This window comes from Gavia stellata, chromosome 1, assembly GCF_030936135.1.
Source record: "Gavia stellata isolate bGavSte3 chromosome 1, bGavSte3.hap2, whole genome shotgun sequence".
NCBI classification, from domain to species: domain Eukaryota; kingdom Metazoa; phylum Chordata; class Aves; order Gaviiformes; family Gaviidae; genus Gavia; species Gavia stellata.
Genome location: NC_082594.1, coordinates 94,071,763 through 94,178,440, shown reverse-complemented (window position 1 = coordinate 94,178,440; position 106,678 = coordinate 94,071,763). Strand labels below are relative to the sequence as shown.

Below are 106,678 nucleotides of genomic sequence, written 5' to 3'. Positions count from 1 at the left end.
GTGGCCCAGCAGTGAACTCCAATTTTGAAAGGAATTAAATAATGTTTTGCAGCTGGTCAGAAAATGGAAACCCATTTGCACAATTTTTTAAAAATCACAGACATTGTTCCAGTATTACAGCAGGAAAAAAATCAACATATTCTTGAAACTAATTAGAAACAACAAAGCAGGTGTTTTTTAATAGTACTCAAAGCTTTACCTGAAGTATTAAATGCACACATCCAGCCATCATAAAAACTACAAATGTCATGAATCTGTTTACTACTGAGAGGGATTAGCTGAAATGTACATCATGCTACAGCACTGGACAAAATGCAGCAAATTGTTTTCACAGAGGAGCTGTATATAGTTCCGTCATATGGTGCCCTTCATGTTTGCTTAGAAAAAAAAGAAACAGAAGACTTGCTTCTTTAGCCAGACTTCTCTTTAGGGAGTGAAGGTCTAAGGGAGATGGACAAATAATGAACCGGTTCCTTCCAGCCGTCTCTCTCTACCGCATCCAACTCTGCGGAAGCTGTTCTATTCCAATTCTGCAGCAATATCCTCCTGTGCCAGCCCAGAAGAATGTCATGGAGAAAGATAATGTTCTCAAGGTCTCTATATTTTTTGGTGTCAAACAGGAGCGGGATTTGGAGGTTGGCTGGCGAACAGAAACAGGAGCCAGGTTGCCCAGGAAGTGCAGGCAACCAAGGCAAACAGTAAAGCACTGCTTCTCTGTGCACAGTCCCTGAGATCAGCAATTAAATGGACAGGCTTAGGGAGAAGGTTATGTCTGCCATATTACACTATACGAATTCCAACACAGCTATGTGTAGACTATGCTATGCCTATGATGATGGTAGAGCAAATCATTAAAGTACAACCTTGGAACATTTTCGGTGATGCTGGTAACTAGAAAGGATGGCCAACTTGGAGCATCGAGATGGAAAGCAGCTTTTGCAATGGTGTTTATTGTCTTGAACATTTTCACGAATGTCATGCAATATTATACAGCTAACTATACAGTTTTATTAAAGAATCATTCATTGCCTTGATCCCTTCTGAAGAAGATCTACGTATTTGCGGACCAGAATATTCTGCCGATGAGGAATATTTTTCTCTTGGCAGGAATCCAAGCATCAAAATGTAGGCTTTTGTAGCTGTGGTGAGTAATCTGTCAGCAGGGAAACCATGACAGCCTAGAGGAGGAAGAAAAGAAAAAATCCAATCACATTGGAAACAGATACTCAGTAAAAATAAATAAGGGGGAGATATTTTCCAGCTCTAAACTCTTGTGTTGAAAATTATTGCCCTGACAAAAACTGTACACTTAGATTTATTTGCTAGAATTTCTGATGATGAATCAGAAAAGAGCCAAAAATCAGTTCGGATGTTCTGTATTGTAGCTGATAGGCTTTCTCAGTGTGGACAAAATATATTAATGGACAGCCTAGGAGAAATTCAGACAAAGCATGTTTAGACCAAATGCTGAAGCCTTTTTGGTGTGTTACATTGCATCCTCAGCTACTGCTAGGACATGCTGTAGGTACCCAAACAGCACATGGGCTGACTTGTGGATTTCAGCAGAACTTCCATTACCGTCAGTGAGAGCCATACTTGAACAAGGACTTTGTTCCAGTTTAGCTATACTTTCTGTGGTAAAACATGGAAAATCCACACTGAGGTTAACAGTGTGTCACCTACCCCTCCTGCCCTCCCCTAGTATTTGACACACACTCCAACAAAACCTTAGGTATGGCCGTGAAATGAGAGCAATGGGAATGTCAGCTAAATAAAACATGGTGCTGCAGCAGCTCTGCCGTCCTCCCCACGCCTGTGTACACAACAAGCTCCGTGCTTGCTTGGTTTTGACAAGGTATTGCCTGGTTCGCACTGTTGTGATTCCACAGCAATGTCGGACTGCAAATTGTTACTTTGGCCCAGAACTGGATTTACAAGGGTTCTCCAGGGGTTGTGTCTTGTTGCCCGTCCTTCCTTTCCCTTCAGCACTGCTCAGTGTGACAGGTAGTCCCAGGCACACAGTGGGGACCGAACATACAACTGTGCAGCCCCTGCTGCTACCCATGTCATAGCTGCACTCAGCCCTGCTTGGAACTACAGCTGAGCAAATAATTTATTTTTCAGTTTGCTGTCTGAGCTGAAAGTGGTAGAAAATAATACATAAACAAGACCCATATATTCATTGTTTTCATAGCTTGATAAAATACAAAGACGGCATTTTTCTTAACCAAACAAAATGTGTAGCTTGAACCCAAAGTAAAGGGTTTCTTTCCTTTTGAAAAAATAATATTTAGGGCAATTAGATGCATTGCAAAATTAAAATAAAAAATACAAGCACTTTTTGGAATTTTAAGACCAAAACTATCAATTTAACACAAATTTGTTAATTTTAACCATGTCCAAAATCTGAGGTTTTGGTAAATACAATACTCAAGCACTTATTCGTTCAGGGCACATCTAGAGTTCATCTGAGAGCTATGACAATGCCATTTCTGGATTTTTTTTTCCACCTCTGAAAGTTTTCACTAGCTTTTGTCAACATGCTGGTTCAAAGCCGACAATAAATAACAGGCTACTGAGATCTGGCAGTAATTTTCTGAAATTCTGGGAATGCTGAAAGGCGAGTTATGGTTTATGTTAAATGCCAAGTGTCCTTTCATGGTTCCCATGGATCACACAGTATTACCCACACCACAACTTTTCAGGATCCTTCAAAATGTTGCTCTTGCAGCACTTTCTCAGGGAAAGTTCCCATTGGTGTCAGTGGCAGTTTTTCTTGAGCGAAAACGGCAGAATCTCTAGCTTTAAGTGTTTGGGAAATTGTCATTTCTAAGACCAGTCCCTGGGAGCTCAGCATTTAACATGTTTTAAAATTGAGCAGCTGAGTTAATCATTAGAGTAAACCCAGTGATTTAAATACCATAAAATTACCATGTATACTGTAGATTTCACTTAGTGATAAAAACTGGGTCAAGCAACAGTGGATTATCATCAAAATAGGTCACATTTGTGTCCAGAAAAACTTGTGCAACATATATATGTTGCCTATAGTCAAAATTGTGATGTGTTGTGGGGTGCATTTGAAACATATGTATTAACATTTACTATTTATTGAGGAATCAAGCTGAATCCAAGCCTGTCGTGTAATGCAGAACAGAATCTGACCCTAACCTCTAACTAATGTTATCTTTCTTTTTTACCATAATTGTCCATTTTCTGTTTTCAGCCTCCTGGAAAACCAATGATCGTGGAGAATAAAATACTTCATCATCAACTTCTTCACGTTTTCTGGGTAAACAATGTAAAAAAGTCCAATTGGAAGCAGCAGATTTTGCAGTCTATAGATCAAAAAGCATACAAAAGTAAAGAAATATGTGAGGACATTAATAAAATCTTTAACTAGTAAGAAGGTTAGCAAATTTTATATTAGCTCCCACTCTAGTTACTTTGATGATGAACTCAGAAGAATTCCACTGACTTCAAAAGAATTCCTCATCTGTGAATAAGATGGGAATATCCCCATTCAAGTCAGTAAGACTTCAGTGCTGACTTCACAAAAGTCAAATTTTTACTACTATTTCTCTGGCTTTAGTAGGGCAGTGAAAACTCCAGTGACCTAGTGGGTCAATAAAGTGCAATCTTTATTTGAATGACATACAGTAATATAGTATTATTGATAATTGCAACAAGAACATACTAAACCATGATTTAAAAGGCTATAATTTTTTTTTCTTTTGATGTTGTCACTCATAATATATTGATCTAATATCAATGAACAATGAATTAAAGCATTTTAGGCCAGTTCAGAGACATACCCATCAATAGTATTTTGTGAACTTATGTTAAAATACAGTCAATTAAACCAGTAATTCTATCAGCAAGGAAAATGTCCTTTTTATCTTCGAAAATTAATAGTTTATACCTTTACGTTTTCTCTAACTGATTTCATGCTGATAAGCGTTTCAACTGGATGATTTTAAAGACTTGCTTTATTCATTGACAGATATACACAAAATTGCCCCAAATGCTGCCCAGGCATTTAAGATTTAATCTGTGAGCTGCTCGTTCTAAATAAAATATAAGGGATCATTTCTGGTAGCAAAGAGGAAATGCAACGTTAGAAATAGTTTTTAGGTCGCAAAGAAGTGAAGGGTTAGCTCTCCTGCACATGTTCTGGAGTTAGATCTCATTGGTAAGCTCTGAAAAAGGCCAAGGCACGTGAAGTGTATAAGACAGCTCAAAATTTGTTATCTTTGTGAGTTTTTCAAGCTGGAGGGAGGTTTGCATGTGGTTGTTCCATGGCCCCACTCAAAAAAATACCAAACCCGTGCTTTGCTGATGTTGGTTCTTATAAATGCAAACCATAAAAGCATCAACAAAGAACTAAATCTAAGGTTTTACCTGCATTGTAATCTGATAACCTTGAAATGCCTTAAGTCTTTCTTCCTTTTCCTCTTCTTGTCCCATACTTATCCATGTATCTGTAACTAAGACATTGGCACCGTCTGCAGCTTCCAAAGGATCTGTTGTAAGAAGTAACTTGGTACCATACTAATGTGAATAAAAAAAGGAAGATCGGGAAGACAAGGAACTTCAATTTCATTTATAACAAAAATAAACTCTATTCAAACTACTCTACTAGGCTATTTCTTAGGCTCCTACCTCTTTGGAGTACTGTTCAGTTATTTTGGTTATTCTCAGGTCTGGTTCAAAGCCCTGCCAAAAAAGATGATAGGTAACATATCATGGAAAATATAGAAGATCCTTACTGATTATTAACACTGGTTAGAAAAATACTGATTGAACCATTTGCCATGGGAAGAAGAATGTCTTTCAGAACTGTAAAACTTGAGGAAGTTATGTTGATTTTGTCGAAAGTTTATTTTGTAGATAAACTGGTGGAGAGTGTTCTGATAAGGTAAGAAAAATGTATTTCAACAGTTACAGAATGAAATGCCTATACAGAATCTGATTTTTTGTTCTAAACGTATTCCTTGCTTTATATTTTTGTATTGTATTGTATTACAATGCAGCATTCTAAAAAGCTGCATCACCAATCTGAACCAACCAAGATGCAACACTTCCATCAATCTGAAACAACTTTCAAATTTTTTTTGGGGAGAGAGGGCATTGGATGACTTTTTACACTTTCTCAAATGGAATTATCATCCTCCATGATTTATACCGCAGTCATGAATTCCCCTCAGCCCTTCTGAAGTTGGACTCAGTAGAATTACTCCTGCTTTGCATCAAAATAACTGAATCAGGATTCTGAACCTTGGTTCTGAAATCTGGCACTCCAGCTACATGCAAGCACCACTAGCTGAGGCCCTTGGGAAGTATCCAAGTGGCTGAGACAAGAATGGGCAAAGTTTGCCTTCCTCACTCCATGCACATGTCCTTCTTACCTTGGGAGTCGCAATACACAGGTGCATTCCCAGCTTTGCAGCACTCATCATGATGGAGTGGAGGACGTTGTTTCCATCCCCGATCCAGGTGATAGTGAGCCCGTTCAGCCTGCCATAGTGCTCCTGCCAAATGAATCACATAGCCCCTGGGATTATGTTCCAGGAAAGCTTGAGCAAGTTGATGCCCTAGGTAGGAGGGATTGATCAGATGGGTCTGGTGCAAAGAAGGCTGGCTACCTTCAAATGCTAGCTGCATGGAACCATACCTTTAATTGAACTTACTGCAGCTACAAGATGGTCAGGGAGACAAAGTCCCCTGTGTCTTACATGAAGACCAAAGTGCTGCAGCTTTCTCCAGTGAAGCATTGACATGTATGCCATGTGGTGAGGCCCAGGCTGAGACACACAGCACCAGACACACAGTTACTTTAGCACCAAAGCCATACAGCCATGGATTGGTGCTCATAAATATCAGTGAATGGCAGAAAGTCTTAATTTAGAGGCAGTCCTAAAGCCTAGGATAGCACTCCTTCCAGCTTTCCCCCAAATTATGAAAATATTCAGGTTTATTCTGGCTTGGTTGTCTTACACCACATTCCCTGTGGCCATGGCAGTGGCCATGCCCTTAGAGTGCATTTTCACAGTCACAGCTGTACAGGACAGTAAAGAGCAATACTTTGGAAGCAGCTGTGCCACTCATGGCCTGCAGGGTTTGCTCTTAGTTGTACAGCCAAAGAGTGCAGTGATATTTTTAAAGTGTGGATTACCCGAACTTGCAACAGCATTAGGGCATTAACTGTAGCTTTGCCTGATAGCACTTACAGCCTGTATATGTGCAGCTACTCTGGCCCTCAGCCAGCAACAGATAAGGCCCAAGGAGGAACAAGAGTAACAGAAGTTTCGTATTTCCAGAGCAGGGCAATTTCAGGGCCTTTAGCAAGCCTTGTTTTAAATATGCATGTTTATAGGTACTTAAGTTGATACCAGGAAGTTTGTAAAGACATAACCAAATACTTCTATATACCTGCGCTGTACAACTCCACCTCAAGACTCGAAAGACTAAAGACATGATGGAGAGCCTTTTATTCTTAGTTCAAAACTGGGCCATACTAAAATTGCATTGTAGTAGCTGGAAGCCAGACAGTGTTTCAACACTTTGTGTGACGTGGTTCAATGCTTGTCACAGAGGATAAGCATCCACATTGTAGAGCTGTACTAACTGGCAACCTTTCAGGCAGTTGCAGCAAAGATGCCAAAAGACTGAACAGGAAAAGGGCTGGGACTACCCCTCCTCTCCTGGCAGCAGCTTCTCCTAAACAAATAGTTGTGAAGTTGTTCCAGAACAAAGTTATTGGCATTTCTGCCAGTGACCACAATTTTGAGTCACAAATAGTAGCACTTGAAATATTGAATGACATTAAAATACCATTGAAATCTAAACCTAACAGACTCCTAGGCTGCCTACAGTTTAAGGGCTAAAACTATGGTATTTTAAAGCTATCACTTTTTCAGTTGAAGTTTGTTAGCGGCAGGCTCATTGGCAGAGGTTTGATGCAAGGCCATTTACAGGGGAGCAAATCAGGACTTTGTGGACAATGGAAGTTATTTCAGTATAACAACTCTGCAGATCTCTAAGGATCTTTCAAAGTCCTTCCACATCTCCTAGCAATGGTGCTCCTAGGAGAAGGCCAAACTAAAGCATTTATTTAAGGGGTTGTTTCCAGCTAGGGCTTAGTGATAGCTGAGACGTGAGCCCACAGCCAGGAGCAAATGAGACAGCCCTGAGTTCTTTTGATCTTACTGTGTAAAAATAGACATCGCAGCCTGTAATGCTGAAAGTACTGACTAGTGAGTCACAAATATACTGCTATGTTAAATAACTTCCACCTTATTACCAGCTGTTACTCTGCATTAGAAGCAGCACAGTGCATACTAAATACTTTTCTCTGTTTTCCCAAGCTACTAGCTGTTACAGATAAAATACAAAATACTGGAGATGTCTGTATAATGACCTTCAATATGCACTGCAAATTGCAAAGCCACATCTGCAGTGACTACTGTATAGAGTGGACAGAGCTGAGCTAATCTTAATGAAGATGTTTAGCTAATGGAAGAAGTCGTAGACAAGGCAGAATCAAGCTCTGTGTGTGCTAGTGGAGCCTATTACATATTCTGAGCTAAGCTTTATGCTGCAACTGGTACACTGCTGCTGTAACTCAAACCTCTTCATCTAAAGCCAGCTCACTATGACTGTAACTATATTGCTTATATGCATACATCCTCAGGTTCCAAGAAAAATGAGATGATCGTGTTGGTCAGAACCAGAAAGCTTTGAGGCAATACGAAAGCTACTGTATATGAGACATACATATATTTTTTTCCTATTTTATAGTATATGCTTATACAACTGCACAGAGAAAATCCTGCTAAAAGTGTTTTGCCACAATGGTAACACTCTAGGTTAAACCAGACCTTTACAATGCATGCTGAACACCTGAGCCTCTGAAGATATTTTTCCCCTTACATACTTCCCCAATTTTTCCAAACTCTGTTATATTGATGTACGCTTTTCACCTGCTTGGGTGTTCTGCAGTTTCTCTTTACATTTGGAACCTGACTTCAAAATCTTTATACTCCTAGTAAAGCCATACAGAAAATAACATATTTAGAAAGTCTAGAGCCCTTCTCCCTTAAGAATGCCTCTTTGGCAAACTAGTGATTGCTGCTGTAGTGCCACAAAACTTGGCTTTGCTATTCTCAAGAAAAATCCCTGCTAAATAATTAATGCCAATTTTACAGTCAACTTTCTCATCCTCATGCTGCCTTTACAATGTTTTGTTCTGTTCTTATCCATGGTTGCAGTGTGTCAGTGTATCAAACCCTGGGAAAAAAATAAGCATGCTCAGTGATTTAGCAGTGTTGTATGTTCAGAGAAGACTGGTTTAACTAATTAGGGACATTCGTGTCTGCCTCTGCCTGGACTTGCTTCCAGCTAGGCTGAAACTCTGACACCATTATAGATTACTTCTGAAATGCCTGACCACAACAGTCATAACTGCCTTCAATTAAAACAAGCTTTTGAATAATGAATCAATGATCTGTCAAGATTTAAAATGGAAAGCAGGGGACTAGTCAAAGCTTTAGCCCTTTGGGAGACAGTGCAATCCAGTAAATGAGAAACTGGGCAACCTTGGATCTACCGGCTCTCAAACTGAGCTGAAGGCAGATGCTGGGACAGTTATCTTTCTTACTCCCACATAATTTTTTGTTATGGTTATTGAAACAGTATATTCTAGAGGATAGGTCCAGATCTTAGTCGGGATTTCTAATTGTTAGAATAATGATGATGATGGTGATGAATTTGAAGACTATAATAATTTGAGCTCTTTGAGTCACACATCAAGGAGAAGTTGAGAATATATGGCCGCCCTCTTCAAGCTGGGCAACCCTGTAATTTGTTATGCTATTTAAAAAGAAATCACTGATGTGTTTCTTATGCCAACCATTTCTTTCTGAAAAAGAAATTTCCCTTCAGACCAGTGACATAAAAAGCTAGTGGCATATGGATCCACTCTAATTACCAGTCCGGCCATCCTGCAGTCATCTATAAGTTAGCTGATTTGGCCAGTGACATTAATATCAATTGAATCAAAGTCAATACCCGGTTCGTCCCCAGAATACAAATTGTGTGGTACTGTCCTCCAGCCAAGCTCCGCAGAGCAGAAGTTGTGAGCCACAGCTTCTGCCCAGGAGACTGAGAGGCACCGGGTAGACTCAGCAAGTGGCTGTTACATGCTTTCAGCACAGGCAGAGAAGTAAAGCGGCTCTGTGTGTGCACAGTACCAGCACACACACTCATAGTCTTTAAAGGCCAAACCCCCAAACCTCAAAATCAGGTTGCATAATGTTTACAACCATTTCTAGTGGGTTATAACTCAAGAGCAAACTCAGCTCAACCTGACTTTTAAGAAAGAGGGTAGCACGAATGCTAAGGAAAACATCCCTCTTGGCATAATAGAGGGCATTAATCCTGACCACAGTATTAAAGGGAAGAGCCAGCTTAGATGCCAAACATATGAGGGGCTCCAGATTGCTCAGGAAGAAGGCACTGGGCAAGAGGATGTTGAACCTGAAGAATCTTACCCCAGTATTCATGACAGGAGCACACTTTGTGATCTGACAAGAACACCCTGAATACAGTAGGAGAACTGACAGCCCTGAAAATAAACCAGCCACATTGTTTGGGGAATGCAACAGACTATACTAAAATAACCATACTAAAATGTATCTGTGAAAAGGGAATCAGAAGCAATAAGCAAGACGACATTCTGACAAAACAAACCAGGAAATTAGGCAGTTTCAGACTGAAAAGAAAGTGTTCGAAGAGGGTTCAAGAAGGCACATGACAAAATTAATAGGATTTAGAAAACGGAAGAATAAAAATGTGCTAAGCATGAAGCGGGCCAGAGTGCATGTAGTGCTCCACTGGCAAATGCACCACGAGAAAAAAGAAGCAGGAAAAAAGCAGCACTTTTTGGGTATGTACTGACAGCAGGGAGGAGCAGATCCAGCCAGGAAAATATTTACAGAGATAAGGAAAAGACATTTTAAAAGAGAAATAAGCTGCACAAAATCTGTGGTTACATTTAAGGCTAGCAGTCTGTGTCACTATTGTAGTTTGCATGCATGTATAAATCAAATAAATTGCCTTTGCATTGCAGGAAAGCAGTCCAAATGTTATATATGAACTTTCAACTCATTTAAAGAATCAGTGGTACCATTCAACATCCCTATATTAGTCCTTTTGCAGGCAGTACTCAGATAACAACTTTTTACCCTGGCAAAAATCCCACAAGAAGTTTAATTGTGGTAAGTAACAACTAGACGCTGTGGCTCACACTTCTTCAAGTGTTAATCCTACTTCTGTGACCTGGTAAAGTTCATTACATGATTAAAATCCTATTTTATTACATGTTACTGGCTGTAAGACCAGTCTTCTCCACCTCAGCATACAGTGCAGAGAGGAACAAAGGCAGCAGACGGGCAGGTCAGAAAGGGAAAGAGCAGGCAGTGCCAACACCCACAGCATACTGCTGAGAGCTCCCCCCTGCCTGCCCCCTCTCTCCTGGGTAAAAAAGCAAGAATGGAAAGTGGGTCAGAAACTAGCAGTGCAGCATGCCTTTGGCAAAGTGGGGCGGACACCCAGCTGCCCTCTAAAGATCTCCTGACAAGCTCTGGGCTAAGGAACATGCTGGAAAGACTGGGGGAGAGATGGGCACAGCTGGAGGAAACAGTGCTCTGCTTATCTGCTGACTGGGAAAGGGTTGCAAATTTTAAAAAGCTTCCATGGTTGTCCAAAAGCTGAGCCATCCCTTGAGATATCTGTAAGTGCTCACTTTGTTATGATACCTCTCCACGTCAAATGTTTCTTCTGTTTGAGCACCAACTGTTATGGTCCTGTTTCCTCATCATGTAAAATGGGCAGTGACACTCTTCCAAAGACGTGCTCCCCAGTGCTTGATGCAACAAGAACAGCCAGCTGCTGTTGCTGCTGCCCTAGGTATTCAAACGAAGGAAAAGTCCAGCCTGTGGGCTCATATTCACCTGGAGCTTCTACCATGGCTGCCCTATACAAGGACACAATGGAGGAGGAGCAGTGGATGATGAGAAACTGGCTGCTTATCGCTTGGATGGGTACACTCTTAGCTGGGTAAAAAAACTGGCTGGATGGCCGGGCCCAAAGGGTTGTGGTGAATGGAGTTAAATCCAGTTGGCGGATCTTCCCCAGAGATCAGTATTGGGGCTGCTTCTGTTTAATATCTTTATCAACGATCTGGACAAGGGGATCGAGTGTACCCTCAGTAAGTTTGCAGACAACACCCGTTGGGCGGGAGTGTTGACCTGCTTGAGGGTAGGAAGGCTCTGCAGAGCGATCTGGACAGGCTGGATCGATGGGCCGAGGCCAATTGTATGAGGTTCAACAAGGCCAAGTGCCGGGTCCTGCACTTGGGTCACAACAACCCCATGCAATGCTAACAGGCTTGGGGACGAGTGGCTGGAAAGCTGCCCTGCGGAAAAGGACCTGGGGGTGTTGATCGACAGCCGGCTGAATATGAGCCAGCAGTGTGCCCAGGTGGCCAAGAAGGCCAACGGCATCCTAGCCGTTGTATCAGAAACAGTGCGGCCAGCAGGACTAGGGAAGTGATTGTCCCTTTGTACTCGGTGCTGGTGAGGTCGCACCTCGAATACCGTGTTTGGTTTTGGACCCCTCACTACAAGGAAGACATTGAGGTGTTGGAGTGTGTCCAGAGAAGGGCAACAAAGCTGGTGAGAGGTCTGGAGCACAAGCCTTATGAGGAGCGGTTGAGAGAGCTGGGCTGTTTAGCCTGGAGAAGAGGAGGCTGAGGGGAGACCTTATTGCTCTCTACAACTATCTGAAAGGAGGTTATAGTGAGGTGGGTGCTGGTCTCTTCTCCCAAGTGACAAGGGATAGGGCAAGAGGAAATGGCCCCAAGTTGTGCCAGGGGAGGTTTACATTGGATATTAGGAAAAATTTCTTCACTGAGAGGGTTGTCAGACATTGGAACAGGCTGTCCAGGGAGGTGGTTGAGTCGCCATCCCTGAAGGTATTTAAAAGACGTGTGGATGAGGCACTTAGGGACCTGGTTTAGTGTTGGACTTAGCAGCGTTAGGTTAACAGTTGGACTTGATGATCTTAAAGGTCTTTTCCAACCTAAACGATTCTATGTTTCTATGATTCTAGGATCAATAGGGCATGTACTCATTCTGCTGATCTCCACAGGAGATCAGTAGAGAAAGAGATGCATCTCTAGAGGGTGATTGAGATGCTCAGCAGTCTCTCTTCATTGACTGGAGATAGAGTACAGGGCAACCGCACTCTGAACTTTGGTGCCATAGTCAGTGGCCTGAATAAAACCAGGTTTAGGGGCAGACATATCAATAGTTGTCTAGACTATGAGTCACAGATTATTCCTGAAGCCTGTTATTTACAAGTGATAAAATGCTAATACCTAAGGTATTTGCAAGACATAACCCCCCACAAAACACAACCTTAAGAATCACCTGTTTTACATCTGCACACAGTGTTTAAATGAAATTACGACATTTAATGATTGTTGATGTTCTCATTACAGCTTACTGTCTTACGTAACTTGAACACTTCATTGTGGCTGGCTCAATGTGATCTCACACATGTACCTTATCCTGAGGTATGTGAAGCATTTTTGCTTCAAGTTCACCAATTTTTGCTGGTCTCTTCACTTCTAGTGTTGACAATTTTATGACAAATACTAATCAAAGTAAGGAAAAAGTAATTTTCACTAAACGTATGAGTCTTTCAGTGTTTAAAGTTTAAGGTATGAATAATTTAATATTGCTCTCACTAGATCTTTTCCACATACTGATTGTCCCACAGCACAGTCTTCGACAGCTGAGAAACAGAGCTGAATGAATCAGGGAATTATTCTGCCCTCCCTTTTTCAAGCAGTGTGATTTTTATTCATTCAGAAAGTAAACAAGGTCAGAGGAGTTCATCATGGTTGTCAACCAGCACTGCAGTATAATAATCATTTTTATAAGCCAGTTCCTCAATTGATTGTAAAACAGCATAGCCCTTCTGTTCACAGATAAACATCTGGTATTCTATGTGTAAAATGTTATCCTGCTGTCAAGTCAACCATTCCATTAGATTAAACTACAAAATATGATCTTTTTTAACTATTCTTTGGTGTGAGCAAAGTTTAGATAGGTTTAAGTGCCTGAACTCTACGTGTTTCCTCTGGTAGCATTAACTGGCTTTTCAAAACAAATTTGTTCAACCAATTTCCTAATATATGTATAGTGATTCCTTTTAAACTGTTCACAGTTAGGGCATAATCAAGAGTGAACTACAGAGCTTTTTTAAGTCAGTGGAAAAACTTCCACTGGCTTTGGTTGAGCCAACATCTCACCTTTATCTTACTATGTAAAGCCCCTTGCACATTTTTTGAATTGCAGCCTAATTCCAATGAAGTACTTAATTTTATGCTTAACTTCAGTCCCACTACAGCTGATAGGACTAGCTAATTGTTTTAAATTAAACAGGTCCTTAATTATATTGCTGGATGAAGACCTCTTTCAATAACAAGTGCCATGTAATTACCACTTAGAAAAACCTAGGAATAAATGGTTTTGAACCTAACTTGCCCAAGTACTTACCAAGACCAACATGTAGCAAAAAAAATTTGTTATTAAATGGGGATTATATTGTTACCTGAAGAGTTAGGTAATCAGCTAAAATCTGGAGAGGATGGTATAAATCGGACAATCCATTGATTATTGGGATCGTGGCTTCTTTCGTCATTAGGTCCAGATCATTATGCTTATAAACTCGAGCCAAGATTGCATTTGTCATGCTGGACAGCACCCTAGAGAACGGCAGAAAATACCCAAGTCAAACATAATAAGTACGTCCCTGTTGCACTCTTCAGCGTGCAACACATAAATATTAATGAGAAGTGGTAATGAATCAAATTTTTTCAGCTATCTGAATAATTTATCATGCCTGCATAGCACACTTAAATGCAGACATTTAACAAGTTGCTAATAAAGAAGCAGGTTTACTTATTAACAAACTATAGTGAGTAAATGAAAACTGCTGTTGTATTTTATGTTTTTTTCTCTTTAGTGTTTGACTGTAGCTACAGATGTAACATCAATAAATGTTAAGGTATCGGAACGAAGATAAGAAATTGTGTGACACTGTAACATTTGAAGAATTTGATAGCTTCAGAAGAGATAAGGTATAAGATTTCTTGAGTCTTCTAGCAGAGAACAAATGTAGCATTGACTGTAGCCTGACTTCTGTGAGCATTAGGGATACAGATCTGTCTTAGATTATCACAATTATTTACTGATCTTAATGAGCACAGAAACAGGAAGCCAACAAGACCAGCCTGTTCTTTCTCCTACCTACACACCTGCGTATTGACACACATGGTATCAGCGTTAAAGTAATGCCCAAATTTGAAACTCAGTATATGGATAGGGGCATGCAGGAATCACTGTACCACTCTGGCCTTAGCCTCATTTGCCAAACTGTGAAAGACTCAGAGCTTAGCATAGTGGATTAGCACAGCATACTCAGTATGCTCTGAATTCTTTAGATAAATTAAACATGGATTGGAGCTCTGCATTTCTCTGCATTTCTGTGTTTTAATCACACCCTGAAGCATGACTTTGAAGCAGCATTTTGTGTGTTTTCATGTTATCTCTAGTAGGACCTTAAAACAAAACAAGGAAGAGACTGAATAGAAGAGTCTGAAAAACCCTTGCAGGTTAATCTTCCTGATTAGCTATGAAGAATTCCAGTATCTCCTCTTGTGGAAATATGGCTGTTAATGCCATGGCCTTTACATAGACAAATCTCCTGATGAAGTCAGTAACAAATATTTTATACTGACACCAGACATTCCTCACACAAGCAAAACTCTTATAAAACGTTACAAGATTCCCTGTAGAGCTCTCTCTGAAGAAAAGACTGCCGACAGCAGCTACAAGTTAAAAGGAGGAATTGAACAGAGTGTTTACTGATTGCAAGTATTGGAACAGTTGCTGTTTGTGCCATTATTTCTTCTTAGCTCACGAGTTTCTTTTTCTCTGTGTGTGTTTATTCTAGCTTGAAGCATGTGTTTGTGGAAAACCTGTTCTGTTCTGAATTAGTCATCAGGGATGGGATGCACGGTCCCTTTTGTTAGCCATCTAACAGTTGTCCACCCTAAACAAGACATAGCCAGTCCCACCAGTCAAGGAAAAGAGGCAATCACGCTGGGAAATTGCCCATTTTTCTTAGACTTTTTTTTAGGATGTCAGGACAGCTGATTCCTACCCAACATGACTGATAAAGAATTTCAAGAAGATGATTCCTTTACAGGGTATGCCATTAGAGGAAATTCAGTCATAATCAATTGCCAACTAGTGAAAACTGCTGGATTTTCTTCCTTAATCTGTTGAAAGTAAACACTAGAATTATTAGACACTTACCAGCAAGACATCAGACAGTCCTTCTGCCAGCATTTCTAGATGTCATATCTTATAGTAGGAAATGCAGGTGGAAACTGGGTTTATTCTTTGTGAAATCAAAACCAAACTGAATTCAGAAAAAAAAAAAATAGACCTCATCTGAGGAGATGAAATCTCCTGTAATCAAATCAATTTAAAGGAAACCATATAAGGCTGAGATTGCATAGGAAAAAAGGCCTGGTTAGATAAGAGTCTTCAGTAAAGTTTTGGAAGGTGAAGGGGAGTAAGTACAGGCTCATCAGGTGACTTTTCATTTAAGGTTCCTATGTTATCACCAACTACAAGGCCTTTTACTCTCGTCATTCTTTTTGCAAAATTGTGAGCCTGTAAACTTCAAAATCCCAGAGCTTGGAAATATACGAGCGTATGGGAATGCTGCATGTCTTTCTTTTCAAAAAAACTTGCATTTCTACAGAGAAAAGCTGGAAATTTTTACTCAAGTATATCCTCTGAGGAACCCCAAATTAAACACAAATAGAAGTAAGCCTTTTTGGTGTGTCTGGTCTCTGAATTTGCATATATTTTGAGTGGAATATTGCTATCCAAGGTAGTTTTGTTTTTGTTTTGAAAATATGTATCCATTCAAGAGGTTTAAATTTCTGACAAGACTACTTCATTGTCATTCATAGTCTTAGAGGGGCATATGGTGGACATGTTCTCAGTAAGCGGTGAGAAGTAAACCTGTTCTCCATAGATGCAGAGATTCATCCCCTAACAATGCCAGGGGACTGGCAAAATCATCCTATGAGCTCTTGAGTACTGCCACTGAACCTTATGGCCACTGAGCTATAGTGGTGCATAATGGAACTGCTCTACAGTGGAAAATATAGTACTTATATTTCATTTCACGTAATATATCAGTCATGCTAAACAGCACTGAAAGGCTTGGAGCTCCTTAATGGGTGGTAACTTTTTGCTACTGTGTCAGCATAAATGTAAACGTCTTGTGAAGCATGGAAGAACTGTATTATGAGCAGGTAATAAGTCACCAAAAGTATGTTCACAGCAGAAATGCTTTCAACTTTTACCTGCAGCAATTCTAATAAAAACTGGGGTCTTTTATAGATCTGTGCCCCTTTTGCTTTAAGTCTTAATCTCAAGTACTTCTAAGGCCTTCAGAGCCCTAGACACATGGCTGTAAATATTTGAAATACCCCCTGGGTCTACTACAGGCATTCTTTTTTTATTCGTATGTTAACTGAATGAGGTGGGCATGTTATCCTTCATTCACAAGAAATGCCAAGGAACTAGGACTCAGGTTGTTCTTTTGGGTAAACTGTTCAGCCTTGATTATGCAAAGTCAATAATAATTCTGTTAATGAGGGCAGGAGTGAAGTAGAGCACGTGGGGCTCTGTAAGGACTTGGGAAAGCTCTCACTCCACTCTAGCAGGCGACTGCTGTGACTCAGCAGAGGAGCAAAATCCCCAAGTTGGCGTTATAAATAGGGGCTTGACCTGGAAGAGCAAGCAGTGACAAAGAAAAGGGGGCTGAAGGCTTGCATGGGAAGTGGGTATAGTGGGAGCTATCTCCACAGAATGGGGACTCCTCCAGAATGGCTGGAACATGTGTTTGCTTCTACTTTTTGCCTTATTTCTTGTAGCATACTGTCTTTCTTTTTCCCTTTTGCTTGTGCAAACAAAGTTCATTCAAGAGACTGTGAACCAAAGTTTTAATGGTCCTTTATTATCCCATTTGGGAAGAAGAAGAAATGAAAACTGGCCTATACAAAGCATGTGCATTTGCATATCAGAACACACCTGGATTTGCTGCAGGGTTGGCATCTGAATGGCAGAGAACCTCCGGATGACAGTCCTGCACATCTGGTGGGATGGTGCCTGGAGATGCTATTGTAGGGGACCACTGCCTAAGGGCCCTGACTGCATCCTTCCCCTTCCTGGAGGTTTGGCTGCTGGGCCTCAGAGCCAGCATCGCTATAGTGCAGCTGAGGGCTACTGCAGCTGAGGGCTACCCCTCATCACTCTGATGTCAGGGGGGTGAGGCTCCCAGACAGCACTGCAAGGAGCCTCCATCAGGGCCAACCCCTTTCTCTTGGAGTCACATCTCTTGCTGCTTTGTAACCATGCCCATGCTGATCCTGACTTGGACCCCCACCTGCGGGCTGATGTCTCAGCCTGGTCTTGGCCCACCCCCATCCCCACAGAGGTGCCCAATGCCCTGGGCTGTGGCTGCCGCTGGATGCCTCCCAGCTGCCCTGCTCCCTGGCTGGGTGCAGTGGAATGGGTGCCGGCTGAAGAGGCCCTGTCCTGCTTGACCCAGAGGGAGCCCTTAGCACCGGAGCTTCCCTAGACCCCAAGGAGCCACGAGCCCACATGGCATCCTGACATACTGCTCTGAAGCATCTCACCATTTGTCCTTCCCTTCCCATTCACAAGTGCCACAGTGCAATCTCACATTGGCCCTGGTAAATCAACCCTTCCTTTGGCTTCACCTGCCACCTTTGGTGGCACTGCAATCCTTCCACATCATTTTGTCTTGGAGCCTGAAGTCATTCCTTCCCAAATGTGACACGTCTGCACTTCTTCATTCATTCTCCACTGCTCTGGTGTGTCCCATCCCTTCCCAATTTCAGTTCCTTTAAGCTGATGTAAATAGCTGATCTTCGTCTTTCCAGCCTGACATGCCGGTACCCCTGCTCACCATGTCAGCTTCTGTCTCTTCAGCCCCAGCCTCTCAGCACCAGCCTCCCATCTCCCTGCTACTGCGCCCTCTGTCAGCATCCTCTCCTCCTCCTCTCCCTTCTCTGCTGAGAGGCTCTCTGCTTACAATGGTACAGTGAGAACGGAAGAAAAGGCAAGACGCTTGGAGACTAATACTACTTATTTACATCAGTGTGGGGGATTTACCTTTGATGTGTTTCCCATTCACCTTTAATACGACATAGTAAGCTACGTATGTTTGACTTGAAATATCCTCCATCTCTCATGCCAATAGAATTGTAGCGGGGATGCATATGCTCTGAAGCATTTAAATGGCACACTTTGTTGAAGCTATAGCTGTCCTGCTTAAACTGGGGCTATGTCCCATGATGTACGAAGAATTTCTTTTGAGGGGATGTATTTGAATCCCATGGCAGTGTATGAGCTCTGCTGAACTGGCCACAGTGGCCACCGGACACAGTGGCCTAATGTACCTCAGACTTCACTGTTAAGTCTCAGATTAATTTGTTCCCTTTGCAGGCCCACAAGTTTACACAATTTTTGAAGCTTTTAAACTTGGGGTTACTAAAACAAGCCAGTGGTACACACTTCTGTTGAAACATCTGAATGCTATTGTTGCAGCTTACTTTGATACTGGCAGAGTTATGCATCTAGCAGCGAGTGACAGCTAAGTACTTTCAAGCCTCAAGAGACTGAATTTTTTACTTTCTACTATCAATACCCATATGTCTTCCACTTCAGTATTTAAAGGCAAGAAAGGAAAACTTAAAATGTTCAAATGTTTGGTCTTTTTCTTACATTTTCCTCGGATTTCATCACAGAGAGAACAGCAACATAGTTCTCAATCTCTCCCACTGACTGTGAAAACTGTGGTATACAGCAGAGGCAATGGAACCTCAGCTGGCTGATCACATATTTTGAATTGAGCCTAAGGAGCTTGACACTGCATATCTTTCACCACAACAAAAAGGACCTTTCAGACACTACTAACCTTCCAACAGCTGAGCCTGACTGAATCTACCTTAGGCTGCAAAAGGGCTGCCCAGAAAGCAGCATAATACTGAGGTTGGATGAGTCTTTAATACATGGAGTGCTATGAAAAACAGCAAGAGCACCTGCAAAAGACAACCTCATGTTCTGCCTACTTTCTGCAACATTGGAGGGAATCCACTGGAGAAAAACCTTGAGCTCAGTTCTTCCCTGCCATGGCAATGGGGATAGGCTGCTAGCTACCCATCCCTGCATGCATGTGGGAATGGGCATGACTGAGATCTTCCAAGGGTGCCAGTAAGAGAACAATGCCATAGCCCAGCCTCCACAGCAGTCCTGAGAGTGGGTACAGGTGTTGAGGAGGGCATATGAAGTCAGAAACAGGCTGCAAAGTGTTGGTCAAGTTTGGTGCTGCTGAAATAGGGGGATCAGAGTGGCTGTCAGTGCCACCCAGTCACTGAAGGTAGGCTAAGGCCCACCAGCAGCTGGCCTAACTAGACTTTGCTTTTTGATTATGCTTTCTGATTTGTCAGTCAGCTGTACTTCTAGCTCCATGAGGAGCAACAGAACCAGAAGATTCTAGTCTTGTTTGAATATATGGGCTGTCATCGGTGCAGCTATACTACTGAGGTTCATAAAATGTTTCCATCTGTGTGACTGTCACTCTCATTAACACTCTATAAGCCAAATTTGATAAAAATATTTCTTGTGAGGTGTTTTGGAGAGCTAGAGTGGATGGAATGATGGTGTACTGAACTACAGATTCTGTGAGCTGATTTGTAAATATTTAAGAAGTCTGGAGTGCCTTCTGACATTTTCCAGAAATAAAATATTAGCTTCCAAAATTCTGTGAGACAGGTTTCAGCCTGATCAACTACCAAATACATAGTGATCAATCAAATGACATTTTACCAACCTTACTGTATCTGTGAGACTCTCATTAGTGCCCAGATGTATGTCTTGTGTTGTAAGGAAGGAAGGATGTCCTCCAAGGAGAGCAAATCCTACAGTGAAGACAATTAAAAAAGAAATTAAACACCAGTACCTCATATTTACAGCCAAGATTCAAAATCTTCTTCATGTAAAAGCTATTTACAGCAATAAAAGTAAAAATCAGCAGGGCATCCAAATGTTTCAAACACTTAAAGTCTGACACAGAAAACACAAATAAATGTATTTCGGAATAAAACCACTCAAATGTGATGCTTTGCTGAAATCCTGAGGCATGAGTTCTGATCTGTGTTTATAGGAACAGTGATTCAAGCTGCAAGGCTACATATTGCCAAAAGCATCATTGTGGCTCCCTGTTAAGAGCTGGGTAATCCATTCATCATGTTGAATTTCTACTTCAAGGGACTTAGCATCCTAGGAGGGCCATCTGAGTCACTAGGTGGAATTCCACATCCTTGCAAGAAGCTTCAAGTATATTCACTCAGATAGAAAACCCTAAATCTCCTCATACACTATAACAAACTTGAACTTGGTCACAAATGACCAAGTGCCTTAAAAATTATAATATGACAGAGAGAAAAGGAAAGATTTTGGGCACTGCCAGCATCCCTCCACCCTGCAATAGTTAGGAATTTACAAGGTGAGCCAAGGAACTGGATGGATTAGGTCTGAAGAATGAAATCCATTCCTAAACAGGAAACCATGGAAAGACCTGAGCATCACAGAATCATAGAATCATTTAGGTTGGAAAAGACCTTTAAGATCATCAAGTCTAACCGTTAACCTAACACTGCTAAGTCCACCACTAAACCATGTCCCTAAGTGCCTCATTGTTGCGGTTTAAGCCCAGCTGGCAACTAAGCACCACACAGCCACTCACTCACTCCCCCCAGGTGGGATGGGGGAGAGAATCAGAAGAGTAAAAGTGAGAAAGCTCATGGGTTGAGATAAAGACAGTTTAATAGGTAAAGCAAAAGCCACGCGGGCAAGCAAAGCAAAACAAGGAATTAATTCACCACTTCCCATCGGCAGGCAGGTGTTCAGCCATCTCCAGGAAAGCAGGGCTCCATCACGCGTAACTGTTACTTGGGAAGACAAGCACCATTACTCCGAATATTCCCCCCGTCCTTCTTCTTCCCCCAGCTTTATATGCTGAGCATGACGTCATATGGTATGGAATATCCCTTTGGTCAGTTGGGGTCAGCTGTCCCGGCTGTGTCCCCTCCCAACTTCTTGTGCACCCCCAGCCTACTCGCTGGTGGGGTGGTGTGAGAAGCAGAAAAGGCCTTGACTCTGTGTAAGCACTGCTCAGCAGTAACTAAAACATCCCTGCTTTATCAACACTGTTTCCAGCACAAATCCAAAACACAGCCCCATGCTACCTACTATGAAGAAAATTAACTCTACCCCAGCCAAAACCAGCACACTCATCCACAGGTCTTTTAAAAACCTTCAGGGATGGCGACTCAACCACCTCCCTGGGCAGCCTGTTCCAATGTCTGACAACCCTCTCAGTGAAGAAATTTTTCCTAATATCCAATGTAAACCTCCCCTGGCACAACTTGGGGCCATTTCCTCTTGCCCTATCCCTTGTCACTTGGGAGAAGAGATCAGCACCCACCTCACTACAACCTCCTTTCAGATAGTTGTAGAGAGCAATAAGGTCTCCCCTCAGCCTCCTCTTCTCCAGGCTAAACAGCCCAGCTCTCTCAACCGCTCCTCATAAGGCTTGTGCTCCAGACCCCTCACCAGCTTTGTTGCCCTTCTCTGGACACACTCCAACACCTCAATGTCTTCCTTGTAGTGAGGGGTCCAAAACCAAACACGGTATTCGAGGGGCGGCCTCACCAGCGCCGAGTACGAAGGGACAATCACTTCCCTACTCCTGCTGGCCACACTATTTCTGGTACAGGCCAGGATGCCGCTGGCCTTCTTGGCCACCTGGGCACACTGCTGGCTCATATTCAGCCGGCTGTCGATCAACACCCCCAGGTCCTTTTCCGCAGGGCGGCTTTCCAGCCACTCGTCCCCAAGCCTGTTAGCATTGCATGGGGTTGTTGTGGCCAAAGTGTAGGACCCGGCACTTGGCCTTGTTGAACCGCATGCAGTTGGCCTCAGCCCATTGATCCAGCCTGTCCAGATCGCTCTGCAGAGCCTTCCTACCCTCAAGCAGGTCAACACTCCCGCCCAACGGGTGTTGTCTGCAAACTTACTGAGGGTGCACTCGATCCCCTTGTCCAGATCGTTGATAAAGGTATTAAACAGAAGCAGCCCCAATACTGATCTCTGGGGAACACCACTTGTGACCGGCCGCCAACTGGATTTAACTCCATCCACCACAACCCTTTGGGCCTGGCCATCCAGCCAGTTTTTTACCCAGCTAAGAGTGTACCCATCTAAGCCATGAGCAGTCAGTTTCTCCAGGAGAATGCTCTGGGAAACAGTGTCAAAGCCTTTACTGAAGTCTAGGTAGACTATATCCACAGCCTTTCCCTCATCCGCTAAGTGGGTCACTTTGTTGTAGAAGGAGATCAGGAGATCAGGCATCATTTAAGAATATAAAACACTTTGGGGAACTTAGAAGGTGTCTGGAGGGTATTTTGGATAAAGACAAACTACATGCTAAGGGCAACTCTCAGGTTCTGTCCTTACTTATTTCCATTGCATCACCACTAGAAACCTACCACAAGCAACCAGCTGACACAGACAGGGAGGAAAACAGCTTTTTGTCACCAAAGCTTGAGTCTCCCTGCCTTTGCCTGGTGTAAGCCTAAATCCTCCCTCCACTGAATCTCAGTGCAAAGTCCATTGTGGCCATATATTGGGAAGATGGAGCCTGAGGGGGGCTGTTTTATGAATTGTCACAAATGGTTTAGCATAAGCCTAGCACAGGACACAGGGTCCTACAATTTGGAACATACAAAGTGTAGGATTTGAACTGGGCTGTAGGTAGCCCTGTAAGGCATTTTCTCTGCACTGAGGAAGATTTTCTGCATAAGAACAACTCCCTTCTCATAGAGAAATTGTCAGGGAGATCTTGCCCTGTCACTAGTATGAATGACAGAGGAAATTTCCAGAGAATCTCAGTGTGGACAAACCAGCCTTGTCAAGACAACACTGTGGGGGAGTAAGCCTTTTACTGTGATAAAAATCTATTTTTATTGCCAGGAAGAGAAAGGCTGCATAGAGCACAGAAGAGCAGAGACCCCACTTCTCTACCAAACTGTGATCTCTTGGAGGTGCTTACAAATTTCGTGCCGTTAAAAGAAACAGGAAAAAAAGGAGAGGAAGAAAAAAAAAGAAAGAAAAAAAGGTTAAAAGCTGCTTGGGCTGGTTGTAGCCATTAGATGGCACTGCAGACATAGCCAGGACTGCAGCTTCAACATGATGTTTGTACAGGCCTGTCAAAGATTAAAAAGTTGATCCCACAGCTCCTCTTCAAAAAGGGATTAAACGAGGAGTGAACACTGAAACCTTTCACAGATAAAACCAAACAACTAGGTTCAGGCAGCAGGCCTGGGCCCCACAACTGGGGCCCTAACACAGAGCAGCCCTTGTTAACTTCCATCCCATGTGGGCAGCCAGGGTTGAGGTGAGGTCTTCCACTTTGCATCAGTTCAACCAGTCTCTAGACTTTAAAATGCAGTAGATAGATAAAAATAATGCTGGCAAATCATTGCCTTCTGGCTGCCTCAATTTCCTTAAAAGTCAGATTAAAAATAATGATGCCTCAGACCACATCTGAAGGGCAAATCTCTGCTCCATCCAGCCAGTGTGTACTCATTTTATTGAATGGGCCTGATTTTACTTTCCCTTTGTCATCATTAAGGATTGCTCCAAATCTCAACAAGATTAGAGTCAGACACAGCGAACTTTTAAGAGTGAAGCATCACTTATTCTGCTATTACTTTTTGCTGTTAGAAAAGCACTATACATTTGCTGGTTGCTTTGCCCTCCTTTCTTGGTTATTCAGAAGCATTTTTGCATTAAGGCAGGAAAAATATTTACATTTCCTCAAATACTTTCACCTCCTCTCTGCAGCTCAGACAAAACCACTGTATTTATGGGTATGTGTATGCAAACTGTTGCCTAGATATTACAGCCTATCTATTCAATGCAAGTTTTTAAGTCAAGACCTCAAGGATGAAATGTCATTTGTAGTAAGTTTTCCTGTCCAGCTTCTTGTGGGTTTTTTTTCAAGTCATATACAATTATGTCAGTGATTTATCCCCTCAAGTTTCACACAATACAACAGCTCTGCATTTTAGGCTTCTAAATGCATATACTTTGGTAGATGTTTCACTGTCCAGGAAGGCTCCTATGGACATGTTCTGTTTTCTATAAATGATGCCCAGGTAGAAAAAGAGGAACCTGGCCATTTATTCAAAATAGCCAGACATCAGGCAACCCAGTTGGAGCTACCACCTGGAGTCTGTGTACATAGCAGAGTCCTAATGTGTTGGGCTTTCTGCTCATGAACTGGCCATCTGTGCAGGGCCTAGGAACATATTTCCGTCCAAAACTTTCCATCTGGAAATAAAGGAACTCTGTGCTCTATCTTTGTATATAGTTGCAGAAAACAAATCTTTGCTTCAGATTCTTTCATCCAGACTACTAGTAGAAAGAAAAAAATGATGACTTTTGAAGATATGCAGGCATCAATTCAGCAAATAAGCACACACTGGAGTGCTGTGTTAAACTGGAAGATCTAACCCTCTCTGTTGTCACAAGCTGGTCATATCCAAAGCCACATGCTAAATGTTCATATGAATCTTGGTATCTTCAACAAACTGTATTAAATGTTCATACTGCAGAGCCAGAATAGATTATTATCTCATGTCCACACTTCTCACTACTGTTAGTTTTCAAAAATGGACAGTTTTATACCTCAGGCTGTAGCACATTATTGAGCCCACTTATGCAAACTCTTTCACGTAGGACACGAGTGCTGGTGGTTGTACAGACAGGGGTTAAATCTCATTCTAGCCTGTCTCTGCTACATTGGGTAAGTGGGCCAAAGTGAATCCTCTAGTTCACATGTTGGATAAACAGTTATGGGGCTGCCCTGCCATCACCAGGAGACATACACAGACATCTTCTCAAATGCAAAGGAAGGATCCTTTTTTATATGTCAAGACATCTGGATTTGGATTTGATAGTTTTCGCACTGCCTGCCAGGACTTACAATCTAGAAAGTATTTTTCAGTTTAGACTAATAACAAAGAACTCTCTAGACAGCAATTACAGGACTATTCCTAAAGTACAAACCTAAAAACTGATAAGCAGTCTGCTCTAAATGGGAAGTAAGCTAAAAGAGCTCTGTAACGTGGCCAAGCTAAATAATACTAGCCAACAAAGTTCCAGCAAAAACCAGACCTTATATTCCTGCCATGTAATACCATCCCCACTACATTAGAACATATGAAGTGATGCAATTATTTCTGTGACTGTATGTAGTAGTGTTCAGGCATGGACATCATGTTCCTCTCACCCCGCTCTGTAAGAGGAGTGAGTTGAGAGTAATTCCACTAAAGCCAGTGGCAGTGAACGTCTGTAAAGCTGTTAAGACCGTGTACCTTCCAATGCACAACGAAAGAAGGTATACAGAGCTTTTCTGCCTGTATTGTTTCCTCTCCAATTCTACCTTGTGACATATTGTCTGCATTCAGCATCTGTGAAATGGTTGGATGTATTTATAATTTGTCCGCTAAAATGTAACTGCAACTGTATATTTTAAGAGTATCAGTGACAATCAGAATATTTTACACCAATGCTATAACAAAATGAGGGCATTCACCTTTATACTATGCCTGAGGATGTTTATTTTACAAGTAATATATGACCATGTGGAACATCTTTGTTTTCAAAAAGTACACAAGGTTTTATGCAGAATGGGTATGGGATTCTAACTGCAAACAGATGACATTTTCCAGTATAACAGCCAGTGATAGCAATAAATCTAGTAGGCTGCACAAAACTGGATTTACTTTGCCAATACCCTATGGAAGTTACTTGTAGTTCTTCATTAAACTTAAAACACCACTACTACTCTTAGAAATGGTAAAATAATATGGGTTTCAGAAATATGCATTAGGACAACAATATATCTGTTCAAGAGAGTAAAGGGGCAATGAATTATACCACAAGGAGCTGTACATTATTCTGTACAGTTGCAATGTCATCAGAATAAAACAGTTTAGAGGCATAGTATATTGGAAAAGCCACAAATGTTACCTCTTCTCTTAAAACGCATTATAAATTAATGTTTTGATAATATTTGATCAATCTTGGTGACTGGTAGAAATGCTCAAAGACTGAAAGAAAGCAAATCACAGAATCACAGAATGATAAGAGTTGGAAGGGACCTCTGGAGATCATCTAGCCCAACACCCCCCCACCAGAGCAGGTTCACCTAGAGCAGATTGCACAGGAATGCCTCCAGGAGAGTTTTGAATATCTCCAGAGAAGGAGACTCCACAACCTCTCTGGGCAGCTTGTTCCAGTGCTCTGCCACCCTCGACGTCAAGAAGTTCCTCCTCATGTTTAGATGGAACTTCCTATGACCAAGTTTGTGCCCGTTGCCTCTTGTCCTGTCACTTAGCACCACTAAAAAAAGACTGGCCCCATCCTCCTGGCACCCACCCCTTAAGTATTTTTTTATAAGCATTAATAAGATCCCCCCTCAGTCTTCTCTTCTCCAGACTAAAAAGACCCAAGTCCCTCAGCCTTTCCTCCTAAGAAAGATGGTCCAGTCCCCTAATCATCTTTGTAGCCCTTTGCTGGACCCTCTCCAGCAGCTCCCTGTCCTTCTTGAACCGGGGAGCCCAGAACTGGACACAATACTCCAGGTGCAGCCTCAAGCAGGGCAGAGTAGAGGGGGAGGATAACCTCCCTCGACCTGCTTGCCACATTCTTCTTGATACACCCCAGGATGCCATTGGCCTTCTTGGCCACAAGGGCACATTGCTGCCTCATGGTCATCCTGTTGTCCACCAGGACTCCCAGGTCCCTTTCCACAGAGCTGCTCTCCAGCAGGTCAGCCCCTAACCCGTACTGATGCATGAGGTTATTCCGCCTCACATGCAGTACCCTACACTTGCCTTTGTTGAATTTCATAAGGTTCCTCTCTCCCCAACTCTCCAGCCTGTCCAGGTCACGCTGAATGGCAGTGCAGCCTACTGGTGTGTCCACCACTCCTCCCAGTTTTGTGTCATCAGCAAACTTGCTGAGGGCAACCTCTATCCCTTCATCCAGGTCATTGATGAATATATGGAAGAGGACTGGACCCAGTACTGACCCCTGGGGAACACCACTTGTTACAGACCTCCAACTAGACTCTGTGCCACTAATCACAACAGTCTAAGCTCTATCTATCAGCCAGTTTTCAATCCACCCCGCGGTCCATTCATCTAACCCACACTTCCTAAGCTTGCCTATGAGGATGATGTGGGAGACAGTGTCGAAAGCCTTGCTGAAGTCAAGGTCGACAACATCTACTGCCCTCCCCTCCCCTCATCTATCCATCCAGTCATGCCATTGTAGAAGGCTATCAGACTGGTCAGGTGTGTCTTCCTCTTGGTGAATCCATGTTGACTACTTGTGATAACCTTCTTTTCCTCCAGGTGCTTTGAGATGATGCCCAGAACGAACTGTTCCATCATCTTTCCAGGGATGGAGGTGAGGCTGACTGGCCTGTAGTTTCCTGGGACTTCCTTCTTGCCCTTTTTGAAGACTGGAGTGACATTGGCTTTCCTCCAGTCCTCAGGCACCTTGCCTGTTCTCCAGGACCTTTCAGAGATGGTGGAGAGTGGCCCAGCAATGACTTCTGCCAGCTCCCTCAGCACTGGCGGGTGCATCCCATCAGGACCCATGGACTTGTGGCTGTCCAGTTTACTTAACTGGTCTCTAACTTGATCCTCCTCAACCAAGGGAAAGTCTTCCTTCTTCCAGACTTTCTCTGTTACCTCCAAAGTCTGGGACTCCTGAGGGCTGGCTAGAGCAGTAAAGACTGAAGCAAAGAAGGCATTCAGGAACTCCACCTTCTCTGCATCATCTTTCACCATGGCATCTGTCTCATTCAACAGTGGGCCCACATTTTCTCTAGTTTTTCTTTTGCCTCCGAGGTACTTGAAGAAACCCTTCCTGTTGACCTTGACATCCCTTGCAAAGTTTAATTCCAAGGAGGCCTTGGCTTTCCTCGTTTCATCCCTGCATACTCTGACAGCATTCTTGTAATCTTCCCAAGTGGTCAGTCCCTTCTTCCATGTACTGTAAACTTCCTTCTTCCACTTGAGCTTTTTCAGAAGCTCCTTGCTCAACCATGCAGGTCTCCTGCTTCCCTTGCCTGATTTCTTGCTCTTAGGGATACACCGATCCTGAGCTTGGAGGAAGTGGGACTTGAATATCACCCAGCTCTCTTGAGCCTCCCTACCCTCTAGAGCCCTAATCCATGGGATTTCTCCAAGCAGTTCCTTGAGGAGATCAAAGTTAGCCCTCCTGAAGTCCAAGGTTGCAATCCTACTTGTTGTTTTGTGCATACTGCACATGATCCTAAACTCTATCTTCTCATGATCACTACAGCCAAGGCTGCCCCCAACCTTAATGTCCTCCACCAGTCCCTCTTTGTTTGTCAGTACTAGGTCCAGTAGTACACCTCTCCTTGTTGGCTCCTTCACCACCTGAGCCAGAAAGTTATCATCATTACACTGGAGGAACCTCCTGGACTGTCCATGCCTGGCTGTGTAGCCTTCCCAGCAGATATCAGGGTGATTGAAATCCCCCATGAGAAACAAGGCCTGTGATTGTGAGGCAAGTCTCAGCTGTCTGTAGAAGGCCTCATCAGCTTCTCATCCTGATCAGGTGGCCTGTAATAAACACCCACAACAGTGTCTCATATTAGCCTGCCCCTTAATCCTTACCCGCAAGCTCTCAACTTGCTCTTCATCGACCCCCAGGGAGAGCTCAATACATTCCAGTTGCTCTCTCACATAAAGAGCAACTCCACCACCTCGCCTAGCTGGCCTATCTTTCCTAAAAAGAACAGAGTCATCCATGAGAGCGTTCCAGTCATGTGAGCTATCCTACCATGTCTCAGTAATTGCAATGAGATCATGGCCCTGCAACTGCACACAGATCTCTAATTCCTCCTGTTTATTCCCCATACTGCATGCATTGGTGTATAAGCATTTCGGAGAGGGAGGTGTGCGTGTAATTTTTGCCCTTGAGGGATGGTAGGCGTTCTGGTTCTCAAAAATACTAGTATGCTGCCCCACAAGTGCTGAGCTACTATACCCAGGCACCTCTCTAGCAAGCCCATTTACCTCCCCGTCCCCCTTCGAATCTAGTTTAGAGCTCTCTCAATGAGCCCTGCTAACTCTTGTCCTAGAACCCATTTCCCTGTCTGTTACCAGCAGGCCTAGTGTCTTGTAAATCAAGCCATGGTCAAAAGAACCCAAAGTCCTGCCGGTAGCACCAGGCTTGCAGCCAGGCATTGATCTGCTGGCTCTTCCTGTTTACCCCCTCATCATTCCCTGCAACTGGAGGGATAGAGGAGAACATGACTTGTGCTCCCGATCCCTTGACCAGTCGTCCCAAGGCCCTGAAATCTCTCTTCATTACCCTTGACTTCTTCTCACTACTTCATCACTGCGTACCTGAAAGATCAAAAGGGGATAATAATCTGAGGGCCGTACTATGGAAGAAAGCTGCTTCTTTACATCATTAACCTGGGCTCCAGGGAGGCAGCAGACTTCCCTATGTAGTGGGTCTGGTCTACATATTGGGCCTTCCGCTCCCTTCAGAAGCGAGTCGCCTGTGACAATGACCTGTCTTTTATTTTTTACTGAGGTGGTTTTGATGCAGGGGGTGGTCCAACTAGACCTCGACAACACCTCCAAGCTGAGAGAACTATCATCCTCACCATTGTCCAGCTCCCCTTGCAGAGCACTGTACCTGTTTTGCAACAGCACCTGGGAAGGTGAGGTAGTTGCTGGGCAGATGCGCCTCAGGTTCCTGTTGCATCAGGCAGGAATATCTTGCCATTGCTCCCTGTCTTCCAAGTCACTACATTCAGCTGGGCGGAGAAAGGACAGGGAGTTCTCTGTAGCATGGGCTCTGTCTGCCTGCTGGGTTTCTACCATGGGAGGCAGGGTGCGACTCCAAGCATCTATCTTCCTCTCGCATTCCCTGATGGCCCTCAACCTGCTTACCTCCTCCCTGAGCTCCATCACTAAGCAGAGGAGCTCCTTTACCTGAGCACACCTCCCACGGGCGTGCTTACCACTGCCATCCAACAGCGGTTTAAATGCAGGGCACACCCTGCAGCCCAATGCCTGGGTGTCACCGCTATCTTCAAGAAGGGCAAGAAGGAGGACCCAGAGAATTACAGGCCAGTCAGCCTCATCTCGATCCCTGGGAAGGTGATGGAGCAGCTAATCCTAAACACAATTTCCAGGCACATTAAGGACAAGAAAATCATCAGGAGTAATCAGCATGGCTTCACTGAGGGGAAGTCCAGCTTGACGAACTTGATAAACTTCTATGATGAAATGACTAGCCTGGTAGATGAGGGGAGAGCAGTGGGTATTGTCTACCTGGACTTCATTATGGCCCTTGACACTGTCTCCCATAAAATCCTCATAGACACGCTGTTGATGTACGGGGCTGGATAAGTAGCAAGGTGGGTTGAAAACTAGCTGAATGGCCAGGCCCAGAGGGTGGTGATCAGTGGCGCAAAGTCTAGTTGGAGGCCAGTGACTAGTGGTGTACGCCAGGGGTCAATACTGGGTCCAGTCCTGCTTAACATCTTCATTAATGATCTGGATGATGGGGCAGAGTGTGCTTTCAGCAAGTTTGCTGATGATGCAAAACTGGGAAGAGTGGCTGATACACCAGAGGGTTGTGTTACCATCCAGAGGGACCTCAACAGGCTGGAGAAATGGGCTGACAGGAACCCCATGAAGTTCAGCAAGTAGAAGTGCAAAGCCCTGCACCTGAGGAAGAACAACCCCATGCACCAGTACATGCTGCGGGTCACACAGCTGGGAAGCAATGTGGCAGAAAATGACATGGGGGTCCTGGTGGACACTGAGTTGAACATGAGCCAGCAATGTGCGTTTCTGGCCAAGGTGGCGAATGGTATTCTGGGCTGCACTAGACAAAACATTGCCAGCAGGTGGAGCGAAGTGATCCATCCCTTTATTCAGCACTGGTGAGGCCACACCTGGAGTGTCCAGTTCTGGGCTCCTCAGTAGGCAAGAGACATGGACATATTGGAGGGAGTCAGTATGTCCATATCAACAAAGGGCCACAAAGATGACTAAGGGACTGGACCATCTCTTGTAAAAAGAAAGTTTGAGAGAGCTGGGACTGCATAGCCTAGAGAAGAGAAGGCTCAGAGGGAATCTTACTAATGTATATCACTACCTGAAGGGAGGGTGCAAAGAGGATGGAGCCAGGTGCTTTTCAGTGGTGCAATGGGCACAAACTGAAACACAGGATGTTCCCTCTGAACATCAGAAAACACTTTTTTACTGAAAGGGTGATTGAGCATTGGCATAGGTTGCCCCAGGAGGTTGTGGAGTCTCCATCCTCGGAGCTATTTAAAAGCCTTCTGGACAGAGTCCTGGGCAACTGGCTTTAGATGACCCTGCTTGAGCAGGGGGTTTGGACCAGAGGACCTCCAGAGGTCCCTTCTAACCTCAACCATTCTGTGATTCTGTTTATTTATTTTTCAGTAATGGTGTTCTTTATAGGCATAGGGACAGCAGGACTTCTGAAAAGATTTCCGAAAAGATTTCCATGGTGTTAGTATATGGCAACAATCTCCTAGACACTGCACAGAGGAGATTTTGTAACCAGTGCTTTCCAAATCTCTACTCCTTTATAATGAAACCCATTGATTTTCATCTAGTTGTTCCTGAGAGTTGCAAAGTTTGTTTAGATTAATCTCATCACCAGAACCTTGTCCCACAAGTGTTCTCTTTCAACATATTGAAGGTGCAACTTGTGGGAAATGCTATTTGAGATGGCTCAGGTATTTTATAAGTAAACACTCCAATCCACTTCAATGTCCACTTTCACTGGACATTAGAAAATTGGTATTAAATTAGCTTATTTAGCTAAAAGAAACACATGTGACCCCACATTTGTTTTGAGTTAGAAATTCCAAGGGAGAAGTCATGTATGTTAAAAAGCAGCTGAAATGTATAGTTTCCATGGACAGAAAAAACTTCAGTCTTGTCTTTGAAACAAAGTCTTAGGCTTAGGGGACTTAAGACCAATTAACTGAAGGTGTGAAGTTAATGCACAGAAGTTAAACTGCATTAAACTCCCTTGTGGAAGCTCTCACTCAGAAATAAATTGGTTTTATTTCACTGGAGCTTAATCCCTCTTGGTTTAATTTATGTGCATTAACTCCCATCCTTAAGTTAATTCATTTGAACTTTCCTCAAAAGCCAAAGACTAAATAGTGCTTCCCTCTGCATACAGAAGCATGAAGGATAAACAGATTCAGAGAATTCATCATTACCTGCCCATGTACCAGTATGGCAGGCAACTAGAAACTGGACTAAAAACTCCAGAATTAAAGGTGGGTGGTCTTCACAGAGAAGGAACGCACAAGAGAAACGCAGTCATAAGTCCTGCTTATCTGGAGAAAACAGAAAGCCACAAGAAGTCTACATAAAGACAAGGATCAGCAGGTAAATGGCTGTGCCAGAGGATACAAAGGCAAATTCAGAAATGCTTGCAGATAACACATCTCTTTCTTCCTTCCATTATTTTTACCTCCTCCTTTACACCTCGTAAGGAAATGTGAATACTCAACAAGTTTCCTGTAGCTTCACCAGGGAGAAGTCAGCCTAAGGGATGCTGGGTCAACTTAAATGTGAGAAAGGCAGGCTTCTCCTTCCTTAATGTGTAAAAATGTACCCATAAGACAGTCACCAATTCATAGTTATTCCTTGCTAACGTGCAAGCACATGAATGATTTATTTCAGTGGTTCCACTGACTTCAGAACAACTACCATATAAGAAAGATATGTATGTGTTTCAGTGTTTGCAGTACTGTATCCTGAAAGAATAATGTTCCAGTACCTGATCTTATTAGGCTAATACCCTGGAGTCTCCATCAAGTTATCTGCCTCTGTAAGTAATCATGTTAATATTTTTTTCCCCTACTTTATATCAAGGCGTTACTACGATTCCCAGTCTAAACACATACTCTGAAATGTCTCCATCAAGTTATCTTCCCCTGTAAGTAATCATGTTAATATTTTTTTTCCATACTTTATATCAAGGCTTTTCTATGATTCCCAGTCTAAACACACACTGAAATGTGACAACAGTAATGCATAATACATTAGAAAAATATTTATTAGAGCTTGCACAGAATTAAATTTGTGATGCTTACTAAAATAGATGTTAGGAAATGTGCATCTCGCCAGTACAACTAGGAGCTTACACCAGAAATGCTTACTTATGCCTGTTACTTCATTTCTGATCTATCATATTTTGGAATGATCGGGCGAAATTTCAGTGACCAAAGGATGTGCTTGTGACATGAATATGCAAGGTGAAACACAATTAGCTACCATTCTTTTCCTATTTTTGCTTGCAAATTTCAGGTTCCTCCTGAGTTGAAATGGCTAAATACAAAATTATGCAATGTTTTTCAGTACATACTCACAGTATACAATCTCTCATAAAATCTGAGCATGCCATTGCTCAGACCTACCTGTTTCTGCAGATAATCTTGTTCTTGTGCTTCTCTTCTCAAAAATCATGGCCAAAGATTTTCCTTGCATCAAAGGCAAATACTGGAACATGAAAATTGAAGGCATTTCAATTTTATAGTCATTATACACTTTACAGTGTGAAATACTTCTTTCACATTTTAATTCAGCACTAGAAAAATTACACAGGTGTTTTTTTAACCATAGGTTTGTTCTCCTGCCCTTCAAGGAATTTATTAGCAGTGGAAAGGTTAAAGGGAAAGAAGTAATTCTAGGGGCAAAAAGCAACTGCATTTTGGCACTCAATTTGAGCTAGCATTAAGGAGAACTCTGATACTAATTTAATCTCATGCAGGGAAGTATCTTCCATTTCTTACATTTAGTGCTGCATATACACCGTGTGTGTAGATGGATGGGGTTAGCCAACAACAGGGAGTTAGCTGTGCAAAGCTATTTTAACCTTTTCACTTGCGAAGTCCCCTGAAGTATTTAAAGAATATCTCTGAACACATTACAGGAAGGCTCTTTGATTTGTAGCACACGATTTACAGTATTTAAGACTCAGGTGATGTTGTTTAGGTCAAGACAGCTGAATGGCTCATTCCCAATACTCCTCAGAACAATATTTATTTCAACATCTGAGTGACTTAAATGACAGTTAAAGCATTTTACCTCTCCTTTGTGCTTTATCCTTTGTTTCAAATCTGAGGCCATCCATATCAAATACTTCAGCTCATCTGCTGTGTAGTTCTGTAGAGTAAGGAGGTCACGGCCTTTCAGATGAACATTCATTTGAGCTGGTGGCCCATACCTGTGTCAAACAAAAAATAAATCCTTTTTGTCATTCGTCACTAAATTGTACTCATGCTAAAGCCAATGAGCAAGCAGCTGAAATCTCTCCCACTGCCCTCATTTGACCCAGCTGGATCAGCTTGATGGACTGTGTTAATTACTGTCAGACAGACACAACATGCCACGATGCACTATATCAGTCACCACCATAACAGTGTCTCAAATTGTATTATAAACTGTACATTAGATATAGTTTCTTTTGCCTTCTGATATGCATAGGACTTGACTGCATGCTGCCTAATCAAATAAACCCAAATGCATAAAGCCATTCAGGGCTTGGTGAAATGGCTTACGCGTAGACCGCAAAGCTGCCTTTGGGGACACAGAATACAAGGAACTGATCTTGGTGCTCTTTCTCCCTCCTTCATGCTTTGCAGATGAGTAGACAGTTGCCATGTTCCACCCTAACCAATACAAATGGTGGCATTTCTACAAATGTGTATGAAATCTCTTGATTACACTGGGGAAGAAGGTAAAAATACCCAGCAAAATAGCCATGTGCTCTGGTCCTTCTCCTATCACACAAGAGACGTTCTGAGCATGTGCAATGTATTTATTCAGTGTATTCTGGCCTCCAGACAGGTTTACAACTTCAGCATCACATGAAATTGGATGTTGGTAATCACACAAGGAAGTTACATGATCAAATTTCCTCTAGCTTAGATGAGGTGTCTTAATGAAAGTCACATCCAAGCTCATGTTTCCACAGGCTTAAGATTAATAAGGGAGAGTGGCAGCTTAGTCCCTTCTCTGGCACTGTATCTACAGCCCTCCTTAGCATTGAATCATAGGGTCATAGAATCATCGAATCGTTTAGGTTAGAAAAGACCTTTAAGATCAGCAAGTCCAACCGTTAACTAACACTGCTAAGTCCACCACTAAACCATGTCCCTAAGTGCCTCATCCACACGTCTTTTAAATACCTCCAGGGATGGTGACTCAACCACCTCCCTGGGCAGCCTGTTCCAATGTCTGACAACCCTTTCAGTGAAGTTTTTCCTAATATCCAATGTAAACCTCCCCTTGGGCAACTTGAGGCCCTTTCCTCTTGTCCTATCATAACACAGCCTGCACTGTACTCTTGCTAAGGTTTGGATGGGCACAAGCTAAACATGTCCTTTTAATTAAAGGCAGCATTTTTAGATTGATCTGATGGAATGGCTATCAAAACAAATGGACTGAATGCAGCTACTGCTTTTGTCTTTCCTTTAGTTCACCTTTGAAGCCAGGCTCAGCTACAGCACCTGCCAATTGCCAAGCCCTGGAGCCAACAGCTAGGAATATTCAGGGAAAAAAATGGAATTTCTGTTCATTTTTCTGTTCATTCCAATGACTAAAAGCCCTGGTAGTGGATAGTCCTATTATGGCTTCTAAAGATTTTGGTGTTATATTAGCTAAATCTGGAAGGAAAGACTTTTTCTGTGGAATTTTGTGGCATAGGCTCCAACTGAAACTGGAGGAAGAGAGCAGGTCTTAAGGGAACGGGACCACATATTATTACCGTCCGTTTGACATCACAGCACAAACTGCATGACTTTTCAAATCACGTAGCAGAATTTTTTCTTTAACGGAAGATATCTAAATGCTGTGTGTTTTTCTTCTGGACACCTTAAAAGTGCTTTAGATACACATTATACCACCTCCATTACTAAGAAGACTCCATTGCTAAGCTAAGAACAAAGCACCATAAAGATTCCCATCAATGTGCACCATCAGCGTCCGGTCTCTGCACAGGCCCCCAAACTGCAGGGGGGCTGGACTTTTCTGCAGCACCGTGCAGATAAAGGAGCAGATTTCTTGTTTTCTAAGTTTAGACTAATGATGCCCATGTATTTTCTTAAGAGTGTCTCTGAAAATTGATTCTTAAGTGAAATACAATCTACACTGTATGTATGACTTCAGTAATAACTATTTGTGGCAGTACCATTTAAAATAATAATGCACATTTCCAAGCCATAAAGACTAATCTTCACAGCATTACAATCATTAGTAAAATAAAGTTACACATTTTGCTGTAAGTGTTATCCTTCTGTCCCCATGCTTGCCTCGAACCCAAGGTAAACAGCCTATAAATTGTTAGGAAGCATCCAAATGCCCCATTTTTTAATATAAAGTGGGTGTTACAGAGCTAGCAAAATGATTTCCTGTACTTCTATATTCAACAGCTGCAGAATAGAATATACCTGACATTATAAGAAAGGGTGGGCGTTCATGGGTCAGGTAGCTTCCACCATAGCATGAGAAACAGTCTACCAAGGCAAGCTACTGAAATCCAGCCTTGAATACCAAGGGTCTTAGTTGATACTCAATGGATTGGCTCTAACTTCAGTGTGTATATTCTGAAAGAAATTAGTTTCATAACTGCCTTTTTAGTTGTTATTATTTTTCAGAACAGGAATTTGCTACTCTATCCGGTTTGGGGGAACAAAAAAATACTTGTCTTGTTTTAAAATCTATGCAAATGCTTGATGCTTGGTCACTCTACTCTCCTTCACTGCATTGTTTCCAGAGCAGCTTTGATGTTGCTCCTTGAGTTTCTAATTGCAGCCTACAATTCCTTCCAGGGAGTTAGAGATTGTCTAACCTCAACCTGCCAAGCAGGAACTTCTGTTCATGGGTCTTGTTTTACCACTTGGCACTATTGAGAAGTGGACTGAGAAATATCCACCACTAATTTCTGCACTGGTAGATAGTGAAGCACTAAAATTGGTTACCCAGACAGGATTTGGAATTACCATCCTTGGAGATTTTCAAGACATGGCTGAGCAAAGACACAGCTGACCTCTTATGCTTGTTGTCAGGCTACAAGCAGAAAGTTGGACTACAGGTCTGCTCCTGACCTCTGTGTTTCCGTGATGATTCCGTTTTATTGCTATGACCTTCAAGGAATGTGCTCCCTTCCCTGTTGTCCACATCCTCTGAGAGGCAGAAGTGGACAAATAATTCCAGAGAAGGAGCATGAGACAACATAGCAAAGTTAAAAGGTACCAGGCAGAATTGCAAGGTCAAACAGTTGGCTTATTCCTTTCTGAGCAGGGATAGCAATCACTTTGGACTATTAGCACAGACTGATAGATACTAGGTTATCCTGCAGTATCATCAACCACAGTGTGCTTAACTTGTAATGGTCATAGACAGTGGTGATAGCTTATGCTAACATTATGATATAATGCTAAAAAACCCTAAAAATAAAAACCAACATTATGTGGGGAGCTTAACAAATTGGATGACTTTATTGGAAAACCAGCTTTATGGCAGTTGTTTTCCAAACTTGCATTTCTATCATCTCTGCTAACCAGAGGAAGTTCCCACCAATTGCCAGCAGTGAAAATCCAAAATCCATTAACAAAATTATCACCCAGACTTCAGGACCACTTTAAAAGTGTAGCAAATAAATCACAGAACTTGGAAAATATTTGTTTTTCATCTCATGTAATGTAGAAGTGATAAATAAAAATGACTTATTGCATATTAGCATTCCTGTGAATGTGAAATTCCTGTATTTTGTTTTCTAGCACTAACCATTTGTTACATAATGCTGTTAATGCTATTCTTATTGACACCAACATGAGAACAGGAAGATGTGGAATTAAGTTTCAAGTCTTTAATTTTAACATGATTCTGGAGATGTGACAAGCATGAGAGGCAGCTTACTGAAACACTGTCATACAAGTACTTTTCTGAAGGCACATGGGACAGGCGCCTCTATGCAGCTGAAGAAAGAACCCAAAGCCAGCTCACAGAGGCAGGTCTACCTGGTTAACTTTGAACATCGTCTCACATCATGCTTTTCCTGCATGCCTTCAGTGTACACAGAGGCACAAAAATACCATAGTGGAGATTCACCTTGCAGCTTCAAGGAGAGACTATTCCCCCCAGTACTGGCCATGATAATTGCCCAAATGCATAAGAATTTCCAGTACTTTATTCAGATAGTTATTTATTGATTACAGCACCTGCAATGTACACTGACTTCAAGAAGAAATATTCCTTCTTGACTTTGCTACTAAATCCCACAGAAAGAATTAACAGCATTTCACAAACATTGAAAGGGAAAATCCTCCAGTCTCCTGAAGACGCCGAGCTTGCTGCCTCAGGAGGCAAAAAGGCACTAACGTGAAAAAGCGTGCCTTTCTCTGAAACACTCACTCCTGCACAGGATTCAACTGCTTTTGTCTCCAGGTTTCTGACTAAATGGCACTGAACGCTGGGCAAAACTTAAGGATAAGCTTACCAAAAATGTCGCAGCAGCTGCTTGCTGGTCCATGTTAGTTTTGCAGTACTGAAGAAGTTCCTTGTGTTAAACAGCATCATCCGTTCGCATTAGACTTCTCTCAGTCCCACAAATAAAGTTAAGAGAAACGGAGGTGTATGAAGCAGAGAGTGAGCTCTGCTGCTGTGCAAACAAGGCAAAACCAAGAACCAAAGTCTTTGCTTTGGCTGCCTCAGCCAGGGCTGGGCCTGGACGGGGCTGACACTGAAGCTTTTCCTTGGTCAAACTCTACAGATAAAGATTTCTCACAGGGCTCATTGCACCACTCACAGTTTGTGCTCTGCTGTGTGGGCCCATCATACCACACCTGTGTCAATACTCTTTTGTAGCAATTTTGTGTTTGTTAAATATTTGTACAGGAGCATGTGCTAGCAGAAAAAGGCAAAAGAAGATTTGTCGGGGCACAGCACGAGCGGGGCGGCTCCCTGGGGGACAGGGACAGGGCCACGACTTCAGGGGCTCCCCATCCCTAGCGTGGCCTGGGCAGGGACTGACAGCCCCGCGCTGAGCCGAAACGAGGGTTCTGGGCCCACAGGTGTGGGGCTGGGCAGGGCCATTAAGGCTTGTTTGTGCCCTCAGGGCCCTGACAAGAATGGAGAAGGACTACATTAAAAAATGTCTATATTGCTGGGGGTTTTTTGGACCAAGTTTTCAATTGTGCTATGGTGGTGTTAAACAACCCTCAGTGAGGCGCAGAAACTTAAATATTGTGGCCTGCATACCTCCTTACGTTAAACTGCTTGCTGTATAATCTGGTGCTGGCCAGTTGCTAAATACTAAAGTGATTTCATTTAAATTTCTACCTTCATTATGTAATTGTCAGATAAGATTTTATGCCACCTGCACTGTAAGTGGTTTTGAGATATGGCCATTACTTTCTCATTTCCTCCTCTGTATAAGGAGAACCCTACTTGTGTAAATCAAGGTGATGGCATATCTATCAGAGATGGCGATATGTTGAAATTGCAATGTGAGGATAATATAATTAAAACACATTGAAAAAAAATATGTTTGACTCCCCCAGAAAGAGAGACTGCTGTGAAAGGTGGGGTGATAGCTCTTGGTAGGATTTGTTCAGGACCCCTCATGCCAAGCCAACCTGAAATACTTGGAAAATGCAGCAGTTGCCAGGGGAAATGTCAGGGAGAAGCAAAACCCAACAGAAATTAATGGGAATGAAAGAGCCAGAAGAACTGCACATAGAGAAGAAAGCCAGGCCATGCTTTCCCTCTTGGTTGCCCTTCTCTGGGAAATTACTCCCATGACCTTCAAGCCCAGCCCCCGGGGACTGAACGTGTGTCACTAGTGGTACCCAGGAGAAAAGACGGCAGGGAAAGGAAAGGTGGTCAACGTGTCAAGGCCCCCAGTCTCATCCTGCAGCCCCACAGGAAGGGGACAGTGCCAGCGCCCCTTTGTCAGGTCGCCCCTGGACATGGACTGGCCAACCCCAGTTCCCACATGGACCAATTCCCTCGTAAGCTCCTGTGAGTGAGCAGCAGCGCCAGGCCAGGGGGAGAGTCAGACCAGTGTCGGCATTGCTGTTGGTGCAACGCACTTGTCTTACATTCGGGGTGACAGCAGCATCTCTCAGTGGGGACCCCTGGAGCCACCCCCTGTTCCTACTAGCTGCTCTCGGACTGCCAGGGCTCAATGTGCTACCATGTGAAAAAACTGACTCGCTCGTCTCAACACCATGAAATGCTTCAATGTTGAAATCAGGACTGAATTGGTTTGGCATATTTCTATATGCCAGGGCTTGGTATTGAAAATGGAGCAATAGTAGTACATGGGTTGAGAGACACTGGTGAAGAGAGAATAACGTAGTGTAAGAGAAAAGTAGATTAGGATAAAGGAATGACATTGATATAGTCACGTAATATGAACATAAAGCCTCTCTCCTTGCTGAGCTGACAGGAGACTGACCCTTGGCACCTTTCTTGAGGGGAAGCAGCAGTTAGGGTAGGGGAAGGAAAGAAAAACATTTACACAGCAGTGGCTGTGGGGTGGCGCAGCAATAGTGCTCATGCTGCTTCCTTTCAACCTGAAAAAAACACCTTGGGAGGTCAATGTCCTTTCACAGCTCATCCGCTCCCTGGCCTCCTGGCCCGAGGAAAGGCCTGACCTTGGTGCCCCTCTTTTGTAGAGTGGGGCTTCAGCAGCTGGGGCACCTCAGGGGGGGGAGCAGCTCCTCCCCTGCAGCTCTCTCCAACCTGCTGCACCCTGCCATGCCCACAGCTGCATCTTCCAGCAGTACACGTCTGCTTGGATCCCACCTGGGATAATGTGGGGTAACTGGAACCCTGCCGACACAACTTCTGCTTCATCTGCATGCCGCGGTTGTCCAAAACCAAAGCCAAATGCCCACTCTATAAGCCTTTCCAGTCCATCCTGCTCTCTGTGGTGGCCAGCGATGAATTCCAGGAGCTCAGCATCCAGCTGCTTGCAGGCACTGCTGGCAACTCTTTCCTTCTCCTGTCATTCCTCGTTCAAAGACCTCCTGACCAGGTCAGCCATCCTACTGGCAGAGATACATGTCCCACTTAGCGACGTGGCTCACATCTGCCCCAGATGTTGATTTTCAAATAGGCTTTCACAGTCAGAAAAACCAAAACCCTGTTGCCGACACACCTTCTTCCCATGAATCTGTCTAATCGCTTCATAACCCTTTTATATTCTTGGCATCCACAGTATCTGGTAACTACAATCTCAGGCATCACTTTGTGGGACAATGTCTGTTCAGTTTTATTCTGAGCAGCTTTTGCTGGATATCCCCTCGCTGCAGACTTAGGAGAAGCAGTTAGGGCAGAAAGCATCAGGAGGACGATGGGGTTCAAAGAGACGAAATCCCTACCTCATGTAGGGGCAAAAATCACAAAGACTTTGTGGTCACTTCTGAAAATGTGGCCACCCTTCTTTGTGTGTACTTACATGGATGCTTCATTTCATGCGCCAACAACTGTATGGATTAAACTCTGCATAAAACAAGGCTTAAATTGTTTGTCCAGGCTGCCAGCTGCAGCCTCTATTACAGCACATCACGCTCCCCGTACACTGGGAAGCACGGAGAGACCCCCGGCGCCCCTGGGAACGTTAAGACGGCGGGGCGGGACCAGCAGGCCCCCGGTGACCGCTCCACGCCGCCCCACCGCCGACCGCCAGGGGGCGCTCTCCCGCCCGACCGCCAGCCCCGCGGTGGGCCGCCTCCCAGCGGCTGGCGCCGGCGGCGGGCTGGGAGGCGCCGCGCCGCTCTCTATGGCCGTTGCCCGTGGCAGGGCCTCTGTTTACTTCCGGCAGCCGGTCGCCGCGGTGCATGGGGCGCGGGGGCGGTCGCCCGCTGCGAGCTGCCATGGCCGAGCCCGCCGAGGAGGACGAGCTGCCGGTGCCCGGTGAGTGGTGCCGGTCCCTCACAGCGGGCAGAACTGCGGGCGGCGGGCCGGGTGGGGGGACCTCCTCCGCCTCTGGCGGTCCCTGCCCGCTTCCCCCACCACGGCGGCGCTGGGCGCCATCACCGGCGGCCCAGCGGCCGCCTCCGGGCCCCGGCGCGCGGCCGCGGCCCCTGGTCGCCCCGCTCTGCACTTCGCGGCTGCCCCCGGCTCCCCCCGGCCTGCGAGTGTGGGTGCCCCGCGGCGCGGCGTCGGGCTGCGGGCCGCCGGCTCGGGTCGGTGTCTTGCGGCGTATGGGGAGAACTACGTACGCTGACGTCAGAGATTAGACGGGGGCAACCTTGTTGTCGTCACCAGCATGGTACAGTGGTGCAGTGTTAAACACACAGGGTTTTTTCAGTTCATAAATGAGTTTTGGTCCGTGGTTTGACCTATGGTAATTTCTAAACATTTGCTCAGTGCCGAGACAGCAAAAACCTAATTTATGTTCTCCGGAATCTAATTTTATGAATTGGTAGGATCTAATTTCTAAACTGACGGCTTAGGTTTCAGTTGTGAAATTAATGAGATACGAAGGACATCTGTGAATTAAATTGTCTGGTTTTTGTATACAACGAATGAAGAATATGTTTTTTTCATGTTAATGCTTCCGAAAGAAAAAGAAGTGAACCAGAGAGCTCCACTTTGACACCCGTGCCAAAGACCTCACTGTAAGCATGCTCAAATATGCAGCATGCCTGGCTGGCTGGAGATTTAAAACAAAGTCATGTTTTCAGATGCCTTTTAGGATGTCTGTGGTTGTAGGTGTGTCTACATAAAATGAGAAAAACTCAACCCTTTCTTTAAATTTGACTGCACAAAGGCTTGTTTTTAATAAAACAGGGAAACACATCTAGGGGGGCAGTACATACAATTCTATACATGTCTGCTGAACATGGTACATAAAATAACATGTCATTTGCAAATATGGGGAACTTGCGCATTAAAGAATCGTTTCAAAATGAATATAAAATTTACAGTTTAAGAGAAAACTTTGGGGTTTGGAGCTGGGGTGCAGACTATTGATGAGAATGAAACATCTCAGTGTGTTTATTTTCAATGAAACAATATTACTATCAAATTACACATAATTTTAAGGAACCAGTCTGATGTTACTGTGTGTGTTTGTGCTATCATAGCTTACATGTTAACAGAAAGTCTGCAAAGAAAAGGTTTGGTTTTTTCTTTGTTTTCTTTTCCAAAGAATGATTTTATGCTTAAAGCACAGCTTTTGACATTTTAAAATAGGAGGTCTAATTATGCTTTGCCATGTCATCTGCATGGCTTTTGGCAAATTATTTAACTTGTGAGGTCATTTATTTTCAATATTTTCTGTGTCAAGCCACATGCTTGAACAAAAGGTGAACGAATATTTAACGTTTATATGTTTTAAAACAACAGTGCTGACACTTTTGAAAGTAGGAAGAATTGAGAAAACTAGACAGATTACAAGGGTGGAAGAGTTGCTGGATTTTTTTCGGGGGTGTTTTTGTTGAGTTTTTTAGGTCATGGTCTTATCATCAGACAGTTGCGCCAACCCATGTTTTGAAGGCTAAGAGTTTTGATTTTAGGGGCCCATTTTTAGAGCACATGTATCTTTTCAGATGGGTGAGGAAGAGTGGTCAGTTTGGAGCCTGTCACCTCTTTACAGTGTGTGTGTCTCTCTCTAATCCAATTTGGAAAACCTGTTTGAATTCAAGTATAAACGTAAGTGAGAACTCTTTGTCTCGACCTGCTTTCAGGATGAGCTTTTTGTTTTACTTTCTGGGGACAGTTATTCAGAGTTCTTTTTTCTTTCTTTTATGCACCTACTAGTTTTTCTTAGAGGGTAGTGATAAAGTACAATAGTGTACTTTAAAATAAATTATTGTATCTGTGGTGGGTTGACCTTGGCTTGATGCTAGGTGCCCACCAAGCCGCTCTATCGCTCCCCCCTCCTCAACTGGACAGGGAGAGAAAAACAAGATAGGGACAGGGAGGTCACTCATCAGTTACTGTCACGGGCAAACCAGACTCGACTTGAGAAAATTAATTTAATTTACTGCCAATCAAAAGTCAGAGTAGGATAATGAGAAATAAAACCAAATCTTAAAACACCTTTCCCCCACCCCTCCCTTCTTCCCGGGCTCAACTTCATTCCCAATTTTCTCTGCCTCCTCCCCCTGAGCGGCACGGGGCCGGGGGGAGTGGGGGTTGCGATCAGTTCATCACACGTTGTCTCTGCTACTCCTTCCTCCTTGCTCTCTTCCCCTGCTCCAGCGTGGGGTCCCACCCATGGGAGACAGTTCTCCACGAACTTCTCCAATATGGATCCTTTGCAGTTCTTCATGAACTGCTCCAGCATGGGTCCTTTCCATGGGGTGTAGTCCTTCAGAAATAGACTGCTCCAGCATGGGTCTGCCGTGGGGTCACAAGTCCTGCCAGGAGCCTGCTCCAGTGTGGGCTTCCCATGGGGTGACAGCTTCTTTCGGGTGCATCCACCTGCTCTGGGATGGGGTCCTCCATGGGCTGCAGGTGGATATCTGCTCCACCGTGGACCTCCATGGGCTGCAGGGACACAGCCTGCCTCACCATGGTCTTCACCACGGGCTGCAGGGGAATCTCTGCTCTGGCGCCTGGAGCACCTCCTCCCCCTCCTTCTTCACTGACCTTGGTGTCTGCGGAGTTGTGTCTCTCACATATTCTCACTCCTCTCTCCCAGCTGCTGTTGCACAGCAGTTTTTTCCCCTTCTTAAATATGTTATCAGAGAGATGCCACCACCATTGCTGATGGGCTCAGCTTTGGCCAGTGGCGGGTCCGTCTTGGAGCCGGCTGGCATTGGCTCTATCAGACATAGGGGAAGCTTCTAGCAGCTTCTCACAGAAGCCAGCCCTGTAGCCCCCCTGCTACCAAAACCCTGCCACGCAAACCCAATACAGTATCCTCAGAACACAATATACCAGCACCAATATGTATTATATTGGGAAATTCACAGAGGCTAAGAAGAATCAGAAGGACTAAAATGTAAACCTGAAAATGAAGTAGTCTTGGTGAAACAGAATAGAAGAAAATGCTTCAGCCATATTTTTAAAAAAGAAAAAGATGGGAAACTAAAATGTGTGATTGAATTAGTAGGAAATTACTATTTCAAAATGTATGAGGCAAAATTTGTTTTCACTAAAATTGACATTGTCTTTTTGTGTTTTAGAATCAGGTGCTGTTTTCACATTTGGAAAAAGCAAATTTGCAGAAGATATTCCTAGCAAGTTCTGGTTCAAAAATGACAAGCCTGTACATATATCATGTGGAGATGAACATAGCGCTATTGTTACAGGTCAGTATTGGAAATGGAGTATATGATAAAAGGTTATCTATTTGGACACCTTGGAAAGTTATGATTCTTATTTGAATCCTGAGGTAATATATCAAATGGGGTTGTGGAGAGGAGAGGGTACTCTTCTGTGGGGGCTATTGGATGCCTTCGAATTTAATGTGAGGTCACTGAAGGTTTTCACAAGACATGAACAAGAACTGTCATGAGTGAATCAATAATAACTGAATGTATTACACTGGATTTAAAGTAAGCGTGACTTTGTTCAGCTTGAATGTTCCTGTGAATCTGACAGTATTTGGTAGACAATCTTAATATAGATTTGGTAGACAATCTTAAATATAGAAGTTTGTATCATGGAAGTAAACAGTATCTGCTGAACACAGTCAACAAGTTCACTAGGAATCTGCCTGAAACAATAAATAAAATTGTAGATCTAATATTTAGTTTTGAAATACTGTTAACTGTCAACTGAAAATAACCCTTGAAAGAGCAGCTCAAAAAACTTCAGAAAAGCCTACTAAAATCAGAAATAAATTGCCAGAGTATTCAAAGAAGCTCAGATGCAATACAGTGAGCAGTGTTTATGTTTATTTTCATTTCTTTGAAATGATGGAATCAATACTTATTGAAGAACTTGTTCAATTTATTTTACGTGGAAGGGACTACTCTTTTGTTGATGAACACATGTGTTGATTGTATTGACAATCAACTGCTGATAGATAATAAGACTTTGCTGTTACAAAATTTATATGCATATTTTCCGTACTTTTTTTTACTGGAATGTATTTACTCCTCATCAATGCCCAGTTGGTCATTGCTCATTAAATAAATTCTTGAGGGCTTCTTACTATATCCCCAAGAAAAGTTGAAGATGCTGGATTTTTAGAATGAATTATTCCAAGCATGACAAAAGAAGAGTATAGATTTCATGGACTGCAGAACATCTTGAAGTGAAATTATATGATGAATTTTTCAAGCCTAATTTCATAGAAGATGAATTATCCATGAATAGTTTGTTTTGAACAAAACTTGACAATTTTTCTTGGATTGAACCAGTTCTATTAAATTGCCTGTTGTTTAAAATTAATCAGAATGTAACCTGGGGCACTGTGAAATTTTCCTTTTGAAATTTTTTTTGATATATCCTTTTGTATGTCCACACCCAGTTTGAAACAACACTAGTATAATTCTCAGTCTGGACTAGTCAATTTAAATTGTCTCCTTGAGCTCCCCCAGCATGTGCCTATGCCAGCACTGTTATGCTAATCAGCAACAATCCCCTAATTCCCTTGTCACTGTAATAGTGGCCACTTAGATAAAGCTTTTGAAGAAACCATTTCTCTACCATCTCCCCTTTTCCCTGTTATTTTAATATATACAACATGTTTCAAAAATGTCTCTGTAGCTGGCTTTTGCTGTTGCAGTGTGCAGATATGTCACCAGGGAAACTTCTAGATAATCAGATCTTGATTTTCTCAAAGCTTTTGAGGAGAAGGAACCGTAGAAGCATGAGTACAAAATTTCTTTGGTACCAAAAGTTTTTTTGGGACATTGTAAAGTAGAGGCAAAAGTGAGGGTAAAATACTGATCAACAATGAGCAAAGGTAGAGAAGCCACAAGAGTTGTACAAAAAAGTGAAGAAGGGAACAGAAAATCTTTTTCCCTCATTTGTTCTTCACACCTGTGCATGCCCATGTGCACCGCACATTTCTGCTGTTAGATGGAGTTGGACGATACAGTGGAATTACAGCCCTTGGTGAATGACATTGAACTGCAGTAACGCCTGGAATAAAAGCTCCAGAAGTGCATGCTGATAATGAGTTTACTGAGAAGGGTACAGACCTTGTGGGAAACCAGGAGCTTCTTGAAATACAGCTGAACCTGACCTGGAAGAGATAAAAGACAAACATCACTGAGGAAGGAAAAGTATCTCCAGCAGGTCTGTGTTAATGCATGCTTCATTTTGTTTTCAGACCACAAAATTCCCCCCTCCTGCTTTTTTCCACCCCCTGGAAGAGGTAGTGGGACCTACGTATGTAGGGGACAGTGGGAATATGAGGTAGATTCAAATCTGGTAGAAATATATCAGTTTTACACTAACATGTCTCAACAATCATAAGTAAAACAATCACCCAAACTGATAAAAAACATTCCTTAAAGCTGGTTTTAGTCAGGAAAGACAGCTACATCTAGCACTGAATCTTGACTGAATGCAAATGACGAAAATGTACAGGAACTAATATTTAGCATTCAAACAAAATATTCAGAAATTTTCAAATACTTCTTTAATCCAGCATCAATATTTCCATATGACTTTTAGGAAGAAAAGTGTAAAGTAAATATAAAACACTGTTCTTTGGATTTCTAGGTCAGGAGTTAGAGTCCAAAATTTCATGTACATACCGTGGCTGTATGTTGGAATAGAAAAGACCAGTGATAGTTACTTGCTGACTTTGAGTTGGCTTGCTGAGCTAGTCAGAGAAAAATTTCCTCCTCCAGTTTTAGAGTTTGGGATTGAAATGTGTATTTCTTTATTCATTTGCTCTCTACCTTTAGCACAATCTTCATTAAAATGTTCAAGCAGGAATTCTTATAAGCAATTGTCGTCATTAGTTCTGTAATGCAGTCATGAGCAGTGTATCTTCCAGCATCACTTGTCATATTCTTAATAATGTTTCTTGCCTCACTTCTATATTTTTTTGGCCCAAGAATACTGACAGTCCCTCCCTGTGTCTTTTATAACTGCAGGCTTTGGAAAGCAATTTATTCATCCTGTTGGGAAATGGTGTGAAATAAGTGACATTACACATATTTTTAAGAATCTCCTCCCAATACCTTTCTACTAGTTTTCTTTTCTACAAAACTCTTAAAGTTAACAGCTGTCTTATTGTTTATTTGCCTTGATTAGAATATCCTAGGCAGTTTGCCCACATTTGATCAAAGAGACCGATCCTGTTCACAAGGGGGAAAATGGTGATGATGGAAGACACATTTTCTTAACTCAGCTCTGGAGAGAATTGAAGCCCCCAATGCAAGAGGGTAGAAGGAAAGAAATTATCAAGTGTAAAAGTAGTAGTGAAAAGATGCGCATATGGAACCACAACAAGATAGTATGCTCATAATTTTGAGTTTTGTAAGGCATTAGACATTCAGTAAGTTACACCAAAGAGACCTTGAAATCTCTCCAGGTCTTTGGACACTAGATTCCTTCCATTTTTTCTGCCTACCAGCAGGCCATCATAACATGGCACAGTATCTTTTACATCAGCTGCAAGGGGAAAATGAGAAAGATTAGTATATGTTTGTGTTGATCTTTGATATGAGTAGGAGCAGGTGACATACTGCGCTGTTTTTGTTTGTGTGATGCTAAATGTCCTAAGCATGGCTGTTCTTATTGCTCAATAAAGCTTTTATTTTGAGAATATCGTGAATTGCCTAACAAAACTGATGTTATTCCCATTTTCATGAGATGTATTTGAATTGTATATGAATTTTAAATGAACTGTTAACATAGTTTATACAAAAAATCATGGTGCCTGGCATATGATACTCTGTCCAAAATATTACCTTTTAAGTTTTCTTCAGATACAGCTTCTCAGTAGAATCTTGTAATAAATGCTCAGTCTGTTCATTGTCTCCCCATTTTATTTCCCTCCCACACTCATATAATTTAGAAAGCAAGGGGAGGAATATGTAAAACATACCTTTAAGCACAGGTGATAGGAATACTTGGCTGCCTGCTATTATCAAGAAGCATGTTGAGGATTTCAGCTGGTATTTCCCAGCTGCTGAATGAATGCCTTTAGTAGTGCTTCATGAACCAGGGAAGCAGATGACAGATGGTGTTCCCAGGAATCACAATTGTGATAGCAGCTACTCATATGAGAAATGTGCTCGTTAGGAGACACTCTCTTCCTGAAGTGTCTCACAAAATCCTCTGTTCCTAAAGATGTAAGCATCTTGTGGTGACCCTAATAGGCCTGAATTAATGTTGGTGAAACATCTGCTGGTGATCACAGATTCATTAAGGTTGGAAAAGACGTATAAGATCATCAAGTCCAATCATAAAGCCAATGCATACATAGTTTGGAGAAATATTCCAGTCTAGCATGAGGATGAAGGTGGAGACTGGTGTTGGAAGTATGGTTTCATCACCAAAACAGTCCCAGTAGTCCCTTTCTTTACATCCTGTTGTTTCCCTTCTGCTGCCCAGAGTCATAATCTTACTGTGCCGGACCTGTCTTCTGCTAGCCATTCCAGATGTCAGATGGCCACAATCTCTGTATTTTAGCACCAAAGGGGAAGCAAAAAGACAAGAGCAATCTGAGTTTGCAAAGTTTTGAAATATGATCCTTTCCTATTTGTCTGCTGTTGAATTAGTTCTCACTTCAGTGCATCTGTGGTGATGACTGGAGATACCTCAGTATGCAATTATGAAAATAGTGCCTTTTGCATACAAAATCCTGTCGTGTTTCCTGGCCAGCTTAGATCGCATCATGTCTATTCCAAAACCTGGTTTGCTATATAGACCCAGAGATGTTGCTTCATTACAGGCATTTGTTTAGGTTCCTCTGTAGTGCCTATTAGTTTTCATTCACTGTCTGAATTGCCTGCTTCCCAGTTTTCTTATTTTCTGTTACACTGCTAAGTGTTGGAAGCCTGAAAATATAAAAGGCTATCACTCAGTTGTAAAAGGATGTAAAAAAATCCCTCTCATCTATTAAGCTTCTTGACTTACAAAGCAATGTCTGAGAATTTGAAGACTGGTATAAGAAACAGCAGATTATAGGATGAAAAGCATGACCTGTTGGAATTTTGAATGGATAAAAGAGAATGTGCTTAAACTGAATTATGGCAGCTTGGCATCATATTCCCACGGGAGTACTACTGTCTTGTAAAGTCAGTTAAAAAGTATAAACCAAGGATACAAGGATGCATATACCAATATAGGATGCCATTTGCTAAGAAAAATTCTTTCTGTTAAGGTGCGTTTTGCTGTCAGTGACAGACAGCTTTGCATGTGTTTTGACATGATTGCATTATCAAAATTGAGATGGTGATATAAATGTTATTAGTAAAACCATGAGTATAGACTTGACCTCAGACTTTCTTCCGTTCCAACTTTCTTGGAAAGACATAATATTGACACATAGCCCTATGTTCCAAAGATTGTAAAATGTAACAATTTGATTGGGACTTTAGATACTAGTTATTGTTAGTTGGTGGTGGTTTGTGTTTTTTTGGTTTTTTTTTTTTTTTTTAACTACCTGGTTATATTTAAGAAAATAAATGTTTGGGTTTTTAACAGAGTAAGTATTTTTGTTATGTTTTAAACATTTCAATATCATATTTCAAAGTCTGTGTAAATGATGTTCAGAACCTTCACTGGGAACCTATGCTAACTGAAGTACAAACAGCCATAATATTTTGGCATTATTATGTGGAATTGCTGTTATGTGTTGCGATCATGTGATAATCATTGATGGCCAGGGTGACAAAGTTTATTTGCATGACAGCTTTGTGATGGACTCTAACTGAGAAAGATGTGCAGACCTTCATCAAAAGTAAACAATCTCCTGTTAACAGTTGTAAGTTTTGGGGTTTTTTGACAAATCAGTTTCTATTGTTTTGCAAAGATTTCTGTTGGAAAAAGGGGTTTATCTTTGGGTGTGAACTTCAGAGCTTTACAAAAGGTAATAGTTTAAGAAATGAAATGAAATTAATCATTTTAAGGTATTGTTAGTAGTCAGTTTTGGCTGTCTAATTTGCATGCCTGGTGACAAAAGTTTCATCTCTTCATATGCCATCCTCTTAAAAAAACACTGGTTATTCGGAATTACAACAGTTCATTGTTTGTACTGGTCAAACCTGCAAGTTCAATGACACATCATACCAGTTTCTGAAATATGATTCTAGCATTGCTCCTGTTGAAGATTTGTGATCTAATGTTTGCATTTAGGTTTACAAAACTCCCTGACTGCACAGTGGTTTTATGCATTCCTTCTTTATATGCAGAGTACCAAATTAATACAATTTGTGAACACATTTGAAAATTTATCAGAAACTATGTTCTGTAGAAGTGCAAATTTTTAAATCATTTTAATAGAATACATTTAGCAGTAAAAGAAATAGCCCCCCTAAACAATAAATTAAGCTGAATATTACAATTCTGTGTTTGTATTAATTATACAGCTGCATTATTCATTCTTGTCTTTGAGGTAAAAGATATGGGTGCTCAGTTAAATGTGCTGCTTTTTTATAAGTAGGCCTGTAGATACTGTGGTTTCTGAACCGCAGCGTCCGTCCAAGAGTACAACATTTTATTTTCTGAAGAGCACTTTATCTGTGCTGTAATTAAAGGAGAGGATGTTTGTTCTGCTTTTTTTCCCTTCTTCTGACTGGGGATTTCTTACTTAAACAATGCAATTAATACTTTCGTACTGAAAAATCACAAGGACATTAATTATTGCTTACACTTAAGAATTGAATTGCCTAATCTTAAACCTTGCATTAAAAAGGAAGTAATAAATAGCATAGCGTGTGACTGACCATCTTGTCTAATATAGGTTTTCAAACACTTGTATAGATTCTGACTGTGCATTTTTTTTCAGGGAATGGTAAACTATACATGTTTGGCAGTAACAACTGGGGCCAATTAGGACTAGGATCAAAGAACACTGTCAGCAAACCAACATGTGTTAAAGGTTTGTTCAATTTTTCTTTTGTCTTTTTGAAAGGTGACCCTTGTGAAAAAGTACTTTATAAGGTGCAGTTCCAAAATAACTGGTTCTGCCTTCATTACTCGTCATGTGTAGCATAGTACTGCACAAGCTCATAAAGGGAGCTTAAAAGGATGCCTGATTGATTTTCCATCAGTTCCAGATTCTGGGTCCTTTTGCATCTGAAGATTACTTCAGATACATAGAATTCTGTCTTTATTGAGGGCTCTCATTTTATTCCTTTTCTGAGAAACCACATCTTCATTGTGACTGCAAAGACGTTAATCAGATGCTTGGTCTCTGCAGTATTGTCTATGCATTAGAAATCAGAGTTACAACAGCATTGTGTAACCTTCGTATCACTTTTGTCTTAGCACCTTTATAAATGAAAAAAACTATCAGGGACTTTCTCAAGTACTGCTACATTTTTAGCAAGTTTAAGAAGTGCCCAAGGGGGCATAAATGTTAATATATTTGTATGAAGTGGTAAAATAAATGCCCATATTCTTTCATGTGTTGTAAAATATGTTTTCATTGCACTGTTATCTTCTTGATCTTTCCTAGCCAGTTTCATCTTGTCAAACAAAACTAAGTCAATACTTTTTTCCCTATCTCCTTACTTATGTCAAGTCAGATCTATCCCATTAACACCTTTCTTTTCGCCATTAAATGTTTATCCTCATCCTTTCTGCCAGCAGATCGATCTGTTAGCTTATTGTTAAAAACAAATTATCCTGCTTGTTCAAACTCTTTTGTTCCTGATTTAGTTTATTCTACTGTCCTTTATCTGCTCCTCTCTCTATTTCACTTCAGAGGGAGAATGCAGCTACTCTCAGGTTCGCATCTTCTGTCAGCCATGGGAGAGATTGATTCTTACCTTGCTTAAATGGATTGGGTGTCAAGTTTGGTTTTTGCTGTCAAATTGCAATGGAGAATAAAAGACGAAGAGAAGATGACAGCATTTCAAACCACACCTGGCATCCACTGAAAAAAATCACCAGGGGGGTATCTTTCTTCTCTCAGCAGTAGGCAGCAGGAGAAAGTCCTGGAGCTTTTCTCATTAGCTTTCAGTCATCACTTTGCTTTGGGAATGGGGTTGTAAGGACACATTTCAGTTTCTGATTGGGGCCAAATGGTTGTGGCTGCATGTTTTCTGAGAAATTATCTTCTGGGACTTGACTAGAGACTAATGAAACTGGTTATGAAAAATTGCCAGCAACACTGTAAATATTGCATAGCTCATCAAATACAATTGATAAGCCTAAGTGGGAGGAAGATTAGGAAGCACAGGCTTTTGAAGAGCTGATTAAGATCATCTCTGAAGTTGGAGGCAGAGTTTTGGGATATAAAGCATCAGGAAGAAGCCAGCATTGGAAGTGTGATGGTTCCAGCCTGGTGGTAGTGGTAGGTGTCGGATAGGATAGGCAGGAACCTGCATTTGGACAATTTATGTTTGTGTCTGTGTGATAGACCGGAGGCAGTTCATGCTTAAGTAGACAGATGTATTTGATGACTTGGTAGAAGGTAGAAGGGACTTTAATCTGAATGTTATGGAGCTGATGAAAGTTGATTTGGAAGGACTGAAAAAGGGTTTCTGAAAGGGATGATGGTTGTTGGTTTTGTCATCGACTACTGCAGTGGAAAAGCAATAAAGATATATTACGTTAAAAAAATGCTGTTTTAAGGGCATTGTATAGGGCACATGGACATGGCTGAGAGAAGATAAATTGTTGGCAACGATCAGTAATTGGAGAGAGGATGGAAAAGTTGGTGAGATTTTTTTTCCCTCTGTTTCTGAAATGGAGTGCACTTGCCATAGGAGAAAAGGCATGTCTCTATTCTCCCTTTCCCACCAAAATAACTCTTGACTCCTCACGCATACATTCCTAGTCTTTCACAGTGACCAGACTGCAGAGAAGTACATGCAATGGGTGGGTGGTAATTGAGCTAAAATTGAGACAGGATGGTATATGCAACATCTATTATTTTAAGCACTAGTCCAGATAGGACTGTACTTAGCAATTAAGTTTAGTGATCAATAAGGGGGCAGTGCAGAGCAAAAGTCTAGCAAAAAAAGTAGCTGTGCATAACGAAGGAAGATAGGGATGATAAGATGAAAGAACAGTATGATATTAAAGATTTAAGATAGTGGGAAAAGCATAAGATGGGGTTAAGAATAGTACTGTTAATGGAAATTGAATATGGCTCTAAGCATGCATTTTGTCCTGGAACTTGATGTATTCTTTGAGGCATATCCCATAAATGGTAAATTCTGGGGAATCTGACATTGGGATGAAGTAGCCATCATCAAGTTAACCTCAGTGTCGGCTCTAAGTTTTTAAGGTCTGTATCTGTTTTCTTGTCTTGGGGGAATCTTGGTTTAATAAGTCATGTGCTAGGTTCAAACGGGCAACAAATCTTGTAATCATTCTGTTGGTAAAAATATGAAAAAAATCTGAGCTCCCTCTAGAGCGTAGAACATTTTATTGTTGAACCAGCTATCAGCTTGTTTATAACTTTTCCCCTCCCTTTGGCTTTAATTCATAGCTTTAAAACCAGAAAAAACAAAACTTGCTGTTTGTGGAAGAAACCACACTTTAGTTTACACAGGTACGTAACCTATATTATATACATATTAAAGATAGATTTCTTCTTTGCTTTCATGCAAAATTAGATTAGGAACGCCAGGAGTGTTGAGGAAGGAAAAATAAATGAAAATGGGTTGTTAAAACTTGTTTTTTTGATATCCAGTTCTTTGAATGGTTGATTTATTCTGAGCCAGTCATTTATAAAGTAATGTTATATAGGAGTTTGCTAGCAATAGACAGATGAAAAAATTTCTTGATGGCATTTGAGGTGTGGTTAACAATTATCAATATTTCGTTTAAGCCCTGTAGATGTATATTAGTATTTTTTATATATCTGCACTCAAATTTACCTTTGACAAGTGATTTATCTTTATTAGTGTGAAGTTACATATCTGAGTAAATATAGTAGAGCTGAATGTTTTCCAGTCTTCAAATTTTGTTGCATTTTGGTTAGACAAGGTAGTGTGCTATTTCAATGACAAGTTGCTTTATTAAGCTATAAATAAATAAACTGTAAATTTAAACTAAAAAAATAAATTTTTAGAGAGACAGTATATAAAGAATTCATGCAAATTCTTGTCATGCTTCTAAAATTTATGTAATGGAATAGCCATCTTTGTGGTTGCAATCCTTTAGGTTGCAGTAATGTTATAAGGAGGATTGTTTGATTATTAGGGGGTTTATATATGAGCACTGTAAATAAGACTATTAGAATAAAACAGAACATTTTAATAACAGTTGAGTATGCAAGACTGCATAGGGTAAATATTAGTCACTTTTAGTGTACACACTGGCTAGGTAATTTGTGGCCATCTATATAGCAAAGGCCATTTATAAATTGTATGTCAGTTGCTTATCACATTTGTGTCTGGATTTGTTTTATTAATGGGCCTTATCTTTTTCATCGTAGATGAGCACTTTAGATGTGAAACACACTAAAATGAAAAATATAAATCTTAAAGTTCTCTTAAGTTGAAGATATCAATCATCAGCTTTAACTTCAATTTTAAGATTCTAAAACAAAATAAAGATCTAGTTAATTAAATAGAAAGTGATTTAAATATTAAAATGAGTACAACATTTCTAATAAAATCCTAAGCAAAACTATCAAGTTATGCATCTGCTTAATTTACGTACTAATATGACGTCAGTTTTCTTGCCTGTGACATCATTCACCATTTTCCTCCTGCTTTATCTTAAAATATAAATTATTTGGGGAAGAAGCTTCTTCTGGCTGACGGGGCTACTAGTAGTCATTTTCTCAGAACTCTTGCAGAACTTCAAATTGTATTTACTTTTTAGATCAGTCTCCAGAATGGTGGGAAGCGCAGTCAGTCTAAGTACGTGTACAGCCTTCAGAAAGTTCTGATCCAAGTATGTGCAGGAAAGCCTCCTTGCTAGCTACAACAGAAATTGCTAAAGTCAACTCGAGGATATCTCAGGGCAGTAGACCCCAACTTTTCTGTAACGTTTTTCCATTGAAAATTAAATGACTTGCTGCAGTTTCTCTGACTTCTTGCTACTAATGAGAATGTCTTCATTCTGTATATTACATGTGCTTTTCTGTATGCAGAAAAAGGAAATGTGTATGCTGCTGGAGGTAACAGTGAAGGTCAGTTGGGATTAGGTGACACAGAGGAAAGGACCACATTTCATTTAATTAGTTTTTTTACCAACCAGCACAAGATCAAACAGCTAGCAGCTGGATCATACACCTCAGCAGCAGTAACTGGTAAGAGCAACCGCTAATAAAATCTATTTATGTGTGTCCAGTGTGGTGTTCCAGGGAAGCATTTATTCCAGCCTTCTGTCTGCATATGTGTGTGTATTTTCTATGCCTCCCTGTCTTCTTTCCCTAGTAACCATAGTAATTTTTTGATAGAAAATTGACTATTTCAACACAATCTGGTAAGGGATTGCAGACTCATTAACTTCCTACAATTTTTGTGAAAGTAGACCTTTTCCATGAGCAATGGCCTGCAATGGGATCTCAACCTGTACCAGTTTAGTAAGAATCCTTACAAAGGAGACACAGTATGAATACCCTCAAAATGGGAAAAAACTTCAGTTCACTTCCAGGGAAGCCAGCTACAAAACATGAATCTTATGAAAACTAAGTTTCTCTAATTCCACTTCTTGCTGTAACTATTTTGGTCTACTGGTACAGGCTATACAGCTGTGTCATTGCTAATTCTGCGAGAGGCCTAACCTATGACCTATTTCTCCAATGGCATTATTATACAATGGCGACATGTTGAAGTCCACACGGTTAGAATACTTTCAGCCATTGGATGGGTGGTCCTTTATTACCCCATAATGTAATTTCTAAAGTTGTGCTATAAAGCAGCTGTTTCTGTACATGTTTAGGATAAGTTATTGAGGCTGTCATTTCAGAATGTGACAGAGAGCATAAGAGTGTATGAGAGAGATGCCAGCCTGCTCATTTGGTTTGTATTTTTTGGTGATAACTGCTAACATTCTCTTGAGATTTGTAAGTCAACTTTGAATTATTTTAGTTCCAAACAGTATCTCAGTAGCACTGTAGATGGTAGGTTTGTTATTCACAACTTATTTCCCACCAATAAGAAATACGTAGAGAGACCACCTCATCTCTTCTAGGAAAATCTAGAGAATTTTCACGTTGTTTGCTACCTTTTTTGTTTTTTTCTGCTGCCATTGGTCTTTGTGTCAACAGAGGCTGGTCTTAATGAACCTGAAACAGCTATTGTGATAGTTAAGGAAAACAAAATGAAGCTAGGCAATACAATCACCTGTGAAGAGAACTGAAAGATAAGACAAGAATAAGTGGGATGTGTTCCAATGTCAGAACAGAGAATAAGTTTCGAAGAATGAGAAAGTGGTGACTTGCTACTAGAAATGAGAAGATGCCTCAAGTTCATTGTAATATTTTCATGCTGATCTCTGGCAACTGAATTGTCTTATACCCTCAGTCTTCCTCGTTTTGCTATTTATGGTCTAACATCAGTTGATGACTAAGTGTTCTGTATCACTTTTGAAAAGTTTAAGGGATACCCTCTTCACACTGTTTCATTGCATTGTGCTAAATACTATCTTATGTCCCTGAGATCATGACATTTAGTAGTATCATACACAGAGTTTATGAAATGCTCTTAAATGGGTAGATTAACTTTTTATTAGTTTTGATTTTAAATCTGTTAACTATCTGTGTCTTCATTTTAGAGGATGGGCAGCTTTTTGTGTGGGGTGACAATTCGGAAGGTCAGATTGGCTTGGCTGATGAAGCCTGTGTCAGTCTCCCTTGTCAAGTGGATGTTGGAAAACCTGTTTCCTCTGTATCCTGTGGATATTATCACTCTGCCTTGATAACAGGTAAGAGAATGAGAATAGCGGTTAGTGGAGACAAGTTGGTGGTTCTCAAATTGTTGTCTTTGTAAAGGTGGCTAATGAGGCATTCATTACTTTTGAAACTACATAAGCCATAGTTGTTAAAAACTGCCATGTGGCAGAAAGTCATCTATGTAGTTTTGGATCACATTGGGAGATTTTACCAGAGACAGGTTCTCTAAAATGTGGTCCTAACTGATTTATTTGGGAACCTTGTATGTAATCTACTATATAATTGTTTATTATTGTTGAATTAACAATACTGTGAGAAAAAACTGCAGTTAATTTTCTGCATTTGCACATTGTTGTGCAAAAGTATATTAGAAGGAATGACTATCTTATCATACTTTTATTTTCATCAAGGTTATGACAACTGTTGTGGATTAATATTATGGTTTCAATAATCCAACTTTTCTTGAGATCATTCATTTTTTTGTGATGATCAAATAATAACCTTCATCTTCTCTAGAAATAGAAATATTGAATAGACTTACTATGTTTTGAGGAAAAATGAATCTTACTTGCTAGCAGTGCAAGATTGTTGTCAAAATTTGATGTTATGTCTTAAATTTTAAGTTTTGAAGTCAGTTAAACAGACAGTATATCATATGAGGAGAAGCATATGCTACAGTGAGCCAGTGTGTGATCTCCAAACCAACCCACCTCTCTGTTGCTTTTCACCTCTCTCTTCCCACCTCTGTGTTGGTTTCCAAAGTGATGATGCCACTCATTTGTTAATAATGCCACTATGGGTGAATTTATCAGTCAGTATTGATGGTATTATATATGAATTCCTCTCAGCCATATAGATTTAAATTACTAAGCTTTACAGTTTAGTCCCCTCAGAGTAATTAAAGATTTCAGAGGATCAATAGTTTTGATTGTAAAGCTTTTAATGGGTACCCAGGAACTATTCCATCAGATACTTTTCTCAGGTTATTTGATAAATGTTACTTTTGCACATACAATATCTATATAGCTCTCTGAGAACATGCTATTAACAGAATGAAAGCTTCCTATGGTGGACAAATATTAATTAGGTATTATGCTGGTAGTGTGCAACTTTTATTACAGTTGCTTTATTACAGTAAATGAATCAAGTGCCTCTGACTGATCAAGAGCTCAGCACCTGTTAGCGGATCTACAGCCTCCTGAACTCGAAATAAATGAAAAAAAAAAAAAAAAAAATCCTTACTTCAGGGATATAGTAAGAAGGTGTGTATTTTTGCCTTAGAGCCAAGAGCTGAAGTTCTCATTAGAAGGATTGAGGACAAGCATCTAAGAGCAAGGAGAGAACAGTGTGTTCCAAGTGCTCTAAGGAAGTGGAAACTTTTAATGGAGGGGGATGCGAAAAAAGGATTAGGGTAGCAGCTGGGTAAGAAAAATGGAGCTTCTTAAAATATTAGTAGGAAGATTTCACCTGTGAAAATGGGGAGTTGTTGAACCCCTTACTGTTTAAACAGGCCTGGGTGTGCCATGGAAAATTTTAATTTTCAGCCTTAGTATCTGCAAATCTGGCACAAATTGGGCTTCAATCTATCTTGCTGAAACTACTGACACGCAGATGGCCTCTTTTGTGGTGAAAGGATAAATATTTTTTTATTATTTTCCTTTGGGCCCTTGCTGCCAGTTTTATTTGACTGATACTTTAACTACCATAGAACATCCACGTACTTTTACTGAATTGATCTTCTGTTGCACTAGTGTCAATGTATATCCAGACAGTGTTTTAAAACAAAGCTTATGCATTTAATCTAAGTGTATCGTAGTCACACATTATTTTAGCTGTGAAGTTAAGACATTAAATTATGAATGTGGAGGTTCTGCAAGCTGAGTCTGTTTAAGTACAAATGTAGTTACCTTATTTTTCTTACAGCCTAGTTAGGAAGTAAGTCAAGGCACTATGCTGTTAAAAGGTTTTGCTTAAAAAAAGGTGACTCTCTCAGTATTATTAGGATTCTTTTTTCACTTACGGAAAACACTTACCTGTAGGACTTGCTAGACTGGCTCAGAACAGTGGTTCACATCCTCAGTATTCTGCCTCTGAGGGGTGGCAGAACATAGCAAACTAGATAATTATGGAGTATTTGGAATATTCATATTATAGGGATGGGGATTTTTCCCCCCGAAGGCATTGAATTATGCCTTGAAGTATGTTTAAAAGTTTGCCTAGCACAGGGAGTTTTCCACATATTTTTATTGTATGGTTTTATCTTGTATGCTAGAATTTAGAGTGATTAGTGTTATTTTTAATATATACTTTTGGAGGAAATAGCTGGAAAGGAAAGTGGTTCTGTATTTCTAAAAGCGAAATTTCAACTGTTCAGGTGAGTGTATAATCTGTATTAATTCCCTCAACATCAATAAAGTATATCAGAGGAACTTTTTAGATTGTGGTTGCTGTTACTATGGAAGAAATGCGAGAAACGCTGTTAATAGAAAGCTTTCAACACCTGTAACTTGTCAGTTATTAGAATACTATAGAATTACTACATTTTCTCTTCGTAAACATGACTTGTACATAAAAAGGCCTGAAATAATATACTATCTTTAATAATAAAACCTAGTTGCAGGATGTAGGACTTGATACATGTTATGGGGCTGAACTGATGAGCATGGCACCATATGGTTCCCTTTCTTAATATATTTATGTTTGACATAAGCTGTATACTGGCTAAGCAAACTGTTAGGATCACAGGCATATCTGTGTTAAGACTAAAAGGTGGTTAATAAGGATACTAGAATACGTAGTGTGGTCACAGAGTGCCCTCTCCAGGGCAGGATGTTCATTAATAAGAAACTATTGAGAAAAAAAGTGGTGAAGTATGGCTTCCAGCTTTTTTTTTTAAAAAAAACTAAAGTTGCTATTTCTTTGAAACAGCTGGTTTAAAAAAGATTTTTTAGTAGGCATTTGTCTTTAAGGTGTTTAACTACTGTAAAGCCAAGTGCAATGTCCATGAAAAGTAGAGTGGAATCCTGAGGCAAACCTTTAGTAGCTAAAAGCGTGTTTTATGGAAATTGTATGGCATTCAATCATCTGAATTTGTACTTCAGTTCTACAACCCTCCCCCCACCCCCAAAGTTTCTCTTATCTAGTAGTTCCAAAAAGATGATTTGTCACCTTTCTTACTTTTGCTTTTTAGAATGCCTTCTTTGCAGATGATAATTCAACTACTAAACATGTCAGTCACCTGTATTCTACCATGTACATGTGAGCACCACTGACACCTAAAGTAGTTGTAGAATAGAAGAACAGAATATATCCTGAATTATTTTTAATAAAAAGCACTTCTGAAATTTAGACTAGGCACAAGCACAGGCAATGGCTAGCTCATTTCCATATGCAAATTAGGAAGCTGGTCTGGCTACTCATTTCATGTTTGACGGATGATTGTTTGCTCCCTTTTACTCTCACTTTGCATTCTTCAAAGAGTTTCAGTGAAAAGAAGTTTTTAGTTTATAGTTTCCGGCCTTCTTTAGGACTTTTTCCCAGTATCTGTTTCCTTTCCTTTCTTTTTGCAGACTTGGGATGTTAGGTTCCCGTATTAGAGGTATGTCTCAAACAAAGCAGCAGAGAAAGAGCTGAAAGAGTGTAGGAATGATTGTGAGTCCATATACAGGTCTTTACTTGGCAAGTCTTTGACCACACTCACGCAAGAGGGGACAGTTTTTCAGAAAGCATTAAGCTTGGCAAGCATATATAGCTCATTTGTCCACTGGAGGAGATGGAGAACAGGAAAAGCCAATGTATCTGACCACTACTCTGGTGTCTACAGCAGAATTACATTTGTGGAGCCAGAAAGCAATTGAATATATTAGACCTCTTCTGGTGTTTCCCCTGCCTGAACTGTTACTATAATCAAGGTCAAGATAGATTCTCACTGAGAAGATGTCTTTTCATAGATAGCTTTGCGGGTTCCTTGAATTCCTTTTTTTAAGGACCAGTTTTAAAGATCATCCATTTGACAAACACTACCATGCTCAGAATTTCAGCATTTGAGGTGGTTTCAACCAATTTGGTCTTGAATAAATACTACTTTTTTTCTTCCTCTTCATTTATTCAAGTGATCATAGAGTGATCCAATTCTTGTGTCTACTGCCCTCATTTGCCACCAACCAAGTCTCATATCTTTTCTCATCTGCAGTGTGCCCATTTGCCTTTGAGGGGCGAAGATAGTTTTCCATTCACTTGCCCATTTCCTTGACGTGCTCCTGTGACCTAAAGTTTAGTGGTAGGGAAAATATGCCACACTAGGGAAAGTTCAACACGTGAGAATGTTACTCTCACGAGAGGAGAAAATGAAATAACTAGATTCCATTGTGAACAGAATGTCCTTAAAATGCATATGTACTGCACACAGTGCGTGATGTCCTTAAAATGCAGATGTACTGCACACATACTGTATTCAAAATTTGTCTGGGTTTGACGGGATTCTTTTTATGCTTGATAGCTATTCTTCATAGTTTTTAGACTACTGTTTGCCCTAAAGGGATGTGTAATGTATTCAAAAACTGCTTTAATAAATGGGTTTATCTTTGCTAGCTGGATTATTAAGTTGAAAAAATGTAATAAACTTGATTAGTTTGGCAAGTCAATGGAAACTTGGCCATTTGAATCTCTAATCCTATTAATTAGATTGTGATTGGATTAATATTTGCAGTGCAGTAGTGTTTAAAAAGAAGTGCTGGTCTCTTCAAAGAGAACTGCATAAGTAGTTAACTCCCAAGTGCTTTTGGCGGTTTATCAGCTTGTTTCTAGAAATATATGGCAGATCCAAGAGTGTTAAAACAATACTAAGCTTCCAAAAAATACAGGGTTCTTTTTGTTGTTGGGTTTTTTTCTTTCTTTTCACTTAGAATCCCTAATAAAATTCTCTTTTTGTCAATGGAATGTTTTGGTTACAGAAAGCCTCACATTGCAGTTGATTTTTTTGTTGTTAATTGGGGTGCTGTTTTAGAATAGAAAATTGATGCTACTGCAAATAACTGCAGAGTATCAGCCTGTTCAGAGTATTTCTGCATGTAGGTATAAGAATAAAAATCAGAATTAAAACAAAAAAATCAAACTGAACAGAGAAGCCTAAACACAGTCCATAGCTTAGAAATTAAATGAAAGTTACTTTTCTGCAGCTGAGATAATTTGGTGTTTCTTAAAAAACACAGACAGATTGAAATGACTGCAAAACACCTCTTAGAAAAGAAGTGTAGAAGAATGCAACAAAGGTATTTCTGCACAGATACATGCAGGTAAATGAAGTGTTATAATATTATTGGTGTTATAATATTATTGGTGTAGTTTGTGTGTGCAGGAAAAAAATGTCAGAACGACAGAAAAAGTAAGGACAGCTGGGAGGATGGGGTTACACCTCTGATGATGGTAGTTGGGAAATACAGCTGCTATCCTGTTTCATTGTCTTGCTGAAGTGAATGTAGCTCTGTGAATAGATTGTGGGTGGCTACTCTTAATAGCCTGAGCTCTGTGAAACCCTGCAGGGAGCTTGACATTGAGTAAGATTGTATTACTGTCATTCCCTGATGGCCTCTCTGTGCAGTTAGTAGCTCATCTGTTTTCCTTGTCTGTGGGGAAAGACCACTGTTTCTAAGATTAACCCAACTTTCATGTTGGCAAGGAATTCATAGCTTTTGAATAAGAATCTCTCAAATACTTGTGCATCATGCAATAGTAATGCCTCTAAATGGTGTAAAAGTAAATTTGTGAACACTAAATGTATCCCTCTGAAAACACTAAATGCATCCCGCTGAAAGTAAAAGTACATTTTGTACTGAAGTACAAATCTGCATGTTTCCAAAAATATTGTAGATGGGTGCTTCTGATGACTGAGCTTTAATAATGGAGTATACGGCTGAGGTTTGTTATTATGTTGATTATGTAACTGTAGCTATCTCTTCAAATTTCCTTTAGCAGGCAGCTCCTACACTAGCTTAAACATTTCTTTATCTTGGAGTAGCTCCATGTAAGAGTTTTGTTTATCCTTGTGCTTTATTATATCCAGCTGGGATTAAAAACCAAACTTTTTCTTACATAGTAGTGTATGAAGATTTTTTGGTAGGTAATTTCAAATTCAGATTGAGGGCCACAGTTTGCTATGAGGACACTACTCCACAGATAATCTTTTTCAGAAGTGGAGAACACTCAGCTATTAACTTGAAGCTTTCCTGGCAGTAAGGAAACGTTTCCTACGTAAACCTCACTCTGACCTATTAGAATAGTTGGGGCCCCTTAGCATGGAAAATCAGAAATGTAGATGCAGATAAATTGTAAAAAAAAGATGTAGATAAGGTAAAATCTAGATAAATGTAAAAGATATAGATAAATGTAGATAAATTGTAGATATAGCAATGGAGAGTACATTTTATATGTTCCATTTTTAACTATGGTAGAAGGATGTATAGAATGCTGTCTTGCATGCTAATTCAGACTTACATAGCAGTGAAAAAGTGAAGGGAGTGATTGGAAAAGATAAAACAAAGGAAACTCAAAAGTAAAATGAATTACCCAAATTTGGGATTGGAACAGTTTTTGAACTGGATTCTTAAAAAGTCTGGGAGATCAGAAAGAAGTTGCAGGAAGACATCTGTAAAGACCTCAGTATTTTTTTGAACTTAATTCTGGTGGAGTTATTGCTATGGAACCACTGCTGTATTCCTGTTGTTGGATATATAGCACTTTTCTTGCTGTCCAGACCACCCGCATTTTCATGTAATTTACTCTGTTTTTTTTCTTTTTTTCTCTGTGTCTTACAAGAAGAAAGTGTGGATTTTCCAGCAAAATTCCATGCAAAACAATTCTCTATTTTAATTGAGATTCTTACAAGCAACTTCAGTTGACATCAATACTGATTACAGAGGGAATTACAGCTTCTCAGAAGCAGGATGTATATGGTTTTGTTTTTCCCTTGGCTAGATTCCTTGCAGGCTAAATATTGTGATTCTCATCTTGGAGGGGGCTAAAATTTAGCCCCTTCTTGTCCCATCAAAGCACACTGCTTTGCACAGCTGTTTGGATGTTATACAAATATGCTCAATTACCCTGTAATGTTCATACACTTTTCTATCTTACTGATTTGTGTCTGCAGCAGTCTTGACAACCTATCCTTGTTTCTGAGTGCCTGCTGGAAACCCTGCACTGTTCTGTATTTTCACAGGAGATGGTGAGCTCTATACTTTTGGAGAACCTGAGAATGGGAAACTGGGATTATTGCCTGAACAGCTGAAGAACAATAGGGTCCCACAGCCTGTACTGGGAATTATGGAAAAGGTTAATATGGTTGCTTGTGGTGGAGAACACACAGTGGTGCTGACAGGTATGCAATTTAACTGGCTTTTTTTACAGCCCTATAACTTAATCAGTAAACTCAATTTACTGTAAAGAATTTACATCCCAGTGAAATGTAAGATGCTGTAGTGATCCTAACTGGAAGACCATTGTACATCAAGGAGGTAAAAATCCTTGTAACAGTTAACCTAAGTGCATGCCAGTGCTGTGCCGTGCTGTGCATATAGTTTGAACTTCAGGGCTGTGTTGCACATACCCCTTCGCTGCAGGATAAACTTTGCCAGCTCATTGTAAGAGAGGAGCTTAGAGGCAGCTCCTGCTTGGTACCACCTGTGTGTCCTTGCCTTTATCTAAAACTTCAGCAGCAAGTTTTCATGTAAATTTCCTTTTTATTTGACAGTATAAATAATGAATAAAGTTGTTTTGCTTGCAAGAAAATCCTGTAAGCGCTCAAACGACCAAAATGGGGTAACCTTACACAGATGGGATCTGCATAACATGCTGTGCCTGGCTGGAGGTCTGTTCAATTCCACACAGATGAGAATTCCCAGCATCTGAAGCGATATGAGATTATTGATACTATCTTCTTTTTCTTTATGGTCTTAGCTCCAATAAATAGCATTTTAAGAGACACTTTACAGAGTCTGAGTGCCTTTCTTCCTGGAATTGTAACAAGCCAGCACCTCCTAGTGCAACACAGATGATTGATGTTTCTTTTCTCTGAGGAGCTTGAAAGTGGTATTGGTGTGAGGGGGGAAATTTTAGGGGGAAGCTTCCATTCTGTAGTAAATTTAAATGACCCTGAATATTTAGGAAAGCATTTAGGAAGTCACTTTTCAAGTAGCTGTCTGTTGATAGTGGTGGAGGTGCACAATCTACTGAATGCCTAAATGGATTAAATATCTCTTGTTGTGATACAGAATTTGCATGTGACTTTGACCAGAATCTTTAGTATACATATAAAACTAGTACACATACAGACATTCAACATATTATACAAGTTATAAAAATCAGCAAATACCACTGTTACATATTAGTTCACAGGGTTTTATGTATAGTACTTGGAAGATGAAATATGGTATATATTACTGTACTATTAAATAGTTGTGTGCCAATGGTAAATTAGCTTTTCAAAGGGATATATGCAAAGCATTGCTAGCTATTTATTTCCACAAGTTTTATCCTGAACTATAGTAGTACAGAAGCAGGAAAGGGGAGTTTGACTTTGCCCACAGATGATTTTAAAAATACCAATTTTGGCTTGTAATGAATTCCACAGCTGTATAATATGCCTGTAATTAATCTCCTACCAAAATGCAAAAACTATAAAAACAGGTAGGATATATAGATGTCAGTCTTTAAATCTGTATTTTGAAAATGCTAAAGTCATCTCTTGTCAGTCTGGTGGAGTGTCTTCAAGGTTCTGTAACCAAAATTTCTGAAATATAAATTGAAAATCTAACTGAAATTGTAAGTAGTATGATGTGGTATTGTACTGCAAGCCACTGGAGGGATTAAAGGTGGAAGTGATGTGCTGGGAAAGGTTATGTGTAATGATGAGTCAAGCTGCAAGATTCTGGGTAGGTTAAAACTTTGGGAAAACTATTAAGAGGAAATAACAGTAGCCAATCCAGGAAATAATGCAAACGTTTGTCTACATTTCAGTGCCTTTGTCTCTCTTCTTCCACCAACATACAGTCTTACTCTGGCAGTATTCTGTGTCACAGAATAAATTTCTTTACATGAAACCAGATTATCATTATTAGGAAAAAAATTACCATAAATTTGGGGCCAGCAAATATATAAATCATAGTATTATTTTATGGGTTACAAAGTGAAGTTCCGCAGAAAGAATTTGGTTATCATTATTGATTATTTTCTTAACCATAAATCTGAAGCCAACCACAATAGATATTTTGGTTTAATGGTATTTCATCTGATAAAATTTAATTATAAAAAATTACTGTTACAGAGATTTAGTAGGAAGATGGAGACTTGGATAACATCAGCATTAAAGTGAAATCTATGCAAGAGATAGAACAAGGGGGAAAAATAGAAATACCATAAAACAAATACAGTGAAGAAAACACCATAGTAAGTCAGTGTCTTAGTATGTAAGATTTTCTTGCCTATGGAAATAGATTTTTAGTAGAAGGCAAGTAAAAATTCAGTGCTGGCTTAGCTGGTAGTCGATGATCACAGTGTTTAGTGCCAGAAGATCCAGTTGAGTCAAGAGAAGAGGAAAACAATATCCTCCAACTAAATACATTTTCCGAAAGATTAATAGTTGTTGTGATAAGACTGATAGGTCAGATAGATGCTTTTAATGTGATTCAGCTATTATTAAATAGGATACAGCTATGAACTTCTGCCTAAGACACTTTGAAAAAAAGAGTAGAGGATAATGGAAATACTGTCTCAGGTGAAAGGTATTTCGTCAGGAGTGTTGACACAGAGAAATTTTTCTGACTCAAAACAAAGTTTGGGGAATAAAATGGGAAAAGAGATAGATTTGAACACTGTAATAATTTAAAAAGTGAGTGTAGCATACATGCACTATAGGCTTTGCACCAGAAACTTAACTTGAAATAAGTACTGAAGTTTATGTTGCATTTTGAGATGAAGTGGCATGACCACAAATTCAGAATGCTGATGAGGGATGTATCTTTAAAGAGGACCAGAAACATTTATACCTCTTTTAATCTCATTTTCGTAAATTAAGAAAGTAGTACAATTTTGAAGAAACTCTGAATTTCATGTATCATCTTCCATGAAAATGGGTGCTGCTTGGCTTTAGTAATACAATATATACTGATGTGGTTTTCATCTTTTCAGGGTCTTTGCAGTTTTTCAGGGTGTGTCATTTCAGTCTTAAAAAATAAGAAGTGAGTGCCTGACTATTGCATATTCCTCTGTTTCATCTATCTCATTTAACATAGGAATAGGATAGGAGAAAATGTCATGGGGTGAAACTGTTGCACATCTTGGCTCATTTCTTGTCATCAGTTCTACTTAGGGTTTATCAAATTGGAAGAAAGCATAATCCAGTTATCTTTCTGAGTATGAGGCAAGTTTCTTCCTGACTCTCATACATAATTAGTCTATTCCAAAGCACTTCATTTGATTTCTTTTTTATGACTGTCTTATCTATTCTATTGGCAATTTTGTATGGTAAGAACCACTGTTATCTGGTTTATTAAATCAAACTACTGTTTGGAATCTCTCCAGCAAGTATGATACTTGAGTATACTGGAGTAAATGGTAGAAAGTATATATTAAAATAATTAATTTTTTTTCTCTGAAACTCCAAAATGGGAAACTCAATTTTTTTCCCAGAGAACAAAAAATTAAACTGTTGAGAGCAATGATTTGGAAAAAAACTTTTTAAAGATACAAAGTTTTAGAAATGTTGAATATGGTATTGGAAACCATCTTCTTTAAAAGTCTTATTGTTACCTCTGCCTTTAATATATGCAGTTGTTCTAGAGAGTAAACAGAATTGTAGTTAAAAATTCTATCATGCAAAAGCTTTCTCTCACTGTAGCAGCACAAGCCTATTCATTTCATGACAGTCTATCAGCCAGTTCAAGAAGATCATATCCTCATCCCAGATGATTTCTTGCAGAGACTAAAAAAAATTCATCCACTACCCACAGTGCTTGCAAATGCTTCCTACTGAAAATGAAAGCTGTTGATATTGTCACTTTCAAAAGAAATGTGAGAGTGCAGCAATCCCAATTTGGGTACTTTTTCAATAAAGCTTTTAAAAAAGTAGAATAACAATAACTTGTGAATCTAGAAATTGGAAAAGAAATAGATGATTGGGAGTGGCCTTAATATTTTCCAGGTTTTCAGATGATGACAGATCCTCTGGGAATAATCCTCTCTATGAAAGAATATATTACCTCCTCTTATTCTTCAAAGGGAGAGAAAGCAAAGATATCTCTTCAAAGGAGAAAGTGAAGCACTCCTTCGAGAACAGATCGTTTGACATAACAACACAGCACATTAGTGTGTTAGTATGTAAAATGTTGGATTTTTCATCTTCTGTCTCAAGGTCTTTCAAAAAGAAAGTCAAGATACCCTTTTGACAGAGAATGAAAAGGATGAAAAAGCTTTACCTTTTCATGACAGAACTGACTGTTCAAACCATATAGGATTGTCTAGATTTTTCAAACCATTCTTAAGTCTGTATACTATTTATACGGAAATCCTGAAATCCAATTACTAGCTCTCATAAAACTGAGTATTGTGTCGACAGCTGATTTTTACAGTAACATTTTTCAGCATAAGCTGTTTAAAAATAAAGCTACTGTAAGAGTGACTAGCCCATTGACATAATGGTGGTGGCAGTAGTAGTAGTAATAATAATAATAATAAAAATAATAAATGTTCAAGGGAAATGAATCTATGTGGAGAGATATAAGCCTACCTGTCTGTTTCTGGTTTTCTTCTGTGGATTTTTAACTTTGTCTATAGCCTTGAATACATAGCAAGGAATGCATGAATCTTAAAAACACTCAGTTCTTTCAGCAAATAACATGTGTTAAATCTGAAAGCTATATAGATTTTTGCCTAGGACTACTTTATTTATAATGACAACAGTCATGGAGATTAAAGAACTGTTATGTACTCCAGAAGATGTCTGCAAAGGTGGAAGATACACAGTTTCAGGGAAATATCCCTGTTCTTCCAAAAGAGAAAACGTAGGAAGTAAAGGAAAAGCAGTCTCAGCACTCAAGTGCTGGAGGTCACTTGGAGCAGTGAAGCCACTGACTTCTGTGCAGGCTCTGAAACCGTTTCCATCCTTCAAGGGTCCTTGTCATGGCTGCTGCTGTGGAGACAGCAGTTCCTTCCTCAAGGTCAAGACAGGACTTGTGTTCTGTTTCTTCTGGGTGCTGTTAGTATGGCTGAGCCCTTCTTGTGATTCACTGATGCACTGGAGGCAGTGCTGCTTCCCTCGTGCTGCTGTGGCCATATGTCTTTCCACTCCCCTTGTACCACTCTGGTGCTGCCTTGATCTTTCCACAGGAAAATATATCAGGAAAAACACCCAAAACCTGGCTTACTAAGCTGAGCTGGCTCACCACATAGCCAGGTGGAGAGCAGAGACAGTGTAAGTGAGGACTGAAGAGAGAGAATGGGAGAGCAAAATCTACCCGTTTGCTGGCAGTGCGTTTCATTTGTTGCATCCAACCGTATCCTTACTGGGACTGAGGACAGTAAGAAAAAGGTGACAGTGAGGCAGTATATCCCCTTTTGGATTCATGCTGTAGGCAAATTCAAGTTCAGAATGATGAAATTCACCCCTGTCATTTTACTACTAAGTCTTTGAGGTTGCTTTGCCATAGACTTCTCTTTCCATGTACATACAATGACAGATTGGAGGAAATACCTCATTTCTGCTAAGTGGGATTATTACTAAGGTTTGGCCTCACTTCTGCACCAGAGTGGTGAATCATTTAAGATGGGTGCAATGTTTTTGTCTTCTGAGTGAATTTTAGGAGGAACAAAATTTAGGTGCCCCTGGTCTATAAGGGCAGTAGAAAAAATCATTCTTCTTACAAAGATACTCTAACCTGGTTTTGGATTAGCCCTTTCTCCTCAGTTTCAGTAGAAATTGGGGAAATAAAATAGTTTCCTGTACTTTTAGAGTTACCATTTGAGAACATCTCCCTCTAAACACAAATGCTGTTAGAGATCTAACTTGTTTTATGAAAAAGGTATTGTGTGTTTCAAGCTAGGATTAAAGATAATGTGAAAAAACTCCAACTTCACTCAAAATAATTATGTTAATCAGATAAAGCCATACAGTTTGAAAATGACAAGGTCTGCCAGTTTCAAAAAAAAATGTTAAAACAAATGGGTGCATTTAAGCAGAATTTATGGAATAAGCCATCCTGAGAAAGCCATTTATTGAAATAAAGATGAGGCTTTGTCTCGCTTAGAGAAAGCTCCTGTCTTCCAGGAGTAGTTTCTTGATTCTTATCCAGAAAGTCTAAATGTCACAGAAGAATTCTTCTTGTTTTAATTTTTTAAGATCCCGAGAAGGTGTTGCTTTCTTGCACTGAAATTTCCAGCAGAGGGAGCTCTACTGTTACATTTAGTGGAAAAGCAGCTTTACTAAGTATTTTTCATCTACAGTCTGAAAAAGTGTGAGACCATTGGGGTTTTTTTAATGGTGTGAATTCATGACATCTTAACATGGAGCAATTTAAAAGGGACAAAAAGGGCAAACCCCTTCCTAGAAAGAACATTTCCATATGTAGTGTTAGAGTATTTCATTGTGGTTCTTTTGAAATTAGAAAGTTCAATATAAGTTATTAAGTCTACTATGTAATATGGAATCTGGTCTGTTCTCTGCTTTCTCTTTCCCTGACAGTAGTGAAGGATTAGTTTGGGGAAATGGTAACATTATTTTTAATATTTCTCCAGTTTGTGGCTGCTCTGAGAATTTGGTTGCGCAGTACAAACTACTTTTGTGGCACTGAAACTTACTTTGCTATTGCAGTGACCTTGTTTCCTTGACACAAAGAAGTGCTCAAAACGCATAGATTCTCTGTCAATTGTTGTTCCACACATTCAGCTGTGGATACCCGCTCCTCTCTTGCTGTTGAAGGTGGTGAGGTTTTTTTGACCTGATGGCATCTGTGCAGCAGGAGCAGGCATGCTCTGCACCATGTCCATGACAATAATGTAACGATATATTGCTCCCCAGTCTCATTTCTTTTTGCTTGACATAGAATATTTTTTGTCCTTCTCAATCTTTCGCAGGTTTTCATAACAATTTTTCAAGTTTTAATGAGTACTTCTCTAGCTTTTCCTTTGTTGCCTGCATGCAGAAGAAAAAGGGGCAGGGAATAAAATTCCAGGAAAACGTCTCCTTTTCCCAAAAAACCTGTGTCTTTGAATTTCCCTTTTCAAGCATGACCTCATTAAGATTTCCAAGCTTCACAGTCTTCCCCTGTTGTGATGGAGTGCCAGGGATGGACACACCAAGAATCTTTATTGCTTTGCAGAAGCTCTCATTCTTTTTCCTGGCAGAGACAATCCACTAAATAGACAAAATATAAATGTGGAAAGATGATTATTCTGTCACAAGATAACACAATTACAGTGTTCTCTGTATTTAATGCAGGGCTGATTTGGTAGCCGAACAGAATACTGAAACCTATTCGGTTATTGTTCCAGTCTCTTCTTACACTCAAATTAGTATTGGTTTAAAGAGATCTAATCTATTAAATTTAGGGTCATACAGTGTACATGCAGGTAACCAGAAATTAAGATGAGACTATTGTCCTTGAAAATGCACATACATGTAAACGTTGTGGTCTTGAATTAATTGCAGTATGTAAACTCCCATAATTTTTTTGTTAGCTGATATTTTGCGTACATGCGATCAGTGGATTATGTTGCAGTTATGTTAGAAGATATATTGCATATTGAACCATTCAAAATTCTTTTCTGTATATATTTTAGTGCTTCATTGCCTGTTTTTTATTTTGTTTTATTTTGTTCTCAATTGATAAATTTAATTGATTAGTTGGTACGTTTTTTAATTGATAAAACATTGCTTTTTGATGCTGATGCCATTTGACTTTCACTTGGCTAATAGAAAGCAGGATATAATGTATATATCAGCATATTTGTTGTTAACTTTGCCTGTACATTTTCAGAGACAGATGTATATACTTTTGGACTTGGACAATATGGGCAGCTGGGACATGGTACTTTTATTTTTGAAACTTCAGTACCGAAGTCTGTGAAACACTTGAGGAGGCATAAAATATGTAACGTTACATGTGGGGAAAATCATACTGCTGTAATTGCAGGTATGTAAGTGAAAAATTCTGAAATGCACTTCTAGTGACTCTCTATTATACTGTAAAAGCTTTCTTTATAAAATGAGCAGTAGAAGACGACATATGCAGACTTACTAGTTCTGAAGTTTAAGTGAGCTAGTGAGAAAGCCAGGTTTGATATTAGGAATTTCTGATTCACAGCCATGCAATGCATAGTTCTGTATGTGGTATCCCCTGGAGAATTGTAACCTCATAATCATGCCTTGCTAACAAGTATTCTTGCTTAGAAACCTTTGTTTTGCTATACAATTTCAATCTTAGTGTTTTGTTGTTGGTTTTGGGGTTTTTTTGCCAAAATTGTCCAGGCTAACTCTAATCTCTGACAGTATTTTGTCTGAAAATATATATATTTTTGGATCATATTCATCTGTTGAAAATCTGAAAATAGTTGTTCAGGTTCTACTTTTGGAAAAGAAATATTCCTTACTTGCATGGCCTGTTACTTTGTTTGTAATGGTTTTGTCCTGGTTTGGTACTGAATCTTTGTTATTAATAACATCCTTTTTTTTCTATATACAGAGAATGGCCTCATGTTTACTTTTGGAGATGGGCGACATGGCAAGTTAGGACTTGGAGAAGAGAATTTTACAAATCAGTTTGATCCCACTCTGTGTTATAATTTCTTGAGGTTCACAGTCCTTTTGGTAAAACTTTGTCCATGCTTCTCAGACATCAAAATGTCTATATTTTTATGAAAAATATTATTAATGAGAGTTGAAATCTCATTATAGAATTTTTTTTTCTATAACATTTCATTGGTAGACAACACAAATTGAAAGCAAAAGGAAATTATATTTACTTATCACACTGTTCATTTAGTTTAGAATGTACTTGGCTTGGACTACGCATATAGACTGCTTTTTGGGGTTTTATTCAGTAGTGTTGTGCTATAATGTTTTGGTCTATAGAGCTGGTAGTAGCCTATAAAATTAAATATTTGTTGCGCTTAGATTGTTGGCAGCAGGGGGGAAACTAGTATCTGTTCTGAAAACACCGGAGTGACATCTTTTTAACAATTATTTTTACAGTGGGATATTTATTAAGTCTTAAGAAAATTTGAGGAGTTGCATTTTGAATCCAGACAGGATGAGAAAGGAGAAATACTGTTTTCTTTTAAGGGCATTTTTTTCATCTATTTCCTGAGGTGTTTAAGAAACAAATATCACAGAATTGCCAGCATCAAAAATGCAAACATGACTCAGGATTGAGCAAAATTTGCGACAAAAGTCTGTGGCTGTCTTCTGTTTGTTAACTGGACTTAAGAGTTTAAGGAGGTTTTATCAGAAGTGGTAAAGCATTTAAACTTCTTAGAAAGTGAAACCTCTGATCTTTATGTAATTATACTTTGTCTGTTGGAGGGTGTAGGACTTTGTATTACATTTTGTGGATTTTGTGATTTTTAGGTTTGTATCACTGAAGTTATCAGTATTGCCCACATTTGACTTGCATCAAAATAATTAGCTCCAACCCCTTCAAAATCAGTGGAAATATCTTTGCCTTCTTCTGTATCAATAATTTGAAAGACCTATCTTGTGTCCTGTTCAATACAAATATGTTGCATTTAAGTAAGAAGAAATGAATATAGATCACTAGTCATTAATAATTGTAATTATGTACTTTTATCTTGCTAATGTCATTAGGAGCTAAATTTGAAGCAATTTAACATCTGTTACTTTTATTATGTTTTTCTTATAATCTAAGTCCCTAGAGATGATTGTCAGAAAATTAGATTGTATTGGTACTTGCAAATGAAATAAGCAGACTTTTTTTTGGTGCTGTAGGTTGCTTGTGGTGGTTGTCATATGCTCGTTTTTGCTGCTCCAAGACCTAAAGGATCTGAAGAAATGCTCTTAGAAGATTTATATGAGAGCCGTTTGACTGCTACTATTTCTAAAATGAGTGGAGACTCACTACTAACAAACACCTTACAACTAACATCAGCACGAATGCGACGTCGAGAGAGGGTAAATTGAGAACTGTTTAGAGTTGCCATACTTGTTTTAGGAAACAAAATAACTTTTTAGACTAAAATCACAGCTTGTACCCAGCAGATGAATATATCTCCTTAAGATACGTGTTTAATTTTAATGTATAAAAAGAAGAATGAATATTTACCATGATCCCAAAATTGATGCAGGTATAAGACAGGTATTGGTCAGGTTTTACTTGTTTATTTCTATGAAAAAGACTTAAATTAGTTTTGTAGTTTTTTAATTCTAAAATGTAGAGCCTGTTTCTTGGATTTTTAAAAATACCTTAGAAACATTAAAAAAAACCAACAAGAACCTGACTTTTTTTGGTGTTCCCTCTGAGTCCTTGAATAGACTAAACAAGTTCATAGTTTATAAAATATCAAAAGGGAAAGTTTCACAATCAGCCTAAAATGATCCTAAGATCCTGTAGCTACTTAAAATGGTAGTTTCTTCTCCTTTATCTCCACTACACATTCCATATGATTTCTTTAGCAGCACAGTGAGTTGGATCATTTCACTTACCTGTCTGAAAACTAACTCTACCAAAAAACCACATTTATTTTGTAAAAATATATTGATGTTGTGGATTAAGTAACTCAGTGATATTTGAGAAACTAGTATTTTCATTTTAAATAAAAATCAAAATTCTTTTTATCCTTTGTATTTTAAGACTGCTTGAGTTTATTGTGTAGAAATGACCTAAAATATCCCACTATATCACTCCACTTTTTATAAATAATTAAAATACTCAAGAATTTTTGTTTATGCTTTGTATACAAAGTTACAACACTGTATCATCAACTCAAGGAAAATACTATTGCTAAGTACGAGAGGTTGCTTACATTTTATTCTTCTACTCTTACTCTCAATAATTTTTTTTTTAATCTTCTAAAGGAAAAGTCACCAGAACAGTTTATTCGAATGGCACGAACTCTGCCTCCACTAGGAGAAGGCTTCTTAAAATCTTCATTGCCTGTGACTAGCAACACTAGCCCACTCTGTTTTTCTGCAACAAGTCTTCCTAAAGCTGAACCTATGAAGGATAGAAACCATGAAAAAGGTGAAGTGTTCCCACATTTTGTTGCTGTTTTCTGAGAATTATGTAGTTTGGCTGTCATCATTCATAAACAAATGCTCAGTTTGAACATGAAAGAAGGGTGTAAGTTCAGTCTTACCTCAAGAGGGTCTGGCAGAATACAGACATGAAAGTTGCAAAATGCGTACAGGAAATTGCCTCACACTTGTTTCACATTTGGGACATGTGCTTAAAGCTTTAGAGGAGGGTTGAGGGAAAGAAAAACAACTTCTGAATTGTATCTGAGGTTCCTTAAGCCTGCAGAAATATGACTTCACAAAAATACTGTAAGATTAGTAACACCTTCTCCATTTTCATGGAAAAAAAAGAATTACAGAAAAAATTTGATTAGGAACAGTCATAAAGACAAAGGAAAGCCTACAAGAGACCTTGGATAAGAAAAGAGGTCTACTAATTCTTATAGGAGCTTTCTTCTTCACTTGGAAATGCAAAAGTACTCTTCACTCTCTGTTATCTAAGATAATAAGGGTTTGCAATACTTTAGCTAATGCAAAAGCCTGGGTAACAGTGATACTGATACAGTGCTGGACTTTTGCACAGATTCTCTAGAGCAGTTCTGGACTTCATCTGGGTTCCTGGGCATGTGTGATTTCCTGGGAAGAGCAGTGCTGAAGAGTGCAAAATGCAATGTTTCTATGTAAAAGCTCAGATTTATTGGACAGTCAAATCCAATCTGAAAGTAATTAATTCAGTTAGAATTAAGATGATTATTTGTAAAGCTGCCAGCATGTCCATTAGCATTTCTTGTTCCAGGAAAGCAACGCAGTGAAATTTGAATTGCCTTTATAGGCTTCTGAGGCATAAAACCTCAGGTTTTCTGCCATATGAAACTGGTCATATACCTGATAAACCTGAGGTGAACCTGAAAATGATCTAGGTACATTTTTATGATGTTGCATTGGAGTTAAATTCACTGTCTCTCCATCCATCACACAGACAATGTGCAATCACAGTGTAGAAAATATGACTGCAGCTAATTTAGTCTAATTGGTACACTATTATTAAAGAGATTATCCAAAAGAAGCTTTGTCCCATGTAATATTTATGCTTTGAAAGCCTGCAAAAACGGTCTGAGATCTACAGTGCACTGAGGCCAGATTGCTGAGCTGCTTCTAATGTTAATACTAATGAAAAGGAGGTGGAAGTGTTTTTGCTGTGTCTTATGCTGGGGGAATGAGGAATCTCAGGACTTCAATCCTATGTCAGTAAAATGGAGATAATCTCTATTTTAAAAGAGTGGGGTGTTCTGTTTGCTATATATTGCTTGTTCATATGATATTTGTTTGCTTCCTGCTATTTTACCTTAAAGAAAAGAATCATCAAAAAGATAAACATGGTGAAGGCACTGCAGAAGAAGATTCAGATAATGAAAATAATGACAGAAACCTTGGAGATACAACTGACATCCTAAATATGGTAATATATTCCACTAATGACTCTGTAATTCAATTGTTTTTATGCAAGGGAAGAAGAAAGCAGCTAAATCATGTTTCAAGTTCTACTACAGAACTTGTGGCTAGCCTAGAACATCATATGTGGCATCAAGAAGTACTGACATACTGTTAAATGAGCATGCATTTCACATCATCATTATCCAATGCCAAAGTTTGTTTTCATTTTCCAAGTAATGTTGTAAAATGAGATTGAAGCAGTCCAATTAGTGCAGCCCCTCCCCATGCTTCAGCTCTGGATATCAGAAAGAAAAGGAGAGGGATGCTGGATACCACATGGTGATCTCTGTCTCTGACCTTCCTCATCTTGATAATTTCCAAGAGAGAGAACTGCAGGAAATGCAGCAGAAAGCTGTCTTCTCCTGTTCCGAGAAGAGCTTTTTTAGTACAGGTGGATCATATTAAAGGGAAGACCAAAACGCAGGTATTTTGATTATTTGGTGATCCCCAAGCATGTGCCTGTGTATTTCTCTTATTTAAGAAATACGTTCACCTTATCACTTGTATACCTTTCCAAAACATTTTGTTTTCTCGGCAGATAGGGCATGTCCTGGCCTTAATGCAGTGCACTGGAAAGAGTATTGGTTTTTGGTTTTTTTTTTTAAACTTCTGTGGAATGGAAATAAATGAGCAACTCACTGTGGACTCAGCTCAGGATATGTTGTCAGTTATGCTGGAGGGATTGCACAATTTACAGGAATTTTTACTTGTTTGTAATTAACAGTGCTTAGTAATTTAACAATCTGTTTGTGCATACCATTTATTTCACAGTTATAAAACTTTATTTTCATTTACAAGAAAAAAAATATTTTCAGATATGATGCATAATGTGGCCTTCATTACATATAACATCTTGCACACTTTTTGTGCTAGACTTCCTTCTCCTTTTTGTCTTTGTACCCATTGTGAATCAATTTTAAAACACGTATCAGAATCAGATTGAAAAATTCTGTCAGGTAAACTTGTCAAAATACAAAGAAAAATTATTGCTCTTGAATCTGAATCAAAATAATCTGTGACAGCATAGTTGTTTCAATTTTTCTAAACTGTGGTGACATACATCTTATTGACAAGTGTGACAAGAGGAGGAAAAACCTTTAATATCATATTGATGATACAAATTCTTGGGAGTCAGAAGCCAGAACTGTCCGTGCTTACTGTGTTGGAAAAGAATATGGCGGTTAAACCATAAGCTGTTAACAAACAGGAGCAGAGAACGTTATCTTGTCGTTTGGAGTATATGGGAAGGGATGACCAAAATCTCACTATACTTGTCCACCTAGTAGTAGTCTACTTGCCTTGCCTTTTCTTTTTTTGCTTTATATAGAAGAGGTGAAGGCATTAGATTCCAATGAAAATTTCTGCTGTATAATGTTTCTTTGAACATGTTCTTTCAAGGCTGTGGCATCAAACTGGATGTTAAGTTGAAGGTTGTGATGATAATGGAGTAAGGTGTTATATTTGTAGTCACAACTTCACGGTGAGTGGAAGGTGGATCTAAAACATGCTGGTGGGCTGTAAGAGAGGGCTTGTAGTTTTCAGTCTCTACAGACAGTTTAGATGTTGACACCTAAGCTGATTACCACTCTCTCTTTATAAGGAGTAAATGAAGGAGTGGAAGTGAAACAGGTGAGATGAGTGATCGAGAAGGTTGTCTCAGTCTGATTCTGCAATAGTATTAAAATGTTCATATAACTTACAATAGTTCTGTTTAGTAGAACGGGGCTTTGATGCTGCTTGCCCTAATACTTATATTTAATTTTTAATAGATATTTTATTCTTTGCAGACACATGCAATGAAATTGAATCCCAGTGACCAGTCCTTAAAATTATCACCACTCCAAAAACAAAAGGTACTGTAACAAATATATATATACACACACACATATACTTATACTGATGTTTAAAAGATCTATAATTCTTGTATTATCATTGTACTTTATTGTTCTGCTTTGAGTTTTAAAAAAGCTGGGCAAATTTTATAGGCCTCCTCTTGCTAATTTTCTGAATATCCATGTGGTAAAATTCTAAGAAGCTGACAAAAATCAGAGAGAATTTGTGCACGCACATAGAACTCCTCATATCCAGCATAGCTTGAGATGAGAGTATATAATACTTCACCAGTTTAAGGAACAAAAGAACACCATATACACTTTGTAACTTATGCTGATAATATACATTTCTACTGGTTTGTTGATACTAAAATATTTTAATTGACTTTTGAGACACAATGTAAGTAAAGGTTTTATTTACGGAAATTCACCATGGAGTATATTTAAAGGAGCAATAATAGTAGTTTTAATTATGAAATTAAAATACTTCTGTATTATCTTTCTGTTTCACTCCTAAAGTGATCCCAGCATTTTGATGTATTTCATTATAATTTTATTTTATATTTAAAAAATTATTCTGCAGAATTTGTTTAATAAGTGTAAAATTTAAAGCAGAAAGACAACAGATTTTCAGACTTACTAGAAAAAGCATAACAGTGAGTGCATCAGAAGATTTCCCAAGGGGAAAGGTGAAGGAAGGTATAAGAAAACTAGTTCTTTACTTCTGTTCACACAGCCTCACACATTGCATGTGCTCTAGCTTACGGAACATGATACTGGCTGCACAGTTCTTCTTGCATTTACTTTGTGTGCTTGGATAGTGAAAAAAGAGTAGTAGTACATTTATCATCAACAGAATGTTACATTCTTCTAATATGTGCACTTGTAAATTCATTTCATGTGAAAGACTCTACCTTTTATGCTATCTTTTAGTCCCCTCATACGAATTGTTTCTTTTCTTGTTCAGATGTTTTCGTAACCTTTTTCTTTTGCTGTCATTTGTCCTTAATGCTTTCCTTCTTTCTTTTTAATTTTCTGCTTCTCATGTGGAATAGAAGAACAATAAAAATGTGAAACTGAAAAGAAATGGTAAGGGTGGGCTGAAAAACAAGGATTCTGATTTCATGAAGGAGGGATCAAAATTAGACTCTGGCTCTTTACAAAAGCAGTATTCACTTTCAGAATCACCAGGACAAGATTTAGACAAAAGTAGTGCCTTTGTACAGAAGCCTGTGGCCAAAAAAAATACAATGAAAGGTAAATTTGAGCATGCACAAAGTGTTAGTACTTTGAAAAGTGGTATTCAACAAATTACTAGGGACAAATGCAGATTAGTGAAAAGGGAAAAAGAATATGTGGAAAATACTGAATTTGTCAGAGAGGAAGTAACTTACAATCTTCCCGCTGAAAAACAAATTCTGACTGAAAAAACAAATTCTTCCAATAAAGTGTCAAAAGCTGTTAAATCTAAGCAATCCCTTAAAATAGATGTACTTCCTTCTGCATTCAGGGATCGGCCCCAGACTGATTCATTAATTGTACAAAAATACAGTCCTGTTAAAAAGGAAGAAAGTCAAGAAGCAGTAGAAAGTCAAAACAAAATAAAGGATGTTGTTGAAAAATCTGATAAATGTGAAAGAATATGTGTCAGAGGAGAAGAAAGCAGTGAAGAGCAGAGAGGTGTTAAAAAAAAGGATCAGTTTTTAAAACAAATAGCTGTAACTATGTCATCATCTTCACCTGAGGAAAGTAGCAATGATCTTACAAAATACATACATAAGAGTAGGGAAAAAGAAGAGGACTACTATGAAGACAGAGAGATTCAGAAGGCAATGAAAACAATAGAAAATGTGAAAGATTTGGACTTAGAAAAAGACGACAGTGAGATTGAGGAGATGCAAGCTACAAACAATGAGAAAGAATATGTAGAAGAGACTGATATAAAAAGTCTGAATGAGGAAGAAACTGAAGCCAAATCTGATGAAGACAGGCAGTCAGAAATTAAGAATGAGGAGGAATCTAATCAAGAGCAGGAGAGTGAAGGCAGTGAAAAGGGTGAAAGTGAAAAAGAAAAACTAGATGAAACAGTTGACAGCGAAGGTGAACTAAGGGAGGAAGAAGAAGAGAGGGAGGTTAAAAAAGACAGACATGAAGTTTCAGTAGAAAGAGATGAAGACAAAGAGGAAAAAGATAATGAGGAAGAAAATGAAAGAAAGGGATCACAGGCTGAAAGAGACAGTGAGAATGAGGGTGCAGAAGAGATTGACGAGATTAATCAGGAAGATGGCAAAGAGCAAGGAGATGATGAAGGCAGGTTGATGGGGGAAGAAGAAATGCTGAGTGAGGGAGAAGGCGAGGATGAGGAGGAGGAGTATGCAAAAGAGGAAGACACTGAAAAAGAAAAGGAGGAACAGGTTAAAAGTGACGGAAGAGATGAGAGTGAGGAAGGAGGTGACGATAGAGAGGGGGAGGATGAAAAAGAGGTGGAGGCAGAAGAGGAAAGAGAAGATGAAAAGGCAAATGAAGAAAAAAAAGAAAGGGAGAATGAAAAAGGCAAAGAGGGTGAAGAGGAGGAATTAGAAGCATCATTGGCAGGGAGGGAAGAAGAAGAAGTATCTAAAGAAGAACAGGAAGAGGAAGATACAAATAGGAGAACTAAGGAGGTGGGGGAGGATGGAGTGGAAGAAGAAGGAGAAGAGGGGGAGGATGGAGTGGAAGAAGAAGAGGGGGAGGATGGAGTGGAAGAGGAAAGAGAAGATGAGGAGAAGGAAGAGGAAGGCACAGAGGCAGAAACAAAAGGGGAGGAGGGGGAAGAAGAAGAAAACAAGGAGGAAGAGGAGTGGGAAAATGAAGAAGAGGAAGGGGAAGAAGGAGAAGATGAAGAAGAGGGAGAAGGAGTGGAAGAAGATGAGCAAGAGGGAGAGGAAGAAGAAGAGGGAGAAGGAGTGGAAGAAGATGAGCAAGAGGGAGAGGAAGAAGAAGAGGAAGAAGAAGAGGAAGAAGGAGAGGGAGTGGAAGAAGGAGAGGTAGAAGAGCGAGTGGAAGCTGGAGAGGGAGAGGAGGAAGAGGGAGGGGAGGAAGAAGAAGGGGAAGAGGGAGAAGAAAAAGGGGAAGAGGGAGAGGAGGAACAAGAAGGGGAAGAAGGAGAGGGGGAAGAAGGAGAAGAGGAGGACGGGGATGTGGGAGAGGAGGAAGATGAGGGAGAGGGGGAAGAAGGAGAAGAGGAGGACGGGGATGTGGGAGAGGAGGAAGATGAGGGAGAGGGGGAAGAAGGAGAAGAGGAGGAAGGGGATGTGGGAGAGGGGGAAGAAGGAGAAGAGGAGGAAGGGGATGTGGGAGAGGAAGAAGATGAGGGAGAGGGGGAAGAAGGAGAAGAGGACGAAGGGGATGTGGGAGAGGAGGAAGATGAGGGTGAGGAGGAAGAAAGAGAGGAAGAGGAAAAAGCAAAAGGTAAAAGAAAAAATTATACTAATAAGCTTCCACACAAAAAAACCAAAACCAGGAAGCCAGGGAAGACAGAAAGTACTGCTTTACAAAACAGCTCTAAACAAAAAATGAAGTCCAAACAGCATATAGCAAATGGTTTACATAATTCTGAACAATTTTGGAACAATGTGCTACCTCATTATTTAACACTAAAGTAGCATAGACTACTGGAGATGCATTTTAAGCCTATTCAGGAAACTTTGGAACTATGGCAGATTGATTTTTGTTACTTAAACAATTTTTTAATGTAATCAAAATATATTATTATGCATATACTTTAAGTGCCAATTTATTGAAAAGGACTGAAGAAAATGTTTAGATTTGGGAAGTTTTTATAAGATAAATTGTTGATACAGTCATTTACACAATCATCTTTATCATGTATGACACTTACAGATTTTAAAAAAATTGTTGAGGAGGCAAAATGTGTTTGCCTCTTAATTAAATTATAATGTCATACTGACAATATGAATTATACATTGTAACAGTGTAATCTTCTTTGCCTTTGAATCAGATTTCTTAAGGTAATGCATCAGTTTTAGTTGCAGGATAGCTTACTTGTTAATGTGCCTTATATGAAAGGAGTGTCAGTAAATTGTCAAAGATACCTACTTTTAAATTTTGGTATCACTGTATTCATCCCCCCTGTTTTCTTTCTGTTCATATTTTGGTAAAATGTTTGAGTACTCAGTGTAAATTAAAAAACGGACAAGTTGCTAAATTTACATGGGTCAGTAGATGGGAGGTAAATGGCAATACAAGCCTGGATAAATGGTGCCCTGGGCTTTTTTGAAGGCCTTAAGGATGACTTCTTATGGTGGCAGCACACAATTATGTGCAGAAAGACGAATACAAGTGTCGGAATCTGGCCTAGATTACATTAGAGTCAGAGTGCGTCTGTTTAGGGATAATTTTTGACTATCACATTTGGTGATTAGACCTAATTAAGAATCTGAAAATACACACCTTTAAAACATTATTTACTTACGTATACTGTGCAATAAAAGATGCAATATCTGCCTACAAAAGACTAAATTACATTAGTCGTCTAACTCTAAAGTTCTCAAGGAGGGGAATATACTTTGTTGCAGTGTGAAGTGTATATATGCTTTCAGGATCAGATCTCCTCCTCATTGGAGGAGATTTGTGTTTTTCCCTCCTAAAAATCACATCTGTGATCTCCAAAAAGATGATGATTTAATAAACCAAGAAGCCAGATGGAATAGTAGAGAAAATGGCATGAAAGTCTGAATTCTTTTTGGAAAAGAAAAAGTATGTTGATACTTCTGGAGTTTCCTTAAAATACACAAACAAATCTTGCAAATTATTTTTGTGACTTTGTAAGATATTGCATTACTGTTTCAACTATTAGTGGTCGAACTGGCAAAAGAAGGGATAGGGACTTGTCATACAGCATTATTACTTAAATACTGTGGGTGGTCTGAGAAATTTTTGTAAACAGATCTCAGTATTGACATTCTCTAGAAAAACAGCAATTTAAATCCTATTTGAAGTTGAGGACAGCAGAAGAAAGGAATCAAAATGAATAAATGTCATTAAATAAAAATGTTAATAGAATCAATACTTATGTTGAGATTATGAAACGTTTTTAATGTTGTTTTGTAAGATACTGACATTAAACTATCTTTGACACAATGTCTCCAGAATTTATTTTCTAAAAAGGCTGTGGTAGATGAATAGTTTGCCAGTAGATTCTAGTCCATTTCGATCTTTCTTACCTCAGTCACCCCTTCCATGTACTGCATTTGAAGGTAAGATCGCTTTCAGTCACGTGCCGTACACCCACCCTAACTATAACAAAAAGTTAGTCCAGTGACTGTATTTTGTCCCCGTGAAATTTGTTTCAAGCTTTGGGATTTTCTGGAATACATTGTCTTGACAACAGCATGTGTAAGTCTTTGGAAAAGGGTAAGTGTCCTCATATTCTGATAGAGTGGAATATTTTAACAGTTAAATGCACTTCCCAAGAAAAACAGTCCTCAGTTATTTAGCAGAAGTGCTGCATTATCATTGAACTGCTGTGAAAATATTTGCTTTTGAAACTAAATGGAGCTAAGCTGCGTTCTTAGGAAAGATTAGGATGTTACTGTGATTAAACTTAGGGTAATACTGAAAAGTATTTTTGTAGGCCTAAACCCTTGTTTCTTGGATATGACATCTGCTTATTTGTGAATCTAAAATTCAGCTTTGGAAGAAAACAGCACTGTGAAAAAATATCTTTTTTATGAAAAATATTTGCTAGAGAGAGGGGGGAAAAAGTGAGAGCACTTTGAAGCAAGTGATTTCCAATTCCATGTAGGAATGGCTCTTCATTTACTGTTTGGCTGTAGCTTTTTATGTAAATCCTTAGGCAAATGGGGACCATTTGTTGTTCCTCTCTTAACATGTGCTGATAGCATAAGGCTTCCCAGGAGAGTAACAGAAGCCAAGTTATGGGCATCTCCTCCTCTTTGTTTTGTCTGGATAAAAATTCATTGAATCGAGAACTGATTTTGTATTGCTTTGTGAATCATTCCTGTGGTAGGGGAAAAGCAGAGCATTACTCCAGCACTTCTAAGGGTTTTCCACAGAATTGTTACATAAATTGTGTACTGTGCCAATGTTTCTGGGCTTTGGGGGGACTTTGGAACTCCATTAGTGTAACGAGTGGAATTTTATTTAGTTTGACTCATACTGATTTATAAAGTTTGTTACTTGTGGTTGTGTGGAAATTCAGTATGTCCTTGGTATTTATTATGGGATACAAAAAGATTTATGAGCAGTACTTAAGCAACATGGCAGAAGTACTCCTGAACTAGTTTTTAGTAGAGGAAAAAAATCCTTCAATAGAGAGAGAAACAACAGACAACTGCTCAGACCAAAGGTCTATCTAGTCCAGTATAATTTTTCTACCAGTGGCTACTGGTGAATGCCTGGAAAAAAACCCAAGAATATAGCAAACATGTAGTGTTACTTCCCTTGTGTAATCATTCAGTATACGAAATATATTCAGTATATACAATAATCTGTGGTTCAGAAGATGTATCTATTGTATTTAATAGCCATTTTTTAACATGAATTTCTTTCAATCAGTTTTTAACCCATTTAGCATCCAGTACATGTTTTGGCAAACAATTCTTAGATTACTTTACATGTTCTTTGAAGAACTTTTTTTGTCTTGAATCTGTCTTTTGGTACCTTCATTTGATGGCTCTGCATTCTTGTGTTAGAAAAAAGAGCATTTATTCCCTTTTCATGAATTATTCCCTCATGATGGTCACATGGAAAAACTGTTCAGCTACGTGGTTTAAATCAAATCAAGATCGAGGTGGTTTATTGATTTATTAATAATGGTTAACCGGCAATCAACCAACTGCACATTCAATATCAAGAGCGGCAATACTGCAGGGAACAAGAACACTAGACATCCATAAAATGTTAATAAACACCTGCAAATTTCTAAGCACCCGCTAATCTCAGAAGTTTTAATCCCCCTGCACACTCACATACATGTTCACAGAATTACATATGCACATGCTGCCTTTTATAGCAGGCATGGATTAGAAGCTCATATCCCATTCTCATGGGGCGGGGTGCAAGTCTGCTCTTGGCACACACCTCCTGTTAGAGATGAGGGTGCTCTAGATTACTTTTGAATATGCTGTAGCACGACTCTTCTCATATGCCTGCAAAATTTCAGCAGTTAAATTTTGCCATTATATCTGAAAATATAAAGCTATTTATTCAGATAATGGTTCTCTCTGCATAATTGATGCTGAATAAAAAAAAAGTCTTTCTCCAAACTACAGAAAATGTCTGGTTTTCATTCACTGTTTTTTGCTTTATTGTCTTATCTGCATAGGTACACAGTTTTCTTTAGAATGGGGTCTTTAGGAATCATACAGAAAAGGACATTTAGTTTTTGTTTCTGTTGCTTTTAGGTTTTTTCCCTAGCTTTTCTTAGTTTTAGCCATCTTTTAAGATAAATTTTAGCTTACTTTCTCCAAAGATGACACTACCTTCTAAATCTTACCTCTCAGAATAGCAAACAGTCTTTTATTAATTGAATTTGTGGTGTGAATCTAGTCATTTGACAAAAGTGTTGTTAAATACTGTAAAACAAACGAGAGTGATTAAAGGTAGAGCATCTTTTTTTAATGCAAACTGAGGTGTTTCTTACTGCATATAGGCTGGATTTATGAATTGTGTACTCACCTGAACTTTTGTGGTTTGTCTTTAATTTTGTAATGAGTATTATGGGAAGCAGAATCAAGCTCAGAAATAACAGGATCTTCAGACAAAAGAATGTTGTCAGATCCATAAAAAGGCAAAAAGAGGGCAAGGTAAATGTAAAAGGGCAAATTCTCAACTCATTTCTAAATGAGCAATTCAAATAAACAACAGCGTTTAGTCCTGTGGCATTCTATGAGCACCTGAGCAAATATTTTGCTTGCAAAAATGGCAAACCTATAGTTTTGTCCTCAGTTACGTTCTGAGCGTGTTCATGATCTGAAGTCACTCACTGAACTGTAATATTTTTATACACTTATTCATATGTTTTAATGGATAGAGGAGAGGTTTGCTTTTGCATACTGAAAGGATTTTGGAGAGATAGTTCTGGCATCAGAAAATTGCACTGCTGAGATCTGCAGAGGCTTTATTCTTCTATTGCAAAAAGAACAAGTACACTTAATCGCTGCCTTTTTTAAGGATTTGTGATAGTGCCCATTGGTTGGCAACCTCGTTCTATAATTATTTAAACAAATACTAATACTGTTATCTCAAAACCCCATACTTAGTTATGAAAATATTTATTATCGGAGCCCTGAAATGTCAAGGCTAGAGATATTTACCATTCTGGCTTTCATAAATGTCCCAACATTGAAAAATTAGACATGGCTCTCTGCTTTTTCTGTCTGAGGTGGGTTGCAGGGAAGTCTGCTGGAATGTCCCAGGTTCAACGTTATGGGTTTAGAGCTTTATAATTTCTCGTGTGTACCCCACCTTTCACACAGAGTTGCATTTGTGATTTGTGTGAAATGTAACGTATTTGTGGTTTCATACTGAGAATGTGAGAGCGAGCTAAACAAAAGTAGCTCTAAACAGAATTTTATATTAAACAAAGCCTTTATCTGCACCTATACCTGTAAGGATATAGATCACAGTAGTATTGAAGAGTATTATTTGCCCAGTCCCTGTACCAATGATAATACAAGAGACTGTGCTGTGCTGTTCAACTGGAAACTCAACAATAAGCACCAATCTAATATGAGTTTGGGATTGTGAGCCACCCTGGCAGAGGCTGGTTTTCTTACAGGAAGTTTAAAATACTTACTTTCATTCTATCCGGCATCTGGCCAAGGCACAAATCGACTCTCATGATTAGAAACACAGCAGCAGAACTGCTGCAAAATTTAATCTGTTTTACTAGGCACTTCATTGTCATCTCTCAGGAGAAAAAGAACAAAGCGAACCTGAATGCGTCCTGTATCAAGAGTACAGAAGGAAGTTAAGCTGTGTTTTAAAGCTGGCCTTCCAATAGCTGGGGTAGAACTTTCACAAGTACCAGCATGATGTGGAGGACAATTGCACGGGGAAGCTGGTGGGACCTGTGTTACTAAGTTGGGTGTGCCTTGAGAAATCTACCCATACAAGATGAGAATGGGTTTAAAGATTATTGACGGTTGTACAGAAATTGCCACTTTTACATCAGATGGTGGATCTTCCCTGAGAGACCCACTCTTGCAGGCTGTGGAGATTTTAGCAGTGACTTGTGGGGCATCCTTTTCAGGAATGTACAGAGAACAGAGAATCTTGAAGAACCTTCCTGCATGTGGTGGTGTTATTTGTGAAAATTTGCCTTTGTCCATCTTTTTATCTAAGCACTGAATAATAACCAGCATGATTAAGGCAGGATTTCAACAAAAAGCACAGGATTTTGGAGAGACTTGCAGTACTCTAAGCTGTGTGGCACAATAAAAGCAGATAGTGACTGTCCTCGTTCACTTGCAAATACGTGGGAGCTGCGTGACAAACTCCAGACACTAAAACTTTTTTCTATAAGAATTCGGAAAAAATGCACAAACTGCATCCAAGTGTGCGCCAATATTCCCAAGTTAGTTTTTCTCTGTGTCTGTTAGCATTAAGAATTCATTTTGTATGCAGCATAATATCTTCCAGAGACACACTGAGTTTTTGAGATAGCATCAACATACTCTAATTCAGATTTGCTCATTATATTTCATCTGTTTTGCTTAAGTACCCAGGAGTTATTTTGGTACGCTGTTTCCAAGTGACTGAATATTAAAGGGTATTTATATTAGTATGTAAAATAGCTCATAAGAGACTATACTTTACATAAATAATCTCCAACTTCACAAAACACCTTAAAAATAGTTTCTACTTCTATAGAGGTTTTTTTTCCTTTTCACCTTGGAAATTGGTATTATTTATTTTTTCTCCAAAGAGAGCAAACTTTTTTTGAGAAGATAACAGTTTTGTATATGAAAGCTGTAGTACATCTGAGCTATTTTAGATGTTTATTTATCTTGGGGAATAAATTAAAAAAAAATTTGTCCGAACTGCTGGAGAAAGAGAATCCTTTAGATAACTCTATTTGAATTGTTTTTCTAGTGAATAGTCAACACACTTACATGACAGAACCATTAAGGGACTGTTGTAAGTATCAGGTAATCCACGTCAAGTGCTCCTGACATAGAATTGTACAATTAGGAAACCAATATAACCTAGTGGGAGTCTAGATGTTAACTTTTAGACAAGGTATGGTGACAGGCTCAGCTTTTTACTGAAAATTCTTTTAAGTGTATTCAGCTGAGCTCTTCTGTTTGTCTCCATGACAGTATATAAGGAAAGCCTAGTTTGGCTTGTTGACTGCCTTGTAATTGAAAGAATAAGCTTTTAAATCTTTCATTTGAGTACTTTGAATTTTGTCAATCATCAAACTGGACAGCTCTTTCTTTAGTAATCATTGAACTGAAAGATACTTCTCTCAGGTTTAGAGTAGCTGAGCTAAGAACTTTTCTATATTAATAGCTCAAAATGAAAGCCCAGTTCAAATTCCTGATCACAAATGGTTAGCACTATCTGGATTTTAAGATGTTAATCTTTCACTGTAACTGCTAAGTAAGAAACTACAAGTTATGTATCTTAGCTTTACTAAGAGTTTTGTCAGGCAGTATTTCCAGTCACTTCACATCAGGTAACTTGACATCATGACAAGATCAGTATCAACAAAATGTTACATGCCTACCCATCCATATATCTCCAACCCACAAAAGGTAAATAGAGCTATTTTTATTTTTTTCTCTCTTATCTGCATGTAAAATCATGGTTAATATTGTTACTTTAAATGCTGTTTTAGAAAAATGTTAACATAGTGCATTTTCCCAGTACGGACAATTCAGGAGTGACACTGATGTGCATGAGTATTTTGGAGAGCAAAATGATAGCTAGTGGAGGATATGATTCCTCTACCTATTCCTCTTCAGTCCTGCATCAAAAAAGAAGGATGGTCTGTAGAAATGTATTTTGTAGTTGTCTTTACCAGTACTCTACAAAGGGAGCATTGTTCAGTCCCATAAGACAGCATTATGCCCATTGACCAACCTCTTTAGACTTGATACCCATCTACTAAGAGTCTTCTACTTCATAGTGAAACTCCTGCTAGGTATGTATTCCATTCAGGTGTTGTAGAGGCGTATAGAGAGCAATGGGAAGCTTTTGGGCATCTAAAGGTAATGGGATGGACAGGTAATGGGAGAAATCTGTTCCTTCATTGATTAAAAACTCTGCTAAGCAATTGCTGTTTTAGGGCTGCTTGGCAGATCATCCCCAAGGAAGAAGCATGTAGCTAACTAGCTCATTCTCAGCTCTCTTTAATAATCTTCTCTGTGGATTTTTAACAGCTTCCAGGGTAACTAGAAACAGAAATATATTTTCTATAAACCAGAGCTTCCCAGAACTCTCCATGTTGGAGTGGTACACATAGTAATTACAGATTTCTCTTCATCACTGAGTTTTCACCAGATCTTTAAAAGATCTGCAACTAAGTTTGTCTCATCAGTGGTTTTGAGATTTTCTTCCCTAGAAACATAAAATGGTGGTGGCAAACGTAAAGTATTTTGACTTCTTGAGAAGGCTTGGAAAGATACCATGCGCCTTCCCTTCTGAAATGCCAATTATGAACAGCCCATCTGCCAGAGCTCCGTTTCCATAAAGTATGCAGGAAGGATCCACAATGAAATAGTTAAGGCAATGTAGAGAAACCTAGTTTGCAGCTGTCATTTGAGCAAGGTCTGCCATGAGATATGTTTCCAGTCTTCAGTGAGACTGTCTTTCAGCCAGAGCATGACACCAGGTGAGACAATGGTATTGAACAGAGTGACATTTTTTCCCCTCTCTCCTGTAGACATAAGACCACGTTTTTATAAAGCATTTGGAAAATAAATGTCTTTATTTTGTATTAATCTGCCCAAAGAAAAGCCAGCTGCAGCCATTTTAGCAGAAGACAGTTACACCCCCTGAATTATACCCACTGAGGCAATACTTTTGCCAAAACGGTAAGCGAGTAAGGTCATTTCTCCCCTTGGATACAGCAAATTTATCCTTAAGAATGTGTTGTTACGAAGGTCTAGGTTTACAGGAAAACCAGTGTAAATGAATGCCAAAAATTAAACAAACAAAACAGTTATACAAAATCTGTATAGTCTGTTAAGTCTGCAAGCTCATCTTTTCAAGACTGATGTTCTGCTCTACTGATTTATTATACTAGAGGTAGAAAATGTTTAAGGTTATTTCATAGTACCAACCACATTTTTGTCCTTGAAGAAACAGGAACCTCAGGCTTAAATTAAAACTGTTTCAAATATTTCACTTGTATGTTCTTTACTGCTTTTGACTTTCTGTGTGTGACCTTTGCCAAGTCAGCTTCTCTGTGTCTCAACTTCAGAGGTGAAACTATTGAAGTTACTCTTACAGCATTATCTTTCTGTGAATAGGGAATTTAAAGTGGAATAAGAAAATAAACCTCCTAAAGCATAATGAAAGAGAATAATGCAGAGATTATACATATATAAAAAATATATAAATATAGCATAACATAATATAGACATGTAATATATACATATATGTATTTGCTTTAATTAGTAGCCTCAAATTCTTCAGAGATTATTTTTAATGGACAGATGATTCATCTTTTGAAGTGAAGAGTATCTGTAATATGACATTCTCATCTCTCCTTCACTACCATTGGTAAAAACTCTCCAAAACATGCCTATAAATGGGCAAGCAGAGGTGACAGTAATGAAACTGTGCTATCAGAGTTATTATATAAAATGGGTTATTTTAGAAGTTGAACAGATAAGGTGACAGCCAGAGACACCTGTGGCAAGCTGCAAATATAGTAAATGGAAATGTGGTCAGTCTGGGAAGCTGTTCAGTTTAACAGCAGTAGGTGTATTCTTTGGGGTGAAATGAGTGTCTTTCAGCTCCACCAATTTTTTTGATGAGGACCATGGCTCAGTTGCCTAAACAAACACATCTAGTGTGATTTTAGGTGTTGTGGCGTATCCTACATGGCTGTGAGTTGGGGTCCAGAATGATGCGGGTCTCCATAAGCCCCATGTAAAGATGTCTCAGATTCCTAGGATATCTGAGTGGCACTTACCAAAGGAGTTCCACTGAAGGTCTCTGTTAACTACAGTCGCAGCTTAGAGCTCAGATTCTGTCTCCTTTGTAGACTCCTGCATTTAGAGATCTTCATTCAGGCTAATAGGAAACATTGCCTTTATGACAGAATCCAAACCTGATAGGTATGTTCCCTGTAAGTAGTACCTGTGGAGTAGTACAGTAGAAGTTCATCCATTACGCAGCTGTAAAAGAGCAGTGGTTTCTGTAGGCATAGGAGTTGTACGTAAGTCTTATAAATTCTATAAGGCTAGTGTAGGATCTTGGTGTACAGTTTCTGAAACACTGTAACTATGTTGATATGGATGCTATCACACTGATTGTACTCTGCTTTTTTATTCAAGTACGCTAAACGTGTCCACCTGATTCTGCCTACCACGATAGGCAAATTCTAAAATGCTGACAGTAATTTTGTACTTTGTTAAAATGTTGTTTTATTCTTAGAATAATGCTATTCTAAGTCCTGCTGATCAATGCTGGCTCTATAAAGAATCATAAAAAAGGTCTTTTTTAATGTTATTCTGTGACGTTTCCTAGCCATTTGGAGCATTTAGTTCTGGTGAGATTTTCACCAAATTTACAAAAAAAAATGTTCTTCCTTCCTATCTTTGTTAATTTAGCACTAGACTCTGCTTTTAGGAAGAATTTATAAACAACAAGTTTGGGTTTTCTTGGTTACTTTCAGTAGATTTAGCTGCCAGCTTAATGAGAATTAAAGAGTGCTGTTCCTCATTAGACACCTTATTATCTGTGCAGGAGAAATGGTTTTGAAAGAAAATAAGCTTTGCATTTCTCAAATTATGTTTTGAATATTTAGATGAGGAGGAAAACAGTTTTTGGTGGATAGAAAGCTGGAGATGAGACTAGCCTCATGGAGATGAGGCTAGAAGTATAGGTCATTTCTCAGATTGGATTATGTAACTGAAAAGGTGAGGACTGGAAGAAAAGCTTTTTTCATATCAGTTTGACTTTGGGACTGATTTTCATGTGTATATGTCATGACTCTTTACTATGTAATTAGAAGAAGTTCCTCCCTCAGAACTCAAATCCTAACTACTTCTACACTACACGGAACATCAGTATTTTTGTTCACTGCTTGACCATTATCTCCATATCAGCAGAGCTAGAGATACTTACATGTGCTTATAAAGTAGGATAAATATCTTCAGTAGTTCAAAGCTGGACTAAACTTTTCTTTTACATTTAGCTGTCTTTACACATTTTGCTGTGTTTTGTAGATGCATGTTACATAGTGCATACATGCCCTACTGATCTTAAATTTCTTCCAGTGTGAAATGGCTAGGTTGAATCCCTTCCATAGGCCATAACTATGCTAAACATCTGCGAAGACTTTTAATTTTGAAGGAACCAAAAATAGAAAACTCTGGCTTTCTTACAAATGTCTAAGTAATTCTATGTCAATCTGATACTCCTCTGGAAGACTGAATGTCAGTTTTTTATCCAGTGGAGGATTTTTTTACATTTTTTACAAACAAAATCCTGTGCACATGTTATCTCTAAACACTTCTGTACTGACTGTTGCAGTTTACCCATAGTGGTACCGTTCAAGTCTACAAATAAACTATAGCAATGATAAATAACACCACTTCCAAAGGAGACTAGATGAAAACATTTTCAGTTTTCATTGCGTGTTATTCCTCAGATGTACCGATATGTAAGAAGCAACCTTTTTTTCAGCTCCTAGAAGGGTGGAAGAATGACTAGCTTTTGCTTTCCCTCACAGATGCTGGAATATATTATAGAAGAGTCAAGTTTGTAAAGAGTTTGTCATGTTTAGCTTCATAGTTAATCTTCTCACTAAAACAAAAAAAAAAAATCAAGAACATTTCAATAAAAGATCACGCCCTTCTGAAACCTGCTGTCATTTTCCTCCTACCTGTTTACCTGTTGGAAATGCCAGGAGACAGGATTCTTACAGTGGTTGTGCTTGTTCTCAGAATGACTTTCCACTGTGCGGAGCCCCCAGGACATGACAGTGGGATTGCCACTGTGAACCTTTGTGCACTGCTGCTGGGAACCTGTGCAATAGTGTGCCAGGGCACACGACCAGGTGGATATGGAACAGTGTGCTCCACCCTAAACGGTATTGTGTGTGGCAGCACTGCCGCTCAGTCTACTTGCTGTCTGAGAAGAAGTGATCTCACCGAAATATTTTGCACTTCGTTTTCTTTTGTTAGATTTGAAACAGTTTTTCACTGTTTGCAGTGAAATTCAGTTACGGAGCCAGACTGGAAAGGTGACTGGAAGAAGCCTCAGTTAAGGAAATACTGGAAGATATTGGTCAGGAGAAGGTCTTCTACCTAGTCGTGTAAGCTGAAATGTTCATCTCTTGCAAAACGCCGGTTGTTTGGATCACCATTGCGCTATGCTACAAAAGCGACTTTCTGCCAATGGCACGTGTTGATGTCTGCTTTTATTTCATTCCTAACATTTCTAGAGCTGGATATATGTAGCTGGCAATATAACGTACTACCAGGGTACGTTCACTTTCCCAGGTGCTCTCTGTAGTGTCAGCGTGTGGTTAAATGTGTAGCCTGAACTCCATGCTGGATTCATCTTCGCTGCTAGCCCATTTCACAGCAGTTCTCAGAACGTGGTATGTGCTGCACAGATACTAGACACTGTGGAAAACTCCCACTAACCCTGCTGCACATGCTGGTATGCACAGTGAGGCTTTTTATCCTAAGTTTAAAAATTTGGTCTTTGAAGCTGCAGAGGGCACCAGACAAGCCTGTGGACAATGGGGCGAAAGAGAACAATGAAAGTGGTACAAGCTGAATGCCTGTGGTATCACTGTGATTCTTAATCACAGGTGTGCTGTTGTGCTTAAAGTGGCAGAAAGCTTCTAAGGAAGGTCCAAAAATACTTTGCTAAACAGTTAACTCAGCCAGAAGAGTACAGGCCAGGAAACAACTAACCTTTTAAGCTTTTGCGTACCTCTGACATTCTTGGCTAAGCAGCCTTTTGTGTTCCAACCTCTAGAAACATTAGCTAATGGTCTCCTCCTGACTAGCAAGGTACCTTCTGATGAGTACGAAAACAGTCATTGTGGAGACAACAAGCAAAAATTCAAAAAAGTAAGAGGGAGGAGGGAAAACATTGTCAAAAGATAGGAGGCAGCATTTGCACCCGAGTATACGAAGGTGTTCATTCCTCTACCACACTTTCAAAAGAGCATGCAGATTGTTCACACCAGTTCCCATCATGAGCTAGGCTGCAGTGGAACAGAAGTGTTTTGTTGTTCAGGTTTCTTTAACATAAAATACTGGTTCAATACCTATATTTCAATCAATCATAGAAGAAAAGCATCAGAATGCAAACATGTAATAGTACATCTGGGCATTCTGATGCAATGATAAGGGTTCACTTGATTTGACATCAGAAGTCCATCTTGGACGTGGTTTAGGTCCTTATATTTCTGCAATGGGAGGGAGAATGTTTCTGTTTAAAATATTGTATTTCCTGCTGTTATAAATATGTAAATGGCATAGTAATGGCAATTTTTACAAAAATAGCATTTGCACTTTTTTTATTTATAATACTCCTGGCTATTTTATTTTACTATATTGAAGTTTTATCCTAGGCTGAAACCTACTCAAATTCAAATTGTAGTGTCTATATTGAATCAGATGAATCAGAACATTGTATCTGGTATTATTTTATTAATTTTCTTGGGAAGTAGATTTTAATGATTTTTTTCAGTGTTGGAATTACTACTGCTTATGTTACTTATGCGTATTTCAAACATTTAGAATAAGTGTTTTGTTTCCAAAAAAAAATTTGTTTTCATTGCTTTTCCATTAAGGAGACATGTTAGCAAAATATAGAAGTCAGCTGCACTCCTAATGTTCACTGGAGGTCTGTTTTTTTTAAATCTGTTGAAATTAGCAAACCTCACATGGGGGCTCCTGTCTTCGTCCTTACTCCATCTACTCTTTGGAACATTTTCTTTTGAGTTTTCTTTTTCTTAGTCAAATTATGATGTATGATGAACTGAGGACCACAGTATCATTGTGCAGCATAAGTTTCAAAATTATGTTTTGGCCATTTTGTCAAAGGAACAAAACTTGTATGGAGATGAAGAAACAGATGATGATGATGAAGAAGAAGAAGACACAGAAGAAGAAGAAGCAGAAGAAGCAGCAGAAGGAGAAGAAGCAGGAGGAGGAGGGGAAGGAACAGAGGAAGAAGAGGAAATAGAAGAAAAATGTGAAAAAGAGAAACATAGTAAAACTCCTGAGGGAGAGAAAAGCAGTAATAGCACAGTAGAAACTGTAAAGGTAAAAGCGTTTACTCCTATTAAGTTATTGGTCTCTGAAAGAATTTGGTTCTGTAACTTACATTAATTTGAATGTATGTGTAGCTATCTTGGAAATGCAAAGTTGTTGTTTGGGGTGGTTTTGGTAGAGGGTGGAACGAATATGTAGGTGTTAATAGCTAAAAATTTTAATTTTTAACAAATTTGAATCTAGAGATTTCATTGTTTTGTCTCTCTATAGACAGAGGAAACTACTCAGAAAGAGACCATCATTCAGCAGGGTAAGAATACCATTCCTAAGAACTGGACTATGATGAACATTCTAAAAATAATTAAAACATTTCAAAAGATAAAACTTTTCTAAACAATCTCTATTATAAAAACACTGAACAATACAGTTATTGTCAGTAGTTGGTAAAACAGTTCTTGAGAGGTTATGAAATATGAGAGGCAAAAAACCATCACTAATCATTTGAAAGAAAAAAAATATTTTTCCCAGTTATGTGTTGGAGGAAGTCCACAAGAGGCACTTTCTCTTAGCAGGACTGTATCTTACTTGCTAAGAGCAGTTCTAGTTGTGCAGTGACGAAGTAATGGCAATTGTATTATCTCTCAAGCAACTTCCTTTAGGTGCCATGTTTCTTCACTTCAACAGAGAAGCTTGTCAAAAGGCTCTCATCTCTGACATTTCCTCATTACATTCACAAACAGATTATTTCAGGTGAAATGTGGTAATTAGTGAACACTGTTCAGAGATGCTGAAGATGTAAGTTTAGATGTTGCTTGTAGTTTTGACGACAGTTTGAGTGTACTGTATATTCCTTTAGAAAAGCTGGGAAGCGTGAAGTTGGGTGCCTTGTATGCAAGACAAGTCAAAAATACTTCTTTTATTTTAGAAATTCTGGAATAATCTATAATTGTTCCTTTGAAAGAAAATAACAAATGTGGTATAAAAAAGACCACTACCTTAATAATGAAGAAGCTATGATGTTTATTTTCAATATTGTAATGGAAATAGCTTGTCCAGAATGGATGCTTAAATATTTTTCCATCATCCAGTGATCTGGAAGTTTTGATATTAAGTTCTAAATTTATATCATTCACACAGGGAGTATAGGAAAATTTAAACACAGGAACATCAACTCAGATGGTAAGTTTTTCCTTTCCCAGAATTGTTTCTATGGAATAAAATTCATGCTGAACCGTAACTCCTGCCCTAAAAGTCAGCTTTTCCAAATTAGAATATACTTTCAAAATCAGTGTGCAAGACATTGTCTTCTGTCAGCAAGAGGAAACTATGAGTGTCAAGTCAAAACATTTTATATAATGTCACTGCCATAAGTGTTCTGTTCTTGAAAATCGAGCATCTGGACAATAATATAAGGGCATTATGTAGAGAGATTAAAAAAATAAAAACATTCTTGTCAGGCCAGGCATAAAGTTGAACTGAATATTCTGATTACTTTTTTTACGATCCACATTTTATTTAGTGACTTTTACTTAAAAAATAATTTGAAAAACACTTTTTTCCTGCTCTGAATTTGCAAGAATCAGAAGGAAGTTAACATAAAGGTTTATATTATTGTAGAGAAAGAAAGCACTGACAATCACACTGTGAACAGTTCTTCAGAGAACACTGATGACCAAATAACTGGAGGAATCATTGGGAGAAAAAAGGTACGTGGCCTGATTTTTCCTTCTAGTTTTAGTGACCAAGAAGGCAGTGGGCAGTTACCAAGCTGAAGCAAATACCCCAATTTACCTGATCTGCATAAACAATTAAACTCCTGAGCAACCAGTTCTTGCTGTTTAAGATTTGATTTTATTTTGCTCTATTAAAATAAATCATAGTACTTCTGTCAATAGAAATGAGATAAAGTCCATTATCACCTGTTCACATATAGCAGGCCCATAAAAGGCAGGTTGTTAATCCCATCAGATTTTGGTGAGGTGAAAACTTAGGACTTGATTCCTGTGGGATGTTATTTAAAAAATTTTCCACCATATTTCTCTCTGAAAGCAGCAGCTGAGCTAGTTGACCTTGTATCTATTTCCAACATGCACTGATTTAAAGAGTGTATTTTTATATATATATATATTTTTATATATATATATGCGCATGTTGAGGAGTACCTTATATGGAATTTCTTACAGGTTTAGGATCCAAAGGCTTCTGCAGAGACTGGCTACTGTGTTTCCTGTTGAACAAAGACCTTAAGCACCAATTAACTTCAAGCACGTGTGTAGTCTCACTGACATAAAAACACATTGTCATTAACTTTAACAGGACTACACACGTTTATAATGACGCATATTAGGCATTTACTGCTCTGGATCTTTGCAGATCTGAGCCTGTATTTTTGGACCTTGTCTCAGACTCTTGTTTGAAAGAAACGCAGATAATTTTGCACCACTTGAGGTATCTTGTACAAACTGTACAGTGTGTAATTTGACAAAATGCAATCATTTTAACTTCTCTGATTCATTTGTGCTATTTTGACACATTTCAAATATTGCAGCAGAATGTTTTTCATTAACATTTTTTAAATAGTGATTTTGTTTTGAAAAGCAATTTATTTTATGAAGGAGACATTTGCGACCTAAATTGACTTTGGTATATACAAAAGGCTTTGTGGATTTTTAACCTTGAATTTCACAGCTAACTGTTTTGGGCGTGTTATTTACCTATTTTTTACTTCAGTTTTCCCTGTTTAAGCGAAAGCCAGTGACGGGGCAGAAGAATGTGTGTAGTGGAAAGGAAGATAGATCTGGAAAGCCATTACAGAGTGAACAAGAAAAAGAAAAGGAAGAGTTATCTTGTGAAGACAGTAAAGATGAAAACCAGAATCATACATTGGAGAATTCCAGGGAAACTGTGACTAACCAGGACAGAAGGATGAAATCTTCTACTTGTATATTACTCTAACACTGTTGTAGTACGTAAAAATGTGACGCTCTTAAAGCACATAGTGCAATTTTTACTTGAAAACAGTTATGACTCACTAGAGACTTTGATGGTTGCTTTTTTGATTGATTTTATTGCTGTGATTTTAAACATGCAGACCATTTTCTTGATATTTATTGTTAATTTTAATAGTTGCAATTGATATGCTTATCAGCATCTTGCTGGACTTCTGTGGCCTTAACTGTTAGTGTTGTAAAACAAAATATATTTTTTTACGATAAAAGTTGAATACAGGCATTTCATGGTTTTTGCTAAATAATTTTATTCTGTTTCAGTCTACAGAGTACCACTTTCAGTATGATACTCTTGCAAAATTATAACATTTGATGTAAGATATTTGGTTTAACAAACTAGGTAAGAATATTGAAGTTCACATTTTAAAGAGGGTACTCAGTTACTTAGAAATACATACACCTTTTTCTGTTTTGACTTAGAAAAATAGCAATAAAACTTTCAAGTTAACACACAGGCCATTACTGAGGAAGTTACTTAAGTATGTGCCTAACTTCATATATGGCAGTAGCTCCTTTGGAAACAGTACCTAAGAGCAGTGTAAGTATGTAAGCAAGTATCCTGCCAAACTGGGACTTGGAGAAACCTTTCATTTCTGAGAGATGCTGAACACCTTCACTCCTGCTGAAATTGGCGTACGCTGATGGGACTCTCTCCTCATAGAATGATTCTGTGAGGAGAGAGTCCCATCAGCGTATGCCGATAATAAAAACTGGACGTCCTCACTGCTGGTTTAGTTGGATTCTAATCCTGCATTCTTTGAACATCCATACCTTAATGAGTCTCTAATGAAGGTTTTCTTAGAGAAAAATAATGTAACCACAGTTACTATGGAATACATTGGTATGGCAAACAGATCATTATGGGCTAAATAGTCATGTTTTTCTCAGGCAACCTGTTTTTTCTTCAGATGGAGACTGAGCAGCAGGAGTAATTAATCCCATTACTGGTATGGTTGAGCAGAATATATAGTTTTTTAATTAGTCCAAGAGGCAGAAGTGACCAACCAACTATTCTAATTACCAGCATTCCCTCTAAATGAAATTTGATTTCTGAAAATTTAGTCCAGGTGAATTAGAAACCTTACCATGATGAATCTGATCCAGGGTCTGTGTTTGCCCCTTTCAAAAATATGCTTAGTTTTTTTCTGAATATACACAAGCTCTAGCATAAATATAAAATAAAGAATTATTTCTAAACTGAGTACTTCTCAGAATACTTTACAAGGGACAGATGATCTTTGTAGAAACCCCAGGAAAATGTTATTTAATTTCACTGACATGTGAACATATTTTAATATGCCTTTGGCCATGTTTTGCCTTTGGATTATCAGTTTTTCCTAGTTTCAGAGTTGCTTAAATTTTATGTAACACAGTCGGAAGTGTCTGGAGTTGGTTTTGACCTAGTAATTGATTCAGCTGAACATTTTGTCCCTGTAAGTATGGCAGGTGCCCAGATTCTTTCACGAGGCCTCCTCTATGCTACAGTAAGCATCATACTAAAAACCTGGGTGCTTGGGTCATCCTTTGCCAGAGTTAATTAAGATCCTTTTGTTTCTGTTATTTTTCTTTGGGTTACTCTTAAGTTCTGCAATGAACTTTACATGAATTATTTTTTCTGCCAGTGTGCATTATATTTACAGATTTTCTTGTTTTCCTGAATGGATATGTGGTTTCTGTTCTACTTGGATACTGTTGTGAATAGGAAAGAAGTGGAAAAGGAAACATAAAGTAAGTAGTGTCCTCATTAATTTAAATAAGCTTTAATTATTTTTAAGGCGAGATGAATCACAGAAATTGTTACTGTGAGGACAATGTCTTTTTTTAAGATGTGAACTAATTTAGTGAAAAATATTACTTTAAAGTGGTAATTACCCTTAAATCTAGTGCTACAGAAATTTATGTAATGGATTGTAAACTGCTGTACATCAAAGCAGTTTCAGGGACTTGTACGTTTATCTGTTCCATATACTTCACTTCTTGCAGGAGCAAATTAATCCATTCAGATGTCTTTTTTACATGTCTTCCTTGGTAATAAAAAAGATTAAACATAAAACAAGTTACGTGTATATGTATATTAATTTAAAGGGGTTTTTTTAACAAGTTCACAATCCTTATGATAAAAATGTAAGGGGGTTTTATTACTGCAAGGCTTTCATCAACTGATGAGTAGCAAAAAGCTGTAGAAACATTTATAGTACATTTTTCTCTGGTTTTTCTTACTTTCCCAAAGATAACTGTATCAACTTAAATCTTTATTTCTAGATTTCACAGCCCTGTCATACAACTGAGATTGTACTTGAGAATTGCTGGTTTTCTAAGTTTCACCATCGGACCTACCACTGGGTGGAGTTTGTGCGCTCCGAAGGTGTCACTGTCTCATCCCACCCAGCCTCTGGAGCCAGACATTTTCCCTCCCCTGGCCCCTGAAAAGCAGTTAAAGATACTCACTCTGTAGCAATTTTCTGAGTCAAAATTCTCTGAAAACTTTATGTTTTCTGGCATATCGCTTTTGGCTTTAAGGTACTCTGGTACCGTGACATGTTTATGTAGCGTATTTAAAGTTTTGGAGAGAGTATGTGTATTTGTTAAAACACAAAGACGGAAAAATAAAATCACTTTTGTATTTCTCAATGTATACATAGATGTTCAGTGGTTAAATTCTGATACGTAAATGTACGTTAGGTATACATGTTTGCTCTAAAAAGAACTGCTATTTGTGCATCTTGCATAGATGTATAACATATATATACACGTACACATATATACACGATACATATGTATACATTTACTAAGATACATCTATAGAGACGTATATATATGTGTGTGTATGTATAGGAATGATCAAACATGTATACCTGACCTCTGGAAATTTCCATTTCATCTGTATATTTACATATGCATTTTTACTGATCTCCGGGAAGCACAGGATTCATTTATGCAGCTACCGTTCCTATGCATGTTTGTGATGATTGAAGTAGAAAAGGAGAGAACATGCTGTTTAGGCAGTATTTTGTATACCCAGAGATAACATCAAATGAACTTTGTGCAACTTTTTCCTTTTTCTTCCAGGAAATTGTTGTATAATATGCAAACTACATCCAATCTTTGTCCCTGAGGAAGATTTTAAGTCATGCTGTTGACATGAGGGTAGTTGAAGTAAACTGAATTAATATCATAATGGTAAACCATTGTAAGTCCTTATAATCACGTATACACAAGCTAATCTTACATTACTATTGATAAACTAAGTAGGGGGTCACTTAAAATGTACTCATGAGCAAGACATTAACTTCTCCAGCTTTGGACAACTGGCTTTTGACATCTAGCATTTTTGACATTTACGCAGTGTATCAGAAATGTTTTCTTGCACATGAAGCCCATTCTGTACTCAATTTCTGTTGAAATTGCTGGCCAGGCTCCTTGCTGAGCCAGAAAGGGGTGGTTCTTAAAGCAACGTAGTTACGCTACCACTACCAATACTATTATCACTACTCTCTACATCTAATACCCCCAGGTGAAAGAGTAACACTTCACTCAGATTTATGACATGCACCTAGCCAGCATAGATGCTTAACAACACAGAAAAAAATAAGTGTTCCAAAAATACCTAAAATAGTCTGAATTAGCAGTAAAAAGGAAGTCTGTTTGAGTTAGATATTAAAATCCAATATTGAGCAGATTTAAAAATACCCAAATGTGGTACAGGAAAATGATAACCATTTACTGCATCCTTGGACTATTTTCTCTCCTTAAAATATAAATAAATTATCTCTAAATTCCCTCGGAGTGTTTTTAAGAGCTATATTATTTATAGTGTTCATTACTCATGGGGGTTTACAACATTGTCAGACTTTGTTATATCTAAATTCCTTTACGAACATAAATAGTGTCCTGGTTAAGTGTGATGAGACCACTATCAGTGGTGAGAATTAGAGAAATTAATGCTTTGGTAGTAGGTCAGCTTTTCTCAATATCTCATACTGATGAGATCTCAAACTTCAAAACTATTTGCCTTCCAAGAGTGTGTTAGAATTACATTTTAATCACGCTATATAATTACCAGTTTCTTTTTCAGAACCAGATAGTAATGACTCAACAAAAGCACTGCAAAATCTAAATCTGGCTGAATTGTTGTTCTCTTATTTGTACACAAAGAAATCTTCTGTTTTCAAGGCATCATTTGATGTTGGAACAGTTTAGACACAGCTGTTTGCACTCACACTCATCAAAAGCTGAAGAGATATTAACAGTTAGAATTTTAAGAGATGTTAACAGCTTTAAAAAAATTTTAAAATACAGGTTTTGTTCTTCAGTATATCTATTAAACGTTAAACCACGTATCTGCTGATGTACCACATACTATTCTTAAAAATATTTATGCATCATTCAGTATCTAACTAAGAATGCAATACTGTCTTCCCCAAAACATTTCTGGTTTGCTGGCTGCTTAAGACACTCTTGTGAGTAGGACACATGCACCCCGCCAGATGGAAGGGGGGAAAAGGCAACTGGTGTTCTCGAAGACTTGCTATGTTTGTATACGGTGTATATACTATGTATGTGCCTGACCTGGATTTTCATGTTGAAATTTTCCACAGCAAGGTGTTTGGTAGTGGAAGAAATTGAGGGGAAGTTAGTCTAGCCATCTCCTTTATGCCATTGCTGGAAGGGAGGACATGAGGCCGCCATTAACTGGGAAGACCCAAGGAGACTTCTTCAGATTGCTGATGTAAGGAGCTCATAAGTGCTCAGGGATGGAACACACAGAGAGTGCTGCCCTGAAGAACATCTCATTTCCCTAAAATATGTTATTTGTATAGCCAGGCAGTATATTCTTTTGTATTTTTGTGAAGGAGTGTGCCATTAAGGTTCAGGTCTGACCTAAGAAAGAAAATTATTAGGCTGTAACTTAAGATTGTTGCTTCACACAAGAAACTATTTGATCATTATCTCTGTTATTAAGCTTATAGAACAAGAATTTCCATTGGCCTACATCCTTCTAATATTTTCTGTCCGTCATCTTAAAAGAACCAGCTCTCTCTTAGAAAACACGAATATATCACTTAAAAATGCAAAATGAGCAAAGTTGCTTTGACAGGCATGCTATCTGCAGTGAGATGCCGTTTGAAAAGGGCACAGAGTGAAGCATCTACTCTGCATGAACTGAAGCACATGCGCTGGCAGTGGAGTTTCACAGGCACGTGCTGACAGCAGCAGCACGGTAAGGTTGAGGAATTTTGTCAATTGTTCCCCAGACAGTGCTCTATGTGACACCCATCCACCTGCCTCTTTCTGACCATGTCTTCCCCTGACTCTTTTTTGCTGCCTTTCCTCTCGGCACCTCCAGTTCCTCACCACAGCCGTGCCTGGGGCAGAGCTGCTCTTCCTGCCCGTTACCTCCACAGGTCAATCCCAATCTTTGCTTCCACTTCAGTCTCCCTCTCCTGGACTCTTCGCCAGAGCTTCAGAAACATCCCAACACTGAAGTGCAGCCCACCAGCCTGCAAGAACCCAGAATGCACCCCCAGAAAGTGGGATGCTAACAGGGACCAGTGTCCTAGCAAAGTTCATATGCAACAGGCTGACATCCAGAGGGAAAAAAATGGCCCTAGGAGCTGGCAGTTAGAAGCAGCTGGAAGGAGGGTCTGATAACAGCAAACATTGAGCAACAAGTAATTAATTCTAACAGTTGCTGCCACTAAACATCGTAAGAAAGTAATTCATAAACTTCAAGAATTGTAAGAATTGTATAGAAGAATGACATTATTTTTTTGCATTACTGTTATTTTAGGACTGTCTATATTTCTGCAGATATTTACATGAGTAACTTGAACTATTAGAGCACTCTCATTGAGTAAGGCTATTCACTAGGCTAAAAACACAGTGTAGTTTGGATTGGGCCCCCAGTTTGTCATCCTCTTATCATGACTAATCGAATCTTAGTTGGGGCTTCCAAAACTTAATTACACGCAGCTGGGTTATTGGGCTCTTTTTTTTTTTGTTATCATTCTTTTACTATTTGGAGAAAAATTACTTGGTTGTTAAACATTACTAAAAATTGTACTTTAATGTATTTCTTCCCTCCATCAAAAGCTGTACTTTTATTATCAGTGTAACTGTAGTTAAGTTACAGCTATTCTGGTACAGAGTAATAAAATTATACTTCTGAACTGCTATTAAAAAAGGCATGAAAGAGAAAAATATTTGCTTAAATTAACTCCTTGGCATAATAAGAATGTATCTTTAAGTCTCCAAGAGCACTTAACTTTGCTTTGGGTCTTACTGTTTATTCAACTAAGACATTCTCACACGCTTTCATCCTGTACTGTTGCTTAGTTTCAGT

At 39.3% G+C, this 106,678-nt stretch overlaps 2 protein-coding genes across 3 annotated transcripts; one reads left to right on the top strand and one right to left on the bottom strand.

Moving 5' to 3' along the window:
* Window positions 1–1,118: 1,118 nt before the first annotated feature.
* OTC (ornithine transcarbamylase) lies at window positions 1,119–39,004 on the bottom strand. Of its 2 annotated transcripts, XM_059825363.1 has the most exons (11): window positions 38,927–39,004; window positions 37,951–38,022; window positions 34,514–34,657; window positions 33,844–33,925; window positions 20,074–20,161; window positions 13,681–13,834; window positions 5,409–5,531; window positions 4,663–4,716; window positions 4,402–4,551; window positions 3,201–3,338; window positions 1,119–1,178 (listed from the first exon to the last, which is right to left on the bottom strand). In XM_059825363.1, the coding sequence occupies exons 1-11, from the start codon at window positions 39,002–39,004 to the stop codon at window positions 1,119–1,121; spliced, it is 1,143 nt and encodes a 380-aa protein (XP_059681346.1). The 2 variants fall into 2 exon arrangements, with proteins under 2 accessions (XP_059681346.1, XP_059681355.1); XM_059825372.1 differs by lacking the exon at window positions 37,951–38,022 and having other exon boundaries at window positions 34,514–34,652; window positions 38,928–39,004.
* A 1,137-nt stretch (window positions 39,005–40,141) lies between these two features.
* On the top strand, window positions 40,142–83,580 carry RPGR (retinitis pigmentosa GTPase regulator). The gene is made up of 16 exons (XM_059819778.1): window positions 40,142–40,161; window positions 43,082–43,089; window positions 45,577–45,702; window positions 52,314–52,406; window positions 54,969–55,031; window positions 56,583–56,741; window positions 58,211–58,360; window positions 65,542–65,700; window positions 73,349–73,504; window positions 74,054–74,178; window positions 75,316–75,498; window positions 76,402–76,567; window positions 77,913–78,019; window positions 79,842–79,907; window positions 80,942–83,122; window positions 83,297–83,580. The coding sequence occupies exons 1-16, from the start codon at window positions 40,142–40,144 to the stop codon at window positions 83,528–83,530; spliced, it is 3,996 nt and encodes a 1,331-aa protein (XP_059675761.1). The 3' UTR covers window positions 83,531–83,580.
* Window positions 83,581–106,678: the final 23,098 nt, after the last annotated feature.

What these genes read in the sequence shown, in the direction of transcription:
- OTC (XM_059825363.1), bottom strand. Translation starts at nt 39,004, where the DNA reads ATGCTGTTTAACACAAGGAACTTCTTCAGTACTGCAAAACTAACATGG. An exon ending in AGCTGCTGCGACATTTTTGG is followed by an intron (nt 38,023 to 38,926) that starts TAAGCTTATCCT and finishes GGATTTTGGATT; the next exon opens with TTCACTGCTGGCAATTGGTG. An exon ending in AGTCTCACAGATACAGTAAG is followed by an intron (nt 13,835 to 20,073) that starts GTTGGTAAAATG and finishes GCCGTTCTCTAG; the next exon opens with GGTGCTGTCCAGCATGACAA.
- RPGR (XM_059819778.1), top strand. Translation starts at nt 40,142, where the DNA reads ATGAAAGAGCCAGAAGAACT. An exon ending in TCATACTGCTGTAATTGCAG is followed by an intron (nt 73,505 to 74,053) that starts GTATGTAAGTGA and finishes TTCTATATACAG; the next exon opens with AGAATGGCCTCATGTTTACT. An exon ending in TGAGGTTCACAGTCCTTTTG is followed by an intron (nt 74,179 to 75,315) that starts GTAAAACTTTGT and finishes TTGGTGCTGTAG; the next exon opens with GTTGCTTGTGGTGGTTGTCA.